General features: G+C 43.1%; 1 protein-coding gene and 1 long non-coding RNA gene across 3 annotated transcripts; one reads left to right on the top strand and one right to left on the bottom strand.

The window, feature by feature from the left end:
* Window positions 1-9,931: 9,931 nt before the first annotated feature.
* RAB5A (RAB5A, member RAS oncogene family) lies at window positions 9,932-102,560 on the bottom strand. Of its 2 annotated transcripts, none has more exons than XM_030202722.1 (6): window positions 102,342-102,560; window positions 57,319-57,501; window positions 54,164-54,315; window positions 41,526-41,648; window positions 18,062-18,155; window positions 9,932-10,653 (listed from the first exon to the last, which is right to left on the bottom strand). In XM_030202722.1, the coding sequence occupies exons 2-6, from the start codon at window positions 57,479-57,481 to the stop codon at window positions 10,538-10,540; spliced, it is 648 nt and encodes a 215-aa protein (XP_030058582.1). In that variant the 5' UTR covers window positions 57,482-57,501; window positions 102,342-102,560; the 3' UTR covers window positions 9,932-10,537. The 2 variants fall into 2 exon arrangements, with proteins under 2 accessions (XP_030058582.1, XP_030058591.1); XM_030202731.1 differs by lacking the exon at window positions 102,342-102,560 and adding an exon at window positions 102,230-102,251.
* LOC115469941 lies at window positions 17,632-22,615 on the top strand. The gene is made up of 3 exons (XR_003942093.1): window positions 17,632-17,726; window positions 18,585-18,587; window positions 22,605-22,615. It is a non-coding gene; the product is annotated as an uncharacterized LOC115469941 (long non-coding RNA).
* Window positions 102,561-104,417: the final 1,857 nt, after the last annotated feature.

Genomic DNA, 104,417 nt, shown 5'->3' with positions numbered 1-104,417 from the left:
CTACTCCATATGTACACTTTAGTTCAGTCAGTACCAGTGGCATAGCTAGCAGAAGCCTCGGGGGCCTGGGTCTCCCCACTTTGGGCTCAGGCCCCCTCCAAAATTGTGGTAGCCAATACGCAGCTGGCAGGGATGATCAAGCCCACCAGTCGAAGAGTTTCACTGTCGGAGCCCTGCCTGTGCTGCCTCAGCAGCAGAAAGCAGAATGCGCCAGCCACCGATGCCAGCAGTTCCACGCATGCTGACTTCATGTATTTGAACTGAGCATGTGCAGAAGTGCTTGTGTTGGAGGAGTAGCCTACCTGCTTCTCAGACAGCACAGTAGTGAAACTTTGGCTGGCGGGGCTTGAGCATCCCTGCTACAAAAATGTTTGGCCCCCCCTCCCCTAAAATCAACTTCTAACTACACCCCTAGTGCATGCAATTCATCTACAATCTAAGAACATTTGCAAAGTTCTTCTGATATTGCCCAAACTAGCACATACAAAGCGAAGCACTTCGTACAGCAAAGACGACAGATCGAGTGAACACACTAACAGTAAGCAGCTTTTGCGTTTCTTGGTGGTCAAAACTGTTAATGCCATATAATGAAAGAGTCGTTCTGGTTAGACAAGTTTAGTACTACAATACAAAGGCCTAAGTCCGCCTAACTGAGCCAAAGTAGTGAAGCCAACATACTTAACATTTTGGCAAAGTATTAACATTGCAGGTGAAAGCATTTCTTTAGAATTGATGATTGAAAGTCATTTTGTATGAAAAACTTGCACCGTAACCACCATAGCATATATGCCATAGTGAGAAAACACTAGGCTCGGCAGGTATGCAATCTTCACCACTGTGGTTAGGGGGTCCCTTTCCATTTCACTTTATGGTCCACTTTTTGTCAAGGATACACCATTTATTTGAACAGGACACCATCAACAAAACAACCTAAGACTTTCCACTATAACCGATATTGTATTAATCCAAATTTACCCCATTTTTGCACCTAATTAAAATGTTTTATATAGTTTTTACTAGATACTTTACCTAGGCTCCTTTTACAAAGCTGCACTAGCGACTGCGGCATGGCAAATGCAACGAAGCCCATTCAATTCCTATGGGCTTCGTCACATTTGCCGTGCGGGAATTGCTAGCGCAGCTTTGTAAAAGGAGCCCCTAGTTTTTTTACCTAGATTTTTATTAAAACTAGGTATACCTAGTTTTACTGAGAAGCCTCAATTTTACTTACCTAGTTTGCAAAAAACTAGTTTGCCAACACTATGATAGTCAGACTAACGTCTGCTTATCAGCAGCAGTTATTTTAAGGTAGTGAGTAGGTAAGGATTTAACCACAAATTGGATAGGATCTGTTCAATGGCCCTGGGAATACCCTAATCCTCCTTAAAAACTAGGTGGAAAAGCTAGTATTTGTATTGAGCTGTCATGAGGACTACAGTTTCACAGAAACACACAAGGTTAGGCTCTGGCATGCAGATGAAGGGGAGGAGTTAACCTAGGGGAGCTCAGTTAAGAGCAGGGCTCACAGAGCAGAACAGGGGGAAAGAAGCAGGAAGAGAAATTTGCCTCTAGAAGGGAAGGCGCTAAGGAGGTTTAATAAACAAGAGTGGAAGTGAGCCTATCTAGTCTATTGTAAGCAAGGAAGCCAATTTGGACAGTCTGAGTTTCCCCTTCCCAGCACAGCCATTATCCCTGTTTACTCAAAACAAAGCATGCAAACCTATGAGCTGCTGCATCCACATTGAGGGGCATAATTGAACGGGGATGACCATCTCTAAGGCCGGCACTGCGAAGGGGCGGGGCAACCCGTATAATCGAAACAAGATGGACGTATGTCTTCCGTTTCGATAATACAGTCGGGGACGCCCAAATCTCAACATTTAGATCGTCCTTAGAGATGGTCGTCCTTAGAGATGGTCATCCCCGGTTTTCAGCGATAATGGAAACCGAGGACACCCATCTCAAAAATGACCAAATCCAAGGCATTTGGTCATGGGAGGAGCCAGCATTCGTAGTGCACTGGTCCCCCTTACATGCCAGGACACCAACTGGGCACCCTAGGGGGCACTGCAGTGGACTTCACAAATTGCTCCCAGGTACATAGCTCCCTTACCTTACCTCTGACTTTTGAGGAACAAATATCCGATGTAGTGAAAAAATCTTTCTTCCATCTTAGGAGACTTAGGTCAGTTAGGAATTCAATTAGTAGGGATTCCCTTAAAACATTGATATCTGCTTACATCACCTCACGCTTAGACTATTGTAATCCTATATAATAATTCTCACCTCCAACATTCTGAGGCTGCCTGGAACCATTGTTTCTGCTGGAGGTGGTGTCCCTCATGTAGTAGATAATAGTGACGTCACACAACCCACACCAGATTGGCCAGTAGAAGGGAGAGGGGCGGAGCCACGATACAGGGAGCAGCGAATCAGCACAACACTGGGAATGCACAGCAGCAGGAACAGAAGCCTCTCTCACACAGTTACTCTCACATACACACTCTCAAACATACACACTCAGAGGAAAACCTTGCTAGCGCCCGTTTCCTTTCAAACAGAAACGGGCCTTTTTTACTAGTATCATATATGCAGGGATTACTCAAGCTAGCTTGAAATGACTACAAAGAATACAGACTACAGCGGCGCATATGATTTGTAGGGCCCGGAGGGATGACAGAGTAACACTTTTATTACATCAACTGCACTGGCTTCCAGTTGAAGCAAGAGTTAAGTTTAAAGCCTTAGTCTTGACCCATAAGGCTTTTCACACACTAAACCCTGACTACCTGTCAAATTTAACAACTCCTTACACTGCCACACGAACCCTTAGATCCCTAACAGATAACAGGTTAGTGATTCCTCCTCTTGCTAGGGCCAGATGGGAATCTACGCGGAGATCGGCTTTTTTTCTACTTGTCCCCTTCTCTTTGGAACGGCCTTCCAAAAGAGATCAGACTTGAGAAATCCTACTTTCATTTTCGGAAACTTTTGAAAACCTTTTATCAATTATGTAGAACAGAATTTAGAATAATGGAAACAAGGTTATAAAAGGGTATCTTCAATGTATATTAAATCATAATTTGTACTGTTTATGTTTGTGTAATTTATACTATGTACTCAATTCTGTATTTACGGTGCTTTCCTGTATACTAAATCATGATTTATACTGTTTTTATCTTATGTAGCTAATTTGTGGTTTTGCTGTGCTTTCCTGTAATGATTGGAGTTCCATTGTTTGTCCAAACTGTACATATAATGTTGTATTGTTCTTTTTCTATTTTACAAATTGTAAACCGTTCTGTCTTGCAGTTGCAATAAGGTACGGTATATAAATTGACATAAATAAAATAAATAAAAATAAAATAAAATAAAATAAAATACCTCCTGTCTATTAAACCTCCTTGGAAGGAACTACCCAGCTGCTAGCCACCCCCACCAACAAGAACTGCAGGGCCAGCCATTTCCCAGAAGCGCTTAGCTTTACTTTATAGCAAAGAGATTGGGTGAAAACAGGAGACAGGATGACATCAAAAAATTGAAGCCAATTAGGTTAGCCTCTGTTTCCCCTTCCCCCACACAGCCATCAACCCAGTCCACTCAAAAGAAAACAAACAAACCTATGAGCTGCTGCATTCACGCTTGTCATTCTTTATTATTGGTAGCATTTTTTATTTAAGCTCTCATATTTTCAAACATGCCAGCTTGTGCAGCATACAGACATACACAGAAGTATAACAACAGAATAACTTTTCATAGGTAGAGTAGTAATTTGTTATAAAATCATAATCAGTGTGTCATTTAGAGGGGCTAGTTATAGGGATACCCTAGCACATGTTATATTTGTGCAGAGAGTTTTTTTTCTCTTGGCAAAGGGCCACTAAAACAGACATCATGTTATAAGAATCAGGTGCTCAATATTTAGAGTTTCTATTTATTTACTTATTCATGACCTTTATATCCCACATCAAACATGGATTCGGTTAAAATTGTTCAACATCCTATTAGCTGTTGCCTTGCATTTGTCTCCAATTGGAAAAATAATGTACATTTAAATTACAATGAATGGTGGAGCTATGTTTGTGTGATCAGAAAGTATGAAATGATTTTGGCTCGCAAACATCATAGAGTTAAGTCAGTATTAAAGACCTGGGCCCGCTTGGATTTATTTTGTCAAGAATCTCCTGTCACTACCTAATCTTGTATATTTCTGCTGTTATCTAGAGTTGGAATGCTGATAATGCTCTGATCTTTTATTGTATATGCCATTGATTGTTGTTGTTATTGTTTGTTTTGTTGTCTGTTTTATGTTTGACACAAAAATATGAAGCAAAAAAAAAAAAGCTGGGAGTATTTAACCCCCCCCCCACCTCATGCTTAGATCAAAAGAAAAGGATAGCATGTGGGAAATTGCTCCTTGTGGATTGCAGTAGTATATTATAAAAAATTGCACTTGATATTCTTTATTACTACTATTTAAAAGACAGATATTGAATAAGAGCAGAGCTATCTTCATGCTGAAGTCCAGTCAGTCTAAATGTGCCAACATTGTCCAGTTCAGTGCACTATTAGCTACCAAGTTCATACAAAGTTAATTATGTTTAATCTCTCTATATAAAAGGCAACACCAACGTTCTATGAAGCCTCCAGCCGGAAGTGTGAAGGGGGAGAGATATCCGGTTTCCCCATGAGTGTCTGCCCCGCCCTCTCTGTAACACAAACAGTCAGTGAAGGAAAACAGCAGAGCACGAAATCAAATCGCTGGCTCTGTAACAGTGAAGGACTCGGGGGGGGGGGGGGGGGGGGAGAGGGCAGGGACACACACACTCCCACATGCACACAGAAGAAAACCTTGCTAGCTCCCGTTTCATTTGCATCAGAAACAGGGCTTTTTTTTTTTACTAGTAGAATATAAAGCTGTTGGCTCAGGCTGCTTGCTATGTTGCTTTTTAAACCCAAAGGTGAATCCTAAGGGTGGTGGAACAATTAAATATAAAATGTGTTGTTCTACTTGTTTTGGACTGCTGTAGGTCCTGCTGATCTGTACATTTGCTGTCTGGAATTTTGGAAGATGGAAATCAGAAAATAAAAAAAGTTTTGGATGTACTCTGTAGAAGTTGTTGTTTACTTTTGCAATGTACGTATGGATGCCTGGTCTGGTGTGTGCATGTGATAATGTTTGAATGACTGACTATACTTATGGCTATGATTTCTGAACATGCAGCATCATTAAAGTACAGACTTTTAAATGCCCAGTTGGGTATATATGCTAATCTCAACTTTGTTAAATGTTTCAGACATATCCATCTATTTGCTTCTATGATAAACTGAATTCTATTATTCTGTCTCACTGTATTTTCAAATGTAAGCTACATTATCCTAAGCAAAGTCAAGTTCAATGTTGTGATATGTGTTAAAAAAAATCCTTTATCCTCCACCTTTGAAGACACTGCTTATCCAGCTGGATGGTGATGGCACAAGGAAAGAAAGTTTGGTCCACTGAAGACTAATGCAAAATAACCTGTTCCTTAGATGGACTCTAGTATTACCATATTGAAAATGCAACCATACCATGCCTCTGTGGCTATGTTTCACTAATAAGTTAAATTATTAACTAAGTTTTTAAAAAAGGATTTATATAAACTTTATATGCATGACTAGGGACACAAACATACACTTCTTTATTCAATATCACAATTCCTCATGTACAGCAACAAAACATCCTTTTAGTGTGGATAGTGTTCACAATGAGCTCCTTTTATCATGGACCAGATAGAAATAAGAGTTTTCAGTTTCGGCACAGTGTAAGTCATCATAAGAACAAAATAAAAGGAAACCAATGGACTGCATTAGAGGCTTATAGCCTATTTAGTTATGTTTAAACAAAAGAGAGCTGCATGAAACAAAATATTTTTTATTTTGACTTACAAAACCACTTGCTGAAACATATTCAAAACAGAATAAGCCCATTTGTGCATCTAAAATGTAAACTTCTACAAAACAGATGAAGATGTGATTCCATGTGCCCTAGTGACAGAGTTTAATTTTACTTCCATTTAATTTCAATATATTCCATCTGTAACACACCAGGCTTCCCAAAGCAGATTACAAGATAAACCCATCAAGAAACAGGATATCCTTACTGAAATTTGGCCAACTTATTGTATAGAACAGTGTAGAAAAATGAGCACAAAATACAAAGTTTATAAGTGCTGTTTCTGCCAGCTACAATAATTTTGTTTAGCTGTTTTAGTGATATAAATATCATGAAATAAAAATTGAATATCTAGATATGGGAAGCTTTCAAATAAATTAAAAAGCTGTCAATTAAGTGACAACGAAAAAAAAAAGTTTTATCCAACTGGACAGCTATAGGCTTTTTACAGATGGCCTTCGCATAGGCAGTCCATTATTTCTAATAATCGTTTGCTATTGTTTTGAATGTACTAAAATGGTGGCAAGCTCCGCCTACTGGCGTCAGCCCATGTAATGAACTAGATAGGCTTACCTCATCTCCTGTTTTCATCTAACCTCCTTGCTTTACAGAATGGGGGTGGGGGGGGGGGGGGGAAGGGGAAGAAAAGAACAGGATAAAAAGCTCCTAGACTTGGTTCCAGAAGCTGCTAGGTGCTGGACAACTAAATTAGGAAAAGGCACCCAGAGTACAGGTGGGCTGTTTCTTTTGAAAGTGCTGGTTTTAAAACCCTTTAGGAAGGTGATGGGAGGCTAACTGAAAATGTAAGCTTTTGTAGATGAAGTCCTTCCAAGTGTTTAATTTGATCCTCAAGCAGTGATAAAGGAGGAAAGAAACCTGTGTGGAATCTTCTACATTTGATGGTAGAAAAATGCTGAGACTGACCTGTTCTCTCAGCCTTCACCTATTAACCTCCAATTTGTCCAGGCACTACAGGCAACAGAGCTAAGAGATAAGCTGTCTATAGGAATGCTTACTCTTTCCTTACTTAGGCACCAGGGTGATAGATTTATAATCCAGAGATGGGCCATCTGTATTCTGTGTAACCCTATCTTTGTATTCCTGAATGGAATGAATACATTACATCATCTGTGGTTTATGCTACAAAAATGAAATCACTTTGTACATTAGTTAGGATAATCTACCAGGGACTAAGGACCTGGCTGCCCCAGTTCCTTACTGTTAACAGGCTATTATATGCAATTCTACAATAAATAAATAATTCACATTGACCAGTTATACATGTGGATTTATTTTAAAGAATGGGAATCAACACCTGCAATTATAGCTCTCTGTAGAGGAGTTTTACCGTTACAGATATTTGTAACTGTTAGCAGAACAGCTCAGGGCTGTGAAAGAGAAAGGCGAGGGGGAGGGGTTCCTCAATTGGAAACTGCAGAGTTCTAAGGCAAATGGAGCTAGGCTTTTGTATACTAAGGGGCAGATGCTCAAAATACCACCAGCATTAACACGTGGTTAATGCAGAGTTTACACGCACGTTATTGTGAAGGGAAATCACAAATGGTTACTGCAGACCACATTAAAATGTACCATGCAGCTATGCACAAAAATAAAAATAAAAAAAATTTCACTTGCATTTAGCATGGGAAACTTTATGCCAGGTCCAGGGCAGCAGCATTCTAGGGCTGGTTGAGAGGAGCAAGTGTCTAGCAGCAACCCTTCTCTCTGTCCAACTTGACTACCCTGCCCGGACTGCTTTCTGCCCCCCCCCCCCCAAACCCCCAGAGTCAAGCCCAACTTCCTCTCGATATTAAATAAAAAAAATATATTCCTGGGTAGTCAAATGGCCCTCTCGCTTACCCACATACAGCATAGTAGCATAGTGGTCTCCTTCCCCCTTCCCCAGGTCCAATAAAAAAACTCCCTGGTAGTTTAGTGCCCTCCCTCCAACTCTGTGCAGAGGCAGGAGCGATGCCCACTCGCTTCTGCCTCTGAGCGCTGTCATCTTCAAATTGGAGGCACAATGCACCAGGTGGAGCCTACGTACCATATAAAGGAGTTATACGATAGATAGGCCATGCCCAGTGCATCTCAGGATGCATAGTGCAGGGTGCCGCCATTTTGAAGATGACCGCACCCAGAAGCAGGATGCAGGGGAGAGTGGATATTGCTCATTAATATTTCAGATACAGAGTCAGGGAACCTTGGGGTGAAGGCACTAGACTACTAGGGAATTTTTGTTATGGGACAGGGGGCACTAGACTACAAGGGAGTTTTTTTTAATGGGACTGGGGATGGTGGGGGAAGGGAGACCACTGCACTACCAGGAATTTCTGTGTGTGGGAAGGAGGGGGGGGGGGGGGGCTGGGGGCCATTAGCTCACCCAGGAATATATTTTTTTTTTAATTTAATATCGGGGGGGGGGGGGGGGGGGGGCTGGACCAGCAATTTTTTTTTAAATGTTAACTTTCCTGTCAGTGCCCGAGCCAAATCACAGCTCATGCACTGACAGGAAAGTTGACATTTAGCACTAAGATGCAGATTACTGCTGCAATTTTAACAAAGTAGTTATTTGCATGCTCATTAGTTTGAGCATACTTCAGCTACTTATTTGTGTTAAATTCGCAGTACAGTGGGGACTCTACCACAAACCTTTGAGCATTAGCCCCTAACTAAAGATGTTGCAGAGGCAAGGGCACGTATGGGTATGGTCTAAAGATGACTCTCTTACCGGGAATTAAGCCTGTTCAGTTTATTTAGAGAATTGTATAAATTCTTTTGTGTTAAACTGCCCTTTGAGGAAGAAAGATTCAGCCCACAGCAGATGGCTGTTTCTTAAAGAGCCATAAGCCTGGGTTCTAAACCCAGGTGGACTCATTATGAAATTGTATTGGACAACCTCTTGGAAGCTTTGCAAAATTAAACTCTCTCATTATTAAAGTTTACTATTCTACTTACCTCAATGTGAAGAGTGGTGACTGATTACAGCATTCACAAGCCAGAGCATTACCAGGGCCAGCTAGGTAAGACTATTGTAGTGCCCTCAGGGGGGGCACCAAACTACAACAGCAACTCCCTGGAAACAGGAATTCATAAAAACTTCACCAATATGAAAATGACAGACATGAAACAGATCACACTTTTATATTCCTGTTTTATACCACTTTATTCAAACTTGAGCACCTCAATATAAAACTAAAACATTGGTGAGCTGTCATTTCCTGGTTAGGGCCCAATTACTTTAAATTTACAATCTGTGCATGGTAAGTTTCTATTTAAATAGATTAATCATCTTTTCTGATACACTTGGTAGATTTCATATAATAGTAAAAATAGCTAAATGAATTAGTGCAATACACTAGACAGATCAAGATAAAAGGGACTTCAGGAGAACAAGGCTGCAGAACTCATTATTAACAGACAGTGGTACATATGTTACAGATACCAAGATCATCATTTGTAACAGCTCTAACCATGAAGGAAGAACTTTAAACCCTTTAAGGAGCAGAAATGAGGAAAACTGTTAGATTTTTTTTAGGTAACTGTACAATCTTTATATTTTTAAGCTAATCTCTTACAGGTAATATTACAGAAAATATTAAACAAATGTATGTAGACTACAATGTACAGTAAGTACCCTATTTACAATACTTTCAACATCAAAATTTAAGATAGTAATTGTGTACACATCATTATTAGTGCAGGAAATGAATCCCCCCCCCCCAGCAAAAATCCCATGTAATGACCAGCAAATCATTGAAACTGTCCAGAAAATATGATTTACATGGTAGTATAGCTTTATGCTTCAGGAAAATAAAAATACATCTATGAAAGTTTTGTTTGTCAATTTGTGGCTCCAAGAATAGATAACAAAATGGAGTTTGACAGCCTTCATTATTACGAATAATTTGTAAAATCAGAAGAGTCCAGCCAGGGTGATTACAATTTAAGCAAATCTCAACAAAACTACAAATAGGTCTGTACCTTTTTTTTTAACCTTGTGAATTTGTCATATAGTACAATGTTTTAATTCCTTTAACATGTATAAATTAAAACATGGAATGTACATTTGAATTATGATATTGGAGAAAAAAAAGTTTACAAATACTGTGGGGATGAGCTAAAACTTCTTCCAATAACTAGAAAAAAATCCCTCCCAAAGCAGCAGAAAATCAAGAACAGTTTATTTAAAACAACAAAAAAAAGAGCTACATTTCTGTCCCACCGACTGTGACAATGGTAACCAACACCCAGCAATGGTGAAGCCAGCCGGTTAGTTGTAAGTCCACATAGTTAATCCTTCTATAACTCTAATGGTAAACCAATAAACCTGTGATATTTTAAAAACCTTCCGACCAAAGCACATCTTTTTAGCTTCCACTTCTCTTTCTACCGCAGAGAGATTACAGTCAGGTAGTAATACATGCATGTAATTAAAACTGAGATCAAAGCACATCAAATGATTCCATATTAGAAATGTGACTATACTGTAAGTCACGTTAACATCTGGAAGATGTACTGGGCCAGATTAAACAATCCAACGCCACTGGTACTGACAGGAAGCAGCAGAGCATTGAAGACAGTTAACAGATACTAATGGGTTTAGTTGCTACAGCATTGACTCTTGGGTGGTGGTGTAGGTTCAGTAAGGTCCACTCCTCTCCCTCTAACAGTATTAGCCCCTGCATTTTGTGGTTCAGTCTTCGGCAACTTTTTAGCTTGGAAAAAAGAAATAAAAAGAACAAATGAGCCTCAGAATTCATAATCGAGGGAATTTTCAGAAATCAAAAAAGATGGATATGTTAATTGTTGCATTTTTTTAGGGGTATTTTGAGACAAGTAGTCTCTGGGGATATATAACTGCTAGGCTTTGAAGTCATAAAACTACTCAATTTTATATAATCATCTTAAATTTATACTTCTATAGAAAGTAACATCTCATTGTTCTTAATCAGTAACAATGTCCAAGATATGGTAGGGATGGATGCTGAACAGGCATTAAAGAATTACTATTTGCTGCTGTAAGTTTATGAACACTCAAAACCTGCAGCCACTGGCTTAAAATGCAATTCAATCTTTGTAAATTTAAAGAACCTTGTATTGCTATGAGGAGGTACACGATTTTATTAATTTCTCATTTTTCTATACCACCTTTCCCTAAAGGCAGTGAGTTGGTTTACAATAAGTTATATCTCAAAATAATAATCAAACTTCCTATAATCATTTAAAAACAAATCAAAACTACCATATAATTAAAACATTGAGATGATTATTACTTTTTTATATAAATCAATAAATCTTGGTTGGAAGGAAATAAAACAAGAAAAAAATATATTTCAACCTATAAGTCTATTAAGCAATTTTTTTCTGCAAGCAAGTCAAAATCAACAAGTATAAACAACACTTACAAATTAAGAGAGAAAAAGGTGACATGTATTCATTCCTGTTAATTTACTTTCCTTGAAACCTGTTAGCCAAGTCCACACAAAAGGGTTGCGTTCCCCTACCAGCAAACGGAGGGAGAAGTACAGAACTATTTTAGTGACATCACGTATAAGATCTTGCATAACCTGGAATTTTCCAGTATGCTACTGCCAAAGCCAAGTTAGGTTCAGTGTGCCACATACCAATGTAAGCCTCATTTGCATCATTGCAGCATATCATCAAACAAATTCCAGAATGATATACAAAATCAGGTGAAAAGAGCAGGTTAAGCCCAAAAGATATCCCTTATGCTGCTATCTTCCAGGGTGGGCCCTGAACTGGTCTAGCAGGATTCAAGGAAAATTAACAGATAAGAATAAATTTCACCTTTTATCCTGTTAGACCATTTTAAGAAAAATGGAATGTACAAAAGCCATAAGTTAAAGGGCAGGGAGACATTTGAGGCATATTTTCAAAGCACTTAGCCTTCCAAAGTTCCATAGAAACCTATGGAACTTTGGAAGGCTAAGTGCTTTGAAAATATGCCTCAATGCCTTCTGGATCACTGCTCTGCCAAAAGCCGAATCTCCTCTGGCTAGTAAGTAAATCTTGTAGTACTTCACAAATGAACATAGTGATTAATATGCTGCTGCTTTGCAGATGTCTTCAGGCATGACCACCTGAACCTCTGCCCAGGCAGCCACCTGGGCTGAACAGTCCTTTAGGCCCATTGGTATCACCTTTCTGCAATTGATACAAACCACTTAAATGGCAGTCTTACGCGGTCCTTGAAAAAGTAAAAAAAAAAAAAAATAAAGTCTGTCTGACGTGCAAAAAGAACTAGCATCCTCCACATTCTAGGACTAGGGGGCACGCAATGACGCTACAAAGTAGTAAATTTAAAACGAATCTGAGAAAATGTCTTCACTCAACGTGCAATTAAACTTTGGAATTTGCTGACAGAGAATGTAGTGAAAGCAGTTAGCTTAGTGGGGTTTTAAAAAGGTTTGGATAGCTTCCTAAAAGAAAAGTCCATTTATTATTAAAATGACTTGGGGAAAATCCACTGCTTATTTCTAGGGACCCCATTTAAGCCTGGACCTCCCCACCCAGCATCAGGTGATATCTGGTTGTGCTAACGATGCCCCAAGGCTCTTGTCCCTAAAGCATGGGAAGGCTATCACCTGCACCTTCAGAGACTTGAGGGCTAAGCCCTGTTCTAGGCCTCTCTGCAAAATGTCCAGAACCTGTGTCCACAATAGGGACAGAGTGTTCCATGCACCATTGCTCAAAGATATGTTAGAGATGCACCTAGGCCACTGATGTGGATTGTCTGAGTGTCCTCAGAAGGATGGAGATAAAGCAGAGTAACTACTTCTCAAGTACCAGACTGTAAAGCAGAAGGGACTGGGATCCTTTATCACCAGCAGGCCTTGCTTGAGAACTCCTCAACCTTGCAGGAGCAGCAGGTGAAGTTCTACCAGCAGGCTTATCAGATCTGTGTTCCACGGCTGGTGCATATAAGTACAAAAGTACTGCCACACTGGGGCAGACCAAAGGTCCATCAAGCCCAGCATCCTGTTTCCAACAGTGACCAATTCAGGTCACAAATACCTGGCTGGCAAGATCCTGGTGGGTCCAGTCCGGGGCTGCAAGGAGCAGAAATGGGCGACTGGCCGCCCTTCAAAGTAGCAGAATGATTACTAGCCAGGGCGGAAATAGAAAGAGGGGGGCATCGATCCCTGCCATACAATTCTCCATCCGGCAGCTGAAGAACTACATACACTTGGTGTTCCAACGCATCACCATGGAAGTCAAAGGATGGCAGGCCTCATCAAAGGACCTGGAGCCAAAAGGCAGAGAAGCTGATCTCCCATTATCCTGGATCCAGCACAGCACAGCCCAGCTGAGGAGGTATGCCTACACATTCTCCATCCCTGTGATATGGGCTGCCAAGATTGCAGAGATGAGACTTGGCCCAGTAGAATATTCAGGCCACTTCCAGGACTACCACTGCAGTCTGAGTCCTTCTCTTGCTTGTTGATGTAGGCCACTGCCATGGAGTTATTGTACATCACTTGGATTGCCTTTCCCTCCAAGAGGGGATAAGCACCAAGCAAATGGCACTAGTCTCTAGGCAACTGATGGGCCAGGCTGATTCCAGACGAGACCACTGCCCCTGTGGAACCTGACCCAGGCATTGAGTCCTCGACCCCTGAGGCATGCATTGGTGGTCACCACCTCCCATTTGGGCAGATTCAGAGGAACCCTTGGAGGATGAAGTGGGGGGGTCAACCCACCATGCCAGGATGGGGCAGAGCGCTCCTACAAGGGAAAGACATGTTAATTTCAGAATCCATTGGGAAGCCATTCCCACTGGAGCAGATGCCCAAGGTCTAACTTTCAGTGTAGTTGCCATTGAGCCAAGAAAGCTGCAGCTTGAGGAGGTGAATCTCTTTTGCTATGGCTGTTCAAGAGTCCTCCTCTGAGGTGGCAGTAACTATGGAAAAAGTCTAGGGTGCAATCACAAAGCCAAAGGGAGAGCCTTGAAATGAAAATATGTCTGCCCATGATGAAGAACCCTTCAGAATGGCAATGTGCAAATATGCTTCTGGGAAATCCCGGGAGCTCAGAAATTCACCCATTCAAACCCAATGAAGGGTTTCCATGCAGAAATGTGGGACTCAGCAGGAGGCATTCACTCCTTTGAGGTCCAGGATGGGTCTGAAAAAGCCATCCTTGGGCACCGAGAAATAGCTGAGTATCGCTCCTCCTGTGGAGGGACTGCTTGACTGCCACCAGCTAAAACAGTCACTGGACAGCGGTTTCCATCACTTGCAGTGGACCCACAGAGGGATGCTACAAAGGCATCAGATACAGGCTCGGCAAATTTGAGGGTATAATCCTGGTACATCACCTTCAGGGACCAATGGCTGGATAAGATGCAGGTCCACTGATGGTGAAATAGTGAGAACTTGCCTCCCATTGGAATCAAGAGGACCAGTGGACCCTCACTGGGGTCCTTTGTCAGATTTGGAGGGTGAGAGACCTGCATCTCGTCACCTCTGAGCCTCTTGAAAGGACAAGGCCTTCTGCCCATTTGAGGGTGTGGGCCCTCAAGTGTGCCTGGCAAATGCACATATCACTTTCCCACCACCTAAGCCTGCCCCCCCCCCCCCCCCCCAGCACTAAGAAGTGGCACAGGGCCGATACTCCAGGAGTAGCTGCGGTTTGGACTGACCGAAGTTTAACATCATCTCCAAATCTGCCCAAAACCGATGTCCTTGGAAAGGAAGCTTGCCCAAATCTGCCTTGGAGACCACCATCTGCCACCCAGGGATGCAGTCACACCTACTCCTGGGCCATTACTACAGAGGTGACCAACCATGAAGAAGTGCAGACCAAGTCAACCCGAACTCCAGTTGCACCACATCTGCTGCTGCACCAAGTGCAAAAGGGTTCTGGCTATACAGCCTCCACAGACTGCCACCTGAACTCTTACGATACAAGAAGAGAAGGTCTACTTGAGGAGCTGCTCAACCTTCCTGTTGTGAGCATCCTTCATTGCAGAGCCTCCTTCCACTGGGATTGTCTTCTTTTTGGTCACCATTGTGACCAACACATTTACACTAGGGTGCTGAAACAGTCTCTTCAGATCTTCACAGGGCAGAGGGTAAAGCTTACTCTAGAGCTTAGTGCCCTTGGAGCAGGCCATCTTTCAGCCTGGTGTTTTCCATTCTGCCAGCACTGTCTAGGACAGGGCCAGCATATGCAGGACCTCCATCATCAAATCAATAAGGTAACCTAATTCCTCCCATCTAAAGATCCGGATTATCGATGAGATCTCTTCTTCAGCAGAGATGAGTTCTTATGCCTCCAGGGGGCTCTCAGCCAAGGGGGAGCTCTTAGCCCCTTCTTCCAGTCCCCTAAAGTCAGCTGGGTTGCCATGTAAGGGGATTCCTGTATGCTCTGAGAGCCCCACTCATGCACCTCCACCTCTTTGTTCCAGGGGTGGGACCACTGGAGGGGCTCTCTCTCTTACAGCCTGACTGCTTCTACAATGCTTTGCAACTATGTGATCCCTAGGACCCCTAAAGCCAGACCGCTGGGTCAGATGAATGAAGAGGCGTTTCCCTGCACTCACCCTGGGGCACTCACCCCCTCTGAACACGCAAAGTGTCAGGAAGACTGCAGTAAAATAGTCACTGCTCCAGGAAAAAACATTGGCAGGCCCACAACTGGCGAGTTCTGACCATGAAAGGGACTCGGCCCAATGTGACCCTCCTCCAGTGGACAGGTCAAGCCCATCACAAATAGAAAAAAAGGAGCCAGTGACAGCACTGAGATGCCAGTTCCCACAAGCCTCACACATTGGTCCATCTGCACCTGGCTATCTTTCCTTGGGATCCTCCTGGGCTTCTCTTGCCTTATTCAAACCATGTGTAGACGTTTCGGCCTTTTTTGCTTTTTTAAACTACTTTATTCCCCTTACAAGCCAGGGGAATGAAAAGAGAAGTACACCCCCATCAGCAGTGGCCTCTGTGGGGACTGCTGCTAGAGCCTCATGAAACTAAAGCCCTTGAGCCAGAGCTTGGGGCTGTGGAAGGTAAAGCACCTCTGAGCTCTACTGGGTTAAGGACTATGGTCCAAGCCCCAGGAACACCCAGGTCGCTGGACTCAACGGCAAGGGAAGCAAACCATGGACTGTGTGCCAGGGAGTCAGGTCTACACTAGGCATCTACTGCACTAGAACAGACTTATATCATCTGCTGGAGATAAAGAAATACGGGAGAATTCCAGGTTGCACTAGATCATATACTGTTGACATCAAAGGAATAGTTCACTATCTCTACCTACATTTGCTGGTAGGGGGACTCAACCCACTTGTCTGGTTTGGTCTAGCAGGATGAAAAGAAAAAAAAAAGCAATATCACATGGAAGCCATGATTGAGGGCCAGATGCACTAAACTTAACGAGCCTGAAATGTGCTTTTTAAACTAGATCTAGCCAGTAAACCGGGAAATGCACAAAAGGGTTCTCCGAGCCATTTTCCTGTCATGGTAGCAGCTAACGAAAACGGAATGCAAAATTATTATAGTGAGCTAATTACTATTATGTGAATGCAATGCACTACCGTTTCTGACCCCATGCACAAAAGTAATCCCTACCTTTACCGTGGAAATTTTAACGGGAGGTGTGGACCTGCCGGTTCTTCATTATCGCAAGTAGAAGGGGAGAAAAAAGGCAGGGAAGATGGAGCACAACCCCACCCCCCCCAGCTTACACGCAGCTTCTTTGCGTGTATGAAAGCGGTGCTATGTTTCTTTTTCAAATGACATTTTACTGGCAAGAAATTGGGGGGGGGGGGGGGGGGGGGGGCAGTACCGAAATGTAACGCATAAAAGTAATGGTGACTTACCAAAAATGCAAGGAAGACAAGGGTCCAATCAAAGAAACAGCGTCTGTGGGAAACGGGCTTGGTTCCACCCCCAGCTGTTTCTGATGCTTCCTTCTATTGGCCGGCTGACATCCTAGAACGCTCATCTCCCTGAAGATGGACTCTCATTGGCTGGATGCTTCCCAACTCCTCCTACCTGCAGGGCTTCCCTGATGATATCACTTTAGAGCTGTGAACTGATTGGATCCGAACTTCCTGGTGTCCCCCTCCACAAAGAGAGGCTAAACCAATTGGACCGCCCACTCATTACTGGAGGGGGACATCAGGAAGTTCGGATCCAATCAATTCACAGCTCTAAAGTGATGTCATCAGGGAAGCCCTGCAGGGAGGAGGAGTTGGGAAAGCATCCAGCCAATGAGAGTCCATCTTCAGGGAGATGGGCGTTCTAGGATTTCAGCCAGCGAATAGAAGGAAGCAGCAGGAACAGCTGGGGGTGGAACCAAGCTCTGATGCAGCTGATTCCTCACAGAAGAGCTGAGAGCAGCAGGGAGGTTTTTCCCACTTTTTCCCAGCAGCGGGAGGCAGGGAGCTGCAATACAGGTATGCCCATCCAAAAAAAAGAGCTTTTGTGTTTGCTAAAAAAAACAAACAAACAAAAAAAACAAATGGGTAAATCTACTGTTATCATACATGCAGTTTGTCTGCGTGTTTGAGAGCCATCTGTAGCATGCGCAGAGCAGCCACGCATTGCGATTGACTGTTTTGCGCATGCTCAGCTCACCGACTTACTTCCCCCATATTGCATGCAAATGAGCTAGGTTGCAAAAGCAATAAGCAGCTCATTTGCATGTGATTTTCTTTGTGAATCCCGTGTTTCTAAATCGGTAAATTTTTACCGTTTTGGAAACGCAGACGGATTCTTAACAGGACCTTTGTGCATCTGGCTCTTAGTCAAGTACCGAGTATCTGGTTTCTGCCTGTTTGAAAAGGAGCAAGAGATGGAACACAAGTGCAGCCACTGCTCTGCTAGGAGCTTTTTTGTTTGTTTGTTTAAACTAATCTACATATAAAGACACACACACAATGGGCTAGCATGTGCCCTGTCTGCTGTAACAGTGTTCCAATGAAATGGTTGGGAGGCATGACAAGCCTGTCTAGGGTCAATGAAAGAAGTGCACAAATTAAATCGATGAAACAAACAATTGGGACCAGATTTTACAGCAGACATACTATGAAAAACATCATATTCTGTGTTGGGTCCCACAACTTTTGGCATTTGTATCTTTTGAAAAGCTGGAGCTTACCTATTGCCATGAAAATCTCATTTACGTTCATTGACGTTTTAGCTGATGTCTCCATAAACAGTAAACTGTTGTCATCTGCATAAGACTGTGCTTCCTGTAAATTTCCAGCAAAATTACTATAGTTAACATAACTTCCATGATAAGGAAAAACACAGATGCTAGTAAGTTACAAACAAGCTTCTGGTTCATGATAAATACAGAAAAAAATTGCAATCGCACAGAGCCAGAAGGAACAAAAAAAAAAGAAATGTCTTCATATTTTGAAGGCTCTTTCCCCAAACAGCAATGCCCCCTCCTCCTGACAAACGTTTTGCCTTCATAATTGAAGAAACAAGGGTGTGTGAAGACTGGATAGCAAATATCAGTATCCCACTTGTTTTGTTTTTTTAAATCAGTGGTCTTGCTGAAAATTGATAAATAGGAAGCCCAATGAAGCAGCCAGGTGTCATATGACATAACATAGGGCTGCCTGTGAGAGAAATGAGAAGACAAAAATGCTCTAAAACTTCAGTGGCTTTCTAAGACAGTCCTTGATAAAGTTTCTTTAAATCTAGGAGCAGACACAGAGACTTGAGTCATAATAATGCTGTGGTGCCCCCTCCTCCCCAAGGGGGCTTGATTTACTGTTTTCTCATTTTGTGTCTACAGAAAAAGCTTAATAAAATTAGGTCCTTAAAATGTGATTGCACAGTGTAAACAGAAGGCACCACCCTAAAAAGCATGCTGACAGCAGCATACCAGCAATACATTATAGCTGCACCCGAGGTGGCTGCTTTTTTTTTGGCATCACGCAGCACCGTGTTAAGTCTCTCCCCAATATCTTGCCCTTTCCCAGTCTCAATCTCTCTTCTCTCTTGTTTTTCATAGTAGTCCTAATTCCTTACCCCCCTTACAAGCCAGCCATCCCCACCTTCTCCCTGCTTCTTTTCCTTCTTATTTTTGCCATGGACGATTCTTATTAGGTTTAAGCTCAGCAATGCAGGGAGGAGTTTGTTCTTGCAGTGTGTAGCTTAATTAAACACCTTCTGAAAGCTGAATATGCAGAGGTATAGCAGTGCTCAATTTTTCAGTGGTGGCAGTGGAAGCCAATTTCAGGGGCACAAAATCCCAAGTGCCAAGGTTCAATTTCAGGTGCCAGAGCAACCAGGTGCCTGGGATTTATTAAGCTTGAAGTCCTTTTTAGCTTGACACAAATAATAATTCTATTTAATCGTAATTAATTGCCAGAAGATGTGGTAAAAGCAGTTAGTGTAGCTCGGTTTAAGAGAGATTTGGACAAGTTCCTGGAGAAAAAGTCCATAAACTATTATTAAGATGGTAACTTTACCCAAGTCTGTTTATCCCTGGGCATAAGCAGCATGGAATCTATGTATTTCTTGAGATCCTGCCAATTACCTGTAACCTGGATTGTCCACTATTGGACAAAAGGATTAAAAAAGGATTGAAAAATTATTTCTTACCTGATAATTTTATTTCCTTTAGTCGCAGCAGATGAGTCCAAAGACTTGTGGGTTGTGATCATCTACCAGCAGGTGGAGATAGAGAGTGCTGAACTGCACTGTCATATAGGATGGGATGCTCCTTGGTCAGTCAGTATTTCTCATGACAAAGCAGAAGAAAACAGAATTATAACATTTCTCCTTCCCCACAGGGAAAACAGATAATCCAAGAACTGCACACATGTAAACCGATTACAACAGTCCATCTAAAATATAAAAATGCAGCAACAAGTTCCAACAGAGGAAGAACAGATAGGAACCACTGGAAAAACAGGGTGAGCCTCTGGATTCATCTGCTGCGACTAAAGGAAAGAAAATTATCATCAGGTAAGAAATAATTTTTCGTTCCTTAGCGTCAGCAGCATAATTAATCCAGAGACTTGTGGGATGTAGCAAAGCAGTCCTAAAGTAGGGTGGGAACCTGAAGCTCCAATGGAAAGCACAGATACACCAAAAGATGCATCCAACCGAGCAGAGACATCCAAACAGTAGTGTCTGTAGAAGGTATGCAAGGAAGACCATGTTGCCGCCCTACATATTGCCTCCAAGGACAACAGACGGGCTTCCACCCAGGAAGTCATGACAACTCGGATAGAAGGCATCCAGAATCCAGCCAGAAGTGGTTTACCCACTAGGAAACAAACAGATGCAATAGCTTCCTTGACCCAGTGAGCTAGCGTGGCTTTGGAAGCCGCATTACCCCCCTTCCGAGGTCCCAAGCAAAGTATGAACGAATGATCTGACCAATGGAACTCGTTGATCACTTCCAAACAAAGGAGTACATGGCGAACGTCAAGGAAGCGGGAAGAAACAAAGGTTGATTCAGATGAAAGGTAGAAACTACCTTAGGAAGAAAAGACGGGACTGTGGCACTGTCACCCCTTTAGGAGAAATCTGCAGGATCTCGACTGGACGAAGTCTAGAATTCCAAAATCCTGCTTGAACTGATACCTGGATCTCCAATTCAAACTGGGCTGCGCTGGACGATAGCACCTGGTATCTTTAAAATGAGGGTAAGCCTGATCCAAACGGAAAGAACGCTTAGACATGTCTTCAGGTAGATGCCAAGTCTTTGAGTCACACAGATCTTCCACCAACTTTGCTAAGTCCTCAACAAACAACAGCTTGCCCTTAAAAAGGGAGCTTAAACAATCGCTGGTTGAGGCTGCATTTGCCATCAAGTGGTGCAACCTCAGCAAATGACAGGCTGTGATGGCCAAAGACATCTGCTTGGTCGACACCCAAATCAAACCATACAAGGAATCTGCCAAATATGCCAGCTGCACATCTGGTAACTCAGGAGGAGGTTGACTGTCAGACTTCTGGAAGGAATCTGAAATCTGTTGAACCCAGATAAGGCACGCCCTAGCAGCATATGAGCTGCAGATAGCTGCCTGCAGGGGGAGCTTCTGAATTGTTAGACTGGAAACAACTGACTCTCGGTAAAATGGAGTACCAAACCTAAGGACTGAAGAATAGCTATCTCAGATGAAACCTGCAGACTCTCTCAATAGGAAGAGTCACAAATCAGCCAAATTGCAGGGTACGGATGAACCTGCAATCCATCCTCGTAAAGGAAGGATTCCACTACCACCATGACCTTGAAAAAATGTCCTTGGTGATGTGGAAAAGCTGAATGACATGGTCATAAATTGATAATGCTTCCCAAGGATTGCAGATCACAAATCTTCTGTGGGAAGGTGAAGTGGGAATATGAAAGCATACTTCGTTGAGATCTAGGGAGGTTAGAAACTTTCCCTGATGGTCTGAAACTATTACAGACTGCTTTGTTCCCATTGTGAAGTGTTGAACCAACACTCAGTTGACTCTTCTGACATCCAAACCCAGGTGGAAGGAAGCTCCCTTCAATGGAACTACAAAGTAAATGGAATAACTTCCCGTTCCCCAATTGCAACTGGGGACAGTCTCAACTGTGCCTAAATGAAGCGTTTGCAAGGTGGTTTGAACTGCTTGATATTTGGGCTGGAGCTTGCATGGAGATTCCAAGAAAAAATCTGCAGTGGAATGGGAGAACTCCATTTTGTAATCTTGCTTTAGTATTTCCAAGACACACTGGTCTGAGGTAATTCTGGTCCACTTCTCATCGAACCTAGAGAGAAGTCTTGCAATAATGAAACCCAAGGAGTAAACCGAGACCCATCAATGGGAGATGCTGAAGGCAATGGTAGACCTAGAGTTTGAAGCAGAGTTCTCTCTGTCAGCATGAAAGGCTGGTCTTTGTTTAAATGGGAACCCTGAAAGTTAGATTTGCCTGGCTTGTTGCACTTGGCCTCACGAAACCTAAGATAAGGCTGAGAGGATTTAAAAAAAATTTTCAGACTTGCCCTCTGGCAATCTCTGAGACTTGGAGTCCCCTAGGTCTTTACCCAACTTTTCTAGATCTTCTCCAAACAGAAGTTTCTCTCTAAAAGGTAGCTTGCTAAATGTGACTTAGAAGCCACATCAGCTGTCCAATGCCTAAGCCAGAGCTATCTTCTTGCTGAGAGGGTCAAGATTTGGCTGGTGTGGCCATGCACTAGAACTAGGTGGCATAGCTGCGCACTGGAGCTAACTAGTGTGGCAGAAAGTCAGAGCTAGATGGTGTAGCAGAATATTGGTTGTTTGTACCATTATACAATATTGATGGCAAGCTGCAGTGGGACTTTAACCAGCAACCTCTAGATCTCTGTGTTCTCAGCTGGCTGCTTTAACCATTAAGCTATTTCTCTACATTGAAGTAGCACTGTAATATCACTAGCTGTCCAATACAATGAAAAGGTGCAAAAGTGCAACAGAAGCATTTAGAGACGCTACATCATACAGCTAGTGGTGCCGTCAAGACAGTGGTAGTTGGAATTGGTATGCAACAATTTTGGCCAGTGTCAGTGTGAATCAGAAAACAGAGCTGTTGTGGCAAACCAACACAGCTAAGCTTTAGCACTCTAGCATAGTGTTAGTTGTCCCAGCCATGCAATGAACTGCTTCTCAAGGCAAGCAATATGGAAGAGTGAAGTAAAATATGCCCCAATTTAAATGGAGCTGAGTTCCACAGCTTCTAATATGATGCAAAGACCAGCCTTGAACCTGACCTTCAAGTTGAAAGCCAGCCACCTTCCAGAATAAAACTATTTTGCTGTAAACACTGCACCTGGAGAAAATGGCACCATGGCAGTACTGAGGTTCCAAGGTTACCATGGACACATGGGAGGAGGGTACTAGCCTCACAAAATAACTCAACATGTAACGTTTCTCATAGAGACATGGAGCCAACAGCACTAAGCTTGACTCTAAACTAAACTCCTGTAAAGATGCTGAAAAAAAGGCTCGCTGGCTGTCCCGCAGTGACTTTTTTTTTTTACATTTGTACCCCGCACTTTCCCACTCATAGCAGGTTCAATGCGGCTTACATATTATATACAGGTACTTATTTGTACCTGGGGCAATGGAGAGTTAAGTGATTTGCCCAGAGTCACAAGGAGCTGCCTGTGCCTACAGTGGGAATCGAACCCAGTTCCCCAGGACCAAAGTCCACCACGCTAACCACTAGGCCACTTCTCCACTCATTCTGATTTGAGATTTAAAAAACAGTGGTGGTCTCTAGAAGAAGCCTTGACGAAACGGGTCCATCAGGACCTCACTGTTTGGAGACTAATTGCCAGCAAGAAAGCAGAGCTCCAGATAAGTGTTTCATGATTTATAATTGAAGAAAATAATACTAAAAAAAAGTTTTTTTGATAAAGTGTTCACAAGGGAGGTTTTTTAACCTGTAATTACTTTTTGAACTGTGTGCCCCTGATGTGCTTTGTGTACACTTTGGTTCTAAGGAACCGTGTATAGCCACAGTTGTATGAGGTTTTTCCTCCCCTAAAAGATACATTTTTTTTTGCCTAATTAAGCAAGAACATGTTATACAGCATAACGTTTCACTGATATACTGGAGTGCCTAATTAGGATTCACAGTGTGGTTATTGAAAAAAAGGAATACCTGTAATGCCAATATAAATTGAGTTCTGGTTTAAAAAAAAATGAAATTAAGGAAACTTATCCCTGCAACGAGAACTGTGCCCCCCCCCCCCCCCCCCGAAGCATCTGCTTCAGCAGACGGTAATGCTTAAAGAAATGAGAGAAGACCACGTCGATGACCGAAAGATCTCTGTCAATGAAATTGCCCTAGACTCTGCCAAGAAGTCGCCAAAGACCTGGTAGAATGAGCCTTGATTGACGTACATGGGAGCAGAACTACCTTCAGAATGTAAGCTGAAGAAATAACCTCCTTAAGCCATCGAGTTACTGTCATTTTAGAAACCAGCAAATCCTTCTGGGGTCCCACAAAGAGGATAAAAAGATGATCAGACCGCCTGAAATCGTTGGTAGTGGTAAGATAGCGCATAAGGATGCACTTCACATCTAACAGTCGCAGTAAGCGTATTCTGCAGAATAGATCTCTCTGGAAAAAGAGGGAAGAATCACAGTCTGATTGACATGAAAAGGAGATACAATCTTTGGCAAAAAGGACTGAACTGTCTGTATGGAAACTCCAGAGTCAGAAAAGCAGAGAAAGGGATCCCTGAGAGAGCTTGAAGCTCTGAAACTCTCTGTGCCAATGAAATGGCAACTAGAAATACTGCCTTTAAAGTAAGATCTTTGGTAGTTGCCGAATGAAGACCCTTAAGAACCACTTGAAGACTCTACTGAGGACAAATACTGCACAGAGTTGGACGCAGATGAATGACTCCCTTGAAGAATCACACTATATCAAGGTGCGCAGCCAATGAGGCATTATTATCTTACCTCTATGACACGCCAATGCTGCCACCTGAACCTTGAGCGAATTGAGAGCCAAGCCTTTTTTTAATCCCTCCTGAAGGAAGGATAAAATTTCAGGCAAAGAAGCCCAAAATGGAGAAACACCGTTCTGTGTAGACCAATTCTCAAAAGTTCTCCACACTCTAGCATAAGAGGAGGAAGTGTTCCGCTTTTGGGCTTGCAGCCCTCTCAAGAACCAGGCCATAAGACCAATGCGGGAGGGATCCTCCATAAGTACTGGACCTTGGTGCAATAAGCCCATCTGTGGAGGAAGAGTCAACCAAGGAGTGATGGATAAGGTTCACATACCAAGGACGTCTGGGCCAGTCCAGAGCTACATCCCGGGATGATGCCCAATCCTGTGCATCTTTCCCACAAGAAGCCACGGAGGAAACACGTAAAGGAGGCTGTCCGACGGCTAAGGCTGTACCAGTGCATCCATTCCTAAGGAGACTCTCTTTGAAGTGGCAATAGAATCTGTGTACTTGTGCATTGAGTCTGGATGCCATGAGGTTCAGAACTGGAAGGCCCCACACTGTGTGAAATGAGGCAAAATGCAGTCTTTGACAGTTGCCATTTCCCCGGGTCCACAGACAATCAGCTGAGGAAATCCATTTGCGAGTTCAGTGAACCTGCTATGTGAGATGCTGAAATCGGAATGTTCAGTTCCACCTACTGAACTTCTTGGGCTAGAGACGCACTCTGTTTCTCCTGTTGCTGTAAGACATGGCTGTGACACTGTCCGAGAGTACATGCACCGGTCTCCCATGAAGAAGAGGCACACAGGCCAGTAGCTTTCCGGACAGCTCAGAGTTCCAATTTGTTGATGGACCAGGAAGCCTCCACTCTCGACCAGCGACCCTGTGCAGAGTGGTGGAGATAATGGGCTCCCCATCCGAAGAGGCTGGCATTGGAGGCGAGAACACATCAACTGGGTGCCTGTAAGGGCAACCCCGCCTGAGTGTGTACAGGGAGAAGCCACCAAGTCAGACTCCGTCTGGTTTGAGGCATCCACGGCACCATTACTACTACTACTACTACTATTTAGCATTTCTATAGCGCTACAAGGCATACGCAGCACTGCACAAACATAGAAGAAAGACAGTCCCTGCTCAAAGAGCTTACAATCTAATACACAAAAAATAAAGTAAGCAAATCAAATCAATTAATGTGTACAGGAAGGAGGAGAGGAGGGTAAGTGGAGGCGAGTGGTTACAAGTGGTTACGAGTCAAAAGCAATCTTAAAGAGGTGGGCTTTCAGTCTAGATTTAAAGGTGGCCAAGGATGGGGCAAGATGTAGGGGCTCAGGAAGTTGATTCCAGGCGTAGGGTGCAGCGAGACAGAAGGCGCGAAGTCTGGAGTTGGCAGTAGTGGAGAAGGGAACAGATAAGAAGGATTTATCCATGGAGCGGAGTGCACGGGAAGGGGTGTAGGGAAGGACGAGTGTGGAGAGATACTGGGGAGCAGCAGAGTGAGTACATTTATAGGTTAGTAGAAGAAGTTTGAACAGGATGCGAAAACGGATAGGGAGCCAGTGAAGCGACTTGAAGAGAGGGGTAGTATGAGTAAAGCGACCCTGGCGGAAGACGAGATGGGCAGCAGAGTATTGAACCGATTGGACAGGGGAGAGGTGACTAAGTGGGAGGCCAGCAAGAAGCAGATTGCAGTAGTCTAAACGAGAGGTGACAAGGGGGTGTTGATGAGGGTTTTGGTAGAGTGCTCGGAAAGAAAGGGGCGGATTTACGGATGTTGTAAAGAAAGAAACGACAGCACCAGTTGGTTGTAAGATCCCAAGACCGGAGACCACCGGTTCAACAGGGACAACTGTAGGGGCTGCATGTGGAACTTCATTCAAGGCAGAACATCCAAAGTTGCCGACACAGAACCAAGAACCTTGAGCATAATCCCATGCCCATGGGAAGGGAAGAGACAGAAGCCTGAAATTTGCTGTTTGAGCTCAAGCCGATGATGCTGAGGCAGGAAAAGTTTCCCCGCTTAGGTACTGAAGCACAATCCCAGAAACTCCAGGGTCTGGGTGAGATGACTTTTGCTGTAATTCACCACCCAATCCAGAAGAGACAAGGCTGCCTGTGCAATGTCAAGGCTCTCTTGATAAGAAGGTGCCTGAATTAACCAATCGTCCAGGTAAGGATGTACCTGGATACCTTGCTGGCGAAGAAAGGATGCCACCATCACCATAACTTTTTAAAAAGTGCGAGGTGCAGTGGCGAGGCCAAAAGACATGGCCTTGAATTGAAAATGATCTCCCAGGATCACGAACCGGAGAAATTTCCTGTGAGGAGGTCAAATTGGGATATGAAAATAATCCTTCTTGAGGTCCACTGAGGTGAGAAACTCGCCTGGCCAGACCAAAGCTATAACAAACAGGAGACGGTCTACTGCAGAAGTAGCGATCGAAGGAAGGACAAAGACTTGATGGTTGCTGACTTTTGGAATTGGACCAGAGTTTTTTCTGTGCAGGTAACATAGTAACATTGTAAATGACGGCACATAAAGACCAATATGGTCCATCCAGTCTGCTCAACAAGATAAACTCATTTTATATGGTATGTGATACTTTATATGTATACCCGAGTTTAATATGTCCTTGCCATTCTCATAGCACAGACTGTAGAAGTCTGCCCAGCACTGTTCTTGTACTAAAAGTTCTGAAGCTAACGTCGAAGTCCCTTAAAATTTACACTCCAGTCCATCCACATCTATTCAGTCACGATCAGGGCACAGAAAGTAGAAGTCTGCGCAGCACTGGTTCTGCTTTCCAATTACCAGTGTTGCCACCCAATCCCTGTTGAGATTCCGTAGATCTATTACTTCTAAACAGGATTCCTTTGTGTTTATCCCACGCATGTTTGAATTCCATTACCATTTTCATCTCCACCACCTCTCGCGGGAGGGCATTCCATGTATCCACCACCCTTTCTGTGAAAAAATACTTCCTGACATTACTCCTGTCTGCCCCCCTTCAATCTCAATTTATGTCCTCTAATTCTACCGTCTTCCCATCTCCGGAAAAAGGTTTGTTTGCGGATTAATACCATTCAAATATTTGAACGTCTGTATCATGTCAACCTTTCTCCTTTCCTCTAAGGTATACATGTTCAGGTTGGTAAGTCTCTCCTCGTACGGTTTGCAACACAAATCCCATACCATTTTTGTAGCTTTTCTTTGCATCGCTTCCAGTCTTTTATATCTTTAGCAAGATATGGCCTCCAAAACTGAGCACTGTACTCCAAGTGGGGCATCACCAACGACTTGCAGAGTGGCATCAACACCTCCTTTCTTCTGCTGATTATACCCCTCTCTATGCAGCCTAGCATCCTTCTGGCCATGGCCGCTGCCTTGTCTCTTCACCTTCAAATCCTCAGACACCAACATCCCAAGGTCTCTCTCCTGAGTCGAGCTTACTAATCTCTCCCCTCCTATCTGGTATCTCTCTTTTGGGTTTCTGCACCCCAAGTGCATCACTCTGCACTTCTTGGCATTAAATTTTAATGTCCACTGTGGTTATGGGGACACGAGGAAATATTTGGCTGAGGGATTTAGACAGCTCCATCAAACGTATTATGATGATGAAATAATGATTGACCCCACAGAGGGTTTGCAACAACAAATTATTGAGTATGTTAATCAAGAAACTTTAGATGGAATATTAACTAATAAAGGACAAAAATTTCTCTGTCATCCCAATCCTAAAACATCATACATATATTTTGTTCTGAAGGTCCATAAGTCCTCAGAGTACCCCCGAGGTCGTCCTATAGTCTCTACTCGAGACTCGGTGTTAGAGCCTTTATCAAAAACGGTGGACTGGTATCTTGCTCCTTTCGTCAGTCCTTTACGTGTTCGTGATTCCTCACCCTTTATACAATTACTAGATCATGTTAGTATAAATAAGGTTAACAATGAGGAATTTTTTTATGGTGGGTCTCGACGTGGTGGCGCTATACACTAACCTCTCTCAGGATAAAGTCATGCAGGTGGCCAGTCATTATTTGGAACATACATCTATCTCTAAAGCTAAACAAGAGGTGCTTCTCCAGTTGCTTACATAGGTCATTCGACACAATTATTCTGTATTTCAAAATAAGTTTTTTGTGCAGTTGCTATGGGGGCCATGGTTGCCCCCTCCCTCGCATGTTTGTACATGACTCTGTTTGAGATCACTCATGTATATACCTCTCCCCAGTATAGTCATGTGCTGTTATGGAAGAGGTATATAGATGACATTGTTATGTTCTGGAAGGGACCTAGAAGTGAATTGGACAGGTTTATAGATACCCTTGGCTCGGTCGATCCTCATATCAAGTTTACCTGTCGTATGTGGAGGAGTGGCCTAGTGGTTAGTGTGGTGGACTTTGGTCTTGGGGAACTGGGTTAGATTCCCACTGCAGGCACAGACAGCTCCTTGTGCCTCTGGGCAAGTCACTTAACCCTCCATTGCTCCAGGTACAAATAAGTACCTGTATATAATATGTAAGCTGCATTCAACCTGCTATGAGTGGGAAAGCGCAGGGAACACATGTAACAAAAAAATATAGCACATAAGGAAATTGAGTTTCTGGATATAAAAATTAATGTGACTCAGTCTGGAGATTTTTCAACTTCGATTTATCGGAAGCCTACTGACAGGAACACCCTGTTACATTATACAAGTCATCATCATAGAGCGTTGCGACAGGGTGTTCCTGTCGGTCAATTTTTAAGACTGAGGAGGTTGTGTACTTCTGTTCATGATTTTAAAACGCAGGTTCTTGATATGATGGCTAGATTTAGGCAAAGGGGCAATCCTATGCAGATACTTAAAAAAGCGTATAAAAGAACGCGATATGCGCATAGGCCCTGGTTGTTTTTCCCATGTCAGACATCTATGGACAATCAGGTAGCATATGTGCTTCCTTTCTCCCACAGTGCCCCTCAAATTGGACGTTTAATACATAAATATTGGCACGTGTTGTCAGTACACCCAGTGTTCAGTGAACATCCCAAAATAGCTTACCGTCGTAAGTCTAATTTAGGAGAACTGCTTAAGCGCCCCCCGATAGGAAGTTTTGATGGGCATCATTCCCCGTGTGGGTGGTGCGTATACTGTAAATTTTCTATGGATAACACATGGGTGCCCATCCCCGCCTCTGGCAGACCTTTCCATTTAAAATCCAAGACGAACTGTAACAGCGAAAAGGCAGTATATTGCATAATAAGTCCTTGCATGCTCTATTATATCGGACATACGAAAAGGCAGCTTAAAAACAGATTAGCAGACCATGTTAGCAATATTAGGAATCGTAAAAAAGGCACTCCTTTGGTTAGTCACTGGCTTTCCAAGGGACACAGCATAGATGATTTAAAATGCGTGGTATTAGTGCAGATGGAAGGTAGTACCAGAGGAGGAGGGGACTCAAGAACCACGTTGTTTAACATTGAGCAACAGTATATTTATCAATGGAATACGGTCACCCCAGGGGGTTTAAACCTTGAGGTGGAATGGCTGTGAGGTTATCATGTTTCACCTCATGGGCGGGGCTATGAGCTATATATAGGTTTAGGGCGAGGTATTAAAGCATTGCATTTTGGGAGTAGCGCTCCACAACTCATGCCTGGAATTTAGTCTCAATGGTAAGCAGCCACTCTTTATTGAAGGTAAAATTATGTATCATACCTGATAATTTTCTTTCCATTAATCATAGCTGATCAATCCATAGACTGGTGGGTTGTGTCCATCTACCAGCAGGTGGAGATAGAGAGCAATCCTTTTGCCTCCCTATATGTGGTCATGTGCTGCCGGAAACTCCTCGGTATGTCGATATCCAAGCTCCATCCGCAGGACTCAGCACTTAGAGAATTACACCCACAAAGGGACACTCTGCCCAGCTCACCACCGCCGAAACGGGGGAGGGGAATTAACCCAGCTCATCCCCACACAAGTGGGGGAGGGGAATCCGTCCAGCTCATCCCCGCGGAGCGGGGGAGGGACACCACACCCGCCGATGCGGGGGGATCTGGCTTATCCTGCAACCGCAACCGCGGGAGGAGCTGCCTGACCCTAACACCGCCGAAGCGGGAGGGGTACAAAGCTGCCCTACTGCCGCACGAAGCGGGAGGGAGCGCCGGCAGAATTTATGTCTCAATCCAGCCCCGTAAAACGGAGGGGAGAGGAATGCAGCAGCTCACTGTAACACAAATTCGTCTCAACTCTTGAAGAATCCATTGAAAAACTTGAACACGAAGTCCTCCTGAACAGGAACTGAAGACTAAACTTGAACCTGAAATGCAACCAGAATATAAACAATACAGATATCTGGGAGGGGCTATGGATTGATCAGCTATGATTAATGGAAAGAAAATTATCAGGTATGATACATAATTTTACCTTCCATATCATCCTGCTGATCAATCCATAGACTGGTGGGATGTACCGAAGCAGTACTCACCCAGGGCAGGACATAGAAATCCCTGACCGCAACACTGAAGCTCCAAACCGGGCCTCCGCCCGAGCAGCCACAGTCAAGCGGTAATGCCTGGAGAAGGTATGGGCCGATGCCCAAGTTGCCGCCTTGCAAATCTCTTCCAAGGAGACGGACCCGGCCTCTGCCATCGAGGCCGCCTGAGCTCTAGTGGAGTGAGCCTTCAGCTGGATAGGCGGCACCTTCCCCGCGGCCACATAAGCCGCTGCAATGGCTTCCTTGACCCATCTTGCCACTGTAGGCTTAGCAGCCTGCAGACCCTTACGAGGACCTGCAAACAGGACAAACAGATGATCCGACTTCCGGAAATCATTAGTCACTTCCAAGTATCTGATGATGACTCGTCTCACATCCAGATATTTGAGAGCAGAGTATTCCTCTGGGTAGTCCTCCCTCCGAAAGGAAGGGAGACAGAGCTGCTGATTCACATGGAAGCGAGAAACAATCTTGGGCAGGAAGGAAGGCACTGTACGAATAGACACTCCTGCCTCAGTGAACTGCAGAAAGGGCTCTCGACATGAGAGTGCCTGGAGCTCGGAAACTCTTCTGGCTGAAGTGATAGCCACCAAAAAGACTGCTTTCAACGTCAGGTCTTTCAGAGATGCCCTTGACAAGGGTTCAAAAGGCGGCTTCTGCAAGGCTCTTAGCACCAGGTTGAGATTCCACGCAGGCACCACTGAGTGCAGAGGAAGGCGCAGGTGATTAACTCCCTTGAGAAAGCGCACCACATCTGGCTGTGAAGCCAGGGAAGCACCCTTCAGGCGGCCCCTGAAGCAAGCCAGAGCCGCTACCTGGACTTTAAGGGAACTGAGCGACAGGCCTTTCTCCAGACCTTCTTGCAGGAACGCCAACACTGAAGAAATTGGAGCAGTGAAGGGAGAAAGTGAGCCTGCTTCACACCATGCTGCAAAGGTACGCCAAACCCTGGCGTAAGCAGTAGAAGTAGAGCGCTTCCTCGCTCTTAGCATAGTGGCGATGACCTTGTCTGAGAAGCCCTTCTTTCTCAGACGCTGCCGCTCAATAGCCAGGCCGTAAGACCAAAGGGGGAGGGATCCTCCATCACCACGGGACCCTGATGCAACAGGCCTTGCTCCACTGGCAGCCGCAGAGGATCGTCCACTGAGAGCCTGATCAAGTCCGCATACCAGGGACGTCTGGGCCAGTCCGGACCCACCAGGATTATCCGGCCCGGATGCTTTGCCACCCGGTCTAGCACCCTGCCCAACATGGGCCAGGGCGGGAACACATAGAGAAGCTCCTGCGTTGGCCACTGTTGGAGAAGAGCATCTACTCCCAGGGATCGAGGGTCCCGTCCTCTGCTGAAAAAGCGCGGCACTTGGCAATTGGCCGATGACGCCATCAGATCTAGGCTCGGCTGGCCCCAGCGCTTCGTGATGTCCAAGAACGCCTGAGCAGATAGCTGCCACTCTCCGGGATCCAAGGTATGGCGACTGAGAAAGTCCGCCTTGACATTCATGACTCCGGCAATGTGGGCCGCTGACAGCTGTTTCAGGTTTGCTTCCGCCCACTGGCATAGATTCATGGCCTCCTTGGCTAGAGGGGCGCTCTTGGTACCTCCCTGGCGGTTGACATAGGCCACAGCCGTGGCATTGTCCGACAGGACCCGTACTGGCTTCAACGCCAGTACCGGGATGAACTCCAAAAGCGCCAACCGAATGGCTCTGAGTTCCAGGAGGCTGATAGACCACTTTGCCTCTGCAGGAGACCAGAGCCCCTGCGCTGTCCTTCCCAAGCAGTGGGCTTCCCAGCCCGACAAAGAGGCGTCCGTCGTGACGACAATCCACTCCGGGGTCAACAGAGGCATTCCTGCAGACAACTTGTCTGTCTGCAGCCACCAGCTCAGCGCCTTGCGCACTGCTGGGTCCAAGGGAAGGCGCACAGCATAATCCTCCGACACCGGAGTCCAGCGCTGCAGCAGAGAGTGTTGTAGTGGTCTCATATGAGCCCTGGCCCAGGGCACTACTTCCATCGTGGCCGTCATAGAGCCCAACAGCTGCACATAGTCCCAAGCCCGAAGAGGAGAGGCTACTAGGAACTGGTCCACCTGAGCCTGAAGTTTGACAATCCAATTGTCTGGCAGGAACACTCTGCCCACTTGGGTGTCGAATCGAACTCCCAGATACTCCAGGGACTGAGTCGGGCGCAGCTGGCTCTTCTCCCAGTTGATGATCCACCCCAGGGAGCTCAAAAGAGCAATCACCCGGTCCACAGCTTTGCCGCACTCTGCATAAGAGGGGGCTCGGATCAACCAGTCGTCCAGATAAGAATGGACTTGTACTCCTTCCTTTCGCAGGAAGGCCGCGATGACCACCATTACTTTGGAGAAGGTCCGCGGAGCAGTAGCCAACCCGAAAGGGAGGGCTCTGAACTGGAAGTGTCGGCCCAGGACTGCAAAACGCAGAAAGCGTTGATGAGGAGGCCAGATGGGAATATGCAGGAACGCTTCCTTGATGTCCAAGGAAGCCAAGAACTCCCCTGCCTTCACTGCCGCTATAACAGAGCGGAGAGTCTCCATGCGAAAGTGCCGCACTTTCAAGGCCCGATTGACCCCTTTGAGGTCGAGGATAGGCCGGACAGAACCTTCTTTCTTTGGTACCACAAAGTAAATGGAGTAACGTCCCTTGCCAATCTGATTTTCTGGCACCGGAACGACCGCACCCAGGCGTATCAGGTTGTCCAAGGTCTGCTGCACTGCCACAGCTTTGACCGGAGACTTGCAGGGAGAGAGTACAAACCCGTCTCTTAAGGGTCGGCAGAACTCTAGCTTGTAGCTGTCTCTGATGACTTCCAGCACCCAATGTCTTGGGCGTCCTTTAGGGCCGTGCCACCTTCCACCGGCAACGCCGTTTTCTTAATCACCACAGTGATTAAAGAATCCACGATAGGCCAAAGAAAGGTCTCCCGTTCACTTTCAGGCAAAGGATAGAGGCGGGACATAGCCCTAGCCACTTTGAGGCTCGCTTCCGGGACATCCCATTGAGCCGAAATCAAGGTGCGCATGGCATCATGCACGTGGAAGGTTCTAGGCAGGCGCTTCGTCCCCAGCATAATGGCGGAGCCAACAGGGGCTGAGGGAGAGACGTCCTCTGGAGAGGAAATCTTCAAAATGCTCATGGCATGCATTAACAGGTTGGGCAAGTCCTCTGAGTGAAAGATCCGCGCTGCAGAGGGGTCATCCGCTCCATCCGAGCGGGAATCCGTCTCCTCCAAGGAATCCCCAAAGGACCGTTGGGAGAACTCAGATACGCTGCCCTCATCTACATCAGAGGAGACAGAGTCCTCTAAGGCCTGGAAATCCACCCGAGGGCGTCTACTTCCGGGGGCCTCAATCCCTTTATCGGACAAGGGAGCAGGGGCAGCGTCTTGCATAAGGAAGGCCTGATGCAGCAGCAAAATAAACTCGGGGGAGAAACCCCCCAGACTGTGCACTTCAGCAGCCTGGGCCACAGCCCTAGACGCACCCTCAACCGGCGCTCGCAAGAGCGGGGGAGAAACATGCTGCGCATACAAAATGGCGTCCGGCGCGACACTCCGCGAAGGAGCCACGCGGGAAGAACGGCGCTTAACTTTAGCCGCTTTTCTGCCGTCGCCCAAATGAAGGGCGGCCATGGCATTAACGTCTCCCACCTCAAGGGCGGCCCAAGAAGAAGCCGTCCGAGCAGCGTGGCCGGCCAAGATGGCGGAGGCGAGTAGCGGGGGATGGGCGTTTATGGCGGGAAAAACCGCCGCACCGGAGGAAGAACCGGGATCCTGACCGACCTCCAAACTGACACCCAACAAAGGCGAATCAGACTTTAAAACCCCCGCATCCCCGCTAGACGCGCACACGCGGTCCGGGGAGCGATTCTTTGCGCCCTCGCCCTCCGACGCCATCAGCCACGTGGAGATCAATCGGGGAACCCCCTGCCCGCTACAAAAAAGGTAAAATTACCTGCTTTCCGCTCCGAGCTGTAACGACCTGGTGTCCCAGTGAGTAGCTGCAATAAACGTTTAAATAAACGTAGAAATAAACGCCCTTAAGGACGTCCAAAATTTTTTTTTTTTTTTTTAAACGGAGCCAGCGGGAGGGGGGAGAAAAGGAGGGACCTGGCACCACCAGGTTTGCACTTGCTCAAGAAGAGCCCTCAACCCCAGGCACTCAACAAAACCTAAAAATTAGGCTTGGAGGCCTAGCCAGAGCTGCTGCTGTGTGTGACCACCACCTGCTGAGATAGAGAACATACTGAGGAGTTTCCGGCAGCACATGACCACATATAGGGAGGCAAAAGGATTGCTCTCTATCTCCACCTGCTGGTAGATGGACACAACCCACCAGTCTATGGATTGATCAGCATGATGATATGGAAATTATGATTATTAGAATGAGTATGAGCTAGTAATAGGTATGTGGTGTGTTATTTACAGCTCTATACACAAGCATCTATGTTTTGTTTTGTGCGTTGTGATAGATCTAAAGTTCCTCCTGATGAAGGAAGAGCGAAATGCGGTCTCGCATTGAGGAACAGAGGACTATATTGAATGTGGAAGAGATACTCAGCTGAATTGCTTCATGATGCATACATTGCTTCGTTAGCCTTCCCACCCATAACAGGGCTTCTTACCTGGGAAAGCAGTGTGCGTTTTGATGCATTTGTTTACAACTTGGAACAGTGGACTATGCAAAACAGCGGCTCTTCAGTGAAGCACTACTGAATAAAGCTTGCGGTATTACGTGAAGAGCCATTCCATGTGTACTTTGGACTATCGTGAATATATAATACTTACCTGTTTAGCCTGATAAAATCTAACTGCTTGTAGTAGATGCCAGGTATGAATGTTGATGTGTGAGTGGATGAGTTTCATAGTAACATAGTAGATGATGTCAGAAAAAGACCTGCATGGTCCATCCAGTCTGCCCAAGACAAACTCATATGTGTATACCTTACCTTGAATTTGTACCTGTCCTTTTCAGGGCACAGACCATATAAGTCTGCCCAGCAGTATTTCCCGCCTCCCAACCACCACCCCCCTCTTCCCCCCACCTACTCCGCCACCCAATTTCAGCTAAGCTTCTGAGGATCCATTCCTTCTGCACAGGATTCCTCTATGCATATCCCACGCATGTTTGAACTCCGTTACCGTTTTCATCTCCACCACCTCCCGCGGGAGGGCATTCCAAGCGTCCACCACCCTCTCCGTGTAAAAATACTTCCTGACATCTTTCCTAAGTCTGCCCCCCTTCAATCTCATTTCATGTCCTCTCGTTCTACCGCCTTCCCATCTCCGGAAAAGATTCGTTTGCGGATTAATACCTTTCAAATATTTGAACGTCTGTATCATATCACCCCTGTTCCTCCTTTCCTCCAGGGTGTACATGTTCAGGTCAGCAAGCCTCTCTTCATACATCTTGGAACGTAAATCCCATACCATCCTCGTAGCTTTTCTTTGCACCGCTTCCATTTTTTTAACATCCTTCGCAAGATACGGCCTCCAAAACTGAACACAATACTCCAGGTGGGGCCTCACCAACGTCTTATACAGGGGCATTAAAACCTCCTTTCTTCTGCTGGTCACTCCTCTCTCTATACAGCCTAGCAATCTTCTAGCTACTGCCACCGCCTTGTCGCACTGTTTCGTCGCCTTCAGGTCCTTAGATACTATCACCCCAAGATTCCTCTCCCCGTCCGTGCCTATCAGACTCTCCCCGCCTAACACATACGTCTCCCTTGGATTTCTACTCCCTAAGTGCATCACTTTGGCAATTAAAATTCAATGCGAAGAAATGCAAACGTTAGACCATTCTTCTAGCTTCTTCAGATCTTTTTTCATGTTTTCCACACCCTCCGGGGTGTCCACTCTGTTGGAAATCTTGGTGTCATCCGCAAAAAGGCAAACTTTACCTTGTAACCCTTCGGCAATGTCACTCACAAATATATTGAACAGAATTGGCCCCAGCACCGATCCCTGAGGCACTCCACTACTCACCTTTCCTTCCTCCAAGCGAACTCCATTCACCACCACCCTCTGGCGTCTGTCCGTCAACCAGTTCCTAATCCAGTTCACCACTTCGGGTCCTATCTGCAGGCCGTCTAGTTTATTTAAGAGCCTCCTGTGGGGAACCGTGTCGAAAGCCTTGCTGAAATCTAAGTAGATGACATCCATAGCACGTCCTTGATTTAATTCTCCCATCACCCAGTCAAAGAATTCAATGAGATTCGTTTGGCACGATTTCCCTTTGGTGAAACCATGTTGTCTCGGATCTTGCAACTTATTGGCTTCCAGGAAATTCACTATCCTTTCCTTCAGCATGGCTTCCATTACTTTTCCAATAACCGAAGTGAAGCTTAACGGCCTGTAGTTTCCAGCTTCTTCCCTATCCCCACTTTTGTGAAGAGGGACCACCTCCGCCGTTCTCCAATCCCTCGGAACCTCTCCCGTCTCCAAGGATTTATTAAACAAGTCTTTAAGAGGACCCGCCAGAACCTCTCTGAGCTCCCTCAGTATTCTGGGGTGGATCCCGTCCAGCCCCATGGCTTTGTCCACCTTTAGCTTTCCAAGTTGTTGATACACACTCTCTTCCGTGAACGGCGCTCTATCCACCTCATTTTCAGGTGTACTTTTGCCAGTCCCTCTCGGTCCTTCCCCAGGGTTTTCTTCAGTGAAAACAGAACAAAAGTATCTGTTTAGCAAATTGGCTTTTTCATCAGCTTTTTCTACATAGCGTTTTGTTGTATCTTTTAGTCTCACAATTCCCTTTATAGTCTTTCTCCTTTCACTAATATACCTGAAGAAGTTTTTGTCTCCCCTCCTTACATTTCTAGCCATTTGTTCTTCCGCTTGCGCCTTCGCCAGACATACCTCTCTCTTGGCTTCTTTCAGTTTCATCCGGTATTCCTCCCCGTGTTCCTCCTCTTGAGATTTTCTATATTTCTGGAACGCTAACTCTAATCTTGATTTTCTCAGCCACTTGCTTTGAGAACCATATCGGTTTCCTTTTTCTCTTGCTTTTATTTACTCTCCTTACATAAAGGTCTGTGGCCCTGTTTATTACTTCTTTTAGCCTGGACCACTGTCCTTCCACTTCTCGTATGTCCTCCCAGCCCATCAGCTCCTTCCTCAGGTATTCTCCCATTTTGTTAAAGTCAGCTCGCTTGAAATCCAGGACTTTGAGTTTAGAGTGGCCGCCATCCACATGAGCCGTTACATCAAAACAAACCGTTTGATGGTCACCGTTTCCCAGGTGTGCAGCCACTCGGACATTTGACACACTCTCCCCATTCGTGAGCACCAGATCCAACGTGGCTCCCTCCCTCGTGGGTTCGTTCACCATTTGTCTGAGCAGAGCACTTTGGAAAGCATCCACAATCTCTCTACTTCTTTCCGATTTTGCAGACGGAACCTTCCAATCTACATCCGGCAGATTGAAATCTCCCAACAGCAGCAGCTCTCTTTTCTTTCCCAACTTTTGAATATCAGCGATCAGATCTTTATCTAGTTCTTCCAATTGTGTCGGGGGTCTATAGACAACACCCACGTGGACCAAGGTTCTATCCTCTCTTTTTAAGGTGATCCATATCGCTTCTTCCTTTCGAAGCATTAGTTTGTTTATAGACACATGTTGTTTAATAAATAGGAACATACATACAGTTTTCTTGGAGTACTTTGAGTGATTTATTAAATTTTAACTGCCAGACCCTTGACCATTCTTCAAATGTTTGGAGATCCCTTCTCATTGTTTCTACTCCCTCCAGGGTATCCACTCTATTGGCTATCTTTGTGTCATCCGCAAAAAGGCAAACCTTTCCTTCCAACCTTTCAGCAATATCTCTCACAAATATATGAAACAGAATCGGCCCCAGAACCGACCCCTGAGGAACTGCACTGCTCACCTTCCTTGCCTCCAAGCAGATTCCATTTATCACCACCCTCTGCAATCTGTCAGTCAACCAGTTTCTTATCGTGTTCACCACTTTTGGTCCTAAGTTCAGGTATTGCAGTACATGCATTGAATCTGTGAATGTACTGTGGAAACCTATTTGACCCCTGATGAAGGTTTTTCCAAAACCTGGCCAGGTTGGGTACTGTTTCCATTAAAGTTGACATTTGGATAAACTCTTGCCGTGTTTGTCCTTGGATCGCTGCTGCTGTTTGGCTGTCAGACCAAAGTTATGACAGAATGAACAGTCTCCATGCGGAAGTGCAGCACTCACAGACTTGTTTACACCCTAAGATCCAGAACCGGGTGAATAAAAAAAAAAAAAAAAAAAAAGAGTCTTCTTTCTTTGGGATGACAAAATAGATGGAATATTGATCTGTGCCCTTCTCTGCTGGAGTAACAGGCTGAATGGCTCCCAGTCGCCTTAAAGAGGCTACGGTAGTTAGCACTGTCCGATTCTTTGCAGAGATGCCACAAGGGGACAGCATGAAAAGATCTGCGAGTGGCTTTGAAAATTCTAGCTTGTAGCCATTGAGAATGATATCGAGGACCCACTGGTCTGCAGTAATGGTGGCCCACTTCTTCTGAAAGCTGGAAAGACGCCCACCTACGTCTACGTAGAAGGAGTGAACCTCGACCCCATTATTTCAAGGGTTGCAAAGAGAGAGAGGTTCTTGAGGAAGCAGAAAAGGGCTTCTTGCCTCCTCAAAAGGAAGACAGAGTCTGAAGAAAGTGAGTTTTTTTGAGCAGAAGCACTAGCCTTCCTTGGTCTATACCTCCGCGCTTTCAAAAATGAGACTTAGCTGTCTGGAGATGAGGTTTAAGCTTGTCCTCAGGTAGCTGCTGGACCTTGGAATCTCCCAGGTCTTTAATAATCTTCTCCAAATCCACATCAAAGAGTAGTTTCCCCCGAAAGGGCAACTTCACCAGACGAGATCTGGATGCCATATCAACGGCCCAATGCCTCAGCCATAGCCAGCATCGTGCCAAAATGGCTCGGAGAATATCATAAAGAGCATCTGACAAATAGGACAACATCGCCTCTAGGGTAGAGAGAAAGTTTGGAGGCGAGTCCAACATGGACAGTTGTTGAATCCACGATAAAGAAGCCCTGGCAGCAAAAGAAGAAGAAATTGCTGACTGAGAATTTAACGCAGCTAGTTGAAAGGCAAGCTTCAAGGAAGCCTCAAGCTTGTGGGGTCATCGATATCCTTTAATGCTGAGCCACCTTCAACAGGCACAGTGATACATTTAATAACTGCCGTAATAAGGGCATCCACCTTAGGTAGAGCAAACTGCTCTAAATCAGACGGCAGAAGGGGATATAATTTGGACATAGCACAAGCCACTCAGAGGTTAGAATCAGGGGTCTCCCACTGAGCTGCAATAAGCTCCTGCATAGCCTCATGAACATGGAAAGATACAGGAGGGAGGTCTCTTAGTACCTGACATAATAGATAAAGAGGACCAGCTGGCTGAGAAGCAGGGGAAGAAACGTTTTAAAGCCTCCATAGATTTTGTGATCAACAAAGGCAACTCTGCTCTGAAAAACAGCTACAGTAGGAACATCACCCTCGTCTGCCTCTGAAATGTCCAAGTCAGGGCCCTCAGCAGAGCTAGGACAGTCAGAATACACAGATAAAACCTCCTCTGAATCCCAAGAAGGAACATTCTACAAATCCTGTGAAACGGAAAGCTTTCGTTTCTTAGGAAGCTGATCCTCAAAAGCAAAGTGAGGGGAAAAAGGAGAGGCAGCTTGAGCGGACTTTAATAAAAAGGCCTGATGTAATAAAAGAACAAATTCAGGCGAAAATGGCAAGGCAGAAACTTCTACCCCCGCAAAACCAACATCTCGGGACATGGTAGTGGGTGAGGAACCCGCTGACAAAATGACCACTGAAGCTTCGCACAGCGCAGGAGCCGTTGGTGCTGAGCCCGCCAAAACTGCCACTTGAGCAGGGCTGGATTTAACTCCTGGAGATGGAGTACTGACTACTAACGTAAGCAAAAATGGCATGTCCACAGAAGTGAAGCAAAGCATGCTGGAATCGGCAGCAGACAACTTATCCTCGCAGCGTGCACAGTACTTAATAGGCTCAGACATAGAGAATAATAAATAAACTGACAGAAAACAGCCAGCCAGTCCCGTGACCTCCAAGGCACTGAAGCCCCACAATCTTCTCACAGCACAAGCGCTCTCAAAAAGAACCACAGTGGTTGCTTTTTTTTTTTTTTAAGTCAGAGGCACAGGATATTCTTAACCCCAAACTCAACTAAACCTGCACGCAGGACAGGAAGCCACTGAACTCACCACAGCGCACAGAACCTGCTATCCTGCCTGCTGGAGATAGAGAATACTGGCTTGGTTGCTAAGTGCAGGAGCTTATGAGGAATCATTAGAGTTCTCTATCTCCACCTGCTGGCAGATAGTCACAACCCATTTGTCTGCACTGATCCTTGGGACGTAATGGAATAATCATTTTACTATTGTAATGCTGTTAACACAATTTTACATTTTATGTTAAACTTTACCTGCGGTACACTGCCTTGGGTAAACATCTTCATAAAGGCGGCTAATAAATCACAATAAATAAAAACATCCATGATGACAAACATCCAGGAGCAGGATAAATTTGATGTTGAAGCCTTCTATGACCATCATACCAATAATTATTTATGTCTGACTGCTTAATCACTAGTTCAGGGTTCTATGCAAAAATGATAACATGTACTCAACATACCTGGAAATCTACAGCTCTTTTATTAGCTAGGTCAGCTTTGTTCCCTGAGAAAGCTATTACAATATTAGGACTCGCTTGGCGCTGAAGCTCTTTAACCCAGTTTTTTGCTCTTGTGAAGGACTCCTGTTAATAAACAAATAAAACATTAATAGCTTATGTTTTATCTGCTTGTAGTATGCATTCTCCTCCTTCTAACATTGTGACTACTGTGATACTGTGACAGTTACAAAATATGCAAATTGGTGGACTATTTTTATTTATTGCCATTAAAAAAATAATTGCTTTAGGGATTCATTCTTTCATCTGGTGAACTAAAAGCTACTATTACTAATACAGAAAAATAGCTTTAGGATAGTAAAAATGCTTGTGCTAATTATTCTCTGTTCTGCAAAAAAAAACAAACAAACAAACAAAAAAACTGTACTCATTTTGTACTTACAGTTTTGTGCACATTTTTAAAACATTCTTTCCAGTGGGAATTAAAAATAAACTGACTATATTCAAAGGTAATGTATACCATAATAAACATTTTTAATTTGTAGTATCAGTTTACCAACATTATTTCTCTTCCCTGAGGTGACCAAACAAAGGCACTCTGCATCTATGAAATACATTGTGAAATTTATTCTATGGTTTTCAAATCTCATGCTTTGTTTACAGAGACATCTTTACTTATCATTGAAAAGTGTAGTTGCTTGGGTGTAGGTTGAGGCTTTGCAGTTGTCATCACATTTAAGTAACTGTAAACACAGTGGTCTCAATTACATGCTTAATAGCTGAATCTCTCAGAAAAGTGTTTCAATAACAAACTCACAAAGTTCAGACAGATGTCATTTCAGTGAAGCACAACATAGAACAAGTGTTTCAATATTCAGAAGCAAGAATTTAGACTGGTTATCTACAATCAGAGTAATTAAATGATTTGATAAGAATGATCCTGAATAATACAAAACATGCCACTAAGCCTAGAAACTAAATACTGTAATATCTGATAGGCTCAATATCTAGTGCCAAAGTTTCACTCAGTGAAAGACAAAAAAACATGTCCATTGCAGTCCCCAGTGTCATGCAGCTGCTCAGGGTAGATTTTGTGGTGTATTTGCATTAATTTGAATGATTTTACATCTCTCTATATAAAAGGCAACACCAACGTTCTATGAAGCCTCCAGCCGGAAGTGTGAAGGGGGCGAGATATCCGGTTTCCCTATGAGTGTCTGCCCCGCCCTCTCTGTAACACAGTCAGTGAAGGAAAACAGCAGAGCACGAAATCAAATCGCTGGCTCTGTAACAGTGAAGGACTCAGAGGGGGGAGGGGAGAGAGGCCAGAGGGCAGGGACACACACACTCCCACATGCACACAGAAGAAAACATTGCTAGCCCCCGTTTCATTTGCATCAGAAATGGGGCTTTTTTACTAGTATGAAATAATGTAACTACACAAAGTAGTTTTCTAGCCTTGTGTGCTTTGAAATTTTTTTTTTTTTTTACTATTCTGAGTTTTATTGCTGGGGAATTTCATGTATTGATGTAGGGGAGGAGAGGGGAGGAAGAGAAAGGTGGATCATAGATAAAAAGAAGGAAGAGGGAGTGGAAAGATTGAATACGAGCAAATGGGAGAGAAATGGGAGAAGAGGTGTTGATTCTGGGATCTTGGAGGGCATTCAGAAAGGTGTCCTTTCCTTGGCTTCAGTCCTGCTCTCCTCCCTCTGCCCCAAGGCCTTACTCCCTATCTCTCATCTTAGTCCTTTCTTCCTTCCTCTCTCCATCCCCACTCCTTTTTCTGTCCCCATCTCATAAGCCAATACTCATCCAACTACCCTCCCCTAGCTCCTCTTTCAAATACCAGATATCAACTATTTTCATACAACCCTCACCCCATCACCCCCTTCTTTTCAGAATCCCTCCGCCCCTTTTTCACTTTTCCCCAGTCCCTCTATTTTCACAGTCCTCCCTCAGTCTGTTTCACACAATTCTCAAATATCAAGCCCTTCTCTCACAGCCATTAGCCCCTCTATTCTTCCACCCTTCCTGCTTGTTTCATATATTTATTTATTAGGATTTATTTACCGCCTTTTTGAAGGAATTCACTCAAGACGGTGTACAGTAAGAATAGATCAAACATGAGCAACAGGCAATTACAGCAGTAAAAATATTCAAATAACAATAAAAAGTATGGCATAGTATACTACTTACAATGTCAACACAATATGTAATAGAACATATAATTACTACCCCACCTGTCTCATACAACCCCCCCCCCCCCCCAAGCTCCTGAATGAAAGAATTCTGACCCCTACTCATTTGTTCCCTATGTTTCAGGAAGGAAGAGGAGAGACACAACACTTTAGGTTGCATCATCAACTTCTACTGTCCAAGGCAGTCTGCTCATTTGAACCATGATGCTCATAGAAATAATTTGTCAGGCAGAGGGGGAGGAAGGTATGACTTCATGATGCTTCTTTCTTCTTTCTGCAGCACAAGTAATGTGGGAGGTGAGGAAGTGGGAGTGAAAACACACCCCAAGAGAACTACTCACTCTCTGACTTTGTTTGAACCTTGATCTCCAGTGGCAATTCTGTGGGAAGGGGATCATTTTGCAGCGCTCTCTGCGGCATTAATGTTGACTGTACATGCTATAGTATGCTGTACTGGGAGACAGTCTGCCTATTAAACAGTCCAGTAATAATACACAATATAAAACAAGGTCACTTGTAACTTCCAGCAGAGATAGTGGGTTACACGTGTTACATGCTTTGTGAAAAAGATAAACCCACCAGTGCATTAAATTTTACATAACATCTTTCACTCAAACATGATTTCATTTGCTTTACACATTCTGCTACTACCTCACATACCCTATATGGTGAAAGACCTGGAAACATTTTGTGTCCCTGGGCAGCTGAAGCTGACCTATTTGGAAGAACAGTAACCATTTGTTTTTGTTCTTTTCTCTCCCCCCCCCCCCCCCTCACCACCATTTGTTTCCCTTCCTACAGGGTACCATTTTGAAGAACACTCCCTGTTTCATGTGCATGACCTGACAAGGCAGGCAGTGTTCCAGAATCTTAAATGCATGGTTGAGACAATGATTAAAGAGATGAGGTATTTAGATTTTTTTTAGAAACTGAGGAAGGGGAAGCCTATTCTGAAAAGGATGGGCTTCACTTTAACTGGGTCAGAAACAGGCTACTGCATTAACATTTAAAAAGCAGATAGAGCTAGCTCTCAAACTAGAAAGGAGGAGAGGGGGGTGCCAACAGTCACTCGTGAGTGCATGATTTGGAGTGAGGTACCTTGAAGGATACTATCAAAACAAGGAAGTTAGGGAATCCTAATAGAGAAGTTGCAACAAAGCTGAAAGAAAGCCCTTAAGCGAAGAGCAGAGTAAAGACTGCAAAATATCACTGCCAACTTCTAAGCAGCTTGTAGCTACAAAGAAAAAAAAAACAGTTTGAAATGTCTGTATACAAAGCTAGAAGCCTAAAAAAGAGATGGGGGAGTTAAGTATATAGCTCTAAATGAAGACATAGATATAACAGGCATATCAGAGACCTGGCAGAAGGAGGACAATCAATGGGACACTGTGTTACCTGGGTATAAATTATATCGCAATGATAGGGTGGATCAAATGGGAGGGGGGTGGAGAGTGGCGTTTTATGTTAAAGAAGGAATTGCAAAATAACAGAATGAAAATTTAGCAAGAAACAGATAGCTATACGGAATCCTAATGGATACAAATTACATGTGCTAAAGGAAAGAGAATACTGGTAGTCTATACTACCGTCCGCCAAGCCAGAACAGATGGAAGAAATGTTAACAGAAATTAAGGAAGCTAGCAAATTTGGCAACACTATAATAATGGATGATTTAAATTACCCCAGTATTGACCGGAAAAATGTCACGTCAGGAAATGCTAGGAAAGTAAAATTCTTAAACAAAATAAATGACTGCTTCTTGGAGCAACTGGCATAGGAACCAAAAGGAGGAGCTATTTTAGATCTATTCTTTACAGCAGTGGTTCTCAACTGCTGTGCCGTGAGCACCTGGGAAGTGTGTCACTTCGAGTCGGCACACAGACACAGGAGTGGCTCCAGTGACATGCCATGCAGTCACTACCTGTATTTTAGGTAGTGGCATCGTCCTCCCCTCCCTGTGACTCCAGCACCTCTCCCTCAGTCCTCCCCCCTTCGTGAGTTCAGTACCTTCCCTGAGGTCTGTCCCACCCCTAGTCCTTCAAGTCTCTCTATTCTTCCAGTAGCAGCAGTGGTTACTCGCTGCCTGGGCCACCCTTTGCTGTGTCCCGTCTGGCTGATGCAACTTCCTGTTTGCATGTAGGCAGGACACAGAAGAGAAGGCTCTAGGTCGGCCTGGGCAGCAAGAATAGGGAGATTTAAGAACAGGGGCAGGACACATTTGAGGGGGGAGGGTCTGAAATAGGAGTGCTGGACTCTTGGGGGGAGGGGGGAAGATACCAGACTATGGGGAACGAGAGAGAGAGAGAGAGAGAGAGAGAGAGAGAGAGAGAGAGATTGAGAGAGATTGAGAGAGCGCGATTCTGGACTGCAGAGGACCCTGGGAAGAGATACTAGACCCACAGGAGATGCGGCTATACAAACCCTAATGCCATGCTCCTTCTTGGGTTGTATAGACCATAAACCATGCTTAGTGGGCATTCACTTCTAGTGCATGGTTTGCTGCCTACACAACCTGGGAAGGAGCACAGCATCAAGGTTTGTATACCTGCCGATGGGCTGGGTTTCTTGAGACTGCTCTCCCCTCAGAACTGATGCCTTTCTCTGAAGCTGCACTTTTTTTTTGGGGGGGGGGGGAGGGTGGAGGAGACAGAAGGGGGACAAGAAGCTGCTGAATCAAGGCAAATAGGAAAGAAAGGAGTCGAAGCTGCAGAATCATAAGGGGGAAAGGTGAGAGACAGAGTACACAGAAGGATGCTGCATCGTAAGGGCAATGGGGAGCTGCTGGAACCTAAAGAGAGAGGGAGATGCTGGACCATAGGGGTAGAGAGCTTCAAGTGTGGGTGGAGAAAAAGATGCTGAGCTACAGTGCTGTAAGAAGGGAGATACTGGGCATGGTGGAACCATATGTGAGAGACCATGGGGGTTGTCAAGGAGATGAGTGAGAAGAGGATGGTGAGCACAGTGTAGTAACGGGGAGTGGGAAAAAGAAGGGAAGAAGTGAAATAGGAAAGCTAGGGGTGAGAGGAGGAGATAGAATGTTAATAGGTAAATGAAATTGGAGGACTGACGAGTGAGAGGGTGACATTTTAATGGGCTTATAGAAGAAAGAGGAAGTATGTCAGAGACAGATGCAGAGAGGAAATGGACGTGGAGAAAGGAGAAACAGACAGCACCCACAGGAAAAAGAGCTGAAGACAGACAGAAAAGCAGAAAAGACAAACTAGGACTAACATGCTTGGAAAAATAAAATGCCCTGGCAACAAAGGTACAAAACTGTGTTTTATTTTGAATTTATGAACTGGAATATATTAGGATGGTTGCAGTTGTCCGGGCCTTGCCATGTCTGAGTAAGTGAAACCGACGTTTCAGCCATTGTGCTGTGGCTTTCTTCAGGGTATCCTAAAGAAAGCCACAGCATGATGGCTGAAACATCAGTCCCACTTACCTGGAGGCAGCATGACCTGGGTCCCACTTACTTGGACACAGCAAGACCTGGAGAACCACAACATTTATGAGACCAGCCACACAAGCCTAAACCAACACTGAATATGTTAGCTTTGGGAAATACGCATTATGGATGTCTTTGTATTTTGTTCAGTACAAGAAGAAATGCATTTGTTTTTATTTTTCCTATGTTGTGGTACCTGCCTAGTTTGACTTCTCTGGATTCCCAGTTCAATTTTTGCCTTTGTATTTCAATACCTAATTTGTGATTCTTGTTCTGTATTTGGTGAGGGTCTGTCTGTGTTTTGTGTGTGACTGAGGTATGGTATTTTGTCTGCATGTAGTTTCTGTGTAGAACTCTGCAGCAGTTCCACTTGTTCTGTTTTACTAGTAGTAGGTGTATTAAGTGGTTTAGGGCCCCATATAATATTTGTAGTGCTGCCTGTTCTTAGGTAGGGATCATGTTATTTAAATCATAGGAACTGGCGCTAATTTAGTTTGCTACATGTATGTTGAATTAGGATTTTTTTTCAGGTTTAGTGTTACTTCACAATATGCCTGGTTGTGAAGAGATTTATGACACTATTACTCAGATGATATGAGTATCAGAATATGTATATATTTTTGTATGGTAACTTTCATGGGGAAAATGTGCTCTGATCTGTACCTGTTGTGGGGGGAGATAGGGTTTTTGTGGAAGCATAGGATGTTTACACTTAATTCATAAGAACTACCATACTATAATCAGACCAAATGTCCGTGAAAGTCATTTATGCAGTGTGTCACTTATATGAGCATTGTCTGTCAGGTACGTCCTGGCTGAAAAAAGGTTGAGAACTATTGCCTTAGAGGAATGCAGGAATTAGCACAAGAGGTAATGGTGTTGGGTCGTTTGAGAAGTAGTGATCAGAACATGATCAATCTATGATAAAATGAGTATAGAAGTTTTAAGTTTTTTTTTTTGTTATTTTTTTTAAAGGAGCAGCCACAAAGGTTAGGAGTTTAAAACAGGCATAGACATTGTTTAAAAATACCATCTTGGAAGCCCAGACCAAATGTACTTCATGAATTAAAAAAAAGTAGAAAGAGCAAACAGCCAGCATGGTTAAAAGCCAAAGAGAGACTATTTAAGCCAAAAGAACATCTTTCAAAAAACAGTAAAAGGATCAGAACCAAGAAAAGCAGCAGCAGCATAAGCTTTGGCAAGTTAGATGCAAAGCACTGATAAAGAAAGGGAAAGTGAAAGGGAAATGGGACTTGATATACCGCCTTTCTGTGGTTTTTGCAACTGCATTCAAAGCGGTTTACATAGTATATTCAGGTACTTATTTGTACCAGGGGCAATGGAGGGTTAAGTGACTTGCCCAGAGTCACAAGGAGCTGCAGTGGGAATCGAACTCAGTTCCCCAGGATCAAAGTACACTGCACTAACCACTAGGCCACTCCTCCAGGTTAAAAGAGTTAGAAGAGAAACTTGCTGTCCATGCAAAAACTCACAGTAATACATTTTTCAGATTTTCAGAAGCAGAAAGCCCATGAGGGACTCAGTGAGACTGATAGATCATCAAGGAACAAAAGGAACACTCAGGGAGGACAAGACCATTGTAGAGAGACCAAATTAATTCTGTCTTTACTGAAGGGGATACAAGAGGGGTGATATGGAGGAACTGAAACAAATCTCAGTGAACCTGGAAAATTTACCTTGTCAATTTGGCTCAGTACAAGGAAGTAAATCACCTGGACCAGATGGTATACACCACAGGGTACTGACTCAAAACATTAACTAGCTAATCCACTATTATTGATCTGTAACCTGGTCATTAAAATCATCCATGGTACCTGAAGATTGGAGAGTGGCCAATGTAAAACCAATTTTTAAAAAGTGTTCCAGGGGTGATCTGAGAAAATTGTAGACTGATAAGCCTGTTGTCAGTATTAGGCAAAATGATAGAAACTATTATAAAGAATAAAATCTGAACACAGACAAACATGGTTCAATGGGACAGAGTCAACATGGATTCAGCCAAGGGAAATCTTGCCTCATCAATTTGATTTTTCTTTGAAGGAGTGAACAAACATCTGTTTATGAGTCAGCTGGTTGATGTAGTGTGTCAAATGCTTTCTGAAAATCTAGATAAAGTCTCTCATGAGAGACTGCTAAGAAAATTAAAAAGCTAAGGGATAGGAGGCAATGACATGTTGTGCATTGGTACTGGTTAAAAGATAAACAAGGGTAAGGTTTAGTGGCCATTTCTCTCAATGAAGGAAGGTAAACACTGAAGTGCCCCAGGGATCTGTACTAGGACCGGTGCTATTTAACATATTTATAAATGATCTAGAAATGGGAAAGAGTGAAGCAATTAAATCTGCAGATGACACAAAACTATTCAAAGTTGTTAAATACCATGCAGACTGTGAGAAATTGCAGAAGGACCTTAGGAAATTGGAAGGCTGGGCATCAAAATGTCAGATGAAATATAATGTGAACGCACACAAAGTGATGTACAATGGGAAGAATAATCCAAATCACAGTTACGTGATGCTAGGTTCCACATTAGGAGTCACTACCCAAGAAAAAGATATAGGTGTCATCATGAACAAAGCATTGACATCTTCTGCTCAGTGTGTGGTGGTGGCCGAAAAAGCAAATAGAATGTTAGGGAAATAGAAAATAAGATAAAGAATGCCTCTGTATCACTCTATGGTGCAACATCAGCTTTAATACTGTGTGAGATTCTGGTCACTGTATCTCAAAAAAGATACAGCAGAATAAGAAAAGGTTCAATGAAGGGCAAGCAAAATGATTAAGGGAATGGAATTCCTCTCATATGAGGAAAGGCTTAAGAAGTTAGGGCTCTTCAGCCTGGAGAAGAGACAGTTGAGGGGGGTATATGATACGGGTCTACAAAATCCTGAGTGGAGTAGAGTGGGCAGGGCGTGAATTGATCATTTATTCTTTCAAAAGTGCAAAGGTGAGGGGATATTCCATGAAGTTACGTGGTAATACTTTTAAAACAAATAGGAGAAAATATTTTTTCATTGAACAAATTGTTAGTCTCTGAAATTCATTGTTGGAGGATGTGGTAACAGCAGTTTATAGTTTATTAGATTTAATATACTGCTTTTTGCAGGTAGCATCAAAGCGGTGTACAATGGAAGACATACAGAAGAGATAAGAAAGGAACTATAGTATTATATAAAAAAGTTGAACGATAAAGAGAAAAAGGAGTGTGAGAAAGTTATTTACAATTTACATAAAATTACAAAATAAAAAAAGGAATCATAGAAAACACACTGTGTATCTTTAAAAAAAAAAAAAAAAAAGGTTTGGACAAGTAGACAAATTGCTAATAAGGTGGACCCTCTTATCCCTCTCTAGCCCCAAACCTACTGGATTCTCTTAATGCATTACAGAAACAACTTAAGTATCTGGGTGTCCTTTTTTGATTATGAACTCTCTTTTGTCCCCCAAATAGCATCCCTGGTGAAATCCTATTTCTTTGTTCTACAACAATTTCAAATTGTCTGTACCTACTTAGACACATTGCAAAAAAAACTTACACTTTATGCTCTCTTTCCTCCTGCCCGTCTTCAAGTCTTTGCTTAAAGCCCACCTCTTCAATGCTGCGTTCGGCACCTAACCCTTACCGTTCAGTGAATCCAGACTGCCCCAATTTGGCTGCCCCTATCGGACCGACCGTTCACTTGTCTATTAGATTGTAAGCTCTTGGAGCAGGGACTGTCTCTCTTTGTTAAATTGTACAGCGCTGCGTAACCCTAGTAGCGCTCTAGAAATGTTAAGTAGTAGTAGTATTACTATAGTGTAATCTACTTGGCTATTCCTCAGTATCTTGTCAAATGCTTACAACCAGTGCAAAACACTGCCAAACGGATTCTTTCCCATGCCAACCAATTTTGATCACATTTTTGCAGTATTGTCTAAGTAGAAGGCTGGTAGCGCATGTTGATTTTACTTGTACAAAAGTAAGGAGTGACCTACTATCATTGTGTGATTATTGCACTTTTTTAATCTCCTGGAATCTGATGACCCCTGATGCAGGCTGTAGCTGAAACCTGGCCGTCGGGTCTTTCTTCAATAAAATTAGGTGTGTGATTACTCTGGAAGCTCCTTCTTAGATTACCTCTGCTAGTGGCGTTTTTCACTCTTAATTCATCACTGACTCCTTGCTACTTTTTGTATCTATTACAAAATCTTAGTTCTGTCCGTCCCCTCATATCTTTCTTCTCTAATAATTGCCTGTGCCCCAGCTAGATGCCTATGCTCATTAAATGACAAATCATTTATGTATTCTCTTGGTGTCTAGGGCAAAATTTGTTTCCACCAGAGAATGTGCTCTCTTTTATACTGTTCCATCCCTCTTGAATTGCCTACCTAAATCTCTTCATTTTGAACCGTCTCTTCCTAAGTTTAAATCAGCCCTCAACTGATCAGAGAAGCTTCTGGTGAAGGGCTGGGTTGAGTTGCACCATCTAGCACAATGTTCACTACCTATGTATTGCCTTGACAGATTCTCTGCTTGTTTTACTTGCGCTGTCACTGTCCTATCAATTCACAGCATTCTTTTCTTTATTCTATTAAGTTTGTAAACCACTTTGTTCTGTTTTTCATAAAGAGTGGTATATCAAATAAATAACCAAACAGAGGGCATTCCAAAGTACAAACAATGAAGAGAAGTACAAAAAGCAGAATGGGCCATCTAAATCGGATAGCGACCTGACACGGGCAGTGCTTTGGCAGATGCTTGTGTCAGGAGTCATAAAAATAGCGTAAAAACACGTGTAGTTCTTATTCTTATTTCTTCAGGAAACAACAGTAATACCACACTAACTTATGTCAGATACTGAGCTACATGGACCATCTGTCTGACCCAGTATGGCTATTCTTTTGTTCTTACATTCTTAACAAGTTTAGTTTATTATTCTCGATATACCTCCTTTTGAAGGGAACAAAGCAGTTTACATCAGTAATGATCAATTAAAATATATATAAAACCAGCACTACAAACAAAACCAATATGGGATACCATGATGGCCAAGCACATTTCCAGAAAATATACCCTTCAGGACAGCATTTGTCCAACAGGTGCTCTCAGTGGCACCTCATCCACTCAACCCTCCTTGCAAGAAACAGAAAGCTGTGAGATGACGGAACTGTCACAGGTCCAGCCAGAACCAATGCTTGTTATGGGTAATCTACAGCTATTTAGACTGAGGCACAAGGATTTCAGTGACATTTTATAGCTATCAGCCCTTTAGTAGATAAATTAAGCCTATATCTAGTCATACTTTCTCTCTCTACAAATTACATAATTTTTCCTGCTCTACAGCTCACTCCCTTAACCGTTAATAAAAATGATATAGACATGCCTTGGTCAATCAGAAGTGAAAATATGATTTTATCTTTTGTCAATTTAGAACCATTACAATTCAACAGTGTAATCCGTTGGGTTGGTCGTGAGCCCTTGGGCCCTGGCCGAGGCCAAGGGGAGACCGACCCACCACCACACACCCCAGCCATCCAATACCCCTAAGCTACCCCTCCCCGCAGTCCCTCAGGAAGAAGGGAAATAGGCATACAGGCGGGCCTTGCGGCCGAACCGGAACCCACGCACACAGAGCCACTCGTGCGAGCCTCACGGCTGAACTGGAATCCAATCACACACAGGGAGGGGTGAAAGAACCCAGAGGGCCCCCCGGGCCCCAAGATGCCAGACACACGTTGAACACCAGCAATAGAGCAGAGGGAGAAACAAAGGACCAGAGCGGGCCACGCCCACCCAGGGGACTAGCGCAGGACAGGGGAACTAACACAGCAACCCCCCCCACCACAGTAGGAAACCCCAGGCAGAAGCCAGAGGAACCAGACACAAAAGGAAGGCAGAAAGCCTTTGCCTCAAACCCACTGTAGACAGAGGCAAACAGAACACAAAGGGTTAAGCTTGTAGAGCCAGCAGAGAGAGAGTTCCATAAATCAACAAACAATCAGAGAGAATGCTTCCCCTTCCCCAAGAGGGAGCAGGGCCGATAGAACAAACACACTGGCAGAGGCAGGAACACCATACACACAGTCAGTGGTGTGCTGGAGCGGGCTCTCACAGGCTCGCGAGAGCCGTTTAAGTTTTTAAGAATTTTGGGAGCTGGTTGTAAAAGTAGGCCTCCCCACTTTAACAACTGACTCCCAAAATGTGGGCTTGGGCCCCCTCCTGAATTCTCTTTTACTTTGCTGGCAGTGATGCTGGCCCCACCAGCCAAGTCAATAGACTGCTGCTGCTCCCTGCTCCTTGTTTCTCAGCATCAGGCTGGAACTTATCATGCAAGCGCAAGAAGGTTCCATCATGCTGCTCAGAGCCAGAAACAAGCAGCAGAGAATGGTGGCAGTCCATTTATTGGCTGGTGGGGCTCGGCAAAGGTATGCCTAGCGTGAGAGAGAGGCATGTATTCCCCCCCCCCCAAATTTCAGGGCCGGCTATGCCCGGAGAGAGAGCCCGTTGTTAAAAATGTACCAGCACACCCCTGTACACAAAGGGTTAAACTCACTGAGCCAGCAGGCCGGGACACTGGGAAGAGAAATCCTTAAAACAAACAAAGGAGAACACTCTCACTCAGCCCAGAGCCCCAGAGGCTGAGCAATGCCCAGCCCCCACTAAACAAACCAGCAGCTGACCCTGATTACAGAGCTACCCACACACACAGCAGCAGCTAACCCAGAGGGAAGGAAAAGAATAACACCACACAGATCCCTGTCAGAACCTAGAGCACGTTCTGAGAGAAAACTATCAGGCTTTCCAGTTACCACCAAGCGAAAGTAACGCAAAAGCAGAGAAACTCTTCAGCTGCAGGCTAAAGTACTATCCCCTGACGTCAGCACATCCCCTGGCAGCCAATCAGAAGAGACGTCCCCCCTCCCCCTCAGCCAAACCGGCAGAATCATAACAAACAGCATTTTAATATTAAAATAGTAATGTATAAACAGCTTACCTCATTTGTTATATCATATACGACTATAGCTGCTTGTGCTCCTCTGTAGTACATTGGTGCTAAACTATGGTACCGCTCCTGACCAGCTGTGTCCCAAATTTCAAATTTTACAGTTGTATCATCAAGACATACAGTCTGGGTTAGAAAAGCAGCTACAAAACAACAAAAAAATATGTTGAGGGGAAATCTGAAATTTCAGCTTCCTGCAATTAAGCCATATTTGAGTCTTCTTGGTAGAGGCATTTCACTGTGCTACATTGAGGACATGTTTGGATGTCTTGTGTAATTTAGAAGAGAGACTTTCAATCCTGTTGTCAAACATCTCTTAGCCAGACATGGTTTCAAGATAAACACAATAAATATATGAGATTCATGTGCATACAATGGAGATAATGTATGCAAACGCATCTCACACAAAATTCATTGACTGTACTGTGGACATGATTGGCAGGGGAGGAAGGGGGAATTAAGTACTCAAGGACAGGGTTCAGTGTATCTTGCAATTTTAGGTGCCTAAGATCCAGAGAATGTCATTTGACCCCTCTGCAGCTGGTGACCATGACTGTCAGATAAAGTGGGGGAGTGCTCAAATGATGCCTTCAGCGATTAAGGGCATACTCCCGGTCTTCATCTTGCTTGCCTTCTCCACTGGCTGTGTGACAATATTGAGAAAATAAATTCCTGGTGACAGAAATTTAGGAGATGGCTTTTTGAGGGAATATACTTGTTTGAGGATGTCATAAGGACAGAGGTAGGAATATGAAAAACATACCGCCACAAAAATAAATGCACAAAATCATATTTTTAAGCTAAATCATTTATATCCACATGGAAAATCTTGATTCATTTTGCTGGTCCAAAAATACTGGCTGTACAGAGCTTACACAACAGAAATGGTTTCTAACAGCAGGTGCCCAGTTATCTTAGGTACACATTTTGCGCAGGTTGATATTTCATACACAATGTGAGTGGGCCTTTTTTTTTTAATGCAGCCTGAAAGTGGGGAGTCACAGCAGTGTGGGTTTTTTGGAGGTCATCTGGGGTCATGTGACTTTTCAAGCACTAAAACAAGATCATTTCAGCTAAGCTGTGGAAGCACTGCTTTAAATGGTATAAACTGCAAAAGCTATAATATCCCACAAAATGGGACCTCCACTGGTATACAGCATTGTGTTTGTAAAGAAAAAGATCTTCATGACCTACAGGCACAGCAAATGATTGAAAGAACAGTTGTGGAAGGTTAGTGTTTGATTACAGTCATTAGGACACACCCAATAAGTTTCAAATTATAAGAGAACACAGGAACATGTCAAAGCAAATTGAAATAGGGGCGGAGGAAAAGGAAATACAATTTATACTCATTTGGTAAAGTTGAGTGTTTATTATAAAAATGACTATAGAGAAGATATATTATTAATCCTACATTCCGTGCCCCCCCCCTCCAAAGTGTCATGCACCAAACATCTTTCAGATTAACAGGTCACAGGTTCAATGAATGGATGAAAATGTTACAAAGCTTTTGGGGTATGAGGACTACGGCAGTCAAAAGACTATCTTGAACAACAAAACAAGTTCTGAACACACCCACTAAGAATTCTGATTACTTTTTGTTTCTTTTATTAATTAGTTGTATTTCTGAACTATATGCACAATAATCTGCTACCATTAAATGTATTCAGCTGCACACATTAGAATGCTAATAAACTGTAAGCTTCACAAATGGAAAGTAAATCTGATGTGCTGCATATCATTGTGAAGAACTATAAAGTTCTGTGAGAGAAAAAAATGGTTTCCAGTAAAAGCACAAAGAATGCTACTGGACACTCATAAGCGAGTTTCTAGGGCCACTGTTTAGCAAAACAGTCTTTAGCTATTCATCTCACTTATTTTCCTTGCACCTCCCAAGATTACCATTCAAAAAATTATCAAGTTACAGCTGAGTATTACACACTGACTAGCCACTACTTGACAAGCAAATGTGGAAGCTTAGTTTCAGAACCTCTGACAGTTTGCTATTGCCACTGAACACAAACATTACTGATGTGTATGTGTGGGGGTGAGGGGGAATAATTTAGAATCATATTGATTACCATATAGTTATGAAAGGGAATGACATTTAGCTGAATATTCTCCAGGTTACAAATGTAAAATAGCTGAATATTCCATCTCCAGGTTACAAATGTAATAAATAAATGCTCAGTTGTTCAAAGAAACTTATATGTTGTGACTAAGCCACCTTCTCAGTGCAGTTTTAAAAATATCTTACACATTCAGTTTCTGTGGAATAAAAATAAGGACTTATGTTTTAGGAACCTGATGCCATCAAGTCAATTATTTTCTTTTTTCTTTAAATTATTTCCAACAAAATGGAAATTGAAAAGAGTTATACAAAAGGGGTCAACAAAGTGTCTGCCCATCTGTATGGGGGCAAAATTCTCCAAAAATTGAATGCAATGGGATGAAACATGCTTTGCTGGAAAGAAAGACAGACAGAAAGATAAAAAGGAAGAGCAAGATTGAAAATGGGCCAAATTGGACAGAGTTCCAGAGAAATAAGCCCCCCCCCCAAAAAAAAAAACCAAAAATGACCCAACATTTCTATAGGAGGCATTCCAACTTCTGTAGCACAACAACTTATTTATAGTGGAGAATAGTAGTTAAGGGCTTACTCCTTTCAAACTGATTTCTCCATCGTCAAAATCTATCCCCCACAACTGTCCCCACCCCTAAATCCTAACCCTACAACCGCTCCATCACCCTGCAAATTGATCCACCCCCATAACTGTCCTAACACACATACATTTATACAAAGAGTTTGGAGAGAATTGCTGAGCAATACTCGATCACGACCCAGTTTGGTGAACTCTGCTCTATGTGCACCTCCACTTTTTTTTTTTTTAAGCAAATGATGTTCATGATGTAAGAGTCAACCTTTGCTCTACATGCCTTTAATTTTTCACTGGGAGGATACTCATGAAAACAAAACGAAGAACAGTAAATCAAACTACATTAATGTGATCTGAGCCCAATCATGGATAACTAATGCCAAGGGACATACTAGCAGTTGAAAAGGAAGCCGTAGCCACTGAGGAGAAAAAGAATAACAAATTAACAGTGCCAGAAGGAAAACGCATAAGACAAGCTTTTCTGCTCACCTCCAATTGTACTCTCTTGGAACTCGTGGAACTGGCCTTTTACAAAACGGAGCACTAAACTTGATTTGCCAACAGCCGACTCGCCAAGAAGCACTAGTTTGAACTGACATATTTTACTTGTGGTGTTCGGTCCATTGGGTCTAGATGCTCCTCGATTTGCCATGTCTTAAACTGGAGGAGTCGCTGGTTTCCCCCAAAATTAAAAAGAAATAAATTCAAAGATGAAACATGAATCTCAAAGTACTGTTCTATCCACAAGAAACTATCAAAGCAATAACAGTACTTAAAGTTTGTATCAAATGCAAAAATCACTTTACAGCAAGTTTTATAAGGTCATACTTGTTAAGTTCCTTTCCTTTAGTCAGGATGTACTATCCTTTACAAGCAGGTGTTATCCCTTCCTGCCAGCAGAGGGAGACAGAGAAAATGATCATTCCCAGTGACATCATCAGTATATCTGCTTGAGGTGCTCAGTAGAAAACTCCAGTAGTATCTGTCAAAGCAGCAGGTGGTCCCTTTTGTAAAGCACACCCATACACCATCAACCACTGAAGCTATTATGAACCAAAGTGGAATTCCACTTTTTTTTTTGAACAGCAGTACTGGAGAGAAAGGGAGAATCCAAGGAGTCCCGTAGCTGCAGTCTTCCGAGGGTGGATCTCAGGATAGTACAGCCCGACTAAAGGAAAGTTAACAAGTATGACTAAATTTCACCTTCCTTAGTGTCTGGGCTGTACTATCCTTTACAAGTAGGATATACCCAAGTAGACTCACTGGATGGGAGAAGACAAGGCCCCTGAATGATGGCTTTGCCAAAGACCGACTGGGCTCTGGCTAGCAGACCCAATCCATTATGCTTCCCAAAGAAATGGAGCGATGGCTATGTTGCTGCCTGATAGATGTCCTCTAGGGAGGCCGCCCGGGTCTGCCCAGGTGGTCACCTGTGCCCAAGCTGAGGAACTCTCAGCCTGGAAGATACTGTCCTGTTCCTGAAAAGATAAGCAGCCTCAAACGCCACCTTGACCTAACAGGCAATGATGGGTTTGGATGTCCTCTGACCCTACTTAGGGCCATGAAAAAGAACACAAAGATGATCTAAAAGGCAAAACTCATTCATCGCCAGTTAAAAAACGTAGCAAAACTATGTGCAATCCAGCTTGTGAAGCCTTCAGAAGTAGCACTTGAACCCCTAACCATAATGGAAAGCAGCAATAGTGTGGATGGAAACCGAATCCTCCAAAGAGACAGATACGAGTCTCAACAGGACTGAGCTTAAGGTCCTGACCCTCCACTGGCCAATAAAATCACTATCAGGAACTCAGTTTTCAGAGTATGGTCCTTGAGACCAACTCAGGGTTTGAAAGGAGGACCAGAGAGGACTGAGCCCCAGGCTCAATCCAGGAGGAAAGATATGGGTGAACAGGGGTGTGCAAAGCAGATGGGTGAACAAGGGTGTGTATAGGACCCTCTTCAAAAACCAAGCATGAAAGAAACCTAGGATCTTGCTACAAAAACAGGAGAGCGCTGCCAGCCAAATATTAAGAAAGCTCAGTGTCCACCGCTGGTTGAACCCCTTGGTGCAAGAACCTGGGAATCTCAGGAAGCTGCACCTTCCAAGAAGCAAGCAAGCGCTGGGCACACCCATCCTTAAAAATCCTCCGAACCCTGAGAAGTAAAAGATTTGCTTGCCTTAAGCAAGGCAGCAATCACCATGGGTGAAAACCCTTTCTCTGCTAAACCCCTGCTTTTCTAGGGCCAAATAGGAAGTCAAAGGGGATACGGATACTCAATCTCCACCACACCGTGTATGAGCAATCTGCAACCCCTGAGAAGAGGAAGTAGATAATCTGCCAACAAATGAACCAGGTCTGCATACCAGGGCCTGTGAGGCAAATCTAATGCCATCAGAAGCAATAGGGATGACACGTTATCCTATGCAGGATTTGGCCTATCAGAGGCCACAGAGGAAAGACACAAAAGGGTTTCCCCCTGGGTTACAGCAGAACCAGGGCATCCAGCCCCTGTGACGCCATTGCCCCCAGTGGCTGAAAAGTATTATGCTTTGGCATTGCTGTTTGAGGACAAGAGGTCAATGGCCAGCTCCCTCCACCAGTTCACAAGTAGCTTAAGGCCACATGACTCAGCTCCAGTCCTCTATATCTAGGAGAGACCAATGGCAGAAGTCTGCCACAACATCATCTTTGCCAGCAATGTGGTCTACCAAAAAAGCCAGTAAGTTCACCTCTGCAGGAAGTCCAAGGCCCCCGCTTGATCCCTGTTGATAGAGGCTACCATCATGGTGCTGTCTGCCTCCAATCAGACGCACTTCTCTGAATCAGGAGAAGGAATTCCAACAGAGCCAATCTGACTACCTGGGTCTCCAAAAGGTTGATGGGCCAAGCGAACACAAGCAGGGACCAGTACCTCTTCACCACTTGATCCAACCAAGGAGACTTGCATTGCTGGTGACCACCACCAAATCGGGTGGGTCCAACAGAACCTTTCAAAGATGACTGGGACTGTCCCCTGGTCCACAAGGAACTGAAGGCTGGAACGAAGCAAAAACTGGTGGTCAAAATCCTAGCAAGCAGGCTCCCAGTGAGAAAAACATGCTGACTGAAGGTGGGGCGCCTATGAATGTACACCAAAAATAGTGGCTACAGGGTTGCCACCATGGACCCCAAGAGCTGCAGGTAGTCCCAGATCCCAGGAGTTTCCGGGTCATACAGGCTGCATTTCTGGGCCTGGAGACTTGAAATGAGCTTCTCTGGAAGGAAACTATCCCCTCGAATGACTTGATCTGGACTTTTAGGAACTCCAGAACTTGGAGGGACAGAGGTGAGTCACGGCAGAGTCACCACCTCACCTAGGCACCCCAGGAATAGAATGTTCTACAATATCAAACTCTGAACCTGTGCTAGCTCAGTCAAACAACTAGATAGGGATGGACCTGGATCCCCTGACACTACAGGGGAGCTACTCCAAAACCAGGACTTGGAGATGTTGTGTGGAGTAGTTGCCAGCCCAAAAGGCAAAACCCAAAACTGGCATGGCATCCTAGCTCTCACATACACACACAACCCCCTCCCTACAAAAATAAAATAAAAAAATCCTTGATAGCATTTGTGGTCATCCTCAAAGGGGATATGGAGGAAGCCTTCAAAATGTTAGGGGAGATCAGGATTTGCCTGGGCAAACCGAGGCAATCCACAAGCAGGGCACCTCCTTCCAAAAATGCTGGACTCCAAAGCAAGGTTAACTCCTTTGCGTCTCTGATAGGAAAGGAATGATCTCACCTTGGTACCTTGAAACAAGTGGGGTGCTAAAAGTCAGATAGCACCGGCAGGGTTTGAACACGCCTTGGAGAACTCAGACATATGCAAAGCACTGAAATAACAGCTGAGCTAAGGCCAACCCTATTCCACTGCTCCCAGATTTAGGAGGTGCTGTAATATAAGCATGATCGCCTGCCGCTTTACCTCCAAGCCACAGGGAGATATCCTGAATGTGTCTGGCAAATGAATTGAGTCTGCAAATAGGTGGGAAAATGTGGGATACAAATGCAACAAATAAATAAATGGAATGTTTTTAGTATAACAGATACCCACCTCTAGGACAGTAAATCTCGGGAGATTCAGGTCCACACATGGTGGAAGACAGTCAACCTGCCCCCTGTCCTTTTGAGGCCTCAAAAGGAACTTGGCTTTAAGAACCTGCCAGGGTCTGAAGCAGAAACCATACCCTCTGCTGGAAGTAGAGAATATACTGGAGTTTTCTACTGAGCACAGCAAGATATACCAGTGTTGTCATTGGGAAAGATCAGTTTCTCTACATCTTTCTGCTGGCAGGAAGAGATAACACTCACTTGTAAACGATAGTACTGCCCAGACACTAAAGAAATATTTATTATTTCTAAATGACATAAGACAAAATATTATAATACAGTTTATGTCCTTCTGATCACTTAGCACTATCAGAGCCTGTTAAACCATGAAACAATTTTGATAAGGATCAAAGCTGAAGTGTCATTCTCCTCCCTTTTCAAATGGGGGGAAGGAAGGGATATACTCCAAGGTCAAATCCGAGTAGTGACTGACTCCTTGGTTCATACCACCAATGTGCCACTGACTCTGAGGTACTGGCCCATGTTGCATTATTTCCTGTACCTCAATTTAATAACATTGCAGTCCCACCTATTAATATTTTCGCAGGTGAATAAACTGTCTTGGCAAAATGGCTTACAACAGTAATCAACAGTAAAAACAATTTAACATAAAAAAAATAAAAGGAGGGAGGGAGGAAGGAAAGGGATATATGTTTTGAAAAGTATTGATTTATTTTTGTTTTTATTTATTTCTTATTTTGTGTTTATTACCACAGGTCAAATACAAACAAGCGCAATAAAATCAATCACCACCACAAAACCATGTATACATTTGGGTTAGGGATTTTTTTGGGGGGTGGGGGGAGGTTTCCATATAGCCCTGAAGTTCCTCCCCATCCCAACAGCCAATTCATCCAATTACCCCCAAGTTAATACAGACTTCGATCTACACTATATTAAGCATGCTCATACATATATGAAGTGGTATTAATTTAGCACCCCTGTCGCCTCAACAAGAGGAGAGACCACAGCACCTCAGTTGACCTATGCCAACCAGTCACACAGAGCAAAGGACCAGAGAGGTTGATATGCTCAGGGCTGTTGAGAGGAACCGACTCCTTTGGTCTCTATCTGAGAGTCCTCTGGCTAATAGGACTTAACCACAGGACCACATGCCATTGCTTAAGGCCTGGAGAGTCAGGCCTACTTCACCAAATGCTGCTGCACCAGTCCAGTCTGCACCATCTGCTGGAGGCAAAGAATACTGGAAAGTTCTAGGGCTACGTCACTCCTTACACTAGTACTAATATCACTGAAATGTCAGTGTTCTCTGCCTCCATCTGTTTGGAACAGCATAATCCCAGAGTGGCCTTGTTTAGCAGGACAATAAGTAAGCAGATTCTACAGCAATACATTTAAAACTTAAAATCAACAAGTGTAACAACATAAAAAGTGCAAAGCAAAGAATTCTGTATGTTAAACTACAATCATATAGCAACTGCAGAGTAAGATAAGTTACTTAACTAGAACATTTTGTTCAAGAGGCAGGAAGAAAGTTAAACAAAAGATTCCAATGTACTAAATGAAAGTCACATTTCAAAACGTTACAGACTATAAAAGACAAGTACTCTGGAATATGTGTGTCAATAATACTCAAATCAATAAGGATGCATTCTCAGGGAACTTAAGTTCTAGATCAAGAGGTCTTAACACGAAGTCCAAAGAGGGTATTTCTTCACAGAGAAAGTATTGGATGCCTTCCAGTTATGGTGGTAGAGGCAACAGTAAAGAATTCAGAAACACACGAGATAAGTACATAGGATGCTTGGCTGCAAGGATGTAATGATAGCCTGAGATCAACAAGAGACAGATAAGAGCGAGGGTGCGAGATCAACAAGAGACAGATAAGAGCAAGCATGCAAGACAAAGCAAGAGCACGAGCGAAACAATACATTTTTTTTGAATAGCTTTTAGGAGCTAACATACACCCTTCTTCAGATGGAAATACTAGAATAAGTGATTCATGAATATTTCAAAAGATAGTCTGAGGGGAAAAGGGTGACAAGGTAGTGGAATTTTATGGTTTATAAGGCGTTAAAACAGTGCCTTTTGATTTTTTCCTCCAGTTCTTTTGGGCTTGCAGCTCAATCGGATCCAGAGGGATCCCTGAAGGCTGAGTCACACTTTTCTCTATTATGCCTAAATGAAGACTGCGGCAGAGAGCTCTTCCTCCCATCTCTTGGTGGCTCATTTCCTCTGGCCCGATGGACCATCATGTGACTTGCCTCAAACCCCAGTGAATATTGGTGTGGCATGCCCAGCTGTAAAAGCGCCATTGTTAGCTGACTTGGCATCCTCAGGGTTTGAAGGTTCATGAAGCTGTGATTTATAACGCATTTCAAGGCAGCTGCAGATGGAAGGATCAGTTGTGCCTGGTGTGACCTCCTCCCCACCCCCCACCGTCTGAAGAGATTCAATCAGGGGAGATGCTGAGAGGCAAAGGCCCTGCTGTTGGCATGACGGGAGGAGTTAGAACACTGTGGGAAGAGCCTCAGATCTAGCAGCCTACTGGACATGGCAAAGGTGGATCTGGGGTTCCCTTGTGGGCCTAAAAAGCAGGAATGCAGAAGATGAACAAGGAATCTCCATCTCTACCTATGATTTTCTCTTTACAGAAATCAGCAGGGTTTTTTTTTTACTTAGAAACTATTTGGGACGCTATACAACTTTTGGGAGTACCCAAGCAAGTTTAAAATGACTGTAAATAATCAAGAATAAATTTTTAATTGGAGCACAAAAATCATAACATGAATGAATATTTGTCACACGTGAAGTTGAACTTATTCAGAATTTGAAATTTTGGAAAAATGCATAACAGTCTGCTAACCTTAGAATTCTAAACTTTCCTAAATCACCTGTGGCTATTCCCAAGGATATTTTCACAGCATATGAAAATTCTGAAAGTCCCTCACCTCAACAATCTCCATCACCAATCACAAAGATATATTATCCTTGAAAAGCTAAGAAGCCAACTGATATGGTTCAGGAAAGGAAACAAAAGATGGATACCTTGGATATTTCTGCTTTGTTTGAATCATCTGAGACTGAGGACTTAACTGTTAGCACAATTAGCTTTCTCAGTTGATAGGGATTGGTTACTCCATTTATTTTTTTTTTAGATATTGTCAGGCTTCTTTCCTGAAATTCACAAATAGATACAAATTTCATGTATCTCGTTTCCCATCTCGTATTGCCTAATTATGCTCTTACTTATCCACCCTTAATTATTTGTTTGTCCTTGAGACAGTCTAAATCCCTGGTTACTTACTGCACACGTATTAATTTGCTTCTTGAACTTATTGTAATTTGTGTTATATTCTGTACATTATGTTTTATTCACTTTATTGTTTGTAAGCCACATTGAACTTGAATCTATTTCTGGCTAATGTAGGGTATAAATGTCATGAATAACTAAATACTTAGAAAATGAGGAAGCAGGTTTTCCTATATCGTTTAGCGCTTCTTCAAATCGGTACAGGTTTTTTTTTTAACCTTAAAATTCCTTGCAAATGTATCATTAAATTTAGGGATTAGAAATAGATCTTTCAATCCTTCCCATCTATCTGCATTTATTTGTACCAACAGACCAATAGGGACCCCAGTAGAGAGAGTTCATCTATGATTCTAACATTATACAGTGGGGGAAATAAGTATTTGATCCCTTGCTGATTTTGTAAGTTTGCCCACTGACAAAGACATGAGCAGCCCATAATTGAAGGGTAGGTTATTGGTAACAGTGAGAGATAGCACATCACAAATTAAATCCGGAAAATCACATTGTGGAAAGTATATGAATGTATTTGCATTCTGCAGAGGGAAATAAGTATTTGATCCCTCTGGCAAACAAGACCTAATACTTGGTGGCAAAACCCTTGTTGGCAAGCACAGCGGTCAGACGTCTTCTGTAGTTGATGATGAGGTTTGCACACATGTCAGGAGGAATTTTGGTCCACTCCTCTTTGCAGATCATCTCTAAATCATTAAGAGTTCTGGGCTGTCGCTTGGCAACTCGCAGCTTCAGCTCCCTCCATAAGTTTTCAATGGGATTAAGGTCTGGTGACTGGCTAGGCCACTCCATGACCCTAATGTGCTTCTTCCTGAGCCACTCCTTTGTTGCCTTGGCTGTATGTTTTGGGTCATTGTCGTGCTGGAAGACCCAGCCACGACCCATTTTTAAGGCCCTGGCGGAGGGAAGGAGGTTGTCACTCAGAATTGTACGGTACATGGCCCCATCCATTCTCCCATTGATGCGGTGAAGTAGTCCTGTGCCCTTAGCAGAGAAACACCCCCAAAACATAACATTTCCACCTCCATGCTTGACAGTGGGGACGGTGTTCTTTGGGTCATAGGCAGCATTTCTCTTCCTCCAAACACGGCGAGTTGAGTTCATGCCAAAGAGCTCAATTTTTGTCTCATCTGACCACAGCACCTTCTCCCAATCACTCTCGGCATCATCCAGGTGTTCACTGGCAAACTTCAGACGGGCCGTCACATGTGCCTTCCGGAGCAGGGGGACCTTGCGGGCACTGCAGGATTGCAATCCGTTATGTCGTAATGTGTTACCAATGGTTTTCGTGGTGACAGTGGTCCCAGCTGCCTTGAGATCATTGACAAGTTCCCCCCTTGTAGTTGTAGGCTGATTTCTAACCTTCCTCATGATCAAGGATACCCCACGAGGTGAGATTTTGCGTGGAGCCCCAGATCTTTGTCGATTGACAGTCATTTTGTACTTCTTCCATTTTCTTACTATGGCACCAACAGTTGTCTCCTTCTCGCCCAGCGTCTTACTGATGGTTTTGTAGCCCATTCCAGCCTTGTGCAGGTGTATGATCTTGTCCCTGACATCCTTAGACAGCTCCTTGCTCTTGGCCATTTTGTAGAGGTTAGAGTCTGACTGATTCACTGAGTCTGTGGACAGGTGTCTTTCATACAGGTGACCATTGCCGACAGCTGTCTGTCATGCAGGTAACGAGTTGATTTGGAGCATCTACCTGGTCTGTAGGGGCCATATCTCTTACTGGTTGGTGGGGGATCAAATACTTATTTCCCTCAGCAGAATGCAAATAAATTCATATACTTTCCACAATGTGATTTTCCGGATTTAATTTGTGATGTGCTATCTCTCACTGTTACCAATAACCTACCCTTCAATTATGGGCTGCTCATGTCTTTGTCAGTGGGCAAACATACAAAATCAGCAAGGGATCAAATACTTATTTCCCCCACTGTATATAGAAGCTAGATTAGGTAATCCTGTAAATTTTCTTCCATGTTAAAATTCCTATTCTTTTCTTCCTTGCATTTCACCCGATATTGTGGACATCATATTGAGTTATGTTTACTGAAATTTCTGCACAAATTATTACTTGGTTATTATTGGTAAACTTAATTAAAAAAAAACAAAAAACAGTACTTTAGCCATTCCTGGATTATCCCCCGTCTGGTTTTTAGAATAATCACAATGAATATAAAGTAAGAGTGCCACATGCACTGCTCCACTGTATGCAAATCTCTCAGGCAACATTTGGAAATGTATACCAAGGAAATAACTCCTCTAGTCCACCTGGCTATGGAAGCATTGGTTGCTGCCTCTCCTTTCCTCGCACTATAACCAGAGTGAAATGGCTAACATGTGAGCCCTAAGGCTGAAGTTTACCCTACTGTGATTTTGAAGGGAGCCAGTGCTTCAGCTTGGCACCACTCTTCAAAGATTCTCCAAATCCCTGCATATGCAAGAGTGGAATGCAATGAATTATAGGATCCGAGGCAGCATGGTTTTACCAGGGTAGGTCCTTAGATTAATCTTTGTCAACTTTTTTTTTGACTGGGTGGCCCAAAAGCTGGATCAGGAGAGAACTACTAAGGGGGTATCATTCTATAAGAACCAAGTTCTAGTTATAGGCAGCAGGAACATAAGGAAATATACATATAAATGACAGTATACTAGTCATTTATATGCATAAGTGGACACATATACACATAAATGACCTCTTACAGAATACTGACTAGAAGTGAAGTACATGACCCGATTAGATGGCACATCACCAGCAGGCATATGCATGGGTGGAGTTTGGTTGGAACATATAAGCATACAAATTATAAAATATTATAAATTGTGTGTGTGTTCTGGCTAACATCTAGGCATGGGCATTTACATAAGCTACAGGGGTCACACTTTAATGTAAGCATGTTTCTCCCATTTGTGCTAGTACTATATAAAGAAAAAGTAGGTGCCTATTTTTCTTTACAAAATTGGTTTAGAGTAGGTGCCATAAATTAGGTGCCGCATTATAGAATTACCCTCTAGATGTAGTGCTCTTGGGTTTTAGTAAGGCTTTTGGACATGGTTCCAGAGAGGTGACTAAAACTGAGTACCCTTGGTATGGGCCCAAAATTGATCAACTACGGTATGTTAGAAACTGGTTGACAGGCAACATAGGGTAGTGGTAAATGGAGCCAACATTGAGGAAAGGGGCATTACCAGTGCTTTGCCACAAAGACTGGCTCTTGGTCTGGTTCCTTTCTATTTTTTTTCAAATGATATTGTAGAGGGACTAAGGAAAGAATTGTCATTTTGTAGATGATATATATAATTACTAGTAAAAAAAAGGCCCGTTTCTGATAAAAATGAAACGGGCACTAGCAATGTTTTCCTCGGAGTGTGTATGTTTGAGAGAGTGTGTGTGAGAGTGACTGTGTGAGAGAAAGTGAATGTGCGAGTGTGTGACAGAGAGTGAGAGTCTGGGTGCGAGTGTGTCTGTGAGAGTGTGTGAGAATGAGAGTGTGTGCGAGTGCGTATGTGAGACACAGTGAGTGTGTGAGACTGGGTGCGAGTGTGTCTGAGAGAGAGAGTGTGTGAGAATGAGAGTGTGCACCATGGGCCCCTCCCTCCCTCCGAGTTCCAGGGTCATCCCCCTCCCTCCCTCCGAGTACCAGGGTCGTCCGTCCCCTCCCTCCCTCTCTCCGAGTTTCAGGGTTCCCCTCCCTCCCTCCCTCCCAGTATCCCCCCTCCCTCCCAGTTCCAGAATCCCCCCTCCCTCCTAGTTCCAGGGTTGTTGTTCCTCCCTCCCTCCCTGTTCCAGCACCGTTCCCTCTGAATTTCAGAAATCTTCACTTACCAAGTCGGGGTTACGGCGGCCGTCAGCAGTGGTAAAAGGCGTGCAGGCTCGGCCCTGCTCTCTCTCAGCTCTGGTCCTGCCCTTACGGAAACAGGAAGTGAGTGCGGGACCAGAGCTGAGAGAGAGAAGGGCCGAGCCTGCACGCCTTTTACTGCTGCTGCCGGCTGACGTAAACTTGATTTAGTAAGTGAAGATGACTTTTAAAATTCAGAGGGAGGGGGCCTGGAACTGGGAGGGAGGAACGACAACACCCTCATGCGTGTTATGTCGCGTTCCCTTCCAGTGATTGGTCAATGCTGCTTGTGACGAACCAGGAAGCACGCAAACGTCAGGACAGGAGATGGATACAGCAGGCAGCACGAACCCTTCACTGCCACGGAGTCAGCTTCAGAACGTTGGAGGTGCTTTTTATTATAGTAGATGAAACAGGGTAGACACCTTGAAAGATGTGAACAACAGGAGTAATGCAGCAAAGCTAGAGGAATGGTCTAGAGTATGGCAGTTTAAAGTTAATATTAAAAAATATACATGGTCATGCATTTGGGTTGTAAAAATCAAAGGGAACAGTTCCATATATTTATTTCTGGCCTGTCACTTTCAGGTGAATTGCAACACAATTATAAAAGCAAGACACTCACATTAAACAAGACTACCATAAAAACCTCTTGCCTTTTACCTCACAGCATTAAAATTCCTTAAACGTCCTTTTATAATTCTCTCCCATAAGCCTTTGTAAACCATATCTGTGTTTCTTCCTAAAACAAAATCTTGCTTTCTATGAATTTTCATAGGCAACTTATTCCAAGGCAATGGCCCTGCTACTGAAAACCTACAAAACGCTTGCCCCCTAATTGTATAAACTTGAAAGCTGAAATTTCTGACTAGCACACAACTTAATTCAATAATTGGCTGTTAACCAATTGGCTACAACTGGCCTTAATTGGCACCAATTAGCAGTTACACATGTAATAAGTTGAGTGCTCAAATTCCAGAGTGTGCAACTTCAAGGGGGAGGTGGATGGGTCAGGGACATGTCAGGCAGTAATGCACGCAAGTTATAGGATTTATCATCATTCATGTGCCTAACTGCCTACAGTTAGGAACAACCATTTATGTCAGTCATTGAGCTGCATAAATGGTCATGCCTAAAGTCAGGCGTGTAAATGCAGACTTACACTAGCATTCTAACACAGCAGTCTGAGACACAACTACCATTACAGAATTGGCACTTAGTGTGCCATCATCCCAAGGCCTAAATTTCAGCAACCTTTTGAGAATTTACTCCATAGTGGAATTGGGACATTTCAGTAAAGGCCAAAACAAAAGTCCTAGCTGTCTAGAGCACCACGTTATATTCAGTAACATTCTTGTAAAGCAGAAAAAAAAGTTGGCCTGAATCTACATGGTAAACACCTTCCATCACAAGCAAAGTAACTTAAAAGGAAATACGAATGCTCACAGGTAACCAATGGAGGCCCACCAAATATGGACTACATAAGAATTCCCATACTGGGTCAGACCACAAGTCCATCTTGCCTAGTGTCCTATTTCTAACAGTGGCTAATCCAGGTCACAAGTACCTGGCAGAATCCCTAAAAGTAGCAAGATTCCAAGCTACTCGCCCCCAGAGATAAGGAGTGGTTTCCCCAGGTCTACCTTAGTAACAGTTAATACACTTTACTGCCAGGAATTTGTCCAGCCCCTTTTTTTTTGTTAAACACAGATACATTAATTGCTTTTTGTATTTCCTCTGGAAATGAGTTCTAGAACTTAACTGGGTGTGGGGTCAAAAAATATTTGTTCCTGCTAATAGAGATGGCTGCTGACTGAAGTGAACCGCGAGATGCTGTCCCCAGAAATGATCTTTTCAGACGGTAAAGTGTAAATCAAAACCCTGGTTTTTCCTGTGAAGCACGGAGTGAATGTTTCTTAAGTCGGGCCAATACATACCTTCTTGGTTCCGGGTACCGGTGTAAATACTCCGGAGCTTTCTGCAGCTAGGGGCAAAGGCAAGGCGGAGGCCTCTTTGCCCCCCTTCGAAGCGGATACGGTCTCTCTCTGGAGCTGTGAAGCCCTCCTACACAACCGCTACTGCCGGCGTCGATTGATGATGCTGAAATTGCTGTGGCAGCACACCAGTGTCCGAGACGTGAGGAAGAGGAAAAACCCGCGGCGTCAGGGCTGGGAAGGGAAACATTAGTTTTGCAGGAGTTGGAGAGAAGTTTTCAGTAATTATGCTGCCTTGAGGTACTAATCTTGTTTCTCTTTCTAACGTGGGGAATGTGATTGGAGTTGTCCCCTTACAGAGGCCAAAGGTTTTCAATTTGGACTCAATATGGGAAGCTATTTCTGGTCTTCAAACTTCTTTCGGAACTCAGATACATAAAAATAAGCTCACATATAGATCTGACTATTCCAGATTTAGCAGCCTCAAAAAATAAATTTTCTGATTTGAATAATAAGATGGAAGAGGTTGAAACAAGGCTGGAAGTTCTTGAAACTCGAGGAGAGACTTGGATGAAAGATAGTGTGAACATTCGTGCTAAAGTTGGGAATTTGGAAAATGATGTCTGGCGTCAGAATCTTACGATTAATACATTTTCCCAAACAATATGCTATATCTGCCTTGGACATGTTTAAAAGATATCTTCTTGAAGTGTTGAAGGTCCCTGAAACCTCATTTCTGTCAGTATCAAAGATTTAATACCTACCTGTTGGTAAAAGGCAATCTCAGGCCAACCAGGTGGTTACCTAAGGATTCCTTGGATTTAACTGCTTTTCTTGAGTGGTCGAACTTGGAGGTCCTGATGCTGTTCTTTAAATATAAAGATGTTTTGTTTATGAATTATAAGGTAAGAATGTACCCTGATGTATCTAGAACAACACAGAGGAGGAGAAAACAAATTTTTTTTATTGAGACCAAAGGTGCGTCAACTGGGGGCAACTTTTGTTCTTCATTTCCCCTGCAAGTGTGTTATCACCTTGCAAGGAATTAGATTTCCTTTCTTTGACCCCAATTGTAATTAATAAGTCCACAATTTCTTCCAGTACTCCCTGATGATTGTCCTTCTATATGTGCTTCTTAAAAGAAGACTTAGTACATGCTCTCTTAGCAGCCTCTTTAGTTTCCTGATATAACTGCTTTGGTTTCAACTCTGCCAATGATAACTCCTCTTAACCCTACAATTGTGGACTACTGACAGAAGATGTGTATCAAGTTTTGTAAACTTTGTTTTTCTATGATAAGCTTAAGCTTTGTTCTATTTTTCCAGCATTCTATTTATTGCTGTATTTGCTATATTGTTTAACTGAAATTGATAAAATAAGAAAAAGAAAAAAATAGTTGTCCTATTTGTTTTAAATGTATTACTGTGTAGCTTCATGGCACGGCCCCTAACCTTTTTACTTTTCGAAAGGGTAAACAACCAATTTCTGTTTACCCATTGCACTCCACTCAGGTTTTTATAGACCTCTATCAAATCTCCCCTCAGCTATATCTTCTCTAAGGAACCTAGCCCCTTTAAGCCTTTCCTCACAGGCATTCCTCTCTCTTATTTTGGTTACCCTTCTCTGTACCTTTTCTAATTCTGTTGTCTTTTTTGAGATGTGACAACCAGAATTGATCTCAGACACCTCAATAATCTACCTACCACATTCTCTGAAGTCTGAGAAGGCTTTTATAAACAGTGCTACTGTAATCAAGGACCAGGGTAAGCACTGCCTGTACAACTGACCAATTATCAGTTGAAAGCAAAGATTTTCAACCTAAGTATAGATTCTACAATAAACTCTAACCTGTGACCAAAGGTTAAAAGCAGAGTACACAAAATATTTTACTTCCAACCAAAAGGGATCAAATGACCAGACTAAAACATCCTCCAAGAATAACACCGAATCCTGAGCTAAAAGAGCTTTTTCCAGTTTAAAACTAGTTTGTTACTTCTCTTTCATTGCCAAACAGCTAACCAACCCCCTGAAACAAAATGATAGAAAGTTGGAAGAAGCTCTTCTGTGCACAAAAGAAGAACGGGACTTGTAAGTGATCATATCCTATGATCTTAAGGTGGCCAAATAGATATATACGGTGCTGAGAAAGCCAGACAGATGCATGAGTGTGTTAGCAGAGGAATGGCTAGCAGGAAAAAAGAGAAGATAATGCCTCTGTGTAAGTCTCTGTTAAGACCTAAATTAGAGTACTGTGTGCAATTCTAGAGACCATATCTTTAAAAAGATACATCCAGATCACAAAACTGGTCCAGGAGATAACTACTCAAATGGCTATGTGGACAAAGAGCACTCTGTACAGAGGTGGGAAGAGGAACATATGGTCGAGACACTGAAATACCTCCAAGGTATAAATACATGATAGTCTGGCCTTTTTCAATGGAAAGGAGGTTGTCAGAATCACTCTGTTGCCTGCGACTCCTCATCTTCTGAGCAGACTGGTTGCTGAGCATGCTTTAACACAGAGGGAAAACAGGGAAAAGGCGCAGAACACCCCAGGGGGAAGGCACGACAGGGACCCAGCACCACCAGGTATGTCTGCTCAACTGCTCAGTCTGCTCAACTGGATCAGGAGTAAGGCCTCAGAACCAGAAACAGAGGAAGTCTGTCCATCCACCTGCTGGAGATAGAAGATACTGAGGAGCTGAGCTGCTAGCAGGGAGCTATGTAGTGGTGCTCAGTTCTGTATTTTCTATCTCCAGCTGCTGGTCGATAGACATAACTATCCACTCGTCCTGGAATAGTGGGAATGAATATAATGGAAACATATTTATAAATTATCTGGAAATTGGCATGACAAGCGAGGTGATTAAATTTGCAGATGACACAAAACTGTACAAAGATGTTAAAAAACACATGGAACTGTGAAAAATTGCAGGAATACCTCAGGAAATTAAAAGACTGGGCATCTAAATGGCAGATGAAATTTAATGTGGACAAATGCAAAGTGATGCACATTGGGATGAAAAATCCAAATCATAGTTACTTGATGCTAGGGTCCACCTTAGGAGTCAGCACCCAAGAAAAAGATCTAAGTGTCATTGTAGACGAAATACTGAAATCTTCTGCCCAGTGTGCGGTGGCAGCCAAAAAAGCAAATAGGATTAGAATTATTAGGAAAGGGATAGAAAATATGACGAAGAATTTTATGCATCTGTATCGCTCCATGTTGTGCCCTCACCTTGAGTATTACATGGAATTCTGGTCACCATATCTCAAAACAAAAAGATATAATGGAATTTAAAAACGGCTCAAAGAAGGGCAACCAAAATGATAAAGGGGATTGAACTCCTCTCATATTAGGATAGGTTAAAGGGGTTAGGGCTCTTCAGCTTGGACAAAAGATGGCTCAGGGGGAATATGGTAGAGGTCTACAAAATCCTGAGTGGTATAGAACAGGTAAAAGTGAATCTATGTTTTACTCTTTCAAAAAGAGTACAGAGTCTAGGGGGACACTCAATGAAGTTACATGGTAATACTTTTAAAATGAATATGGAAAAATATTTCTTCACTTAATAGTTAAGCTTTGGAACTCATTGCCAGATGATGTGGTAACAGCGGTTAGCATATCTGGGTTTAAAAAAAAGGTTTGGACAAGTTCCTGGAGGAAAAGTCCATAGCCTGCTATTGAGACAGACATGGGGGAAGCCACTGCTTACCCTGGGGATTGGTAGTATGAAATCTTGCTACTATTTTGGACACTGCCAGGTACTTATGACCTGGATTGGCCACTGCTAGAAGGATACTGGGCTAGATGAATCACTGGTCTGACCCCAATATGGCTGTTCTTATGTAACAATCAATAAGCCCCATATATTATTTAATTCTTTATAGTACTGACTCAGCAGAAACACAAATGGCAGGCCCTTCTCTGTCAGGTCTTCAGCAACGTATCCAGCCCCTACAACCAATTCTTCTTGTGACTGAAGAAATTTGATGTCTTCACTCTGCATCCCATTTCTCCTATCAGTTTACAATCAGCTGGAATACCTTTCTGGAGAGCTCCAATTCTCCCAAATAGACTCTAACTTTGTTAATATTCACATCAAATGCCTCCCTGTCTAAACCACGATGAGAATTGCTTCTGTTGTCAACTATGCACTTCTGGTATCTCACTGCTTGTTCAGTAGCTACCACTGTGAACACTAAAACTGTTTTCTTTGCAATCAACAGTACAAAATGGGTGTAAGGCCAATAAAATTGCTTGTGCTTCTACCCAGTTTATGGCCCAACTTGCTTCTTGTGGGGCCCACAGCTCTACACCCACTAACCCTACTAACATACTCCCTGGTTCTTCAGATTTGCATCTGGCATGAATACTATCTTAATCATAACACTTTGTTGGATCCATCTGAATAGTAACATTCAGCCCTTAAACAGCTTAATAGTAACAGGGCAAATTTATAATCTTCATTGATCCAATGATTTCAAAATAATAACAGTACATAAAGTACTTATCTTTTATTCTTCTTTTTTCTTTTATACATAAACTCAAAGGCAGGAGAGTCTCTTGCTTTCCTGGGAAGTGAAGGTGATGTTCTGAAGAAACAGTTGTTTAGTGGTTGAGAAATAGGATGTTGTTTGTGTGAATGTATGAATGGGTTGAAGAGAGGGTTCACCTTTAGAAGCAAAGGGGGAGAGTGAGAGAGCACCATGCTATTGAAATAGATGGAGAGTCTGCCTTGCAGAGCCAAGGAAGGAGCAAGAAGCACCCACAAGGCTAGATAGCAATGACGGGGACTACTGGGGTCAGAAGCTGAGAATAGATCATAGTGAAGGCCATTTGAGAGGGCAGCCTTGATTGGAGGGAGAGGGTTACAGGTCAGCGCCTGGCAGATGCATATCAAATTGTAAAGACAATCAGAAGATGACAGTAGGGAGAGAAAAGACTCAGGCTTGGCTGAGAGAGAAAGGAAAGGGTTACATGCAAAGAAATACGCACCAAGAGTAAAGATTACACCCTAAAGTGGCTGGAGAAACCTCTTTGGACTACATTACAAACAATACACTTCAAGTAATGATTACATACTAAAGCAGGACTTACCTGCAGTAATACTGAAGATCCTAAGAAGTGAGAACAGCACTGAACACAATTTAGAGCTATACTATAAAAGAGAGTTTTCCCTTATATGGTGTGCATCCCAGGATGCACTGGGCAGGGCTGGGCGCCACCATTTTACAGTGCTGGAAGAGGAGGGAGTGTACTACCGCCCTCCTCTAACAAAGGAACAGGGGTGATGGGGAAGAAGGCCGCTAGACCACCAGGATGGCGGGCTTGATTTGTGGCCTACTGGGCCACCAGGGCCTTTATTGGGGATGTGAGGGGGGGCTGAAGGTTGAAGATCCAGTGGACCTCCAGTCCCAACGTCGCTGGCTTGGGGTGGGGATTCGGTGGGGGCACTAGGCCACCTGGGCCTTGCTGTTTGGGTTTCTGGTGGTCCCACGGACCCCCAGCCCCTGTGTTTAACAGGTCTGGGCTTTTGACAATGAGCAGCGAGGCACATGCTGATGAAATTCAACAACCTCCTGTCACTTTTGCAAGAGCGCTGGAGAGTCTCAACACCGTGCGGGCCTATCTGGAGGCCACCGGATGTCAGTGCTATGACAGTTTTTACCGTCTGGCAGACACAGTCTATGGAACTCACAGACACAATAGTGTACAGAGGACTATAACTGATTACTTCAAGTAAGCCTAACGTCAGTTAACGGAGACTGTATACTGTACGCATAATAAACAGTACTGTACATATGTCAAGCTTATTTGGGTCACAATGGTTAAGTGCACGCTCCGGTTAACTGCATGTATTTCTTTGGTCCCAGACCCTTGCACTTAAGCGGACTGCAATATATATATATATATATATATATATATATATATATACACATACAGGTAAACCACTTTGATTGTAACCACAGAAAGGCAGTATAGCATGTCCTGTCTCTGCAAGGGTTGAATTTAAGATGGTTTAATTTTTAATTTTGTTTTTATAAGTATTCACAATAATTCAAGAAAACTCTTGATATGAAAGATCGAGGGAGATAAGTAATGTTCAAATTATACAAGTAGTCAAATAACAAAGAAAACTTTTCCCCCCTCCATTCTCTAGTCCACAATTTAGGAAAGAAGACAAGGTACACTTCCATGAAAAATAAAGAAGAGAACTTAAAAGTGCCCTATTGATAACAATTATGGAGTCGATGATAATACTGTTGACTGTATATTAGGAGTTATAGCAACCCTCGAATCTAAAAAAAGAACTCAAATGAGTAGGGTCATAAAAGATATATTTAACTGAATTAACTTTCAGTACACATTTACACGGAAAGTTAAACCAAAATAAACCACGCAATTGTAGGACCCGGGGTCAACGTTTTAAAAATAATTGATGTCTCTTTTGAGTTGCTCTTGCAATGTCAGGAAATATTCTAATCTTATTGCTCATAGTTCATCCCTGTGACGAAAAAATTGTTTCAGGATCCAATCACAGTCCGGTTCCAAAACAAATGTTACAATTAAAGTTGCTGGTCTACAAAAAAAAAAAACTTTTTTTCTGTAACAAGAACAAAACATACATTTTCTGGAAGATAATTCTTCCCTGAATCCAGATCTCATTTCAGAATTTCTGTATCAGCCTCAGTTTTCATGTGATAATGGTTTTTGTAAATGCTTGTGTCGGCGTATATAGCTATTATATGTATCTGTCAAAATGACACGCTTCTGCTACAAGAGTTCCAAAAAAAACTGTCAGTTCACAAAGAAATCAAAGATATAAGCAACATAAGAGTAAAAGACCAGTAAAAGATCATTACAAAAGACCATGTCACCTTCCTTGGAGAAATATTCAGAAAAAATAGCATGTCGGACACGAAAAACACTCACTTTCGTATTGCAAGAAAGAAGATTCCATCCTTTTAATCTCGAACCTAAAAGCTCAGCCTGTTGCTTCGACAAATTTAAATCACGAACAAGATCGTTGAGATCCCCTTGTGTCAAAAAGTGGGGCACATTTGATTCACAGAGGTCCTGAAATGATGGGTCGGTTTGCATATCCCCTTCTCTGTCTTCTGCATGTTTGTCACTGTATTCATCTTCACTCACTATCAAATTCTTAGGAGGCACTGGTACTGGCAATTCTTCACTGTGACATACAGGTCTTATAGCAGATGGTAAGTTAGGATATTGCACAGTTTTCCTTGTTTTTGAGGCGATTCCTGCTATTTTTGTCAGACAGAAATAAGTCTGTTGTGTGATCCGTTGGTTCCCTCCAAATCATGGGAACAGCAAAGGGCATGCGATGTCTTCCTTTTAACCAGCCTGACAGGAGTGTAACACACATCAAACAGCAAATGTGGGGAGCCCATTTGCGGTCCTGTTCACCAACCTTACACCCGAAATATAGTTCATAGCACTTTTTTTACAAGAGGATTAAGTTTTCGTTTTTGCGATTTCAGAGTAAACTCTCCACAGATATAACAAAAAGAATTTGGGCTATTTGCACAGGTACGAGGCATTTCTTCTGAAATGACACAAAACACAAACCTTCACAAACGTAGAACTACAAGCAGTCACTTCCAACAGCAATTGTTGACTGAACTCTCAATGCTGAGATACAGGTGGCAACTGACGCAACAGAACATGTTTGAGCATGACTCATGGGCAATGTTGCCAAACCTCCCTTATTTCCTGGTGGTGGCTTTCTAAACTAAGGGTTTTGTATTGTAATTCCTAGTATATTTCAATTGTTTTTCCAACAATTACAACTGCTGAATTAAATTAATCCACAGCAGCAGGGCCGCCGAGAAACTTGGCCAGGCCCGGGACAAGGCCGCCTCGCCCCCGCTCCGAGGTTGCCGCCGCCGCTGCTGCTGCTCCCCCGAGGGCGGGATACAGGGAGGGAAGGAGACCCGAAGGGAGGAGTTCCGCCTCACAGGGAGGTGAGAGGGAGAGTCACACCGCGCGGTGATTTAAATACAGGGGGCCGGCCCGGTGGCAGACGGTCAGAGGGCGGGTGGGACTGGCACCGGGCCCCCCTTGAAGGCCCGGGCCCTGGGGATTTTGTCCCCCCGCTCCCCCCTCTCGGCGGCCCTGCACAGCAGGGTACCAAAATGCAGCGTTTTCAAGGATTTTTATAAAAAGGGTAGCGTGTCACAAGAAAACTGAGCCCGATAGGCAAAAACGGATTTCATTTTCGAATTCAGCACCCATGACTTAGCTAAGAACACCATTCACATTCTTTGTAACAAAAATGCCGTTTACCAGTATTATTTGTGTAAGATTCAATATGTCAAATAAAACATCTGCTCCTTGTTCAACTTGATTGATATTTTCTTTATTATCTTTTTTATATGGTGGCAAGTAATACATCTTACAAACTGGCGGATAAGCCTGTTCAGGGATCTTCAGTACTTCTGATAAATATTTTTTGAAAGTTATTAAAGGGGCAATAGATGTAATTTTAGGAAAATTAAAATCAACCTTAGAGTTTTAGCTCTTAGTTGATTTTCTAAATTTTCCGTTTTATAGTGTAGTAGAATATTTTCCTTTATCAAGTTGAACTGAGTTTGTTGACGAGATTTTTATATTGTCATTAGTCATTTCTATTGTTTTCTCAATGTTTAGTGTTCTTGTTTCCAAGATTGAAATTTTTTCCAATGGCAATTTAGTAGTTTGGGTCCCCAGTAACAGTTTCTGTGAAAAAGAAGTTTCTAAGCTCATAAGAGCTTCCCAAATTGAATCCAAGGTAATAATGCTTGGTTTAGCAGGCAAGAAAGACTTACTAAGTGACGTGAATTCAGCTGCTTCTCCTCTACCGCTCTGGAGTCTGCCTACACACTTGCTCTCTCCAATACCTCGCCTCTGCTGATGACATCCGACGGATCCACGCTGCAATTAGGCCCCGCTGGAAGAAGCACTCCTTGGCCTGTAACACAAGAGGTTTCCCGCACCTGTTGCAGCTCCACTGCCGGCATTGTCGGAGGGCTCCGTTAGGGCTGAGTGAGATCTCAGCCTCAAGCTGGGGGAGCGGGATACCTCCCACCACTCCCTCCAGCAGTGAGGCATCCAGCCCCAAAAAGCTTCCAGGCACTGCAAAGCAGTCCATTGGTCTCACAGGCGTAGCGGGACCAATGTGCTGTTTACCCCTCCTCTTCGGCATTTACTCAGGTAAAACGTTTCAAGTTAGACGAAAACGGGCGAAGAGCCGCCTTGCTGTGTTCTCCTCAAGACGCCATCTTATCGGTTTGTTTAATTTATAAGATCTTCTACAGTTCTAGTCATTCTGACCACATTGCTCTGATCCACTATCCTTCTGTAGAGTGACCTACTCGTAGTCATTCTTTAAATCTAGCTCTTCCTTCAGTGAACAAAATTCAGTATAAATGCTTTTTTGATAGTTCTTTTAGCTATTATACAGTCAAAATTGTGGAACTCAATTCCTATTCAACTCCAGGGGATTTGAGACTACTATTAGTTTAGGGAGTCTTCAAAAACTTTTTTATTCAAGAAATATTTTGAAATGTGAATGATATTGTAGTGAAATGATTACATGTTGTAACCCGCTTTGATTCCTTGAGTGAAATTAATGGGATAGGAAAACCGGAATACAATAGAAAAGTCCCACCCTCCTTCCCCTTTCCTTTCTAATCAAACAATTTGATGTAGTGCAAACAAACAACAACTGTAGAGATTTAGGCATTGAAGGTTAACAATGAATCAATTTGAAGGCCTAAATAAAAAGGAAGCTTTAAAGTACATTATAGCATATAATGGATGGGGCTTGCACAAGGTTTGGAAGTGATTTGACATCCAAACAGCTTTGGACTTTGGCAAGTTAAGTTTCAACCCATCAACCTGGATCCAATAACTAAGTTTAAACAAGCATCAAAGTCTTCCTGAAAGTTTGTCAGAGAGTTGAAAAAAAATGCAATAGTCTGAATGTCATCTAGGTGCTAAAACCTAGACTTTGTGACACACTAGCTAAAGCAGACAAGAAGGGATTAAAGGGAACAGGAACAAGAACTGAAACATGATTTTTCTGATGAATCAGCACCTTATTTGAACAGAGAGAAAACTGCAGGGAGTTGATAAACTGAGCTTTTTATTCCAATGTCAATCAGGTGTTGCAGTTGCAGTAGCAGTGGAAAGTCGACTAAGTCAAAGTTGGGGATCAGTGATTTTCAATCCAGTCCTCAGGGTCCACCTGGCCAGTCAGGTTTTCAGGATACCCACAATGAATATGTTATAGAGACATCTGATGCAATAGTGGAAGTGCTTGCTAATAAATCTCATGCATATTCACTGTGGAAATCCTGAAAATCCAACTGGCCAGGTGGTCTCCAAGGACTGGGTTGAAAACCTAGACGGCACTGATTCTGAGTCAACACACGAGGAAAGACCCACTGAAAACCAAGCTGTTTATTTGTAGCTGGTGTTCTCGGAGGACAACAGAAAATACAAGCTCTCACAGCTTGGGTAATGTCATTGACTGAACCTGGGTGAGAAGCTCCTCCAGCTTAGTATATACTAGAAGCTTTTGAGTTGGTTCACCATGCATGTGAACTATTTTCTACCTGCACTGCAGAATCACCTGGTCTATTATGCAGATTCAGTACAACAGAACTCCTTGGGTCAATGGGTATGTATGTGATGATGGCTTGTACCTTGCCATGGCGAACCCTTGCTACAGGGAAGCAACTTGTTTTCTGTGAATCGTTGGCGCTACGGGACAAGTTAAAGACCCCTGAGGAAGGCTCTTTAGCCGAAACACGGACCGTTTGAGGACAACCAGGATAATCCTCAGAGCATGGAGCTCCCCCAGCTACAGGCTGCCTTATACTGGAAAAAGGGAAATAACAATGTGCTGGAACAAGAACATAAGAACAGCCATACTTATGTTACTAATGGTCCATCTAGCCCAGTATCCTGCATCCATCAGTGGCCAATTCAGGTCACAAGTACCTTGACAGAATCCTAAATAGTAGCAAGATTCATGCTACTGATCCCATGGACAAGCAGTGGCTTTCCCCGTGTCTATCTTAATAGCAGACTATGGACTTCTCCTCCAGGAAACTTGTCCAAACCTTTTTTTTAAACCCAGATACAATAACCGCTGATACCACATCCTCTAGCAACGAGTTCCAGAGCTTAAGTATTTGTTAAGAGAAAATTATTTTCACCTGTTCGTTTTAAAAGCAGTACTATGTAACTTCCTTGATTATCCCCTAGTCTTTGTACATTTTGAAATAGTAAAATAAATAATAAATGATTTAGGTTTACCTATTCCACACCACTTGGTATTTTGTAGACTTCTATCATATCCCGCCTCAGCCGTCTCTTTTCCAAGCTGAAGAATCCTAACCTCTTAAGCCTTTCCTCATATGAAAGTTCTATCCCCGTAATCATTTTGGTCACCCTTCTTTGAACCTTTTATAATTCTATTATATCTTTTTTAAGATACAGCGACCAGAATTGCACACAATACTCAAGGTGTGGTCGCACTATGGAGTGATACAGAGGCATTATAATATTTGTCTTGCTTTCTATCCCTTTCCTAATAATTCCTAGCATTTTCTTTGCTTTTTTGGCCATTGCCACACACTGGGCAGAAGATTTCAGTGTATTGTCCATGAAGGTTTTTTCTTGGGTGCCAACTCCTAGTGTGGAATCTAGCATCAAATAACTATGATTTGGATTATTCTTAGTTATTTGATGCTGGGTTCCACCTTAAGAGCCATCAACACGTTTTTGGTGGTAACAAACCTTTTGTATATATTTTTTCTTCTTCCAAAAACCAGAGGTAGAAAATCTACTGACCCTTTAGAAGGCCACCTAGATTTTATATAATTCCGATTTTTTTGATTTTTAAAAAAATTATTTTGTGCAAGTGAATTTTCTGTATATTTTGATAAAAGGAGGTTGTTTTTAAAGGAAGTTGTTTTTTTAGCCAATAATTGGAATAACCAAACTCTAATTTATAAGAGGTGTGTGCAACATTGACCTGATGCCTCTCTCATTTTGAGTTTGGAAAATTGCTGTCACGTATATTACAGATATTGATACAGCAGGGTGTTGGCAAAGAAAATGACAAATTGAAAAGAAAACAATTTCCATCCTCCAGGATCGACTGTGGGCTTTTGAGGTTTTTATTTTATCTGAGTTTTTACAAAAATCCAAGTAAAACATACTTGTACAAATTAATTCGGCCAGCCATTGAAATACTACAAAAAATTTTTGAAAAACTTTAGAAGAAATTATATACATACACAGTAGCTAAAAAAGCCCTCAAAAGTGAAAGAGACAAGAGACAATTGAAAAGAAGAAAATACAGACGAATTACATAATAGCAATCCACTAAAACAATGAAATAATCCAGTGGAGGCAGTGCATGCAAATCTCTCTCATGAACATTCATTGTGAATATCCCCAAAACCCTGACTGGCTGGGATGCCTCCAGGACCAGGTTTGGGAACCATCGAAATAACCCCTAGAGGCCAGACTTCATAATTCTTCTCAGATAGAAAGCTAGTACTATCACAGTTGGGGATCCTCCGGCCTAGTCGCAAAGTCCTTACCAGTAGCCAGAAACATCATTCAAAAACATAGTTAACGCAGAGGGATTAAAAAAAAAAAAGTATGAGAGAGTCTTTTACTAAGCCATGGTAGCGTTTTTAGCTCACAAAAGAAATTAGCTGGCGGTAAATGCCAAGAAGCCCATTATATTCCTATGGGCGTCTCATCGTTACCCGCCAGCTGATTTTTACTGTGAGCTAAAAATGCTAGTGCGGCTTTGTAAAAGACCCCCTAAGTTTGATATTGATACTTCACTATACATTTGCAAGGAAATTTCAAGAGCAAACCTCCCAGAGCCAAAACTCTAGGACGCATTAACAAAAATTGTCGCCTATGTTTTTATGTAGCTTTAGCAATATCAGGAAATATTTGAACTTTCAAGGAACAGAAAGTGGAAAACATGATATTTAAAATACAGTTTCAAAAGCCAATCTCTATCACAATCCAAAGTCATTGTAACTAAAAGAGTAGAGGGGATAGTTAACCTCTCTTTTGACAATTCTAAAAAAAGCTGTTAAATCCAAACTATCCTGTGATTTGGGGGACAGATGATCTACTCCAACTCCACTTTTTTTCTTTTTAAAAGCTGGTAGGTAAAAGAAAAAAACTCTGGAAACAGGAGGTAACAACTGTGAAGGTACCTTCAATACTTCCAACAAACATCATTCAAACATTTCTTCAGGGGAGATACCAGGAATGTTAGAAAAGTTGATCAAACAAAGATTCCTCCTTCAAAACAGAGTTTTCTAAGTTCTCAATTTTAGATTCCAAATTAGTCACACCTTTCATCAAAGAAGCTGACAAAGAACTCACAGATTTACCTTCCATATCCAAAACCTGAAGACAGCTCTGCACAACTAATACTTTTAACTCCTGAGAGTCCACTCGTTGCTCCAAAACAGTAATTCTAGCCCAATCTGAGGTCATCTGGACAGTTAAAAATTGTCCCAATGCCACTACAGAATTCCATATTTTTCAAAGGGAAAAAAAAACTGCTGATCTTACAGATGAGAATGAAACCAAACTGGTCTGTGCAACCGATATTCCCAAAGGGGGGAACCAACCCCTCCCGCGCTGTAGTAGTTTGCGTTGTCATGCTTTCGCCGGAAAAACTTCCTGCTTCACTCTGGCCACTGTGCTTTTAGGCAGTGGCGCCTGCAGGAGTCTCAGCCAGGTCTTTTGAGATTTCAATTACTCCCATATTGATAGGCAAACTTCTCACCTGGACATAAAGGGGAAATAAAGTGTCTAGATGCCACAGACAATTGATCATCTGACCAGAGGGGAAGTACTTTACACCTAGCACTTACTGGTATGCAGGACATGGTACAAGGGGTACATGTATTGGGACTGCTAGGAAACAGCAATCACAATGCGACTGTCATCACTGGAATGAAGATGACAACAAACAAACCAACCCTCCAAAAAAAAAGAAAAAAACAAACAAACAAAAACATTATTCAGCATTAAGGAGTCATTTTACAAAGCCATGGTAAAAAGTGGCCCGCAATGGTGTGGTCACATAATTTAGGTGTGCACTGGGCCATTTTTTTTTACCGCAGCTGGGAAAAAGGCTATTTTTAAATGGGACGGGAAATGGGCCTGTGCCAATATTAAAAATAGCACGCCTATTTACGGCCTGAACCCTTACCGCCACCCATTGACCTAGCAGTAAGGCTCACATGCTACCAATGCGGTAACCATGCAGCGGGCACCAATGTGGGCGTGCTGCCAGTTACCGCCAGGAACACCTGCAATAGAAATTTATTTTCTACTACAGGATTTGGCATGCACCAAACTTGGAATTAGCACTGGGCACATGCGCTACCCCAGCGGTAGTGCCAACAGGGCGGTCACTACCTGCGCGTTAGCCCTACAGTGCCTTTGTAAAAGGGCCCTTTCATTTTTTAGAACAGACTAGGACCAATGAGGAAATTTAATACAGGAGGAAAAAACCCTTTAAAAGAACAAATTGCCAGAATCAAAAATCTGCACAAGGCATGGATATTATTATTTAATAAAAAAAGAAATAAAGTGTGCACAGACAACCAAAATTTGTTTAAAACGTTAAAAAAATATATTGAATGTAGGGTTGTGCCAAATATCTGCATTCAATTCAGTTCGGCACTGAATACATTATTATTTACATTCGGCCAAATAGTGATTTAAATTCAAATACGAATAATCTGGGGCTCTACTCTGCTAAATCCTGCCGAAATAAATACTTAAACTCCAATTTCACGTTTCTTCAATGTCTATTATTCGTATTCGGTATTCATATTCAGACAAATATTTTTCATTATTCATGTTCAGTCAAACAGTAAAATATGCTATTCGGTACAGCTCTAATTGACTTAAAGGTATGATCACATAAAATCCAACATGGCCACATTTTGGCAAATGCCTGGATCAGGGGATTATATAAAAATATAAGTCTCTTAGATCTTCATACATAGCTAAGTATCACAGCTTTTAATAAAAAGCATAACAAAACTTTTACCTTCAATTAAGAAACGTTAAGGGTACGTTTTAATAAAGTGTGCTAAGTTTAAGTGCAACAGTTGCGCAGTAATTGTCAGGGGTGTGCTCAACAGCACCTCTGCAATTACCACACTGAACTGTTCACTTTCATTGTTCACAATTAGCGTGGATATTTACTGTCTCCTATTGAGGACGCACTAACCCTCTGATTCTCTATATGGCACCCAGATTTGTGTGCTCTCAAGGTGCATGCAGAAATTAATAATGAGCTCTGAACCATCTAATTAGGTGTTAATAACCAATTATTGAAGTTAATTGGCAGACACTAGAATCTGCATGTGCATCTGACTGCACGCTATTCTATAACGCAGGGCGCCTAACTCCCACAGCACTTATCTCTAAAGGGGATGTAGCCATGGGAGGGGCACAGGCATGTCAGGGGCATTCCAAAACGTTGCGCACGTAGTTATAGAATACTATGTCAGAGCATCTAACTTAGGCACCAGCATTTACACCAGGTCTCAGCAGGCTTAAATTTGGGGCCTAAAGTTAGGCTGTGGAACTGGCGCTAAGCCCTTTGTAGAATTGCGCACGGCAATGATCTTTTACGGTGCTAATTTCTTCAGCACTATTTACAGACTCTGTCCCTAAGTGATCCTGCACTAATAGAACAATTGACAGCATGCGGTATGTTTTCCAGAACTGCAATATACTATCCATACCTATTCTCCCGCCCATGTCCCACCCTTACCACAAAAAAAAAAAAAAATGAATGTGTGCACTAACCGCTAAACTACAGCTCTGACAAGAGAAGCTGCTGCATAGTCATACACTGAGCTGCTTCCGCTTTCTCTGCCACCTCGGTCCCCAGCAGTTCCTTTAAGACACGCAGCTGTACAGAGGCCTGTGTGGCTCAAAGGGACAGTTGGGCCCAGGATGGCAAATGAGAAGAAAGTAACTTAACGTGCGGTTGTGCAGCAGCTCCTCTGGTAAGCATGAGGGTGGGCTTGAAAAAGAGGGGGGAATGTGTAAGGGGGCCTGATAAAAAGAGGATAAGGTGTTTTGAGTGTGCCATGGGAAGACGGTAGACACTTGCAAGAAGGCGGATGGGGTTGTATATGCCACTGGAAGGGAGGGCTGGAGCAAGGTGAACAGAGTGTGTGTGAGATGGGGGGGGGGGGGAACGGAGAGAGGTAGACAGTGTGCTGTGTGTATGGGGTTGAAGGCTAGAAAAAGGTGAACAGTGTTTGCCATGGGGACTGGGGCACAGAAATGTAAAGTGGAGGTTTGCCTAGGAGAGGGGGAAGAGACCTTGGGGGTGGACAGAACAGGGAGGGCAGTAAAGGCTGATGTATGGAGAGAGAACTCTAGAAGGGAGATTGCTACTACAGGATAGAGAACAGGTGAAGAAAAAGAAGGTGGAGGAGGAAAAAAGAAGCTGGAAAAGGGGTAGAGAAAGCCAGGAACTTAAATTTTTCCAGGGATGGGATACAAGCTAAGAGAGAAATGGAGAAGGAATGTTGATTTGATCGCTTACTATACTGCTTAATACAGTTAAGTTTTAAAGCGGTTTACAATAAAACAGGAATAAGTAAAATGAATGTTCTAACGAGGTGGAACCTGAGGAGGGAAACTGCTGGCCAACCCTTATAAAGGAGGAATTTTGCACAAGAAAATTACAAATAAAGTGTGCAGAATTTTAATAAAATTTTCAAATATTGTGAGCTGAATTTTCAGTTATATTGTGCAAGAGTTCCTCCCAGAGTAAGATCTAGTTATTGGAATGATAGGTACTTGCAACCCAGACTGGTCACACTGTTGGAGAAAGGATGCTGGGCTCAATGGACCTTAATTTGACTTAGCAAGGCCTTTCTTATGTTCCAGACTTAAATGAGGTGTTTTAAAGTAGGATGTGAGGTTGGTCAAGCAAAACCTACAGATCATGGCTGAGGAAATTCGTGTGTGTGTGTTTCAATCTATATAAATAAAATCCCCCCTCAGACGTTCTGAAGCTCACTCCATCTGTCCTGAACTCCTGTCCTCCTGGTAGGCTAGGCTATTCAGACTACTCACCCTCAGTCACGCCCATTTGGCCGTAGGCCACACCCCATCTGCACATAAAAAGCACCCTCAACGTTCTAAAGCACACTTTGAGGCTTCAACAGTTCGTACGTTTGAAGCTCTGTAACCATTATTAAGCACACTACATCTCTGCCCCGCCCTATCAGAGAAGGCAGGAGTGTCACAGCTGCATCGCTCTGACCTATCAAAGGGAACTGAAACAGGAAAAGGGAGGAGCGTCACACCGAATGATGGACCTATCAGAGGGAAGTCAAATAGAAGAAGGGAGGAGCGTCAGAGGCCAAGGGGACGGCTGTATCTACGTCTCATAGGTTTCCTTGCTTTCTTTTCAGTGTATTGCAGCTGCAGCCACTTAGGTAAGTCTAGCAAGCCTGTCAGCTACTGAATACAGAAAGCAAAAGATAGCATGTGGGAACTTGCTCCATTTTGTTCTCTGGAATGCAGTGATTATTATACAAATGGTCTTGATTTCATTATTTTGGTAGGGGCTGCCTTCATGACTGTCCACAGTCCCCCCAGTCCTGACACCTGATAGGGGGGACAGGGAAGGACACTCACTGTCTCATATACGCACTCGCACACACTCACTCTCACATACACACACGCTCTCTCACAGACACACTCACTCTCATAGACACTCTCTCAAACATACACACTCCGCGCAAAACCTTGCTAGTGCCCGTTTCATTTCAGCCAGAAACGGGCCTTTTTTACTAGTATATCCATATGTTTCTAATCTGCAAGCTCCTGGAACTCTGCTCCCAGAGAAAGGTACTGAGCCATATTTGGAGGGCTATTTTCTAGAACTTCTGTTCCAATCTGTCTCACTTTAAAATTCTATGATCCTTTCGCTGATTTTCTCCCCATGTCACATTTGGTCCTGTTCTGTTAAATTTTTGTACTGTTATCTTACCACAAGATAGATGGTAAGCTGAAAATTTCTTTCCAACATTCTTTTGAGTTGGGAAGCAAACATATATGTATGTCTTTCATTGTGGGGGTGTCGTACAGACAGCTACAGCATGACACTTTCCACGATGAAAGACTACTTTCTTAAACATTTGAAGATGCTAGTTTAAGATTGGTTTTGCTACCTAATTTTGCTGCTTTGTTTTCCTAAGTGCAAACAATGTTTGCTTCTAATTTCATGTAATGTGGTCAATGGAAAAAATAAAATAAAAACCTTACAAGGAAACATTTTATTTTATTTTTAAGGAAGCAAGTTATGTACTTCATGCAAACTTGAAAAGGAAATCATAGTAAAATTGTAGAACAAAAGTAAAAACAAGAAGTTCTTTGCAGAACTAATGTACATGGGGGGGGGGGGGGGGGGATATAAAACAGAATACCCCATCAGGATGCCTCTTATCCCATAGGATTCATTTGCATTGAGAATTTGGTGTGGGTAGAACACTCAACAGGAGGTCAACAGGTGGACAGATACAGACACGATCATGTCCTATGCCGCCTCTTCTTTGAAAAGTAGGCTAAACTTAGAAAGACATTTTTTTTCTCACTTTGATAAAACAAAAGAAGATTAACATTGCTCCCTCACAGACACATTGAGCCTACAAAACAGGACACCAACATTAACTGAAAAAAAGTTCAAAATTGAAATAAAACAACTAGTTTATACAAAGAGAAAAATAAAGAAAAACAAGAGAGAATTTAACAAACCTGCACTAGATCATAATTATCTCACATACAAACTAATGGGGCTGTTCACTAAAACTTAGCTCGAGCTATCTGTAGCAGGGCCCATAGGAATAAAATGGGCCCTGCTACAGATAACTCGAGCCAAGCTTTAGTAAACAACCCCCTAAACTTACTACTACTTAACATTTCTAAAGCGCTACTAGGGTTACGCAGCGCTGTACAGTTTAACAAAGAAGGCCAGTCCCTGCTCAAAGGAGCTTACAATCTAAAGGATGAAATGTCAAGTTGGGGCAGTCAAGATTTCCTGAATAGAGGTATAATGGTTAGGTGCCGAATGCGAGATTGAAAAGGTGTGCTTTGAGCAATATCATTATACTCCTTTTCTCTTTTCCTTGTTGAGAAGAGATATGGAGGGGCATAATCAAACGGGGACAACCATCTCTAAGGTTGGTGGTGCGAAGGGGCGGGGCAACCCGTATTATCGAAACAAGATGGACGTCCATCTTTCGTTTCAATAATACGGTTGGGGACGCCCAAATCTCAATATTTAGGTCGACCTTAGAGATGGTCATCCCCGGTTTTCAGTGATAATGGAAACAGAGGACACCCATCTCAAAAATGACCAAATCCAAGGCATTTGGTCGTAGGAGGAGCCAGAATTCATAGTGCACTGGTCCCCCTCACATGCCAGGACATCAACCGGACACCCTAGGGGGCACTGCAGAGGACTTCACAAATTGCTCCCAGGTACATAGCTCCATTACTTGAGTGCTGAGCCCCCCAAAACCCACTCCCCTCAACTGTTCACCACTACCATAGCCCTTAGGGATGAAGGGGGGCACATACATGTGGGTACAGTGGGTTTCTGGTGGGTTTTGGAGGGCTCACAGTTACCAGCACAAGTGTAACAGGTAGAGGGGGTGTATGGACCTGGGTCCGCCTGCCTGAAGTGCACTGCACCCTCTAAAAACTGCTCCAGGGATCTGCATACTGCTGTGATGGAGCTGGGTGTGACATTTGAGGCTGGCACAGAGGCTGGAAAAAATGTTTTTTAATTTGTTTTTTTTGGGTGGGAGGGGGTTGGTGACCACTGGGGGAGTAAAGGGAGGCCATCCCCGATTCCCTCTGTTGGCCATCTGGTCAGTTCGGGCACCTTTTCAAGACTTGGTCCTGAAAAAAAAGGGACCAAGTAAAGTCAGCCAAGTGTTCGTCAGGGACGCCCTTCATTTTTCTATTATCGGCCGAGGACACCCATCTGTTAACCACGCCCCCATCCCGCCTTCGGTACTCTGCTGACACGCCCCTGGGAACTTTGGTCGCCAACGCGACGGAAAACAGTTGAGGACGCCCAAAATCGGCTTTAGATTATGCCGATTTGAGTGACCCTGAGAGAAGGACGCCCATCTCTCGATTTGTGTCGGAATATGGGCGCCCTTCTCTTTCGAAAATAAGCTAGATGGTGTGCCACATACAAAAAGAAACACAGGGATAGGCATATCCACTATTACCAAAAATTAATCTTTATAGCACCCATTCTATATCATTTTCTGAATAAAAGATTCCACCAAAGTTTCCTTTGGCATCTGCAATATTCCTGTAAGACTTCTAAATCCTGCAAGAAGTCTGTTAAATTCAAAATATCCTGAGAGAACCGGTCTTCTCCGTTACCCTATTTAAAGGGGTCCTTGTTTTTAGTTACAGAGAAAAACTTTGTAGAACAGTATCCAAGACTTTTAAAGCCTCTAACAAACACCTCCTTACATAGGACTTTATAGACAATTTTAAAGGAATTAATGACAGTTCATCCCTCCTTAGGGATGCCAAAAGTCCATATTGGGTTTCTTGTATTTGGATTCCCAATATCACCACATTTCTTGTTAGTGGTAACATTCCCAGCACCCAGAAGAACAGCTTGTCTCTCAGAGACATTTTATAGTCCAAGCTGCCAATACATTATTCCATCTCATTAATGCTATTATTCATCATTGCACAGTTCCCTATTTAATTGCTAGAGTGAAGGATTGTGCAATATCAAACAGATAACACATGCAATCATCTTATATTACTGTGAAAGACAAAGGTTCACTGGATAGTGTAATTTTTACCTGCTGTTAAACAGCAGAAAAAAAAAATACTGAGTTAATGGCTATACAAGCCCCAATCTGAATAACAGTTTACTTTCAATTTTGCTAAGGAAGGTTTTCTTTGATATAATTAAAGGGCATGCCTTGCATTTCCAGCAGTGAACAGCAGTAGATCCAAGCATTAAAAAAGTGCTATGTAGGCTGATTAGTATTAAACCTTACTTAGAAGTTCTCTGTTATAAAGTATTTAACATTCTATCATCTTTGTAAACTTACCAATTTCTCAACATAGGCTATGTTTATTGGATTCAAAAACACCCAAGAGACTTGGCTAGCAATCAAATATGGAGGCCGAAACAGATTCATAAATAAAACGCTCAACACATCTGTACTGGTTAAAAAAGGACAAAATATTACTAAAAGATACAAGTATAAAAATGAATCAAACAAGAAATGTTAAGCTGTTTTTTTTTTTTTGGGGGGGGGGGGGGGGGGGGGGGCAGAATCTACCAGATTACCCAGAGAGCACAGGATGTAATGCCACTATGTCATACCAAACACTTAGGCTTATTTATTTACTTCCAACTTGCTATACTGCCTTTCACTGACAAAGGCTAATACAATACTGTGAAAACAGACAAAAATGTATCAGAATCTTGTTTCCATTCTAATTTATTCTGCCTATCATCATTATTCAAGGCAGATTACAAAACATATGGAAACATACTAAATTAACTGAAAGAAATGTCACAAATCACCAGAAACTAAAAAGAAAAGTAAATTTTCATATGTTAAAATGAAAGAACCTAAGCAACTTCTAAAAAGGAAAGGCTACAGGAAAGAGAAATGCCTTAATCTTCTTCCAGGCTCACAGTATGAACCTCAAAACATACTGTAACTTGGCTAGCAGTTTGTTTTCCATAAAGCTGGCCCAACAATGGATACAGCATGATGGTGCATCTTTGTAATAAACTCAGAGAAAAGTATCTGTCAATATATCTCTCTCTCTCTCTCTGACTTGCTGAAAGCAGGATATGGTAGGGAAATGGCCCTGACAGGTATTGAAGTGGACTCACTAATGGGCAGATGATGAAAAGTCCCGTGCTGTTCCAAACAGCGCTCTGAAAATAGCGCTAGAACAGCGCAGTGCTTTACCGCCCCTATGATCAGAGATAACTGATGCAAATTTAAGCACACAAGTCTCTCTGATCATAGGGTGGAAGTGCAGGAGGATTGTGCCAGAGCATGCGCTCAAGCAAAATCCTCCTGCACTTGACAGGCCTGGGCTGTCAAAAGCCCAGACCTGTCAAACACAGGGGCTGGAAGACCGTAGGACCACCAGACCCCACCTACCCCGAGTCAAGCAAAACAGGGGCCGGAGGTCCAGTGAACTACTGGTCCCCCGACCCCACCTAACACCTCCCCCCCCCAGCATCCCTTATATGGTGTGAAGCCCTGCCCAGCACATCCCAGGGTACACTGGGCCGGGCAGAGCGCCATTTTCGAGGCAGTCACCTCCCTCCTCCAACTGATGGTAGGGGGTGGAGAAGGGCCATTAGACCACCAGGTGGGGGGGGGGGGGTTGACCCACTGCCCACTGGGCCACCAGGGACATCCGATGGATGCTTGGGGGGGGGTTAGGGGGGCTGGAGACCCACTGGATCACCAGCCCCCTCCGAACCTGTGTCGGGGGGGGGGGTGAGGGGGTCCGGAGATGCGCTGTACCTCCAGCCCCCTGTCGCTGGGGGGGGGGGGGTCAGGGTTCTTGCGGGGGCCTGCTAGCATGCAAATGCATGCTGGACAGGTCTCACCATTCCTCCCCAATGGTCTACAAACCCTAACGCCAACTCCAAGTTGGCGTACGGTTTGCTGCGGCTAGCGAACCAATCTTTGGCACACTGGTCGCTGATCATTGGGGTTGAATAGGTTTAGCATGCATTTGTATGCTACTTGCGCTAAGAGCCCTGTTTTGCATGCATTTGAATGCTAGTTGCGTTCAAGAGCCCGCGAGCACGTTGTTTCATGCGTTCGGGGGCTTTGATCATGGGGGGTAGCAAATGCAGGCGCTAGTATGGTGCTAACAGCCTCTAGCACCCACGTTTGCTTCTGATCATTGCCCATAAGAGACTTAAACAGAACACGAGTGCTAAAATTTCACTTACTATTCTGCGGGAAGCTAGAATATCAATGTGAAAAATCTGCTCCCCTAGGCCAGATCTAGTAAGCAGTGAGCCAAAACAATCAATTTTCTGTAATGCACATAAGGAAAACCATGATAACCCAAACACCCAGTATATCTGAATGGAACTCACCTTGAGCTACTACTGAAAAAGGTGTGAGCAATATCTAAATAAAATATAGCATTGCAGTAAATCCACAGGAACCATCACCAATGCAAGAAGAATGAAACAAAACTCATCCAAAGGGATAAGAGGCTTCAGGTGTCATAACAAGCAAATCTTATAAAAGATCCTACTACAACTTGACATTTCTAGAGCGCTACTAGGGTTACGCAGCGCTGTACAGTTTAACAGAGAAGGCCAGTCCCTGCTCAAAGGAGCTTACAATCTAAAGGACGAAATGTCAAGTTGGGGCAGTCTAGATTTCCTGAATAGAGGTATGGTGGTTAGGTGCCGAAGGCGACATTGAAGAGGTGGGCTTTGAGCAAGGATTTGAAGATGAGCAGGGAGGGGGCCTGGCGTATGGGCTCAGGGAGTTTATTCCAAGCATGGGGTGAGGTGAGGCAGAAAGGGAGGAGCCTGGAGTTGGTGTTGGTGGAGAAGGGTACTGAAAGGAGTGATTTGTCTTGAGAGCGGAGGTTACGGGTAGGAACGTAAGGGGAGATGAGGGTAAAAAGGTAAGGAGGAGCTGCAGATTGAGTGCATTTGTAAGTTAATAGGAGAAGCTTGAACTGTATGCGGTACCTGATCGGAAGCCAGTGAAGTGACTTGAGAAGAGGGGTGATATGAGTATATCGGTCCAGGCGGAAGATAAGACGTGCGGCAGAGTTCTGAACGGATTGAAGGGGGGATAGATGGCTAAGTGGGAGGCCAGTGAGGAGCAGGTTGCAGTAGTCAAGGTGAGAGGTAATAAGAGAGTTTCTAATTTGAGGGTGAAACACCAAACATGAAGTTAAACTGCAATATCGCAAACATCCTTATATATTGGTGGACTCAGATCAGCCAGCTGTAACCAGTCGGGGAGAGTGACAGTATGGACTCTACTAATTATTAAGGCATCCAACATACTCCTGAAACATTTAAGAGGCCTATTTATTATGGCATAACAGTTTACTTGTGCTTATTTAGAACATAATTTGCAGAGGATTCACTAATCCTCAGCACCTTAGTATCATGAATTGGTGAATCCCACGGCAGTTTGGCCTTTCCTAGCTGCAACAACATATGATAAATAGCCCCAATTTGGATGAAGACAGCAGTCCAAGTTGGGGTTATCTATCATATGTCTGTGTAAAAAAAAAAAAAAAATCCCCTTAGTATGAAAACACATCCCTCCCTTTCCACATCCCCACCATGTACCTAGATGGGTTTTTTTTTTAAACAGCCCCTTTGTACCAAAAATTCTTGGTTCCCTGACCCTCTGATACAAAACATATCTGCTGCTTCCAAGCCTCTCCCAGGGAATACCTATTCTAGTAAGGCATAACAGCAATCACTCCTCTCCAACAGCTCCATTTTTAAATATGGCACTGCCTATCCTCTAAAAGTAGTCATATGTTACCACTGCTTGAGGACAGTCGCCAAGCAAGAGAGCATTCCCTTACATAGCAGCCTGATCTCTAGCAGTACTACATGAAGGGGTACACTTTTATACAGGTCACTAAAAGTTAGGTGCTAAAAAAAACCTGGGTGCTAAGCCAGTATTCGATAAAGGCAGAGTTGTATGCCAAACTTAAGGTGTGACCACTTATGCCATGTCTACGGCTGGCGTAAAAGGTGGTGCCTAAGTGCGACAGTTGTGTAAATGCAACTATTCTACTGAATGCAAGAATAGTCGAACACTCCTGACACATCCATGCCCATCCCACGTTAATGCCCTCTTAGCATCTGCACGAGAGAAGGCGCGCTGTTATAGGAGTATATCTGTTACGCGCGTAATTTCAAATTAGCATCAGTTATTGGTATTTATCATCATTAGCCATTATGGTTCCAACTAGTTAATTACGTTATGCGTAACGTGCCCTATTTTATAACTGCAAGCTGAACTTCTGCTGCCATTTACAGAACTTGGGGGTAAACACATACTACTACTACTACTATTTAAAATTTCTAGAGCGCTCTAGGGTTACGCAGCGCTGTACAATTTAACATAGGACAGTCCCTGCTCAAAGAGCTTACAATCTAAAGGACAAATGTACAGTCAGTCAAGTAGGGGCAGTCAAATTGGGGCAGTCTAGATTTCCGCCCTTAAATGTGCATAATTCAATTATGCAGCCTAGAAAATAGGCTAAATTAAGTAAATATTGTCACTAAATGGGACCAATGCACTGCAGTATAATAGAGGCAGTGTCTGAAAATGTTTTCCAGTTATTCCACTATGGCCAATAATTTATCAACACTATACAACACAATTTCTGGTAGTCCAGCCTCCAACCAAGGACTTAATGCACACATTAACACTGCACTGCAGTATCACACTTCCTCATAGTACTCCTCACACAAAATAGAAGTACATGAATATGCTACCAGAGCAGTTTCAATCAGTCACCACAAAAACAAAAGTCAAACTTTTTGATCCTATAACTTGCCTAATTTTAAGATTTTTATCTGGGTCTTCAAAGCATACCACAAATACTTACTGGATATTCTAATTCCTTATTGCCCTACCAGCTATTCACAACCCAACTCTTCTGCTGCCATCCATAATTCGTTTAGAATGTACTTATCACAGTGCTTTTTTCTGTCAGCGCTGCGTGCATCTGGTAGCGCTATACAAATGCTAATAATAATAATTTTTTAAAAATGTTTTAATGGAATTCTGTGCTATTTTACCTGAAATCTGAACAATCTTGGAGGTCAATATTCAGTCTTGAAAGCTGCAAGTCTTATTTCTTACAGAAAAATATTTGTCAGTTGTATGCACTTTTATTTTTTGCAGAAATGAGACTACTACTACTTGACATTTCTAAAGCGCTACTAGGGTTACGCAGCGCTGTACAATTTAACATAGAAGGACAGTCCCTGCTCAAGGAGCTTACAATCTAAAGGACAAATGTACAGTCAGTCAAATAGGGGCAGTCAAATTGGGGCAGTCTAGATTTCCTGAAAGGTATAAAGGTTAGGTGCCGAAAGCAACATTGAAGAGGTGGGCTTTGAGCAAAGATTTGAAGATGGGTAGGGAGGGGGCTTGGCGTAAGGGCTCAGGAAGTTTATTCCAAGCATAGGGTGAGGCGAGGCAGAATGAGCGGAGCCTGGAGTTGGCGGTGGTGGAGAAGGGTACTGAGAGGAGGGATTTGTCCTGTGAGCAGAGATTACGTGCGGGAACGTAAGGGGAAATGAGGGTAGAGAGGTAATGAGGGGCTGCAGACTGAGTGCATTTGTAGGTAAGAAGGAGAAGCTTGAACTGTATGCGGTAACTGATTGGAAGCCAGTGAAATGACCTGAGGAGAGGGGTGATATATCGGTTCAGGCGGAATATAAGGCGTGCAGCAGAGTTCTGAAGGGGGGATAGATGGCTAAGTGGGAGGCTAGTGAGGAGTAGGTTGCAGTAGTCAAGGCGAGAGGTAATGAGAGCGTGGACGAGAGTACGGGTGGTGTGCTCAGAGAGGAAAGGGCGAATTTTGCTGATGTTAAAAAGAAAGAAGCGACAGGTCTTGGCTATCTGCTGGATATGCGCAGAGAAGGAGAGGAAGGAGTCGAAGATGACTCCGAGGTTGCGGGCAGATGAGACGGGGAGGATGAGGGTGCCATCAACTGAGATAGAGAGCGGAGGAAGAGGAGAAGTGGGTTTTGGTGGAAAGACGATAAGCTCAGTCTTGGATATGTTCAGTTTCAGATGGCGGTTGGACATCCATGCAGCAATGAGACAGCAATATAACGACTAACAGTTCACTAATGAAGGTTGAGCAACCACAAAACACTAGCCACATCGGATTCAGGTGGCGGTTGGATATCCATGCAGAAATGAGACAGCAATATAGCGTCTAACAGTTCACTGATGAAGGTTGAGCAACCACAAAACACTAGCCACATCGGATTGTGAATGAGCCTGCTTTTGGATTAAATAAAGCAGCTCACGTGAACTAAAGATAAGATCTGTAATACAGTGTTTCTCAAGTTGGTCCTGGAGTACCCCCATGCTAGACAAGTTTTCATGGTATCCACAATGAATACACATGAACTTGATTTGCAGACAATGTCACCATTACATGCAAATCTCTTTCATACATAGTCATTGTACATATCCTGGAAATATGACTAGCAAAGGGGTACTCCAGAACCAACTTGGGAAACACTGCTATAATAGACTGCTGAAGAAGTATACTTTGATGAGGATGTTTGCTGTTAATAAAAGTGCTCTATAAATGGTAAAATGAAGGAGAAGTGATTTTAAAGATCATTTGAAAAATAAATAATACACAACTAAAAAGGGGAGGTTTTTGGAGCCAGTGATTGAATAATAGATAGCCAGAACTAGAAGGGCTATCTGTGGTCTGAGGCTTTTTCCTATCCCATTGTCTAATCAAGAACCAAGTAAAAAAAAAAAAAACCACATATAAAAAGTATAATTAATAATAGACACAACTATGGGTGCTTTTTTCAGCAGTAGTTGCACAGTGTAGATGGAGATATTTTTGTATAGCGGATGTTGTTTCTACTGTACCATGCTCTCCTTAAAGCCAAAGGATGAACTCTTAAATTTAGGAACCTATGTTAGGCACTAAATTTTATCCCTATTTCCAGGAAAATTTAGAAGCTGAAGCTTTTAGCTGAAAATTCATTTTATGTTTAGAATCATATAAGTTATTCTCCTAGATTTACGCCTTCCATTCATTTGCCTAGATACAAGAGCCTAATTTAGGTGCCTAGAGCTGAGCGCTTAACCTTTTTCTCCTGCCTTGAATCAACTCCCTTTGCCACCCCCTCTTTAGGTCCCTAAGGGAGACTTTTACTAAAGCTTAGCTTGAGTTATCTGCAGCAGGGCTCATTTTATTCCTATGGGCCCTGCTGTAGATAACTCGAACTAAGCTTTAGTAAAAAAACAAAAAAACAAACAATACCCTCAATGTATGTATTTAGGCATTCAGCCCTAGTAAATTATCACAGAAGTCAATTTAGGAGCATAATTCTCAGAGTAAGAATCATAAACCCTTGGAAAAATGACACCTTTAACTGCTAGGTCATGCCACCTGCAAAATGGTTTGCATTACATAGATCAGTTAATGGGAATCAAATTTAGGTACCCTTTTACAACGATGAACTTTAACATGGTACTACCTGGAATGCTAATCCCATTTCTAGTGTGCCCCTAAAATAGGGCTTTTTTTCTTTTTTCAGGTCCCATACTAACTTTCCCACTGGTGCACGAGGCCTGCAAAAATATTAACACAGGAGCACTTACCACCTCCTATTCAGGAGGTACTATGGGCCTTATTGTATAAAGTTTATGCTCCTAAATTATGCTCCAAAATAGATTACACTCGTAATTTAGGAGCATAATCTTTATAGAATAAGGCTCTGTGTGTTCCCGCATTAACCAGTTACTACACACTAATGTGAAGGTGCTAGCTGGATAACGCTTCTATGCCATGACACATCCCCTCCCAAAAATATTTTAAAAAGTAATTATTGTGTTTTCCCCCACATTAAGCGCACATTAGTTCTTAAGCGGTTTAGTAAAAGGGCTCCTTAGTTGGCTCTGCTTTACTAGGCTGACATTAGTTTTGGTTTACAGATGTGCTGTTGCCTGGTCCTATCTTTGTATTACTTGCTCTATTTCTCACCATCATATTGTAACTTTTTGTTAACATCTCCCTGTTTGCCTCCATCTGTTTCTTTTGTGTGTTTTCTTAATGTTTGCCAAATTGCAAGCTTTTTATGCAGATGTTAATCTTCTTTGTTGTGTATAAGGAAAGGTGGTATAGAAAAAATAAATAAAACTTACTGGACTAACAAATACCTTCAGGGCAAAACTATGGCTACTGCTCAAACAGCAAAAAAGTTACAAGTAGCATGATGGTGGTGATAATACTGAAAAAAAGCCTGGACCAGGATGACTAAGTTCAGTGTCTGAAGCAGAGTGGGGGACTCTGGCCCCGAGGTGGGAAGAAGCAGCAACATCCTAGGCTGAAATGAGTACTAATTTCTTGGGGTTCAAAATAGTGGAAGGAATGGCAGTTATTGGACAGCGAGGACTCAATGAAGGCTAGGTAAGGCAACAAAGGAGAAAAACTGAAGAACAGAAGAGGGGAAAAAGTTGGGAAAAGTTGAAAGAAAAGAAAAAGAAGCTATAAGATTTCTAAGAATTTTCACTGTTGCATAATCTTTCCAGAAAAAGTTCATCCCTAAATGGTGGTGAAGTACTGTTTGTTTTCAAAGCTGTAAGGTAGGAGTGAGTAAAACGAAGGGACCTTCTATTAAAGTAACCTAATATATTTTCTATCCTCTTTGGACTAATTTTATACAGCTATTGCTAACTTTGTGAGCTATATTGCCTTCATCAGGTCAGTGACGCTTTTATCAATTTGTTCTCTGTCATACTATTATTCAGTCGCCTCCACTTGCTTTGCCTTTAAGTTCTGGCTTTTCTTTCCCCCCATGTTTTATAATCCAGTCAGTTTCATAGACCTAATGAAGGGAAAATAACTTGTGAAAGCTTGTCTTAAATCCAAGTTCAATAAAATAGTATCACTTACAAGTTGCTCTCCTGGAGGAAATTGTGCATACAAAATGTTAAAAATGTAAGAATGCATAATTTTTCTAAATTAATCAAATTAATACAGTCTTGAATAATGATTAATTTAAACTTTATAATAGAAAAAGAGGTTTCTCAAAAATGCTAATTTTAAAAGATTTTTGATGCATATTGCCCCAGAAGTACACAATAGTGCACTGTAGCTAGTATTTATTTTGTTTTTGGTAATTTTACTTTAGCAATCCCCAAACTAAGAAGAGCTTTAACGTGCAATGCTAACTTTGTGCAACTACCAATACTTAAGGCAATGCTCTTCCTAGGCTCCTCAGATTGCCAAAGTAAAATTCCTAAAAACCAGAAGCGCAAACCATTAGGCAACAGACCGCTTTTTTCTAACCTCTCCCTGAGTTAATTCCCCTTAATGCTTTCTGTAAACTGATCCCTCAACTTATTCCATTTCGATGCTCCCATCCTCTCCACCACCTGCCAGGCCTCCAAAACATTCATCTTCCACCATCTTAAGCACTAAGGCTAAAATTGGTGGTAGCAATGGTGTAGACAATGCTGATGAAGATAATATCCCTGCTGCACACACAAGCCAAGGTGAACGTTCACAGAGCCACTGCAGCAGGAGTTAAGACACAGAAGGGAATGAAAAAGTTAAGAGTTTACTATAACTGAGTGGACCCCTACAGATAAAGAGGGGATGATAGGCTACCTTTACACTGACAATGAAATTCAGACGTTAAGAAAACATAAAATGAACTCCATGCATGGGGTGTCTGCAAAACTGAACCCATTTGGAGTTGAATAAATAAAGAAATGAAGGACAATGCAGCACCAGTTCCTCCACCTCCTCTCACTGACTCATGAAAACATTTTTTTTTTTTTAAATATCACACTGGTGTGAGCTGGCTCCAGTACATTCTGCAAAGAAGAGAGATCTGTAAATTCTAAACTTGGACAAAGGAGATAAATTCTGTGCAAATTCTGCATTGTACAGAAATTGCCCAGGGAATGTCAGAGATGTTTGTAGTCTATAGCAATGCAACCAAAACTGTACTGACAAATGGGCCTTGCAATTCTTATCTGCAATCATTCTGTATTAGTTACCTTTATTAGTATGCACTGAAATGAAATAATTCAGTGACATCATTTAATTCAAGGTATGGAATGAAATAGCTTAGCGTTTTGAGTCTCAGACTTAACATCCAAGGGAACCCAGTTCAAATCCCACTGCTGCTCTGTGTGATCCTGGGCAAGTCACTTAACTCTCCATTGCCTTGGGTACAAAAATTAGATTGTGAGCCCTCCTATGGACCTAACATGCTGAAGTATTTTTCTTATTTTGTACTTATGGGAAAATAGCTGGAATATGTAGTACTACATCTAGTATTAAGAAAGCCAATATGCCCTTTGTGCACGTTTTGAAATATTTAACCATTCTGATGCTTCACGTGTTTACATTCTCGAGTTGTTTTTGCGGTTTCCTTTCACTTACAGGTAATACACAGAAATAAAACAAGGAACACTGCTGCTCTGTGTGATCCTGGGCAAGTCACTTAACTCTCCATTGCCTTGGGTACAAAAATTAGATTGTGAGCCCTCCTATGGACCTAACATGCTGAAGTATTTTTCTTATTTTGTACTTATGGGAAAATAGCTGGAATATGTAGTACTACATCTAGTATTAAGAAAGCCAATATGCCCTTTGTGCACGTTTTGAAATATTTAACCATTCTGACGCTTCACGTGTTTACATTCTCGAGTTGTTTTTGAGGTTTCCTTTCACTTACAGGTAATACACAGAAATAAAACAAGGAAAATATGATACCTTTTTAGTGGACTAACTTAACGCTTCCTGATTTGCTTTTGAAGGAAATACCTTCTTCAAATTTGAAGTAAAAAAGAAACTAACACGGCTACCACATCACTTTCACTTACAGCAATTAAACGGTGCGACAACTTTATGCTATTCAAGTAGACTAGCGCAGAAAACACACTACTTTATTAAGGAAACATTATTAAGTGCTCTTCTCCATTTTCCTGACAAAACAGAAGGAAATTCAATGCTTTATTTTCCTTGCCAGCTAGTATGGGCCCACAAACTCCTATTTCCAGCCCACTGAAAGCAATGTGATCAGAGGGCGAAGTGTGCTGCTAAAGACTGCAGGTTGTTCCCCACTCTTTTAGACGGTGCCCTTCAACCACCTATCATCCCCCTGTTCTGGCGCAGTATGGGACAGCCATCTCTGGTGGTGGTGGTGCGGGTGAGTCGGCGACACAGGACCGTGCGAAACTATCGAAAGGAGCGAGAAGAGACCACCTGATCCAAACTTACCCGGCCCCCTTTTCTTTATCTAAAGTACTCTTCGCCCACCCCACTTAATTAAAAGCCACAGGGCGAACTGAACACACAACAGGCTCAGCAGGGGCCCGAGGAGCCACCACAACTGCGCGAGCCCGCCCCGGGCCCTCTGTGCACTGCTCACCTGCCGCACGCGCGCGCCTGCGCTCTGTTTCTCTGGCTGCGGCGATGGGCAAATGGAGCGCCCCTCGTCGGTGCCCCGGCTCGCTCACTGAATGCGTCTTTCTGAGTACCTCTCCCTCCTCTCCGCCAGGCCTAGCGCTTCCTACTTCCAAAAACAAAAACACAAGCTCTCCGAGCCGAGCGCTTCCGCCCGACGGCCGCCACGTCACCGTCCGGCTCTTCCGCCACGCTCTGTCGTAATTCCGTTGTTTTCCGGAGAGTGGTGGCGGCATCAAGGTTTGTGAACAGGAGACGGCATGACGTCAAAAAGTAGAAGCCACTTAGGTTAATCTATATTTCCCCTTCCCCGTGTAGCCAGCCGTCGTTCTGCGTACACTCAAAACAAAGCAAACTACTACTACTACTACTACTTAACATTTCTAGAGCGCTACTAGGGTTACGCAGCGCTGTACAATTTAACAAAGAGAGACAGTCCCTGCTCAAAGAGCTTACAATCTAATAGACAAGTGAACGGTCGGTCCGATAGGGGCAGTCAATGAGCTGCAGCATCCACGTTCGGCTGTATTGTACTCAGTCAGAGGAAGTAAAATAACGGAATAATATCTCCTAGGCAGAGCAGTAACTTGTTAGACATGGATCAGTGTGCCATTTGAAGGGTCTGGTTATAGGGACTACAGCATGTGTTTATGTATGTATGTATGTGTATTTATATATTTTCGTCAGGAGATTTTTTTCTCCTGGTAAAGGGCCACTAAAATAGACATGTTATGAAAATCAAGTGTTCAACATTCATAGTTTCTATCTATTTATTTATTTACTTATTTATGGCAGTTATATCCCACAATAAACACCAATTAGGTTCAAACCTAGGAGCCTTTAACATTTTTTTTCCTGTGCCTAGATCAAAAGAGAAAGATGGTTTGTGGGAACGTGTTCCTTTTGTTTTGTGGAATGCAGTGGTATATTATAAAAATGCACTTAATATTGTTTAGTACTACTATTTAAAAGAATGATATTAAATAATGAGGGCAGAGCAACCTTCATGCAGAAGTCCAGAGTCAGTATCAATGTGCCAACGTTTCCCAGTTCTGTGATATATATTTATTTGTTCTTCAAGTCATTTTTCAACAGCATTTTCTCAGTTATTACCCAAATGTGAACACAAAATTATGTTAATACGTTTTGGATGTTATTGAATTCTATTATTTTCTGCCTCACTATTTCCAGTTTTGGCACAGTATAAGCCATCACAAGGACAAAATAAAGAAAACCAATGAACTGCATTAGGGGCTTATAGCCCATTTAGTTATGTTTAAACAAATGCACGTCCCTGAAACATGCTCAAAACAGGATAATCCATTTGTACAAAAGAGATGAGGTGAAGATGTGATTCCATGTGCCCCAATGAAAGGAGAGTTTAATTTTACTTCCAACCTTTATAACACCAGGCTTCCCAATGCAGATTACAACAACAGGATATGCTCACTGAAATTAGGCCACATGTTACTGTATTGTATAGAACAGTGTAGAAAAATCAGCACAAAATACAGCCTTTATTAGTGCTGTTTCCCACCAGCTACAATAATTTTTGTTTTAATATTCAGTTTTGATTTCATGATATTTATATCGACATATGGGACACTTTCAAATAAATTAGAAAGCTATCAAATAAGTTAAAAAATCTTTTGTTCTTCACCTTTTAAGGCACTGCCTATCCAACTGGAACAGCTCTTGTTGTTTTACAGATGGATCATGCATAGGCAGACCACTATTTCTAATAATCTTTTACTATTGCTTTCAATAGCGTTTGCTATTGTTTTGGGTGTACTTGTGAGTCCGCCTACTGACTACTCCTACTGGCTTCAACTCATATAATGGGCTAGATAGCCTCGTACCATCTCCTGTTCTCAATCTAACCTCTCTGGGCGGCAAGCAATGAGGTTTTATGACAAGAGATGGCATGAGCCTATCCGGCCCATTCTGTGGGCTGAAGGCAGTGGGTGGAGATTGCCGCCATATCGTGTGACTCCAATTAAACACTGGCAGACACATTTGAAAACAATAGCAAACTTGTGAG

This window comes from Microcaecilia unicolor, chromosome 1, assembly GCF_901765095.1.
Source record: "Microcaecilia unicolor chromosome 1, aMicUni1.1, whole genome shotgun sequence".
NCBI classification, from domain to species: Eukaryota; Metazoa; Chordata; class Amphibia; order Gymnophiona; family Siphonopidae; genus Microcaecilia; species Microcaecilia unicolor.
This window is presented reverse-complemented; position numbering and strand designations above follow the sequence as displayed.

Excerpts from the sequence above, each read along its gene's own strand:
- RAB5A (XM_030202722.1), bottom strand. The coding sequence starts at position 57,481 with ATGGCAAATCGAGGAGCATCTAGACCCAATGGACCGAACACCACAAGT. Across the intron at positions 54,316-57,318 it reads CCAAGAGAGTACAATTGGAG|CTGCTTTTCTAACCCAGACT; the intron begins GTGAGCAGAAAA and ends GTTGTTTTGTAG. Across the intron at positions 41,649-54,163 it reads TATATGATATAACAAATGAG|GAGTCCTTCACAAGAGCAAA; the intron begins GTAAGCTGTTTA and ends GTTTATTAACAG.